A 144,179-nucleotide genomic window follows, 5' to 3' on the forward strand; every position below is an offset into this window, starting at 1 on the left:
TCCACATTATGAAATATTGACTACTTTTTTGCGTCCTATCCTAGATAGTTCTCAAAATCTGAAATTATTCGCCATGAATTTATGTGTCATTTTATAAAATTGACAAAAAAAACAGTTTCAATACATTTCTCAATAATTTTTTTTCTCGAGTCGACTACATGTACCGTTATGATTAGAATTTAGGATAGCTTTAAGTTTCGAGCACATAATTTTGAATGGTAGATGTTTTACTTGAAATGCTCGTATTCTAATCGACGTTTGTCTCTTTACGGGTTGCTGTTTCAAACTATAAGTATTTTGTGAGAGGTAAGCTCGAATGTATCACCGAACTTATAACGTTTATAGACTGGATGCTAGTTTATTTTTATTAGTAGAAACGATGGAAATTCGCGGCAAAATTAAGAAAAAAATGTGGCTGTCCAATGCGTGTTATTCTAAACTAACGCACAGCCAATAATAGTTCGAATACGTAAAAATGTCATTGAATAGGGTAGAAGTACCAGTTATAGCTTTAGTACCAAGTATGGAAAGAGAAACCAATACTTAATTTATATACAGTCAGTGACATAAGTTAGTAACCGAATGCTGTTTTTCCATACAAAATGCCCAAGTTTGGGGTGCTGTATCTCAGTTTATGGTAGTCCGAATTGGCAGAAATTTGGATGACGAACAACAAATATCTTGAAATTTAGCCTGTAAGGAAATTGTTTCACTACAGTCATTTTACATAGAGTTTCAGAGGGTTGTCCAAAGACAAAAGTAAGTAATCGAGAGACTTTTTAATTTAATTCGAAAACGGCAAGTCGTGGAAAGTTGGTAAGTTCTGCAAAATTGTGTGACTTTTGAAACTGAACAACTTTGTGGAACAGACCAAAAACCCACAACTTACCGTTTTCGAATTAAATTACAAAGTCTCTCGGTTACTTACTTTTGTCTTTGAACAACCCTCTGAAACTCTATGTAAAATGACTGCAATGTAATAATTCCCTTACAGACAAAACATGTAGTTATTTGTAGTTCGTCATCTAAATTTCAGCCAATTCGGACTACCAGAAGCTGAGACACAGCACCCCAAACTTGGGCATTTTGTATGGAAAAACAGCATTTGGTTACTAACTTATGTCACTGACTGTACGTCAAGGTGAGCCGAGATTCGACTGACACGAACTGTCACTGTGAGCCTGGATCTTAAAGAATGGACAAATATGATAAAAGCGCATAACTGATCCATAGTTATTTTTGCAACAAGGTGCAAAATGATGATTTTTTCAGCACATTTAACCAACGAGGCTCGCCATATTGTAAGCTATTAATGTGCTGAATTACCTACATACGAGTATACACGAACCGCCACAGAACGCTCCCGTCTTTTTTTTAACAGTTAACTCACAAATTCTACTGCCTGCTCTACTTTCGCAAGACTCAGAATCCCTCACGGTCAACTAGCTTCTGATGCTAAAATCCTAATCTGACTAAATTGGGTTCGTCAAATGGATGTAGAATCAGAACATAGTCAACTGATGAATTCAGAACAATTCAATAAATGACGTATGGAGGTGATGCGACGTCGATTTGAGACCTCCCAGAACAGTACTGAAAAGTGTTATTTTTCGATACTGTTATTAACACTTTTCAGCACTGTTTGTATCGATAGGAAAAGTAGGCCGTTATGTTGGTCATTCCCTTGATAAAGAGTAGGCCGATATACACTTAACTCTCTTTTACTCGATCTCAAACTCGATATCGAGAGTTAGAGAACCATAGTAAAACTTGGTTTTCATGGCTAACTCGATGGTCCCTCGGATAGCAATTGCACTGATTTTGTGTTCTGTAACTCGATACCTCCCTAACTCGATGGTCGCTTCAATATCGAGTAAGGGAGAGTTAACTGTACAACCGGATAGCAAAAAACAAATTTTTGCATGTTTGAAAAGTTTACAACAATCGGTTGAAAATCAATTTCTGCACACCCAAAAGCAATGTCACGATAGCACCTTTTAATTTGATCGCATCTTTTAATTATTTTCCAATTAAAACGAAAATTAAATGCACGAAACTATGGCCCTTTTTCCATGTTTGTCCAGAAAGATTGAAGGTGCACAACACAAGAAAACTAGCGATTTTTCCCAAGCCTGCCTTGATTGTCGTTGATGAGCGGGAATTATCTTGCAATTGGGAGAAGTATTGCGTCATATTTATATATTTATATATCTGCGCCTCCCTCCCAGGTGGGCACAAAAATATATTTTCATATTGTATTTGTTTTGGTTTATCCAGCTTTTTAAGTTGACTATAAAACACCGGGGGATTTGGATTTGACATTTCTTGCCTATAGATTTTATAGTTAGGTCTTAGTACAGTATTGACCCGATTTTGTCTCCCCCGATTTTGTCTACCCCAGATTTTGTCAGCTTTTTGACCCGATTGTGTCAGGCTATTTAGAATATAATATTTTCGTAATGTATTACCGAGTTTGCATTGAAACTGATCCCATATGATGATATTCAACGTTATGAGCCATCCAAAAATTACTTTACGCAAAATATAAGAGACTTCAAAAATGTTATGCAGATTTAAAAATAATCTTATGTGGATTCAATATGCTGTCTGTGAGTCTATTTTTGCCATAAATTTATACAAATACATCGTTTTTGAGTTCCAAAACATAAACATTGTTGCACAAAATTTTAATGAACTTGAAATTTGTTATTTAACTTCCAACGTTTCGGCTCGCTGTTGGAGCCTTCCTCAGGGAGGTTATATGTGTACCGCTATTTGTTCAAAGCTATGAATATTTTGTTTCATAAGGAAAACAACAAACCATGTATTCCACTGGTTTACGCCGTAAATATGAAGGAGACGTATTAATCAAAGGCGTTGTTGCTCAAACTGATCAATTACAACCAACATAATTGAAAATCTGCTCCGATTTGAATGTCGTACATAAATAAAATTCCTGTGTTTTTTGAGCAAATGGGATAGTCGAGCACGCAAAGAGCACTTCGTTTGGAAAGATTGTCCAAAACGAGATAGCTTTACGGTTGGCCGAAGAATCGTAATGAGTAGTCCTCTTGTGGATATGAACGAAAATTAACTTCCTCCGCAACACATTAAACTGGGACTCTTCAAAAATTTTGTGAAAGAAGAATAAAGGTCCGCCATTCCAAACCTGTCGGATGCGAAGATATAAGAAGGTGTTTTCGCGAGTCCTCAAATTAAGAATCTGATGAATGATTCTGCATTCAATACAGCTTTGACGTCGATCCCAGAAAGTATGGGCACGACTTTGATAATGAAAATCAAGGTACTTTTCCAAACAATAAAATATTTTTATATTTTTGTATTTTTCTATAGGCTATTTCAGCAAACATCTGTGATAAATTTGTTTGATTCAATAGTCATTTACATTGCAAATTTTGATTTCAGAAAATCAATTCTTATCTGGTCAGCACAGACCCTACATTTTGTTTTTGTTGAAAAATAACTAGTAAAATATGATTTTATCAAAATCTTTCGCCGTTGTGAGTTCATGGACATTGTATCAAGGATGTTTTGTATATAATTTTGTTTGAATTTTTTTGGCTTTGATAGAGAACACTTGCAAAAATGCTAAAATTTGAAAAATCTCGTATTTTTCTCTCCACATAAGACAACATCACTTAGTTATAACTCTTCAGGCATTTTAAATAGTGATAAATATACCTAATACATTTCAGACTTACGAAAGGCTATCCCTATTATTTTGGATAGGCAACCTTAATTTTTCATTTATTCATGTTTTAACGTAAATATAAGGATTGGTTTTTTGACCATTTTAAAATCAACCACGACTGAAATCGAATTTTAAATAATTTTCCATACCGTCGTTGGGGGTGAGAATGGGTCAAAAAAGGATATGTACGATTTATTTATTTAATAACTTTCACAATTTAACTCCAATAAACTTTAAATTTGGTGTGTATGTACTTTGATGGTACTCTAACAATTGTCCAAAAAAATAAAAAACTATTAGGGTACATCCCTATGGGGTTGTACGAACTGGTGACGTAGGACCACGTAACAATAGAAAATAAATTGCATCCCAGCGGCACAGCAGCAGCGTCCTCGGAAACATCCTCAAATTACAGTATTGTCAATAATTCGTAATAAATCAATTATTGTATGCTGCTATGAGATGAACTAAGAAATTATAGCAAGTATGTGGTAAACACATTAGGGAATATTACACAATTAACTCTTTGACACATTTGTTGGCTCTGGAAAGGGCCGATTGAATTGTTGAATTTGCGTAACACGGACACATTTTGACGGCGCACTGGTTGCGTCCTCCTCGCCCGATGAGATTTGCGGTGCTGACAAGCGGTGCGCTTCAACAAGCGGCTTTGGTCGATTTTCTTCAGCCATCTCGAACAAATTGGGGAATATTACAAAATCAACTCTTTAAAACACATTTGTTGGCTCTGGAAAGGGCCGATTGGATTGTTGAATTTGCGTAACACGGACACACTTTGACGGCGCACGACGATGTGCGCTTCAACAAGCGGCTTTGGTTGATTTTCTTCAGCCATCTCGTACAAACAGCTTGCCTCTGGTAGCGAGGAGCTGAGCAGGTTTGGAGGAGCTCTTACCAGCTCGAAAGCGAAAACAGAATGAAACCGAATTCAACGAAGGAGGGATGCTTTATACCCTTAGAATAGCAGGTGATGCTCCTCCTTTCAAATTCATCGTTTTCTTATCTGGGAAATAGGCTATATGAAACTGATGTCTGGGTAAGGGATGTACAAGTTAGCATTATGCTGTTATTGCATCCCGACGGCACTGCAGAAGCGTCCTCGGAAACATTCTCAAATTGCCGTATTGTTAATTATTCGTAATAAATAAATTATTGTATGCTGCTATGAGATGAATTAAGAAATTATAACAAGTATGTGGTAAACACATTAGGGAATATTACACAATTAACTCTTTAAAACACATTTGTTGGCTCTGGAAAGGGCCGATTGAATTGTTGAATTTGCGTAACACGGACACATTTTGGCGGCTCACTGGTTGCAATCCTCCGCGTCTGATGAGATTTGCGGTGCGGATGACGATGTTGAAGTGCGGTGCTGACAAGCGGTGCGCTTCAACAAGCGGCTTTGGTCGATTTTCTTCAGCCATCTCGAACAAATTTGGGAATATTACAAAATCAACTCTTTAAAACACATTTGTTGGCTCTGGAAAGGGCCGATTGGATTGTTGAATTTGCGTAACACGGACACACTTTGACGGCGCACGACGATGTGCGCTGCAACAAGCGGCTTTGGTCGATTTTCTTCAGCCATCTCGAACAAATTAGGGAATATTACACAATCAGCTCTTTAAAACACAATTGTTGGCTCTGAAAAGGGCCGTGTGGACTGCCCTATTGGACAGCACGCGCCCTTTCTGATAGTGCCTCAACAGCATCCCTGCCCCTGCGGTTCTAGCAACACTGGTAAAGAGTGACAGAACGACCGTCTGTCACTGTCCGTGAGTACAGAAGGAGAAAAAAAAAGCTATTAGCGAAGTATATACACGTTGAGTTTATTAGCTTAATACTTAATCTATTTATGGTGATAACTTAAAATCTACTGCTAAACTAATTGAATTATTAATTGCGCTGCGAGGTAAACTAGAATCTATTATACCAAATCTTAAAACTAATTAGAACTACTTATTATAACCTAAAACAACCAGGCAAAGCATCCTAGACGAGTGTCTAATCCAAAAGTGTACCTTTCAAATCAAACGTTGAACTTAAACCGGTAAGGCGATGAAAAACTATGAAATTTCTTCCAAAATTTAAGTACATGTTATTGCAGCTCCGTTATAACAGTAAAAGACCCCTACTACCCGCTGAATCTGAACTAGGGGAACTAAACGTAAGTGTTGATCAACAGTATCTATTATATAATGTTCTCAGAACAAAATTTGTTAACTATGGCCTACATAACTGAAATTATGAAACTAATCTCTGAAATATTTATACAATTTTGTCACACTTGCACAGGAAATTAGTAATCTCCTAAATAAAGAGCCAATTAAACAATCCCTGCTCTGGAGGTTACCGAAACGGAAGAATTACCCTATCAGTCAAAGTCACGAATCGTAAATCTCGGTCGACAATTTACTAATTTCGTTTACGCGAGCGATGTCGGGTCGTAAAAGTGGTAAAGACGGTAAAAGCGGTCCTAAAGGTGCGCGGCCGAAGGAAAAACACTCAGACGCTGTCGAGAATAGTGGTGAAGCCAATATTGTGGTGGTGGTCACGGATGAAGGAGTTGATACGATTGGACATCATAAGGGTCGCGGGCATGTTCCAGAACAAAACTGCACATTCTGCCAGGAGACGGATAATGACAAGATGGTTCAGTGCGACAAATGTGATAGATGGATCCACTTTGGGTGTGTAGGCGTTACAGAAGAAATTGCGGATAAGAGCTGGAGTTGTCCCAAATGTGTTAACACAACCGGGATTCAGCAGTCCTCCCCTTCTGCCATAAATCGTCTATCAGCCGGGACATCGCATCGCGCAGGACAGGGAAAGTCAGCCTCTACGAAGGAACAGTTCGTCTCTAAGGGTACAATTGAGCCTGGAATGAATGCACGTCGCAATCCGCTGTCTGACCCAATGGCAAAGACGGTCCCTACTTATGGAGCCATGAGTCGTGATAAAACGGCCGCTTCGCTGGCCTCTTCGTCATCTCGTAGATCTCTATTACAATTGCAGCTGCAACGGCTTGAGGAGGAACGCGAATATGAAAAACAACAAGCGGAGAAGCATCGGGCTTACTTGGACCGGAAGTACGAATTGCTGGAACAGATGAACAGCCAAACCGGATCTGACTACAGCGGATCACAAGATCGAGTTAGACAGTGGGTTCAAGATACGAACATTCGTATGGAAGATGCAGTTGATCCCCGGATCGTAGAAGTCTTCGATCCACAGAGACATTCTACGAAAAACTACTCTGCACAAGCTCGGATAGGCTCTACTCCGCTGGCAAATCAGTTCCGCCAGATCCGGATCAATGATGAAGACTTAGGAATGCCCTGTGCTTCTCAAGGCGAACAACCTGTTCAACCGTCATCGATAAGAGGTTTTACACAGTCATATAGACAACCCACTCGTCAGCCAAGAAGAACCTTTGAAGGAGCAGGTTTTTCAACGGACCGACTAGAAGAAGATTTTGAACCTTGTTCGTTTTCCCGACAGCAGTTGGCAGCCCGCCAAGGTATCTCCAAAGATTTGCCCAAGTTTTCAGGCAAATTCGAGGAATGGCCGGTCTTTATGTCAATGTTTAATAGCACGACAAATATGTGCGGCTTTACGAACGAAGAAAATCTCATTCGTCTCCAAAAATCCTTAGAAGGAAAGGCGTATGAAACAGCACGGAGTCTATTAATGCATCCGTCGAATGTTCCAGCAATCATGCGCACTCTGAAAATGAGGTTCGGGCAACCCGAAGCCGTTGTCCACTCTCTGATTCAAAAGGATAACGCTCTTCCAGCGATAAGAGAGGACCGGCTGGAGACGTTAGTGGAGTTCGCAGTGAACGTGCAAAATTTCTGCGCCACGGTGGACGCGTACGAGCTAGAGGATTATATGTACAACGTTTCTCTTCTCCACCAGTTGGTTAGCAAGCTTCCGGCGACTTTAAAGCTAGACTGGGCTAGACATCGACAAACGCTTCAGCGGGTCAACCTGGCGACCTTTGGGAATTGGGTATATTCCCTGGCCGAGGCGGCAAGTACCGTCGTAATCCCTGTCGATTCAAACGAATCAAAGCCATCACACAATGAAGGACGGGGGAGTAAGAAATCGAATGCATTCCTTAATGCGCATTCTGAGACACTCTCGGAAGCAACAAGCCGTCAAAAATCCATGACGTACAGTTCAGCACCCTGTGGAAGTAGCCAAGCGTCAGTCTCGAAGCAGCAATCCGATGTCTGTGTTGTCTGTGGAGGAGAATGCGAAATTGCTTCCAAATGCAAACATTTTCTGGAGTTATCTCGTGAATCCAGATGGGCCGTAGTTAAAGAATTCAAACTCTGCCGAAATTGTTTACGCCGGCACAAAGAGGGATGCGACGCTAAACTATGCGGTCGGAATGGATGCACTTACAAACATCATGAGCTACTTCATAACGATAAGACAAACCATCAATTCCTCAACCAAACAACGCAATTACCATCTACCTCTCCAGAAAAGGTTGGCAGACCTCCGGCATCCGTTGCGGAAGTACCAACGCACGACTGCAACACTCACCAAGCGAAGTCTAATGCCGTGCTATTCCGCTATCTGCCCGTGGTGCTCAGTGGACCTCAAGGTTCCATCCATACTTATGCGTTCTTGGATGAAGGTTCCCATCTTAGCCTGATAGATCAAGAATTGGCGGACCAACTTAAGCTCAAAGGTGCCACGATACCTCTATGTCTCCGTTGGACGGGGGGAACGCAGAGATGCGAACGAGATTCGCAGTCTGTTACTATTGATATATCCGGAACAAGTAGAGCGGCCAAAAACTATCAACTAGCTGGAGTGAGAACCGTTGAAGAGCTACTGCTGCCACATCAAACCCTCAAGGTAGAGGATTTGGAACAGCAATATCCGCATCTGAAGGGACTCCCTATCGATTCCTACTACGATGCTCGCCCAAGAATATTCATCGGCATGAAGCACGTACAAGTCAGCCTTGTCTTAAAAAGCAGAGAGGGAAACATTGGTGAGCCAGTAGCTGTTAAAACACGATTAGGTTGGACAGTATGTGATGGAGGTAATGCAAATGCAGATACCATCGACAACCTTGTAGACTATACTTTCCACGTATGCTCATGTGAGCGGACGCGAGATGATGAGCTGCATCAGGCCGTGAAAAATCATTTTGCGCTGGATAGCGTCGGCATCACCAAACCAGAAAATCTTCTCCTCTCCATTGATGATCAGCGATCTCAGGACCTCTTGAAGCAACTGACTACCTACGATGGAGAGCGATACACGACCGGACTGCTGTGGCGTCACGATAACGTCCGCTTACCGGAAAGCTACACCATGGCATTAAGAAGACACCAGTGCTTACAAAAGCGCCTTACCAAAGAACCAGAATTAGCGACGACTTTGCAAACAATGATGATGGATTACGTCTCCAAGGGCTATGTTCGACAGCTTTCTGAAGCTGAACTCAGTCAGCGGTTTCCTAGAATTTGGTACCTTCCGGTATTTCCGGTTGTAAACCCTAATAAACCAGGAAAAGTTAGGCTTGTTTGGGATTGTGCAGCATGCTCATTCGGCGTTTCGTTGAATTCCAACCTGCTTAAAGGACCCGATCAGTTGTGTTCGCTGCTGTCTATCTTGCTCCAATTTCGAGAGAATAGAGTGGGCCTTACCGGGGACATCCGGGAAATGTTCCACCAGGTACGCATTCTGAGTGAAGATCAACAGTGTCAACGCTTTCTATGGTGGAATGAAGAAGGAGAAATTGTGGTCTATGTGATGCAAGTCATGACTTTTGAAGCGTGCTGCTCACCCAGCTGCGCACAATATGTGAAAAACATCAATGCCGAGCGTCATGCAACACAACATCCAAAAGCAGCCGAAGTAATTCAGAAGAAGCACTACGTGGACGATATGCTGGTTAGTCTAGAAACCGAAGAAGAAGCAGTTCGAATGGCAAACGAAGTGAAATACGTCCACGATCAAGGTGGATTTGAAATCCGTAATTGGATAAGCAACTCATCAGCAGTGCTAAGAGCCATAAATGGAAAGGGAATAGACTTGATGGACGAGAAAGACCTGGACTTGTCACCAGAGATAAGCACCGAGAAAGTCTTGGGAATGTGGTGGTGTACCAAGTCAGACACATTCACGTACAAGGTTGGATGGAAACGATACGACTGTGACCTCCTCGAGGGCCAAAGACGACCAACAAAACGAGAAGTGTTGCGGGTATTGATGTCTATATTTGACCCACTTGGGCTGATCGGACATTTTCTGATGTTCCTGAAGGTGCTTTTGCAAGAGGTGTGGCGGTCCGGTGTGCAGTGGGATGAAGATATAACCGACGATGCATACATAAAGTGAAAACACTGGCTGAAGATGCTGCCTCAAGTAGAACAAGTTCAAGTCCCCAGATGTTATAGGTCGCTATCCCAGGATCCCGATCAGGAAGCAGAACTTCACATATTTGCCGATGCTAGTGAAAGTGGAATGTCCGCCGTTGCATTTCTGCGGTTTAACAAGGATGAAACCATCGGATGTAACATCGTTGCTTCAAAGACAAGAGTTGCGCCACTAAAGTTTGTTTCAATTCCCCGACTAGAATTACAAGCCGCAGTAGTTGGAGCAAGATTAGCCAATACAATTACAGATGCCCTGTCTGTGAAAATATCCAGAAAGTACTATTGGACCGACTCTCGTGATGTACTATGTTGGCTGAACTCTGACCACCGACGATATTCACAATTTGTTGCTTTCCGGGTCAGTGAAATTCTGGAGACAACTGAAGCAAACCAATGGCATTGGGTGCCATCCAAGATGAACGTGGCAGACGACGGCACCAAATGGAGCTCTACGCCCGATCTCACACCACACAGCAGATGGTTTGTTGGCTCAGAATTCCTGTGGAAACGTGAAACGGACTGGCCACAACAGCTCAAGAGGAACATATCTACAGAAGAAGAGCTTCGCCCCAGTCTACTTGCGAACCATGTTCCCAGCGAACCTATGATAAACCCCCATGACTATTCAAGCTGGAAGCGTATCCTCAACGTCACCGCCTACGTTATACGATTCATAGCTAACTGTCGTCGGAAAATGCGAAAGGAGCCGACAACCATTGGATTGCTAACGGAATCGGAACTGATCTCTGCTGAAGCTCATCTTCTTCGAGTCGCTCAACGTGATGGATATCCAGAGGAAATTGCCCATTTAGAGAAATCACGCCAGAACTCCAGCTTCAGAACGATACCGAAGCAGAGCAGTCTGTACCAATTAACTCCATGGTTAGATAGCAAAGGACTAATGTGAATGCGAACAAGAATTGCGGCCTGTCACTACGCAACAGAAGACGCCAAGCAGCCGATAATTCTACCACGTGACCATCCCATCACCAATCTGATAATAGTGCATTATCATCGACAATTCCACCATCAGAATCATGAGGCAGTGATCAACGAGCTCCGACAGAAATTCACCATTCCACACATCCGTGCTGCATATGCCAAGGTGAAGAAGAACTGCCAAAAATGTAAAATCGATCACGCTAATCCACGTCCGCCAATCATGGATGATCTTCCACAAGCTCGACTCGCAGCGTACTCACCCCCTTTCACGCACACAGGAATCGATTATTTCGGACCATACGAAGTAGCTGTTGGTAGGCGTACGGAAAAACGGTGGGGAATGCTCGCAACATGTCTAACAGTTCGAGCAATTCATATAGAGGTCGTACACTCATTGAGTACCGATTCCTGCATAATGGCAATCAGAAACTTTATTGCACGTCGTGGTACGCCTAGTGTAATCTACAGTGATAGAGGAACAAATTTCATCGGTGCGTCTCGTCAAATGAAAGAGGCCGTTGCGAAGGTTAACGTAGATGAGGTGATGAAGGAGTTCGTTACCGTTGATACAGCATGGTCCTTTAACCCACCCCTAGCGCCACATATGGGCGGGAGCTGGGAGAGGCTGATAGGTAGCGTTAAGCGGAATCTTCAAACGATCAATCCTTCTCGAAAACCGACCGATGAAGTTTTGCGTAATCTTTTTATCGAGGTTGAAAATATAATCAACTCCAGGCCACTAACTCACGTTCCAGTAGACGACGACTGCGCACCCGCTTTGACCCCGAACCACTTTCTTCTTGGTTCCTCTAACGGGATCAAACCATTCTCCACCCTCGACGATAGCAAAACCGCTCTCCGTCAGAACATCCTAGTCTCGCAGGTACTAGCCAACACGTTCTGGAAGCGTTGGCTAAGCGAAGAAATCACCAAACGATCCAAGTGGTTCGAGCGAACGGATCCTGTTAAAGAAGGCGACGTGGTAGTGATAACCGACCCAAAACTTCCTCGTAACTGCTGGCCAAAGGGGAAAGTTATCGCAACCCATCCAGGTAAAGACGGCGAAGTTCGTTCAGCAACCATAAGAACGTCTACTGGAGTCTACGTTCGTGCGGTTACCAAACTGGCAGTCTTAGACGTCGGGCGCGAAGGAAGTAAGCCAGTCTGATCGCTGGCGTACCTGGGAGAGTGTGGACTGCCCTATTGGACAGCACGCGCCCTTTCTGATAGTGCCTCAACAGCATCCCTGCCCCTGCGGTTCTAGCAACACTGGTAAAGAGTGACAGAACGACCGTCTGTCACTGTCCGTGAGTACAGAAGGAGAAAAGGAAAGCTATTAGCGAAGTATATACCGTAATCCGGGGTAACATTGATCAGTTTTTGGGATTTATCTTAAACTGTTCGTTTGAAAATGCAAATGTGGCAAGTTTCATATTTTTAAAACAAGTACTGGCACCCACCGCTCGTGACTGTAAACTGTATTTCGGTTTTCAAAAGATTTAAGTAAGTTTAAATAAATGTTTTAAGTGATTTTTTGATTTAGCTGATATGGGGTAACATTGATTACCCATGTAAACAACATTCGGTAATGTTGAAAATGTCATTGCTTACTTAAATCATGGCCCCTGAAGCCGAATATGAAGACCAAACTCTTACAAGTCATTTACTTTTTGAGTTATTTCAAAAATAAAATTACTTTGAACCGCGGAATGCGCCTGAAGGTAGGCAATTTCCTAAGGAAATTCTGCATTCTTAATAGAAGTTCGTTAATGTTGCTTAATTGAATAAACTTAAAAGAGATTTGACAACGGAATCGTTTTTGGCGATGTCATTTTTAGTAAAACCACATAATGATAAAAATCATCGATTCAAAAAGTTGATAAATTTACGCATGAACGAAATGCGATTTTCGCAGAAACCTTAGTTTTTATTAGCTTATGAATGTAAGAAGGAGAGGCACCATCCATACTTTGAAAATATTCCATCAATAAAGGATGAATCGCACTTTTTACGAGAAGGGTCATACCGATCAATGTTACCCCGCTGATCAATGTTACCCCGGATTACGGTACACGTTGAGTTTATTAGCTTAATACTTAATCTATTTATGGTGATAACTTAAAATCTACTGCTAAACTAATTGAATTATTAATTGCGCTGCGAGGTAAACTAGAATCTATTATACCAAATCTTAAAACTAATTAGAACTACTTATTATAACCTAAAACAACCAGGCAAAGCATCCTAGACGAGTGTCTAATCCAAAAGTGTACCTTTCAAATCAAACGTTGAACTTAAACCGGTAAGGCGATGAAAAACTATGAAATTTCTTCCAAAATTTAAGTACATGTTATTGCAGCTCCGTTATAACAGTAAAAGACCCCTACTACCCGCTGAATCTGAACTAGGGGAACTAAACGTAAGTGTTGATCAACAGTATCTATTATATAATGTTCTCAGAACAAAATTTGTTAACTATGGCCTACATAACTGAAATTATGAAACTAATCTCTGAAATATTTATACAATTTTGTCACACTTGCACAGGAAATTAGTAATCTCCCAAATAAAGAGCCAATTAAACAATCCCTGCTCTGGAGGTTACCGAAACGGAAGAATTACCCTATCAGTCAAAGTCACGAATCGTAAATCTCGGTCGAAGCAAACTTCGACAGGCCGATTGAATTGTTGAATTTGCGTAACACGGATACACTTTGACGGCGCACTGGTTGCAATCCACCTCGCCCGATGAGATTTGCGGTGCGGATGACGATGACAAGCGGCTTTGGTCGATTTTCTTCAGCCATCTCGTACAAACTTGCCGCCGCTTGGTGATCGGACACACTTTGACGGCGCACTGGTTGCAATCCTCCTCGCCCGATGAGATTTGCGGTGCTGACAAGCGGTGCGCTTCAACAAGCGGCTTTGGTCGATTTTCTTCAGCCATCTCGAACAAATTTGGGAATATTACACAATCAACTCTTTAAAACACAATTGTTGGCTCTGGAAAGGGCCGATTGGATTGTTGAATTTGCGTAACACGGACACACTTTGACGGCGCACGACGATGTGCGCTTCAACAAGCGGCTTTGGTCGATTTTCTTCAGCCATCTCGTACAAACAGCTTGCCTCTGGTAGCGAGGAGCTGAGCAGGTTTGGAGGAGCTCTTACCAGCTCGAAAGCGAAAACAGAATGAAACCGAATTCAACGAAGGAGGGATGCTTTATACCCTTAGAATAGCAGGTGATGCTCCTCCTTTCAAATTCTTCGTTTTCTTATCTGGGTAATAGGCTATATGAAACTGATGTCTGGGTAAGGGATGTACAAGATTAGCATTATGCTGTTATTGCATCCCGACGGAACTGTAGCAGCGTTCTCGGAAACACCCTCAAATTGCCGTATTGTCAATTATTCGTAATAAATCAATTATTGTATGATGCTATGAGATGAATTAAGAGATTATAGCAAGTATGTGGTAAACACATTAGGGAATATTACACAAATAACTCTTTAAACACATTTGTTGGCTCTGGAAAGAACCGATTGAATTGTTGAATTTTCGTAACACGGACACATTTTGGCGGCGCACTGGTTGCAATCCTCCTCGCCCGATGAGATTTGCGGTGCGGATGACGATGTGCGCTTCAACAAGCGGCTTTGGTCGATTTTCTTCAGCCATCTCGTACAAACTTGCCGCCGCTTGGTGATCAACAGCTTGCCTCTGGTAGCGAGGAGCTGAGCAGGTTTGGAGGAGCTCTTACCAGTTTGAAAGCGAAAACAGAATGAAACCGAAACGAAGGAGGGATGCTTTATACCCTTAGAATAGCAGATGATGTTCCTCCTTTCAAATTCTTCGTTTTCTTATCTGTGAAATAGGCTATATGAAACTGATGTCTGGGTAAGGGATGTACAAGATGAACATTGTGCTGTTATTGCATCCCGACGGCACTGCAGCAGCGTCCTCGGAAATATCCTGAAATTGCCGTATTGTCAATTATTCGTAATAAATCAATTATTGTATGATGCTATGAGATGAATTAAGAGATTATAGCAAGTATGTAATAAACACATGAGAATATGATTGCAAACCCATTCACAGCTAAAAGATATTGATGAAATACGATGCAAAAATGACGAAAAGACCTCTTAAATGATTCGCAAGTATGATAAACCCACTTTTAAGAAAGATTGTAGCAAAAAATGAAGAGTGCTGAGAAAAAAACATATAAACACTCCATTCATCGTTAAGTTTACACAAATTTTCTTGTTTTTCCCCTCAAATTGTCTTCAAAATTCTCATTGCCATAAAGCCTATTGAGTTTCCCAAAAGTTTACAGAAACAGTGATTATTTTAAACCTTCGCAAGTAGTTAAACTTCGATGCGACATTCCACGATCAATACATTTTAGCCACATGTTGACGTCATAATCCCGGTACTTCAGCGATCCATTTCATTAAAACTTCCGTGAGTTGTTTGTATAATATTAAAACACTAATAAATAATTCAATTAAAAAAATCCTTTGATAAAATATTGCGATGCTGTTGTGCACGAAAAACAGTTGGGGATCATTCAAATATGACTTCCATGACGTCTGTGAAAGTATGACACTGCATGTATTAGGTATGGGAAAAAGCGCGACAGAGGGGGGAGAGAGGGTCTAGAAATCTCAAAAAACGATGATGGACGTCATATTTGGATCGTTTGAGAAGTCGTCAAAATGCGTTGCATTGTTATTCAATGCACGGAATCCTCAACTAGATTTGTTTGATGTTTCAGCGATGCTGTATTTAGAAAGAATAAACACATCTTAATCAGTGCGTATCGTACCTTCGTGCTGTGCGTAAACGAATTCTCTCTGTTCTTGGAAGTTTTTTTTTAAACTACCAAAAGCAATAAAACAGTACTTTTCAGTGCTACAAAAACAGTACTTTTCAGTGCTACAATTAAAAACGGTACTCTTCAGTGCTACTAAAACAATACTATTTTTTCTACTATTGAACCCTTTACGATCCTTGTTTGGACCCATGCCTTCGATTTTTCGTTGGACCCGTTGGCGAAAGCTAGCGGTGGTAATCCTTCTTGGACAACGTCTTGGGAAAAAACCTCTTAGGAGGGCACGTCTTCATTCGTTTTATTTTTCACTAAACATGGTTGCAACTACAAATAAAAGGAAGGGTGAATATCTGAATTCACAGCTTCCTTCCAAAAAAGTGGGATTTAAAACTGTCACTGAACGTGGCAAGAATGGAAGATAGGACGTTTCTCCGGAATGCGAACTTTCTTCCAAGGGTAAAATGAATACTTGTATCGAAATCAGTTCGATGCTCTGAACAAATTTTCCGAACACCAAATCGAAGCAGCCTCTAGCCCAGGCTCTTTGATTCAAGTGAGGAAGCAAAGAGTGTCGCCTATCGTGGTCAGTTGTTCCGAATTTGGGGGATTTAGGCAGGAGATCTTGAACTCCATTAGGGGATTTGGAAGGTTTCCTTCCAAATCGCAAAGAAAGGAGACTGTCGCGTTTTCCTGGAAACTCTTAAGGTGACACATCACGGAATCCAAACATGGCAGGCACAATGGCCGGCTTGTGCCCCTACTCACGATTTCGATGGCACAAATCTTCTGAAATAATGAACATACAAAGCCAATTTTCTTATTTTAAGCTTTCTGCTAGTGCACAAAGCTAAAATAGAAATTTCACTGTAGTTTGATGCTTCTTTCGCGAGATTTGTGCCTTCAAAATTTTGGAACATTATTGAATGTTGATTCCAAGCTGTTTCACCTTAAAGATCGCGAACTTCTTCTCAAACCTCTTGAAGATAAGAAGCACAAATTGTTTACTTATGATGACAAAACTGAACGTTTGTTCAAAGTCGTCTTGAAAGGTCTCTCAAGTGACTATAAGTCACCTTCTTCTTCTTCTTTCTGGCGTTACGTCCTCACTGGGACAGAGCCTGCTTCTCAGCTTAGTGATTTTTTATGAGCACTTCCACAGTTATTAACTGAGAGCTTACTATGCCAATTACCATTTTTGCATGTATATATCGTGTAGCAGGTACGAAGATTATGCCCTGGGAAGTCGAGAAAATTTCCAACCCGAAAAGAACCTCAACCAGTGGGATTCGAACCCACAACCCTCAGCTTGGTCTTACTGAATAGCTGCGCGTTTACCGCTGCGGCTATCTGGGCCCCAAAAGTCACATGAAGAGATCAAAAATGGAATAAATGATTTACTTGGATTCTCCCCAGTCCAAGTAATGATTAGAAAAAGAGAACTCAATCTGGCATTGTTCGGAAAGGGTTTTCTCAAGAATATTATTTAGTTCACTTTAAAAAAAAAGAACTAAATAATGTTAAAGCTTTAGAAAAAGCAAAACTTTTGTTCGATGTCCGTGTGACATGGAAACATTTCCAGAAACCTGGAGGAAATTACCAGAACCCCACTCAGTGCCGTCGGTGCCAAAAGTGGGGTCATGGTACAAAAAATTGTCGCATGCATGCTAAATGCATGATTTGCGGAGGTTCTTCTCAAGCTAAGGACGCCTGTCCAGTGAAGGAATATACCACCAAGTTTATATGCTCAAATTGCGGGAACAATCGTAAGTCCAATTTTTGGGATTGTCCTTCGCGAAGGAGAGTCATTGAGGCTCGTGCCAGGCAGATGAAAGATAATATCCGTTACGATAATGGTCGTTTCCGGAATTTGCCTGGTAGAGTTTCTAACAATACTCTTTTTTCATTTAACGATCGCTTGATTAGGAATCATACCCATCAGGAAGGTCATAATCATGCTCATTCACAAACTAATTTCAATCAGTCGGGTAGCCGTTCGAATCTTTCAATTTCGAATGTATCTACCCACGGAAAATCCTTTGCCGATATCGTAGCAGGTAATTTGAACTCCTCCCCTATTCGTACTAAGAGTGCCCATTCTACTTGGAAATGGAAAAAACCCTACCGCCACAGGTAACATCTACTCCACTTCTTCGTCTACCGAAAAATCTAATGGGAAATCATCAGATAATGTACCCAATTCAAGTGATATGTCTGCCTCAGATTCTAATTTTCTTACTGAACAATTGAATCTATTGATTGAATCAATGTTCAAAGCCACCACTATGACTGAAGCAGTCCAAGTTGGTGTAAAATTTACGAATAAAATTGTTATTAGATTACGTTTTTCTAATGGATCCAAATAATATTTTAAATTTTAATGCTCGTTCTTTGAATGGTAAAGAGGACGAGCTGTTTAATTTTCTTATAGTTAATAACGTGCATATAGCAGTTATTAATGAAACGTATTTGAAACCTGGATCTAAACTCAAAAGAGATCCTAACTTTTTTGTTTTTCGTAATGATCGACTTGATGGGGCATGTGGGGGAGTTGCAATCATCATTCATAGGCGTATAAAACATCAACTGTTTTCGTCATTTGAAACTAAAGTTTTTGAAACTTTAGGTGTTTTTGTTGAAACACAGTTTGGTAAATATACTTTCATAGCTGCCTATTTGCCTTTTCAATGCTCTGGACAGCAAGTTAATTTGCTCCAAACTGACTTGCGAAAATTGACTCACAATAAGTCAAAAAAATTTTTCATTGATGACTTTAATGCCAAACATCGGTCATGGAATAATTCTCAAAGTAATTCCAATGGCAGAATTTTATTTGATGAGTGATCTTCAGGATATTTCTCAATTCAATACCCTGATAGCCCTACATGTTTTTCCTCTTCTAGAAATCCATCTACCATTGATTTGGTCTTAACCGACTCTAGTCATCTTTGTAGCCAATTAGTTACTCATGCTGATTTTGATTCTGATCATGTCCCTGTTACATTTCAAATATCCCATGAAGCGATTCTCAATCCTATCAGCTACACATTCAATTATTTTTGAGCCGACTGGAAAATACAGTATGGCCCATAAAAAAAATTCGAAAATCGTCATATCATGTTTCATGGTAGTTTTTACTTAGAAAATGTTAATTAAACATGAATATTATTCGTTATTTGTATTGTTTAATCTATTTCGATTCAGTCTTTCGCTTTGGACATGATTTTAATCTGTTACTTTCACCTTATCAAAGAAAAACTGGAAGCATACCTTCAAATTTTATCATGCGGACGTCGAGTTTAATATCTGTGTGGTGACAGCTTCTAAACGATCAACGATGGCGTGAGATTCTTCACAGGCCTTGTCTCCAGCATACGCCCATATCAAATGATAGAATTGGTTCATACCTGGGTAATTGGAGACTCAAACATATTTTCGAAAAAACGGCTCATTTCGGAGAGCTTTGATTGAACCTTCTTATAAGTGTAATAAGCGGCTCCGTTTTGCTCAAAACCTCAAAAAATAAAGGCATATCAAACCTATAAGACGAAAATGCCCTCAAAACTACGACCTTGGCAAAATATTTTATTGTGATCATGAAAAACATGTTCTCTAATAACTCCTCTATACTCTGGTACCAAAAAAATAAATATCGCTTGTGGATGCTACAGGGGGTTGTCAAAATAACTGGGACAGGCAAAAATTGGGCCAACTTTGGATTGCTGTAACTTTGACAAAAATTGACCGATTTCAATTCTTTAAGAAGTAATGGGCGGGTCAACTAATCTAGTTTTAAGGTGCATCGAGGGAGATGAACTATGACCACCGGATACCGGTGATAATCCGGATTTCCGGAAGCATGTCTTATGCAGTAAATTTATGACGTGTTTTTGGCAAAGATCTCGGTTAAAAAAAATCAAAATTTTACTGCACATGAAGATAGAAGATCAAATTCTGAAGCGATAGGTGCGCCAAGTATTAAGATCGGTCCAGAAACAACCAAGATATGGCCATTTCCCCGAAACCGGTGCCGGTAGTGGATCCGAATTGGGACCAAACAATTTAATCACATAAAATATGTCGCGCAATATTGTTTTCTCCCTAGCTTATCATCAAATACCCTATTATAAGTTGAAAATGAGTCTTGTACAGATTTGGCCACTCATGGCGCCGCCAAGTGCCCCGGAGGAACCTTGTATAGGGGACATTTTGATTTTGATACTAAAACATAGCATGCGACGGCTTATTCTTCATGTTTGTCCTAAATAGGGCAACTGTAGACTCAAAATGGATAGTTGACTACAGTGACTACTTCTGGGACCACCGGATGTTCCCGAGGGAACCTGTAATTAGGGAGAATTGAAGTAAAACTCCAATACATATCGTGCGACGGTTAATTCTTCATGTCTCATGCTAAACGGGGCTATTGTAGACCTAAAACGGATATTTGACTACAGTGGCCACTTTTGCGACCACCGGAATTTTTAGGAGGAACCAGTCATTGGGGACATTTCAGTTTTAACACCAAAACATATCATGCGACGGCTCTTTCTTCATGACTTGTCGTAAATAAAGTAACTGTAGACTAGAAAGGGGGAATTTAAATGAAGTGGCCACTTTTGGGACCACCTGAAGTTCCCTAAGGCACCTATAATTGGGGACATTTAGATTTTTACACCAAAGCATATTATGCGACGGCTCATTCTTCATGTATTGTCGTAAATAGGGCAACTGTAGACTCAAAATGGATAGTTGTCTACAGTGACTGCTTTTGGGACCACCGTATGTTTCCGAGGGAACCTGTAATTAGGGAGAATTGAAATTGAACTCCAATACATATCGTGCGACGGTTAATTCTTCATGTCTCGTGCTTAACAGGGCTATTGTAGACCTAGAGTTGATATGTGACTACAGTGGCCACTTTTGGGATCACCGGAATTTCCCGGAAGAAGCTGTCATTGGGGACATTTCTGTTTTTACACCAAAACACATTATTCGACGGCTCTTTCTCCATGTCTTGTCGTGAATAATGTAACTGTAGACTCAAAGTGAGCAATGAATTAAAGTGGTCACTTTTGTGACCACCGGATATCCCCGAGGGAGGCTGTGATTGTGGTCAATTATGTGTGAACGTTAAAAAATATCGTGCGACAACTCATTTTCCATGTCTTGTCATGGTAAGGGTAATTATAATTCTATAATAGTTCTACAATAGTTCTAAATATTGGACGCAGTAGTTTCAACCCCCAACAAAAAAAGGGTAATTATAGACTCGAAGTGGATATTTGATTGCAGTGGCCATTATAGGGACCACCGGATTTCCCCAATTAATTCTGTTATTGGGGACACTTATGTTTTCACGGCAAAACATATAAATGTGTCCCTTTTTTCATGTCTTGTGATGAAAAAAAAAATAACTGTAGACTAAAAGTGTACATTTGACTATAGTGGTCACTTTGGGACCACCGGATGTCCTCAAGGTAACCTGGGATTGGAAAAAAATGTTTCCACGCCAAAGCATATCGTGCAACTTATTCTTAATGTATTGCCATGAATAAGATAACTGTAGCTTGGTGGATGTTGACAATAGTGGTCACTAGTTTGAGTCAATTATCTTTGTTGTACCACTTCGTCTACGTTGAGTAAATTTCCTGTTAAGTGTTGAAGTATTAGAAAAAAATATACAGTAAGGACCCGATTATGTCAGCCCCTCGATAAATTTTATGCTGACAAAATGGGGAACCTAACAAAATCGAGTCATTTTATTTTTTTCCTGTTTTCCAAATTTTGACGTGTTACATGGTTATATGGACTTTTAAGAGGGCGATGGACATGGGCGTAGCGTTTTATCAGGGGCTTCCCCCTCCTTTATATTGGTAATATCGATTTTTAACACTTAATAAAAGGCGTTGCCATTGCCCCCTCTGGATACGCCCATACGTGCATGACATCAAACATCATCATCAATTTTAAAGTAAACGTGGTAAAACATGACGATAATTTTATTTAATCAAATTTAAAATAGGCTGACAAAATTGGATAAAAAAGCTGTCAAAATTGGATCAAAAAGCTGACAAAATCGGGGGTAGACAAAATCGGGTCAGTACTGTATTAATCATCTTTTTTTAATGTTTCCGTGAAACCAAACCAAGAACAATGTTGAAGTCGATACTTGATGCTTATGCCATGCACTACACCAAAAATTCAGGTAATATCAAAATATTGACTGGTCGCAGTAGCGAATCCCGAATCTGAATAAAAAAGAATGGCCCAAAACTACATTTGACAAATCTCTTTTTAATTTGAAACAAACACAATGGTTTTGAGAACTGTAAATCAATTGAAGGCAACATTGTTTACAATTGAAATCGATGTAATTGATTCTTATAATTTTTATTTGCAGTGGTTGTCCTGGAGTTATAAAAGCAAATATTATTATTAATAGGTTTCCTAATGAATAGTCGACCTGAAAAAATGTCCGAGGAATCGAATGTTTACTTGAATTTAAGAAAATGCAAATCCATTAAAATCGTGAAGAACGAACCGTCATAAAGCATTTGCTGGTGTGGAAACACAAATTTCCTCTATCATAGTTTATTAAGTAAATAAGAATTGAAAGAATGCCGTCATTTGATTTTGTGTTGCATTCGAGCACAATTATCTATATTAGAGGTTCCCTCGAAGCACCCGATGGTTACTAGTTAAAAGTGGCCACTATAGTTAAATAAACACTTTGAGCTTACAGTTATTCTATTCATAATAAGGCATAAAGAAAGAGACGTCACACGATCAGTTTTAGCGTTAAAACACAATTTTTCCTAATGACAGGTTTCCTCTTGAACTTCCGGTGGTCCCAAAGGTGGCCACTTGAATAAAACATGCATTCTCTATCTATATCCTATTCATGACAATAAATGAAGAATCAGACGTCGCATGACATGTATTGGAATTCAATTCCAATTGAACAAAATCTCAGATTCCCTCGGAAACATCCGGTGGTCTCAAAAGTGGCCACAATAGAAAAATAAACACATTGAGTCTACCGTTACTCTGTGCACTACAAGACATGAAAAATGAGCCGTCGCATAATATGTTTTGGTGTAAAAATCGAAATGTCCCCAATGATAGGTTCCTTAAAGAACTACAGGTGGTCCCTAAAGGGGCCATTCTAGTTGAATATCAATTATCGGTCGAAAGTTGATCTATTGATGACAAGACATGAAGAGTGAGCCGGCGCACGATAAGTATTGGAGCTCAATTCCAATTGTCCCCAATCATAGGTTCCCTAGGGGACACCCGGTGGTCGCAAAAGTGGCCACTTATTTTAAATTCCCAGTTTGAGTCTACAGTTACTTTATTTACGACAAGGCGTGAAGAAAGAGCCGTCGCATGATATGTACACCAAAACAGAACAATGACAGAAATTTCCCCAATGACAGGTTCATCCGGGAAATTCCGATGATCCCAAAAGTGGCCACTGTAGTCAAATATCCGTTTTAGGTCTACAATAGCCGTATTAAGCACGAGACATGAAAAATGAACTGTCGCACATTATGTATTGGAGTACAATTTCAGTTGTCCCTAATTACAGGTTCCCTCGGGAACATCCGGTGGTCCAAAAAGTAGTCACTGTAGTCAACTATCCATTTTGAGTCTACAGTTGCCCTATTTACAACAAGACATGGAGAATGAGCCGTCGCATGTTTTGGTGTCAAAATCGAAATGTCCCCTATACAAGGTTCCTCCGGGGCACTTGGCGGCGCCATGAGTGGCCAAATCTGTACAAGACTCATTTTCAACTTATAATATGGTATTTTATTATAGGGAGAAAACAATATTGTGCGACATATTTTATGTGATTAAATTGTTTGATCCCAATTCGGATCCACTACCGGCATCGGTTCCGGGGAAATGGCCATATCTTGGTTGTTTCTGGACCGATCTCAATACAATCGCTTCAGAATTTGATCTTCTATCTTCATGTGCAGTGAAATTTTGATTTTTTTAACTGAGATCTTTGCCAACAACACGTCATAAATTCACTGCATAAGACATGCTTCCGGAAATCCGGATTATCACCGGTATCCGGTGGTCACAGTTCATCTCCCTTGATGCACCTCAAAACTAGATTAGTTCACCCGTCCATTACTTCTTAAAGAATTGAAATCGGTCAATTTTTGTCAAAGTTACAGCATTCTAAATTTGGCCCAATTTTTGCCTGTCCCAGTTATTTTGACAAACCCCTGTATTTCACGTTCAAACAATTTTCGTATTTTTCTGGGCCATACTGTATATGAAACGTTTATTGATTCTAATCTTGATGTTAACATTTCATTACAAACTAAACTTGATATTGACAATGCTCTTGAAACTTTAACAAATTCCATTGTTGAAGCCAGGAGCATTGCAATTCCAAAATGTGAAGTAAAATTTGAATCCGTGATTATAGACGATGATCTCAAACTCTTGATCCGTCTTAAAAACGTGAGGAGAAGGCAATTTCAACGCACTCGCGATCCTGCTATGAAAATTATATGGCAGGATTTGCAGAAAGAAATCATGGAACTTTTCGCACAATTATGAGACAAAAATTTTGAAAATAAGATTTCTCAATTGGACCCTAGCTCTAAGCCCTTTTGGAAATTATCTAAAATTTTGGAAAAAACCTCAGAAGCCAATACCGGCATTGAAAGAGGAAAACAAATTATTACTAACTAATTGCGAAAAAGCTCAAACACTTTCTATGCAGTTTGAAAGCGCGCACAATTTTAATTAGGACTTACTAGTTTAATTGAAAATCAAGTTACTCAGGACTTCGAAAATTTTCTCAACTAAGAGAACGTTTTCGAAAATTCTTGGGTTACTCATTTGGAAGAAGTGAGAACAATTGTCAAAAAATTCAAGAATATGAAAGCTCCGGTGATGATGGAATTTTCTACATCCTCATCAAGAAACTTTCAGAAAGTAGCTTATCATTTTTGTTGATATATTTAACAAATGTTTTCAATTAGCATATTTTCCTGACAAATGGAAAAATGCTAAGGTTGTTCCAATTTTAAAACCAGATAGAAATCCTGCAGAAGCTTCTAGCTATCGTCCAATCAGTTTGCTTTCCTCCATCAGTAAACTTTTTGAAAAGGTCATTTTGAACAGAATGATGGCCCACATCAACGAAAATTTAATTTTTGCCAATGAACAGTTCGGATTCTGCCATGGGCATTCGACCACTCATAAACTTTTACGTGTAACAAATTTGATGCATTCCAACAAATCTGAAGGCTATTCAACTGGTCTTGCACTTCTAGACATAGAAAAAGCATTCGACAGTGTTTGGCATGAAGGTTTGATCGTAAAATTAAAAAAAAATATTTTCCAACATACATTGTTAGAATAATTCAAAGTTATCTGTCAAATCGTACACTTCAGGTTAATTATCAGAACTCCAAATCTGAAAGACTTCCTGTAAGAGCTGGTGTTCCTCAAGGCAGCATTTTGGGACCAATATTATACAATATTTTCACGGAGTAGTGTGTGATCCTTTGACCGTGACGCTTGCTCCTGCGGGGGCGGGTGAAGCGGTCAGACAGGATTAATCTTGTTACGCGCGCAGTGCAGTGGGGGGGAGAAAAGTGGCGTGATCCGCGGGATAAGTTAGTAGTGTGTGATCCTTTGACCGTGATGCTTGCTCCTGCGGGGGCGGGTGAAGCGGTCATATTATGCGCGTAGTGCAGTGAAAAAGCGTATAGTATTTGGCGGTATGCTCAGTGTGGCGACGGAGAAAAAGAGCATTACATCCTGGTAAAATCGTTCTTTATTATTATTTACGCACCTATTACCATTTGAAACTAAATACGTGCCAGCGTCGAAAATTTAATTTTCGATTTGGGAAGTGTAAAAACATATCATATATCCATTTGATATCTGGGTGTTTTTATGCGGGGCTTACTGTATATGAAAATGACCTCAGAATGTGTGTGTATTTACTGCCATTCTTGAAATGGGTCGTTGGAATTTCAGTAGAGCTATCACCTTTCATCTCCCGGGCTAAAATTGACTGCAGATATAAAGATATCGAAGGGTATCAAAAAATACATGCATACAATTTTCTAACATAAAAGCACTGCCGGTCAGTGGGAGGTGAATTGGATACACACACACACGCACACACACACACACAATATTATACAATATTTTTACATCTGACTTACCTGAGTTACCTCAGGGATGTCAAAAATCCTTTTTTGCGGATGACACAGGCCTCTCCGCCAAAGGACGAAGCCTGCGTGTCATCTGTAGTCGATTGCAAAAAAGTTTGGATATTTTTTCTTCATACTTGCAAAAATGGAAGATTTCTCCTAATGCTTCCAAAACTCAACTAATAATATTCCCACATAAACCAAAAGCTCTTTATTTGAAACCTTCAAGTAGACATGTTGTCACGATGAGAGGGGTTCCAATAAATTGGTCAGATGAAGTTAAGTATCTAGGGCTCATGCTAGATAAGAATTTAACTTTCAAAAATCACATTGAGGGCATTCAAGCCAAATGTAATAAATATGTATAATGCCTTTATCCCCTTATTAAAAGAAAATCAAAACTCTATCTTAAGAACAAGCTTTTGATATTCAAACAAATTTTTAGGCCAGCCATGTTGTATGCTGTACCAATATGGACTAGCTGTTGTAATACCAGGAAGAAAGCTCTGCAGAGAATTCAAAATAAAATTTTGAAAATGATTCTGAAGCTTCCTCTCTGGTATAGTACCAATGAATTACATAGAATATCCAATGTTGAAACATTGGAACAAATGTCAAATAAAATAATCAATAACTTCAGGCAAAAATCTTCTATTGCCGCAATTAATGCGTTATATGTTTAGGTTAAGTTAGGTTATGTATATTCAAAGCGTTTTTTTTTCTCTTGAAATCAACTCACCTGTCAACTCACCTGTAAAAAATCTAAACTGCTACGGCAATATGTTGTTAACAAAATGTTAATAAAATCATAAATTTGACAACTACCGAAAAGCTAAACATTACATATAATTTGCAATTGGATTTTGTCCATCTAATCCAATTGCAAATTATATGTAATGTTTAGCTTTTCGGTAGTTGTTAAACTTCCACTCGGCTGGTTAGCCGTAAAACCACGTTTCATAATTAAAAACAAATATCATAAATTTGTTTTACCAAATTAGGATGATAGTGTTGTTTAATAACAAAGAACACCTAGATATAAGAAATGAATGTTATCTTTGGAATGATACTAATAAAGAAATAAAAAAAAAGTTCGTTTCTTCTACTTTCTCAATTTTTCGTGGTGGATAATGAATTCGGTATGCTACCTTACCAGGGTCGCGCTACCTACATCACGTTAATGCCACACGATATACGAATGCGAAAATGGCAACTTTGGCAAAAAAGCTCTATGTTCATAACTGTGGAAATGCGCAGAAGAACAATACAAGGTGTCCGCAAATTATCCGTACAAACTTTGAAGACATGGCTCTATACAATCAAGCATAATAAAAACAATATTCTTGCATGGTTTTAACCATTGGCTTATTATATTTTTAAGAAGTAAGTTTGACACATTTCCGATTTCAAATAATTGCAAAACCAACCCAAATGTATTGAGGTGTCTTAAAGGGAGCTGTTTTCCGAGCTTTATGACGGAAGAGAAATGTTCATATAACTCACTGGATTTGAACCGAACAAATTTCTATTTCCAGTCTAACTTGAAGCCACTATCCTGTAGATTACTTCAAATAATAATAGGACATTTGGATTCATCTCTTTTAGGTTTTAGGGATAACACATCTCCAGTATGACTAGCGGCCCTCAGGAAAAACGTCTCCGAAAAATTTAAATTTGCCTATCTCAGTAACAAGCAATCATTTCGAAATTATTTGAAGTTGTATTTTGTGTTAACATATAGATGTATTATAAAAAGTACATTTGTATTGATTTTTCATTGTTTTCAATGCAAGATCATCTTTCCAATATTTTGCTATTCGGATAATTTGCGGACACCCTGTAAGCTGAGAAGCAGGTTTTGTCCCAGTAGAGACGTTATGCCAAGAAGAAGAACGTCAAACACGGGGTGAAATGTAAGTTCATTGGAATGACAATGAAACCTTATAAGTTTTTGATTTATATGCAACGGAACTAGAACGTGGTAAGTCACAGATGCTTTTATTGATACTTCTTCATTTTTGGGAAGCATTTCTTTGAAAGGTGCGTGCTACTTGGGTATACAGTTAAAAATATTAGCATTTTAGTAATAAAAGTTTTGAGTAAAACTGAAATTTTCAAGATACGAATGTATCCTGAAAACGTTTCAACTCCATTTTTTTTGGAATCAGCGTACAATTTTACATCAATTGAATCTAATGGTAAAGTTTATTAAATTTGTTTTGTAAACTAGTGTAACAGTCGTTCTTTCATCAACCCGAACAAATCAGATTGCAATAAGACACACACGATAAATTGTGAACCATTTGAGTAAGTTATCTCCCAATCGACAGTGCGCGTAGATAGTCGTGTGCTGCGACCGCGTTTTGAAGAAGGCAATAAATTGAATTCGGTTCTATCAAGTCAGTTCTGGACTCGCAATAAAGTGTCGTTCAGTTAGTTAAAACCATTGTCACGTTCAGTCCAAGTTCCAAACCCGAATACAGTTAAATTCCGTCTAAACAGGCAGCTCAATTTATTTTTAACAGCTATTTTGGAAGGAATGTGAAATCAATAAACATATCCAACTCATTCTTTGTTATGGGTTTTCGTTATATTTCTCTGCTTATTAATCTGTATATATATTTTGTTTATTACAACAATAATGATAATTACTTTAGTTTTGTTTTGTTTTGTAGTACGTTTATACGTTAATTGTTTTCTTTCATTGATTAAGTTATGGGCAAATTAGTTGTTAGTGTACATATTAGATTCAAATTTACTTCAAGGGATTTTTTCGAAAAATAATGTATTTATTGAATAAATTTGTGTTAGAATTAATCCTGTACAAAATATTTCCCGCTCTTTTGTGTATTTCCCAGAACTAATTTATAATATACGTTCTAAATCTTTTACAGTGCAATTATGATGAGCAACAAATGAAATGTATCCTGAATGGATCCTGTTTTAAAACGCAGGTAGCGATGAAAACAAAACATAAATGAGAAAGCATTTAAATTATGATGAAGCGGTTATTCTGTGCGACTTATAGCAGTAAAAACTCATTCGATTCATTCCAAGATTAATGTAATTGGAACCTTTCTACTAGGCTTGCTGTCTTTCATTTTCGGTTCGAAACCAATGGAGCGTGGCTTACTCGACATGCTTTGGATGAAGAAGCACTAACAACAACAGAGAAAGTCTCAAAACCGATTTATTCCTGCTCGGACAAAGGATGGTCAAAGTGAAATCAGTTTATCGGAGAACATCTCTCAGCTATCGTAGGCACATGCAGATAATTTCGATTTAGTTTTTTGTAGATTAATCTTTTCAATTTCAACTCCATTACACAATAAAACACATGCATGGGAATGATGGAAACATTGATAACATCGTTCATTTGTTGTAATTCGTTTTAGCTAATACCATTTATGTATCCTTGTTGAACAGTAGTTTTCAAAATTCAACTAAAAATAAATGTTTTACTGAAATATGATCGTGCATGTGTATTTTTATCTTTGGCGAATCCGTCGATGTACTTAGTTTTATTTCATTTTATGCAGATTACTCAAAACATCCACCTTCGAGAGGTTCTAAAACGTAATCAAAAGTAACTGTACGCTCATCATGATGAATGCTGCGATGAAGGAAATTATTTACATCATTCTTTAGTTTTGGGAGGATCTTTATTTTTGTAGTTCGTGTCCTTCGAATTCGATCAACTCAACTCATGGTTGGTGAGGTTTATTGTATTCAAGGAATGCTGCTTTTTATATCGTTTTTCTACTAACCAATTGACTGCGTATCATTAAAAAATAAAAGGAAACCACCTTGCTGATAAGTTTAGCTTTCAACGCTTTCATATTTCGTTAGCTTAAATCATGTTGAAGAAAAAAGATGATTGTATCGCATTTCGGTTTATTTTCGTTATATTTAATACTGGTTTCTTGTGTCAGTAGCTGCAACAAAAATCTTATGTGATCCAAATTATTGCACTTCTGTCCACAAAACGTCCACAACTTTCGCTTATGTTTATTGTCTACACTAGAACAACATACCTAGATATTCGAACGGTGTTTGTAAATGAGTGCTCTTCTACTAACAAAATTTTCCGTTTTGCTACATTGAATTGATTAATTCATTTTACTGACAGCATCAGTTTTTACAATAATGTTTCTAGACATTCTTCTCCGGACAAAATAGTCAACCATTCTTATAGAACTCCAGATCACCTGGTACGATGTTGAATATCAAATTGTCGAACCTTATTTGCCTATCCCATAATGAAACGGTTTTGAATATCTTCCAACAAATTTCAGAGCAACAAAAAGACAAAGCTATTATGCTTTACGATATGAACAATTCTTCCAATCCAAAATGCTTCCAATTTCTGCAATGTACTACGTACATAGTTAAATGTTTCTGTTTTCTGGTTGACTGTCAGCGGTAGAGAGGGTGGATATCCTAAGTAGCAATATTATCGTATGCTTCTTTATTCGACTCGGTGCTGGTTGAACGCTACAAAGTGATTTTTAGCAGTTGCAGTTGGCATTTGGTGGGCCTTGTGGCTGATCTGTTAGCCGTTGTCCTTTGGGACCCCCTGCTACAAGTGTTGGATCGGAATCTAAGCTCTCCGACATTTTATCGCAGATAATATCCACTAGTCTTTCAAATACATTCTGTAAGCAAAATTGTTTTAAAATTATGTCGGTTTGTAATCCTTAGAGTATGCTTACCTTAACGTTCACATTTTCCTTAGCGGACGTCTCAAAAAATTCAACTCCAAGTTGGTCAGCCAATTGTTTGCCACGTTCAAACGATATTACACGCTCATCTTCCATATCGCACTTGTTACCAACAAGAATGACTTGTGCGTTGTCCCAGGAGTATGTTTTGATTTGCGTCACCCTGTTTTAATAAAATAAAGATTTGATTATAATTGTAGCCCTAAGAAGAGCTGAAATACGGTACAAATGTGAATTTGTTATTTTAAACCACCCATTCATGGAAACAAATGGGATTAAAACAAATATTCAACTAGTAAAAAATTATATGTAGTTAAGGGCATAGTATCTCCATGTCTACTTATGCAATACTTCCGTAGCCTGCATTGATATGGCTCCTGCGTAGGGTCTAAATGTCCATTAAAGCATAACTGTCCCATATGGAAAAAGTAGCTTAAACTTGAGCCCAACCAGATGACTGCTTGGGATTAACAGACACCCTCAGTATATGAGTGCTGGTGATCTTCTATTTGTAGCCAACAATGGTGCCTACCACGTCAGAATGCAGACCTATGAGGGGATGGGGAAGGAGTTAATGATGCATTCAACTGGTTCCCACGGTAGACCGTATATACCACTGCGTCTATGCCAGGTCATGCGGGAAGGGTGAAGGGGTGGTAATTTTTATGGCAGAGAAGCTTGCTGGCATGGTTAGCAGACTGCCTATGTATCTGGTAAGGGTATGCGATATGGATTTTTTCCATGTCGATACGAAACGAAACGATACGCGGAATATCTTGCGCTCAAAATGACGAAACGAAACGAAATTTAAAAATGTTTCGTGTAACTCGATACGAAATCAAATATCTCACGGAATTTTTCGAAACGAAACGAAATTTTTGAATTTGTTTCGCGGAATACGGTTTTAATTTGTTTTTTTTTTCTTGTCAAAAGCTGGAAATTTGACAATAGGCATAACAAACGTCTTTTTAAATCCTTTACCATATGGAAACCTTAGCGTTGCTTAGCGGAATCCTTACATGTTTTGGTAAGACCCTTTTCGGTTTGTTTGAAATTTTCTCAATAACTTCATAAGGTTTCATTTCAACATATCTGACACTGACACAAGGCAATGAGTGGGTTTAATTTAAATGTTGAGAAGTGGGTCGAAAAGAAGTTACAAACATTTAAAACAATCTCAAAAATATTGAGAGGAGCCCAAAATTAATTTGATTTTTAGAAATGCCTTACAATTTTTTAAATCATGTGGTTGTGATGTTATGCTAATATATACCATAAAACATGGAATAATGATGTTCATTTTTTTGCTGTACTTTATGCTTTGTGGCTTGAATGAATGTGATTGGGGACACAAGTCGATAAGAAAACACTAAACTGAGAAGCAGACTCTGTCCCAGGTGGAACATAACGCCATAAAGAAGAAGAAAAATAAGTAGAACACAGGAATCACTTGAATATTTGCTTTAGTATTTGCTGGAGTGTTGAATTAAATTAAATTTAAAAAAATCCATCAACACATACCTAAAAAATCAATCAAGATAAATTTAAAAGAACTGCAAAAGTAATAAACTCTAAATAAGATATTGCGACAGCAACTTAACCAGGATTGTCCGTTGGGGTTAATTTATTAGTTCCTAATAAATTTTCTGGAAAAGCCTTGCATAAACTGTGAATTAATTCTTGGAGGGATCAAATCTGGATGAATGCAAACTTTTAAAGTAAACCTTGTAGAAAATACTGAAGGTACCGTAATCTGGGGTAACATTGATCATTTTTTTTGAATATTTCTTAAATATTTGGTTCGAAAATGCAATAGTTGCAAATTTTATATTTTTAAAACAAGTACTGCCACCCATAGCTCGTGACTATATACTTTATTTTGCTTTTTGAAAAGTTTGAGCATGTTAAAAAAAATGTTTAAAGTGATTTTTTTATTTGGCTGATATGGGGTAACATTGATCACCTATGTATACAACGTTCGGTAATATTGAAAATGTCGTTACCTACAAAATCATGGCCTCTGAAGTCGAATTTGAAGGTCAAATGCTTACAAGTCATTTACTTTTTGAGTTATTTTAAAAACAAAAACATCTCGAACCACGGAATACGCCTAAAGGTAGGCAATTTCCTAAGGGAAAGTTACATTCTTAACAGTAATTCGGTGATGTTGCCTAATTGAACATACTAATGAAAGTTTTGACAACGGAATCGTTTTCAGCGATGCTGTTTTTAGTAAGAACCGCATTTTCCCTGCTCATATCATTTGCAGAACTTATGTGAGACATGAATGTTTGGTAGTGTCATCCTTAACCATTGAAATCATTGTTTCGAAAAGTTGCCAAATTTACGCATAATGTAAAAGCAATTTTCGCAAAAATCTTCACTTATATCAGCTCATGAATATAAGAAAGAGAAGCACCCTCATGATTTGGAAATCTTTCATCAATAAATGATAATGCGAACTTTTTATGAGATGGGTCATTCCGATCAATCTTACCCCGCTGATCAATGATACCCCGGATTACGGTATTTCTATTATTTTGTAGAGCAAATAATGGAGAAATGATCCTATTCCAAAATCTGTGAAGGAATTTCTGGACGATTTCAGGAAGAATTAAGGATTGTTGATATTATCTCATTTTCAGATTCGTTGTTTAAAACTGACTACAAAATCACATTTTCTCTAAATTTTGAGCCTCGAGAGTATTTTAAAAAATATTTGAAAATTTCGAAAACAAAAAATTTTGAACCTGGACTACATAGCATAGAGGAACCGCAAATAAATTGACAAGTTCGCCCATGTTCGTTCAGATAATCCGTATTTCAATGAGCTAAATTTCATGTTTGGCTTATTTTTTTTTCTCTCAAGATTTAGATGTGCGAAAGTCGAAAAAAAAATTTTTTTGCGCTTTTCTATTGTGAAATACCCTAGGTACCCCACCAAACTTGAATCTAAATCCGGAACCAATTTTGATGGTGCATGCAATGTATGAATCAAATTTATAACTGATTTGTGATTTTTACTTAAACAAATCATCAAAATCGATCGAACGATGGCGAAACTAGAGAATTTTGAAACTTGATGTCGGTATTGAAAAGGTTAAGACCTTTGCCTTGCGGCCAAATTCCAATTCTTGTAATAATATATTATCAATATTCGCATTTTTTTCAATTGGGGATCGTGAGGAAATTATGTCACGTTATAAGAGGAGAGAGGAGTTGGTGGTGTGGTACTAGATTCATTTTTTGATATAAAATAATGTATGCATCTTCCTTGTTTAAGGTGGATATAAATCGAAGGCATAACTCAGAATTTCAAGAGCACAAATCTAACGAACCCGACAGCGGTTCAAGCTGAACACTTGATCGATTGGCCATCGAGTAACCTATCGAGAACCCATACCACAGTTATGAATCTAAGATAAGACAATTCCTAAAGAGACGCCAAAACGTATGCTTTCACTAGCACACCATTCGTTTGCCTCGCAGATAATTTGCTGTTATATTGTTCTGATCCATGATATGAGTCGATTTGATCCATGATACGGACCCATTTTTGACTGTAGCTGCTAGGAGTAGAAGCGAACGTTTTTCTTTTTTTTGTTCGAAATTAAACTCGAATTTCGCGAAATTCCGTTTTATTCCGTTTGTTTTCAATTTTCCGTGGAAATATTTTAACAATTTGGCGAAACGAAACGAAATAGCAAAATACAAATTTCGCCTGTGCGAGTTCCGTGGAATTCCGCGGAATTTCGTTTCGAAACGTATTTGACGGAATCATTCGGTATTTCGCATACCCTTAGTATCTGGCGTTAGGGAAGGCGTGCTATAATGATGAAAGAATGGAAGCGTAGGGAAACGGTTTATTTCTGTTTGTCTCTGGGTTCTAGCAAATGCTATGAACTGTGATACATCAACTATGATACAGGGGATAGGCAAAATGATTGAGATAGGCAAAATTTTGCCCAAATTCAAATGCTTATAACTTTATGAAAAATGAATGAAATTGGATGCATCTGGAAGCAGTCGACGGCAAATTTGGTCCAGTTTTAGGAACTTCCTTGGCCATGCATATTGGCCACTGGACACCGGAGATGTTCCGGATTTTCTGAGGTCATGTCCAAATGTCATTTTTTCTGTCGCTTGTATTTTTGTGCGGTGTAAAGTTAGATAGATGTTTGCAATTTTCCTAGAAACTAGAACTAATAGGAAGTTGAATGCCACCGGACGCATTAAGATTGGTTGGAAATCTTCAGAAATATGACCATTTCCGTAAAACTGGTTCCGGAAAGCATGGTCAGTCATGTTTGTATTTCCAATCATGTAAATATTATCCGGAGCTATATCCAAGTGGACATCAACCTTAAAAATGATGTTTCCTGCAACGTATTCAGAACCATTAGATGCACAGACCACTCTATAGAACGTTCCAGGTGCCCTGGGGGTAGTGGTCAATTAGGAACATATATGGAACCATATCAATATGGGCATCAAACTTCATGATTTTCAAAGGTTATGCTTTCCGAAGCATTTCCAGCATCACCGGCTGCCATGACCACTTTATAGTAGATTCCAGGTGCCCCGGGGATGTGGCAAATTCAAAACATGCCCGAAAACACATCAATATGGGTAAAAACATCAAGATTTTTGAAGGTAATGCTAATAGAAGTATTTACAGCTCAACTTATTTATATGACCACTGTATAGTAGGTTCCATGGGCCCTGGGGGATGAGGTCATGTTTCGAGTTGACCACATCTCTAGGAGCCCCTGGAATATACTATAGAGTGTTTATTATATCTTGTGGTTCTGAAAATGCTCGCCATTTTCCAAGTCACATGGATCTTACTGTTTATGGTAGAATGTGATTCTAAACAGATGAACGGACATGTTCCGAATTGGCCACATCCCCCGGGGCACCTAGAACCTACTATAAAGTGGTTATGGCAGCCGGTGATGCTGGAAATGCTTCGGAATGCATAACCTTTGAAAATAATGAAGTTTGATGCCCATATTGATATGGTTCCGGATATGTTCCTAATTGACCACTTCCCCCAGGGCACCTGGAACGTTCTATAGAGTGGTCCGTGCATCTAATGGTTCTGAATACGCTGCAGGAAACATCATTTTTAAGGTTGGTGTCCGCTTGGATATAGCTCCGGATAATATTTACATGATTGGAAATACAAACATGACTGACCATGCTTTTCGGAACCAGTTTTACGGAAATGGTCATATTTCTGAAGATTTCCAACCAATCTTAATGCGTCCGGTGGCATTCAACTTCCTATTAGTTCTAGTTTCTAGAAAAATTGCAAACATCTATCTAACTTTACACCACACAAATATACAAGCGACAGAAAAAATGACATTTGGACATGCCCTCAGAAAATCCGGAACATCTCCGGTGTCCAGTGGCCAATATGCATGGCCAAGGAAGTTCCTAAAACTGGACCAAATTTGCCGTCGACTGCTTCCAGATGCATCCAATTTCATCCATTTTTCATAAAGTTATAAGCATTTGAATTTGGGCAAAATTTTGCCTATCTCAATCATTTTGCCTATCCCCTGTATATTAAGGGTGGTAAATAGAAGCAAATGAAAGATACAACAACAAAGTACGAGGCCAAGGATTGAACCCATAACCTTCTGCTTATGAAACAGAAGCGGTAGCCTTTGGACCACCAACCCCGTTCTAAAGTAGGCTTTGAAAAAATAGTGCTCAAAGTTTGAGATTTGTTTGCAAATGTATGTTTTTTAGTACATTTCTACATGCCGTATTCATTTAGCACTAGCGTGTAAAGGTACTTATTTTGCCTGTATTAATCGGCAAAAAAAAATCACATTTTGTCGTTGTTATTTAGGTTGAAACATATAGAGACTGTTGAGTCTTTATTTTTAAAATTGAGACAGCTCCAACTTCATATTTTTGCACAACATTTACATGTAAACCTTAAAAGGCGTGGACGACTTATTTGCCCTCCTTTGCTATTATATTTTGACTCAATTGATCAATTCTCAAAATTTTAACAGTATTGTGTAGTTGCACCTCCAAATGCATCTACTAAAATTTGATATCGGTGGCCAATCTGGATACACGATCGGAAATGTAATGTATACCTCCGATTCCATCAGTGATTCTTGATAAAATTTTAATATATTTCGAGTGAGTTTATGTAAAATATTTGATAATAATATGTTTCAAGTCTTGCAAATTCATGTGGAACATTTATGAACCACAATAATCGCTTAGCTACTTGACATCCCAAGTAACAATTTTAGTTTTACGAATTCCTTCTAGGATGCTATAAATAAACGCCCATTAAACCACGGTCAAGGCACTGTTGCCTTCATCGCATCCCTCAAAACCTCTTGTAGTTTAGAACATGACTAGCTGGCCGACTCTAAAAAAGGCTATGAAGTGTATATTTGTGTCACACAAATAAAGCAAAATAGCATTAATGGTAGCTATTTTGAGGCCACCTGTTCTAGATGAATGTCGCTCCATCTTGAAAATGATTTTATCATAACGTCGATCTTGCCGGATTTATTCCAACGCAAACAAAGCAAATTGAGATTGAAAACCCGTCTTAGATAATATATTTCGTAGTGCTTTTTTTAAGTGATTTATTTAGATATAGTGCTCAAATCTTATGTGCCGAGTGAGATTTACTGTGATATACGATGAGAAAGAAGTAAATTTGCCTGTGCCCCTCTGAAAGTGGCATATTTCTATTTATTTTGCATTTGCTAAAATAAACCGATAGGTGATTGGAAGTAATCGTGCTTCAATTTATATTCAGTCAGTTTAATAATCACACCAAAGCATATTATGAGCCAATTCATGGAGATAATATGATTTGGAAAAGTGAAATTGTGGCAACCGGAGTGAAATTAATATGGCGGAACCATAATTGATAGAGTGTCATCGACAAATGCTGGTTTGCATCATAAATACACATATAAGGGCACACTGTTGTGATTCGGCATTTCTGGATGTAAAATTTCCTCAAAAAATGCTGATTGAAGATGATTCAGCTTTTTTTCGCTTTTCATTGTAACCAGGCAGCATTCAACAAAGTTTGCAGTTTGGGTATGCTATTATGAATAATACACGCAAAAACAATGAAAACGGACATTAGTTTGTCGTTTTTCCGTCAGAAATAAGTGTGCACAATGCATCGCAATGCTTTTGCAAAGCATCTGAAAAGCCCAAATACTGATTTAAGAAGTATATATAAGGTAAGTTATCAAAAATCAAGTGCAATTCAATCGGTTTAAAAGCAGCTTTTATGACAACAAGGTGTATTATATTAATCTTTTATCATAGCCGTCACAAATAAGTGTCATTCAGCTACCACTAGCAGTTTAAATGAAGTATTATATGGCGCAATAGAGCTGGTTTTCAAGCCACAAAATTTTAACTTTATAGTTTGTCTCTAAAAGGTCTTGAAAACAATTAGGAGCTAACTTAAAAAATATCATCTTCTAGCAAAGTTATATGTCGCTATCATAGCATTCAAGTAACTGTTATAAAAAATTAATAAATCCACATGAATGCCAAAGTGCTGTGGAATTGTTACTTGGGATGTTCCCAAACAAGAAACCGAAAGTCTTAGTATAGGATCCCGAAGAATCAACCCAAATCAAATGTTAATTTCTAAATAAAATCGTATTTATTCGACGAAACTTGGCCGATGGAAGCATTTCCGGTCATTTTAAATACAGGTGACCACTCTAAGTCCAATTCAAAACCACGTTTTTGTTCCAGAGGACCGGTTTTTATTATTACAAAACACCCATTATGTGGAACATCAAATAAAACTGTTTCAGCAAATTGGAATTCATAAAGTTTGAGCATTCTGAACGTATAGGACCGTACTTTGAGTTTTGTTAAGTAACACCGGGGAACGTGTCTTTGGAGCCGGCCTTCTGATACCTGAACAGCGGTAAAGGGTGTCCACGATGGAATTGCCACACACAAAATTGATCCGCAAAATTCGAGTTTTCATCCGATTGCCATCAAATTTTCAGGGATTGAAAAATAACTATTGAACTTAATTTTACCATTTTACTCGTATTTTATTTACAGTTTATACGCATATGCCCGCACCTTGGCCTTAATCCCGGCCATAAGATTCTGCACAACCTGTGAATCAACCATTTTTTGCATGTATACCCATACCTTCTTCAGTTCCTCGACTGTCTTCACTACCTTAGGTCGTTTAAGTTGGTGCTGCTTCATAATCGCCCAGTACTTCTCGATGGGGCGGAGCTCCGGAGTGTTGGGAGGGTTGAACATTTTCGGCACGAAATTGACCTTATTGTCCGCATACCACTTCAGCACGTCCTTGAAGTAGCGGCACGAGGCCAAATCCAGCCAGAAGATTGTTGGGACGTTGTGGGCCTTCAGGAGAGGAAGCAGCCGCATCTGGATGCTCTTTCATGTACATCTGTCCGTTCATCGTGTCTTGAGTCACAAAAGGAGCACTCCGCTTCCCGCACGTGCAGATGGCTTACCAGCAATTTCTTCGCAAATTTGGACATCATCTGAGTGCGGACATGCTCCGGAACGCTGAACTTATTCTTGGCCGTGAAAAACAGGTTGCCGGGGATCTGTTTGAAGTCGGCCTTCACATATGTTTCGTCGTCCATGATGCATCATTCAACTTTCGTGTTGAAAAGCATGTTGAGATACAACTTCTTGGCACGGGTTTTGACGGACTTGCTCTGCTTCTCGTCGCGATTAGGGGCCTTTTGTACCTTGAACGTTCGAAACCCAGCCTTAGTTTTGGCCTTTTGGACAAAACTTCGGCTTAGGTGCATGTTCTTAGCCACATCCCGAACGAAGACGTTCGGGTTTCGGTTGAAGGCCCCAACTACGCGGTTGTGATTTTTGGTGTTGTACGAAATGCTTTTTCCTTCACTTCTGGGCTTCCGATCGGTGATCAATCGTTCCTCGAACCGCTTAATCACTCGCGACACCGTGGAATTCGCGATTCACAACGTTTTAGCGATGGAACGATGCGAGCGATCCTTGTTTCCGTGATGAATGCGCAAGATTTTATCACGCACGAGCTGTTCTTTCGACTCCATTTCCGCGAGTTTTGATCACAGGACTTTAAAACTTGCAGGATGTAAATAATGCACTATGAACTAAATCCACCCAAATTTTCATTAAATTCTACCCTATGGTTAAAAAGTTAGAGCAATTTCATAGTGTGGCAATTTAATCGTGGATTCCCTTTATTATGTTTTTTTTTTTAAATCATCCGCTACATTCACAGGATGCAGACTCTACTCCTTAGTGGAGATGGAAATGCCAAGGAACTGGAATATATCTACGGCAAGGATAACGAATACAAGGAAAGGACGATAAAAGCCATCATCGACAAAAATGAAAGACAGCATATTCGGAGTGCTTAGACGACACTCACCCCCATCACCGAATCCATGAAGAGAGTCTTTATCCCATGCGACAGAAACATCAGCAAACAGCTCCGCCCAAAGCTAAGGAATTTAGGAATCGATTTGGTGTTAGCAGCAACCAACTTAAGACTTCGTTAGGCTATACCAAGGATCCGGTAAACACACTGAACAAGCCTGGTGTTCACAAAATCAATAGTCCTCACTGCAGCAAGGTCTAGGTTGGTCAAACAAAGCGGTCTCGCGAATCTCAGAAGACGTTGGACAAGGGGATGACTCACGATTTCAAATCTAAGGTAGAAGAACATGTCTTTTCAGAGGGTCATACAATTACGAAGGCGGATATCAACATTTCACGAAATGTTTTTTCACCTTGGAAATTGGACGTTGCGTAGCATCTGGAAATTTGAAAACCTACGATGCTACTCAGCAGAGACCAAGACAACGGCAATACTTGGCTTTTCAAGTTGATACCTACTAATCGTTCCCGTACCTTACAGCTCTTTAATTTAATGTTAATTTGTTAAGTCTACAAAAGAGGGAAAGGATGTACCTAATAGCTCTTAAATTTTAAGTTTCTAAAAAATGTAGGGAATTATGACTATACCTAGTTTCAATACATAATGTGATATATACGATGGTTTTCTTCAAGTCAAATTCTAGTGGAATTAAAAGGTATAGTACTAAGTTCGGTTTTTCATTTACTTGCATTCACCTGTTTTTCGTGTTTATAGAATGCATCGTCATCCGTTTATTGACTTCTAAGTGACGAAAATACTGCGATTCAGTTATTTAGTGCTAAAAATCTAGCTGATGCAGGTAAAATATATTGACATGAAATTGGAAAGCTGATTAAGCTGGTATATACAATCAAATGTAAACATTTCATACAAGGTGTAAACTTTGTTTGTGGAATTACATGGATCAGAAAAAGAAGCGTTTCCAAATTAACTAGTTAATATATGTAGGAGTATGTACATCCTTTGATTTCATTTTGATAACTTTATTGGAATCAATCGCTATCTTGAAGACGGGCAACAAGGATAATATTGTAATGCCATTTACTGTATAAAAAAGTATATGGTTGCAAGTAGAGAAAGAAGCGTGTTCAGTTGTGTTGGTGCTGAGGCAGTGCTTAATGGGGATGTAGTTCAAGTTGTTAAAGAGCCATAGAAGACTTATGATGTTGCCAGTAAAGTAACACGTGTTCTGGCTGCGAATATTTCAAAGGGAAACACCATTTCCACACTGTTGTTCGAAGAAGGCTTATCGGACTTCATAGATTCATTCTTTCTTTAACACGTATAGGCCTGAGTGAAAGCAAAAATTCTTAATGGATTCAAATGATTTTTTGTCAGTATACTTGCACACATATCTAGTTTCTAGAAGTGGACAGAGGAACGCGAAAATATTCCTGTGGTCGGAGTTATTTCGGTGGATCACTGGGTCAGGTCGGGTGAGAAGAGTACTGTGCGTTTGTGCCCCTGGAGGTAGGCAAATTTCAAGTCGCAGATAATTTCCGGAATCGGTTATAATGTGGTCAACACATGACGGAATTTTAAGAAAATTGCACTGCCGTTATACGCATAATTGTCCCATGTTACTTTTTTTGCATTTTGACTTTTCGTCATCAAAAAGTCTATTTTTACGTATAGTTTTAGAAAACACTTACCAAAAATTTACTTTGTTCGGAAACTCAATAAAAAGCAAGCCAAGTCAATTTGTCCCATTGTTGAATTTCCACGCATAACTGTCCCTCTACTGTATTTCTACGCATAACTGTCACACTACACAATTCGCTGCGCTTATCTCGAACAAAATATTCAGTTGTCAGTTATGAATAAGCTTGTGTTTGTGAAAATCGTTTTTACCTTCCGTCAGTCGCTCAAAAAAAGTTACACCATGGGTCGCATCGTGTACTGAGTACACGCGGAGCAATTTTGATTGTCTATCTAAAGCTAGGCAAGATAGAGTATTGATGTCTTCGGCAAAGGAGATTGGGCAAATCTGGGCCCGGAATGTACACAGATGACCCATATGTCATTTGAAAGATCTAAGTGAGACAAGGAAAAGTTTGTATGGGGTCAAAAATATTCGTCGTGGGAGAAAAAAGTTATTCCGCATGGTTTGAGATGGATTTTCTATGTATTTTATTATATTTTTGCTATATAATAATTGCTATATAAAAATAAAAACATACATGTTTTCTGCACCCATATGATGTTGAAAAGCTCTATGTCTTAAAGAAGTGAATTAGAACTTTGGTTCAGAGATGAAAATATCATCACCATGTAATATAATAAGACCATAATAACACTAAAATCGTTATAAAATATGTATGTATATTCAGTTAAGTTTTCTACCAGACCCTGTTACTCACATTATACTAATCGCAGTTTTTTGACCGACCAATCCTTTTTTTTCGCAATAAGGTAACATTACGACTTGTTTTCAAATAAAAAAAATGTCAGCCTCATTCGATGAAAAACAATTGGGTAACAGCGGTGATAGAAAAGTGTGTGATGTCTTATAAGAGAACTGACTTAATTGTTTTTGCTAAAGTACATATTTCTCTAGAACGGATTTTGCGAAGAGATCAATAAACTATCAGCTCAACCTCAATGAACACCATAATCAGCCTTAAAAACGTTAAATGTGAATTGAAATGCTCATTAATATGAAGTTTTAGGATTTCATGTGTTTAAAACAATGACAATCTAGCTCGCTAGTATAAAACATCTCACGCTGTATACTGCATACGTGGACCTTTAGTGTCACATGTACTCCTACATTATCTAATCAGTCTTAAGTTGAAATGTCAATCATTATCGTTTTACGAGTGGTATACGAAAGCCGTGGAGCCAAATGATTAACGCACAATGATTCCACCTGTGAGTTGATAGCTACTCTTACTGTAGTTGAACAACCAAGAAGGGTTTCAGCCAGCAAAACCAATTCCGGTAACGACTGCTCGAGATGCGGAGCGATGCTGTGGCGATATCCTTCTACTTCGGTCGCTGAAGGTCTTGCTGAGGCAGGCGTCGGTACCGTTCGTCGTTAATGACAGGGAGCTTTAAGCGAAGTTTTCTTATTATCAGGGAGAGGGTAGAGTAAATGTTAGCACCACGATAGATTCTGACGTTGATTAAGTCGGAGATGTGCAATCCATCAATCCATACCTAATCGATTTGGGTCCGTTTGCAGTAGTGATCGCCAGTTATATTAGTACGGGAGGTTATCTTGAAAGTAGGTGCTGCGAATGACCATATTCTTGGAGACGGTAAATCAATTAAGCTTAGGACTTTCATGTTCGCTAGTCGGTGAGCACTGATCTTCCCAATAGTAAATCTCAATTCCTCATCTTGGCGTTCTAATCTCCCATGATGATCTTGAAGTGGAAGCTTGGGTTGGAGCTCCAACTAGGCCTACTTGCTTTCGTCGTCGTCGTTGCGCCTTTTTCATCATCAGTCCGTTGATCCTCAACCTGCACATTCTTTTGTTGATCGACCACCATCTGATTTCATGTTTTTGCATGTCGTTCATCACGATGAAAGTTGTTCCCAGCTCAAGTGTGATTACTTCAGAACATTCACATTATTGATATCCTCATGAGTATTTAGCGATTTTAGCGAAGCATTTGTGGAGGTGCCTCCACAAATGCATGTGCTCAGGCGTCTCCAATGGAACTGACATTGATAGCAAACTGAAATGGTTCTGTTCGGATTATTGGCAGTTTATACACAGCAAACAGTCAAATACTACAGTTACTTCCAGTTCAATTGTTTCCCTTCTCTGAGAGGCAGTAGCATAACAGTATTATGTTATTGATATTAAAGATAAAAGTGTGGTAACTGTCGCGCAGATTTCGAGCACGCTTAAGCTGTGTACGACAAGCGAGGTATTTCTACCAGTGTAGAACAGAATCCAACAACGCAACCACAGTAATGTTAAAACGGATATAGTCTGGAAATTCCTTCCTGAGTACATAAACCGCTGGTTTATACAAACATATTACTAGAACACTGAATTAGAATAATACAATTTGATATTTGTGTCCTGTTACCTAAAGCGACGTGTTTGTCAATCGTACATACCTATATCCTTATTATTTCTTTTATCTCCGTATGTCTTAATTATTCACATTGCAGCAATACATCTGATCAATCTGTGTCAAATCACAATATTTGAAAAATCTAAACAGTTTAAATAAAAACATGCATAAGTACATACATACGCACGAGTTAAAAACATTTGCGCAAGAAAATATTATTTTATAGAAAACTGTTCAAAACATACCCCTTTTCACATCTTTCGAGCAAACATAACATTTTTCTCCCACGACGAATATTTTTGGCCCCATATCAACTTTTTCTTGTCTCATTTAGATCTTTCAAATGATATATGAGTCATTTGTGTACATTCCGGGACCAAACCCCATACATTTTTGCCCAATCTCCTTTCTTCAGTTCATCGGTACCAATCGGTCAGTGGTCAAATGAAACTTTGGAAACATCCTCGCCCTTCAGTGGCCATCGGAATGCCTCCCGGGGGAACCAATATTCAAAAAATTCCAATTTTAGCGTTACGTAATAAATGGATGCCGCCTAGTGAGCATGACGTTTTCGAACACAGATACCACAGGATCCCGATAACCAAGAAAGTTGATGTCTTCGACAAAAGTGTTGAGTAGGTCAAGGTCTAGCATGTGATAGGCCACCCAACTAGAAATTCTACCACCAGATGGCGCTATTGACCACGCTGTATACTGATCGCGGCAAGATTAGGGCTGTGTACTTTGAGGATTTATCGGTATCGGCGATATCAAGTTGATTCAATATCGGTATCGGCGATATATCGGATTTGACATAATCGATATCGAACCGATATTCGATAATTCTTACAAGAGATGACTAAAATCGAAACCGCAAATGTCGGCGATATTCAACATCAACTAATGCATTATGGAGTTCATAACATGAATTTTGTAGTGATATTTCCGTTGAATATAGGGATTTCTAAAATTCCATTGAGTGTATCAGGCAAATGGACTATTGAAATACATAGGTACCACTTATGAAAATTCGCCACAATAAATCGGGTTGAAATTCACAGCTTTGCCTTATGAAACAAAAATTTGAAAACAAAAAAATGTTTTCGCGGCAACCTAGAATCGAACCAGGGACCTTGCGATCGATAGGCCCGTGCGTACACCATGCGCCTATCGACGCCTTGATGTGAGTGGATGCTAGAACGAAACATAAAGCGCTTGTATTGCAATAACCGATCCACCTTTCATAAGGCAAAATGTATGCATTTCGATAGCCTACTTCACAGCGTGTACGGTAACATTTATATAATATAATCAATAAATGTTGTTCTGGTTATCGGATTTGTTATCGCACCGACAATACTTTATCGATATCGGAATATATCGGCCTGATAGATATCGGATATCATATCGATAAAATTGATCCGATAATATCGACATTATCGATAATATCGATATTTGCACAGCCCTACACGGAAAAGTATTTTTACCTAATTTCTGAGTTTACTTTACCCAATATCGATATGTTATCGATTATAGTTTCAACCCAAAATCTCTCGGTTTTCTCTTTCTCCCACACGAATGTTGTCAAAAATAGAGAGAGCTGCATCTACCCAATGAGGGTACTTTGGCCCAATAAGCCAAATTTAGGTAAATGCAACTTTTCTTATAATTGGGTTGAAAGAACTCAATTTTGCGTTGAATCAACCCAAAATTGAGTATATTTTTCTAATGGAATTAAAGCCAAACTACCTAGTGGGGACCTTGGAAATTTAGCCAAAATTAAGTTATTGGGGTCAACTACGGAATTGCGTTGAAACAACCCAAAATTGAGTTGAATTCCGTCTCCGTGTAGGCAAGATGGTGTCTTCGGCAAAGCTGTTTAGCAGATCAAGGACTAAACATATGATGTGCCGTTTGATTAGGAATTCCTCCACAAAACGGTGCTAGTGATCATGGAATTTTTCAAACGCAGCTACTTTGGGTTCTGATTCCGAAACAAATGTCCTGAGATATCCTCATTACTAAGAAATATAACATCTTCGGCAAAGTTGTTCATTAGATGAAAGCCTAAATGCGAAGGACCTCAAGTTTTAAAATTCATCCAACAGGTGGCGCTAGTGGGCATGATTTATGATTGTTAATATCTGAGGATCCTGATTACATCGAAAGATGAAGTTTTCAGCTAAATGGTTCAGTAAATCAAGTACAAACTTGTGATGGGCCACATTTGATTCGGAATTCTTCCACTAGATGGTGCTACTGAGTATGAAATATTTATAACCCAAATGTCTAGGATCACGATTTCATAATCATGGAAACGACGTCTTCAACAAAGTTGTTTATTCTATTCAAGACTAAAGTATGTTGTAATAATCCGTTTGTTTCGAAATTATCCTACCAAACGGCGCTATTCAAACGGATATTTCATAAGTAAATACTTCAGAATCTTAACTACAGTCAAACTTCCAGTCGATATATAATGGATCATCAACTCATTAAATTATATCGAGTCATGGAACAAATATTCTATGGAAAAGCTGATAGAAGGGAGAATCATAGTAACCATGATTTTTGTTTTTGATTCAAGTAAGGTTTCATGAGTCGATATCGAGCTATGGAATATCGACTCATGGAAGTTTAACTGTATTTAGGAATATGGCGTCTTCTGTTCTCTTTACAAACTGTGTTGGATTTTTCTCGAAACAAACAGCTTCCTGGCTAACAAAAAACCCTAAGAAATCTTGGCTGAACTGTGTTTGGTTAGGAATAATATATATTTTCCTTCTATATCAGCTGAACCAGTATAAGCAATTTTAAAGAAATTCGTTCTTATATTAATTTTTGACATCGTTTTTTTAATATAATTACTTTCCGAGTACACGGCACTGAGGACGGTTTTACAATTGAGATCGAAATACGCGTATCTGTCAAAGGATACAAGCTCTAGTGGAATTAAATGGTATAGTACTTAATTCGTCTTTCATTTATCTTAAGATATTTTACTACACTACTTGAAGTTCAAGATAATCCAGATGGTAGGGTTTATCCACAGAATTTGTTTATATAGAGATGCGTTAATACTGGAATCAAAGAACTGTCAAACGTTGTTCCAATCGAGCAATAGGCCTTTTCACGAGATGTTTCAAATCAACCTGAGAGAGAGGAGACAGCTCACTGACAACTGGCTTGTTTTCTTGGCTTCTTTGATCTCTTCTTCTCATGTTTTGGTTGTGCACAATGGTTCGGAGAGCACAAACTGGGTCAAAACCATTTTCGCATCCCATTTGATATCAAAAAGATCATAAAATTAGAAAATTTTCAATAGCAATTGGAGTCCAATCGACAATATTTAAATATTCAACTATTTTATATGCGATAGCACAGGAAAACAACCTAAATTTTCAATTACATCCAGTTTTAGTTTGGTTAAATTTTGACGATTTTTCACGTTCTGCCCTTCGAATGTGCGGTTTTCCAGTGACAGTTGATGACAGGTTCCCATGACTTTTGGGAGCTCGCAATCTAAGCCAGCTGTCTCCTCTCTCTCAGAAATCAACTAATTCGGAAGGTCTTTGACAGTCTTGAATGGAAATGACAGTCCCTTGAATGCACCGGTCCTCCACCGAAAGAAACGAATGGAAACACGGACCTGTCTCATGAAAAGGCCTATCCAATGGGCGGCAGAAAGCTGTTACACAAAAATGAAGATGGGTGTGTGTTAATGCAAAGCGATATGAAAGTGACGTCTGCCCAATAACTCAATTTTGGCTAAATTTCCAAGGTCCCCACTAGGTAGTTTGGCTTTAATTCCATTAGAAAAATATACTCAATTTTGGGTTGATTTAACGCAAAATTGAGTTCTTTCGACCCAAACATCAGAAAAGTTGCATTTACCCAAATTGGCTTATTGGGTCAAAGTACCCCCATTGGGTAGATGCAGCTCTCTCTATTTTTGACAACATTCGTGTGGGAGAAAGAGAAAACCGAGAGATTTTGAGTTGAAAATATAATCGATATACTTAATATTGGGTAAAGTAAACTCAAAAATAAGGTAAAAATATTTCTCCGTAGTGTAATCATATTTTCTGGGTTTATCATTAAAGTCAACGCTCCATGATTGCTCTGATAATTGATTCCGAGATTCGATTTTGAAAATTACCGAATTCTAAGCTCTTGGGTTCTTGGCGAAATGTTTCACTGAGGTCGGAGACATAATGAGGGTGTGTAGATATAGTGCGTTTTATGTAAGAACTTCTGTGCGTTTTACGAAATCTTTTCACGCAAACACTGGCGTCGGGTAACATAATTCCAAATATAATTGCCCATAAAGTTTAAAAATAATCGGAAACTCGAGATTTTGTTTTAGAAAAAAAATAATCAGGACCTCTAGTGTAGCCTGATGTAAGTATTTGAAACAAGCAGCCCACTGTATTTTAAATTGAATGTGGAAGAATTTCAAGTATATTTTACCCCTCACACGTTGGCCCGTGATATACAGAACAACTTCATCAAAGACATCATCTCTCTAATCAAATTTTATTTTCCTTATCAGGATCCTGAAATATATGCTTTCGAAAATCTGAATAAACCGTGTTGTGGAAGAATTTCTAATCAAATGGCACAGCACATGTTTAGTCCTTGATCTACTAAACAGCTTTGCTGAAGCTCATGCTATAATATCGCTATCCTAAGATTGCCGCGATCAAAATACAGCATGCTCACTAGTGCCATCTGGTAGTAGAATTTCATATTGGGTTGCCTATCACATGACCTATCACCCAACACTGCCACGAGATCGTGTAATCAGGGCGACCAGAAACCCGATTCTAACTGGAAAGTGCACTATACACGATCGAGAAAAAGATGTACTTAATTTGTAAGACGTTGTTGATATGTGAAATGAACAAATACAATTTACGACACGAATGCACTCTTTGAGTGTAAAGTGTCTTGAATAAACAAAAAAAAAACACTTTTGTTGAAGACGTCAACTTTCTAGATAGTCGAAGAATGTCATGCTCACTTGCGCCATCTGGTGAAAGAATTCCGAATTGAATAGATCATAACATATAAGTCCTTGATCTACTGAACAACTTTGCCGAAGACACCATCTTGCTAAAAAATTTAGATCCTGAGATATTTGTGTTCGAGATGTTGCATTGCGAAATGTCCACTTCATCGGTTCCCCCGGGGAACAATCCGATGGCCACTGGAAGCTGAGGATGTTTTCAAAGTTTCATATGTCCACTGACCAATTGGTATCGTTGAACTGAAGAAATTTGTCGAAGGCATCAATATTCTATCTTGCCTAGTTTTAGATTTATAATCAAAATGCTCCGCGTGTACTCAGTACACGATGCGACCGCTCGTGTGACGAGCCCAGCAAAAAAAAATTACACGAGCGGTCGCACTGGTGTACTGAGTACACGCGTAAAAACTTAGGTTAAAAACACGATGTTTTCGAAAACTTTTCGTTGATTTTTTCGAAAAATTTCTTCTGTACAAGCAAGAAGAAGAGTAGATCTTGGAATAGGATCAACACCCGGATCGATTTGAAGAGATTTTCAACGTGTTTTTCGGCTTTTCGCAAAGTGCGTGTACTCAGTACACTAGGGCGACCGACGGTGGGTTAAACATCTTCTTACGTTGGCTTCACATCCCATGTGGAACACAACCTGTTTTGTGTGTTTCTACTAACCTGGTTTTCGACAAAGGCTTTCGACAAAGGTTCTTGGATGACTTGATAACATGCCAGGTTGTTTAAGATACCTTGTTCCCCAGAGGAAGTGGCCATTATATTAGCGGTCCTGAGATAGGTTGCGACATATCAAACTTGATGAAGTCAAGAAGAAGTCAAAGTCAAGTCAAAAGAAGAATAGTTCAAAAGGTTTTGGAAGACCTGGCCACATACTGGGTTATTTCGCATAATTGGCTCTTCGGTGCAAGTGGCAAATATGTTGATGGTTCTAAAACTTAATTTGCAATATATCAAATATCATGATTTTACAAACTAAGTCCAAAGAAATGCCAAATCGTGTGAAGATTTGTGTCGTGAATTTTGAGTTAAATATTTACTCCGCAGAATAACCTTGAATTCGCAGATGAGCTGTCAACCCTGCAGCTGGAAGAGTCGATATAGGAATTTATTACATCTTATAAACTCTCTAACTTACTCATCCACTCTTTCTTTCACTAACTCATACATTTTCTCATTATCACACATACAGAAAAGTTTGCTTTCCATCCCAAACTATAAAATCACATTTCTTCACTTCCCCATACGTGACTCCGTTTGGCACAAGTCACTTGAGCCTTCATTAGGTGCCTTAACACAGTCTTGAGGATTTGCGTCCTCTACATTCGGTACAATCTATACGTAAGAACGGTCATCTACAGCAGTACGCTCAGCACATAAATGGTCACTACTATCAGTGGGACTGTTATGCAAAGATATTCACCAAAAACCCCGTATTTCTAGGCATAACAGTCCCACTTTGAATTTCGTAGCTAAATTTACTTTATTCCCATAATACAAACTCTTGACTCTAATAAACACGCTATTTTTTATACTATTGTAAAGATTTTAATTTAATTTACCACATATCTGGTCAATACGAGACCTAAATGTGTTAAAATCTTAAAACGCGTTTTTCTCGATTGCATATTTTGGAACATGGGACAATTATGCGTATAACGGCAGGCTGCATCAGTGTTAATTTTTCGAGAAACTATTGATTCGGATAACTGTGAGTTTTGCATTTGATTGATGCTACAAATGACAATTTTCGGGTCCTGGGACGCCTTAAACTTACGATAAAGTGGCCAATTTTCATCTGAACATCAAGCTTATGGAAACGCATATTAGAGCACAATTATGTTTGGTTTCTATTTTTCAAGAATTGAAACGGATTAGTATCCAACAAATCTATAACCTTGTCTTCCGGACATTTCGTCCGAATGGCCACATCCGGTATATTTTAAACGGTGAAAACCTCTTAATTTATAATGTTGAATATCAGATCTTAATGGTTTATGCAAATTGAAATGATTGTTATTGCATATAAAAAAAGGTTACTTGGCATGTTCCAAAAAATAGCCCTGTTTACCCGACTTGACGCAGTGACCAACGGAATAACTCCGGCCACAGGAATATTTCCGTGCTCCTCTGGCCACTTCTAGAAACTAGATTTGTGGGCCAGTGAACTATCAAAAAATCATTTGAATCCGTTAATAATTCACTGAGTGGTGAGGGTTTCAGTATTTTTGCTTTCACTCAAGCCTATACGGGTTAATAGCTTCGCCAAAACACCTCGCGATCCTTTATCGTACGCACTCCGAAAAAATTATGCGATTTTACGTCTTTAAAAAGAAGCGAGCCAAATGACGTGAATTTGTGTCACATTTTAAATACGATGTGTGATTCTGAAAATGTCAATCATAGCGGCATCGTTTTCATATCCTTCATCATGTAAAATTACATTTTTGCGATTCCGTTGCAAATCAATCAATTTTTTAATATTTTTAATATTTTCATAGTGCATCTACATAATGGCCTGCTTTTCCTACAAAAAAAAAAAACAATGCTAATAAGTGCTACATTTCAGCACTGTTTTCGGTGCTGAAAAGTAGCTCTTTTCTGTACTGTTTGGGAGGCGTCATCAGCCAAATATCCCAGTCTATTCTGCCATAGCATCTGATTTTATATGTGATGTGCGATCCAGATAAAAGACCGGTGATATTGTCGGCGCGATAAAAAGTTAGAATAAGTCTCTCGCCGAAGTCAGATTTTTCACAGAAACTATGCAAGATACCTAACCTCGGAAGTGGTGTATTCGATTCGCATCCGGATGCGCTCTAATACGCCCTATTTTCGAAACAGGGTATCTTGCATGGATACCGAGAAAAATCTATTTTAGGCGAATTGCATTTTCAGACCGATCTGACAATACTTGTCTGGGAACGGCAAGCCTCGTTGGATAAATGTACAACTCGTGCTGAAAAAATCATCATTTTGCAACTTGTTGCATAAATAACTATTTTCTTTCAATACATCTTTAAGGACCAATTTTTACTTCATTTCATCACTTATATCATGTGTTATTCAGTCATAATGTGAATTACGTCCGGAGTGATTTTCATTATTTTTAAGAGTGTACAACACTGAAGTGTTTTGAAAAGTACATCAGTTTGTACTAATAACGAGAGCAACGTGAATGCAACAATGCTTAAATGAAACAACATTGTCGATTTGCCATGTATAAAGGGCTGATTCTACATTTATTTAAGAACAGGAGTGAAGATTATTAAGCGATCAAAATATGGCAAAGCTCAGTAAGCTGGTCATTTAGTGTGAATGTCGGAATCAATTGCATCAACTTCTTCCACGAACAAGTGTTCTTTATTTGCCCACCGTTTCTCCAGCGTTTTCAACAATGAACCCTGTTCGGATGCTGATGTAAGCAGAGCTGTTCAAGATATCATTCCTGATGTAGTTGACATCGATATTTTTGATGTAACTGATTCAATGATCCTACGTGCGGCAAATAAGCTTAAAAACTCGTTTAACCCAGGTCCAGACTGTATTCCTGCAGCAGTTTACAAAAAGTGCATTAATTCAATGCTTCAACCATTACGAATAATATTCAACATCTCTCTGAAGCGTTATAAGTTTCCGGATGTCTGGAAAACTTCTACCATGTTTCCCGTCTTTAAAAAGGGATCGAAGCGCGATATAGCAAACTATCGTGGGATAACGTCTCTTAGCGCCAGATCTAAGCTCTTCGAGATCATCGTAAACGATTTCTTGTTTTTCAAAATAAAGAACTATTTGTCGACCGATCAACATGGCTTCTTCCCTGGAAGATCAGTTACTACGAACCTAGTGGACTTCACCACCAATTGCCTTATGAATATAGAAAATGGATTACAAGTGGATGCCGTGTATACTGACTTGACTGCCGCCTTTGACAGTATCAATTACAACATTCTTCTGGAAAAAAAATAAGAAAATAGGTGCATCTGATGGTCTCGTTAGATGGCTCAAGAGCTACTTAGTGGGTCGGAATTTACGTGTCAAAATTGGTGGCTGCTATTCGGGAACATTTGAATGCAGATCTGGAGTTCCCCAGGGCAGCAATTTGGGACCGCTGCTGTTCTCTATCTTCTTCAATGATGTCACCATTTTTTACCGAAAGGATGCAGATTATTATACACAGATGACCTTAAAATCTACTTCATTATAAAGAACGAAGGTGACTGCGTAATGTTGCAAACCGTGCTTAACCAGTTCTCCGGATGGTGTTCACGGAATCAGATGACTCTGAGTATCGACAAGTGTTCAGCTATATCATTCCATAGGAAAGTAAAGCCTATCTGTTACAATTATCGGATCAATGGACGGTTACTGGAGATATTGTCTGTTGTAAGAGACTTAGGTGTTATGTTGGACGACAACCTTTCGTTTAACCATCACAGGAGCTCTATCATTGATAAGGCCAACCGCCAGCTTGGCTTTATCTCAAAGATTTCACGCGACTTCACTGATCCTTAATGCCTGAAAGCCTTGTTTTGTTCACTGGTACGACCGTTGCTTGAAACTGCAGATGTTGTATGGACACCTTACCACTCCACATGGGTTGAGCGAATAGAAAGAATCCAGAAGAAATTTTTACGGCATGCGCTTAAAAATTTACCATGGAGAGAACCCGATAATCTGCCACCTTATCGAGAGCGTTGTCAGTTTCTGAGCATGGACACCCTTGAACAACAAAGACATGTCAACCAAGCAGTTTTTATCGCAAAACTTTTAAAAGGGGAGATTGATTGCCCAAATCTTCTTTCTTTGCTGCCTCTGCATGTTCTATCGAGAATGCTACGCAATCATACGCTACTCCGGCCCGGTCAACATAGGACTAACTATGGTGCTAATGCTCCACTTCCTGCAATGTTAAACCACTTTAATTTAGTACAACAATTTTTTGATTTTAATATGTTTTAAGAGGAAGATTGTCACTCAGCGACTACCGTAATAATAAGTTAATGTCTTGTATAAGAATATAAAAATTCACTAGGGCGTGTTCCGATGAATGTATCCCAATAAATAAATAAATAAATAAATCAGATGGAGCTCAGTGGCTTCGTGGAAGACATCCGCGTAGGTTCATTCTAATATTGACGTGAGCGTACCAGAGCAACTATATCAGATCTGAAACAAACGGTTGTTTGAATCGACTACAACAGTAACCACATGGCTTATCTTGTAACTATTGTTGTTCTATATTTATTCTAAGATCCTTTTTTTTTTAAATAACAACATTGATTAATTGATTTGTTTAACCTTTCAATCGGTTCAACATAGAATAAAACTCACACCTAAGGAGTGGCTTAGCCACTCAGCCATTGTAAACAGTTGTAAGTTTATAATAATGCCATTCCATGAAAAAGCGATCAAGTGGGTAACCGAATTCCGTGAAAATTTGCTATTTTGTTCCTAATCTGAAATAAGGATACACGTGTTTTTGGATTTTTTGATTAGGGTGACCATTTCCGAAATAGGGTGACCAGAAATATCGCGATTTTGCAAAATTTGTATTTAAAAAAATATTATAACTTTTAAACCGTTCGACCGATTTTCAATCTTTTGGGACGAAATGAAAGCTAAAGATTTTGACTTTTCAGGCAAAATATAAAATTTCACAAAAATTGTTTTTTACATGAAAAAAAATAAATCAATGATTTCCGTTTTTTCGTGTTTTGAGGGCCTCGGGACCAAAGGGGCTATTGCTGTTCTCATTTTTTCTTGAAAGTTCAGAAAACTTTACGTTTGCTGTCAAATTTTCAGCGATGTATGTTTTTAAGTTTTTGAGATATATTTTAGTGGGAGGTCTATGGACTGGTATGATTCAATCCAGGGTTGCCACATTGAAATCTGTGTTTTCTGTAGTCTACATTGCTGTATCTTGAAGTAAATTATTTGTATTTTTAATCAATAAATTGAGATAAGAAAGAGATTTACACAAGAAGTTGAAGGAAATACCAATCATTTGTAACTACAATGCAAAATCTCAGTATGAGTTTTAAGGTTTTCAAAGATACACTCATGTGCTAAAGTAGGGAAGGGGTGGTAAAATGAATACCTTAAGGGCATCCTCTTGTTTCTGATCGAAAAACGAGGAATTTGTATAGTTCTGTCGCATAACACCAACAATAGTGATGTTATCTATAACAACCACACGAATGCAGATATTTTCGTCTGAATTTTCACATATTTTTATTGCTAGCAAAAAACAATGAAAAAGTTCATTTTACCTGCACTATGCTTGAAATAATTGTTGGTGGTAAAATAAACATCGTGCAAAAAACGTGAGCAAAACAAATGTTTTAGAAAATTTTCATTGCATTTACGAAAATGTATCCAATAATGATTGAAACCCTGAACGAATTTAAAGGTATTAGATTTGACATCATATCATAACGAAATTTACCTCACTGAAAAACCTTAAGACCTCCGAGTCCAAAGTTATGTCAGTTCTATTTTGCAAACGTAGTTTCCTAGAACCTTAGTTTCCGTTGATATTTTGACTTCAATTGACATCTGTATCGACTCAAACACTCCGATTTATGCTCTATATCATAGGTGCGTGATAAAAATACATTGAAATTTGTTAATTCTCTTTGTTCATTTAACCATCCTTGTTCATTTTGCCACCACTTCCCAGTAAAAAAAACATTCAAAAGTGTTTTGTCATATCACTGGTATTACACGTCCAATTTAAACTCTCTATGACTCATTCGAAAAGTTATTTATTTTTCGTAGATATTATTACCGCTACAGATTTTTGGGATCCAGGGTTTGCTTGATGTTTGATGCTGGCGAAAAAAACATTCTTCCTGGAAATAAAATAGATAATAGTCAAGCAAACTACTATTCAAATGAGCGCGACATATTTCTTTCTATATAAAACTAATCCGCTCAAAAGTAAAAATTGAAAAGCAGTAGTTTGCCACTTCACCAATTGTCTTTTTGAACTTAAGAGCCAGTTCGCGAGAACCGCAACCCCCTTTCCAAGGGAAGTTGTATTGATGTTCTCCGATCAGGCTGAAATTTTCAGGGATTGTTCTTCTATATAAAAGATGATGTTTTGCAAAATATTAGATTTTTATATTAGGGGGAAGTGGGACAAAATGACCCCCAATGATTTCATGTCACTAAACATGCAAAATCACAAAAACTGATATAACTATAGTAAAAGTGCACGGATTATGTTGAAATTTGGCATGAATACTCTACGTTATATAAACTTTGAGATTGGCATGGTATATGGATTTTGATAGTACTTCAAATCGAGAAAAATGAGTTTTTCATAAAAAAATAGTGATTTTCAAATCGATTTTTTTCTTACCAACCGAACTAGGTCAAAAAACTAAATATGACGTTTTGTAGGGTAACTCATGGGCTTTCATTTGAGGTGTAATCCAGATATGCCGTTTCAAAAATTTTCGAAAAAAATTTTTTTTCGGGGTAGTGCCATTTTGCGAGTACCGCAACCGCCTTGTCTAGAGAGGGTGTATTGATGTTCTCCGATCGAGCTGAAATTTACAGGAGTTGTTTTCCTATATAAAAGAAGATATTTCGCAAAATTTCAGATTTTTATATTAGGGAGAAGTGGTACAAAATAACCACTAATGATTTAATATATAAAAAATACAAAATTAATAAAACTGCTATAATAGCGATAGTAGGGGCCCAGATAGCCGTAGCGGTAAACGCGCAGCTATTCAGCAAGACCAAGCTGAGGGTCGTGGGTTCGAATCCCACCGGTCGAGGATCTTTTCGGGTTGGAATTTCTCTCGACATCCCAGGGCATAGAGTATCTTCGTACTTGCCACACGATATACATATGCAAAAATAGTCAATCGGCATAGTAAGCTCTCAGTTAATAACTGTGGAAGTGCTCATAAGCTGAGAAGCAGGTTTTGTCCCAGTTGGGACGTAACGCCAGAAAGAAGAAGAAGAATAGCGATAGTAAAAATGCACGAATTTGTATGAAATTTGAAAAAAAAAATCGAGAAAAACCTGTTATTTTGTAAAATAAGTTTTTTTTTCAAATCGACTTATTTTTGGTCAACCGAACTAGGTTGAAGTTTTGTAGGACAACTCAAGGGCTTTCATTCGTGGTGTACCGTAGTAAATCAAAATCCAGGCGGTATGAGCAGCGTATGGAGGCCTCTTGTCGGTAGTTGTAATACCGATTATATCATACCGTGTTGCCGCTGCCATATCTGAAAGAAATGTCACTTTCTTGCAAAAGTGATGATGTGGATAACAATAAGTCATTGCACCGATGTTTTCGTTAGCAGCTTCGGCGGTTCAGTAGTAAGCGTTGTTTCTTCTCACGCTGTTTGGATGGGAATCAACTACCGCATTTTTTTTAATTTGGGTAATGTTTGATGGGTTTGATTAGGAGGGTCACATGTATGTGTGTATGATGGTATGTTTGCTAGAGATCAATTTGTTAATAATTGAGTTTAGCTTAGTTTAGACTGACTGCATATATGGCTGCTATGAGACACTGTACTGTTTATATCTTGAATGGAATTTGGTCTTTTATTAACCTTGATGTTTGCAAATTTCTAGAAAGAGTAAAAGAGTGACGAAGATTGTTAAAAATTACATATTTCAACGGCAAATTGTGTGTTTTTTTTACAAAAAAAAACATATTTTTTAGTACAATCCGTTTAAATGGTACAGTAGTTCTTGTGATTTTGTGTGTTTTCCGACACAAAAATATTGGGGTTCATTTTGACCCACTTTTCCCTTATAAAAAGTGTAGTTCTGCCAAATGGGTTTCTTTTTGAATAGTAATGAGCACATATTGTGTAAGCAATGTTTGTGATTTAGTTGTTTGGACAGACATGTTGGTGGTTTAAACTGCAATCATCACTGATTGGTTCAATGAACGACGCACAGTATTGTTCTTATTACATATTACTCATGTTTTGATGATGTTCAAATTATTATTCCAGTTTTATTTGAAAACTAGTGTTCCCGGCAAACTTCGTCTTGCCATCAAGTAGGCTGTTGAAAAACACTACTGATCGTCCCATAAAAATGAGAGTTCCGTTCACGCTCGTTTTTCCAACTTTCCCAGTGAATATCCTGTATTTTTAAACACACAAACACGTCGGAACCCTTAACAAACAAAGCGGAGAAAGAATCATTCATATCCGTTCACCCGTTCGTAAGTCATTTCGTGACATACAAACACCATTCTATTTTTATTTATATAGATAGATTATATACTTACGGCATCGAAACATACAATTCCAATACAATGTCCGGATTCAAAAACATTGGGCTCCAATTCCGGACAGCCTTTTTTACTATTTTAAACTATATTTACAGCATATTTTTTCAATGTGGTGTCACTAAACTTTTAAACTATAACTTTGTGTATTATTATGTTACAATCAATACTGCTGCGACGATTGCCTCCATCTAAGCGCCCCTCGAACGCATATATACCATCCATGCGAATGAGTGAAGGAAATGTCAAGTGGGGGAATGAGAATTGAAAAAAATACCTTCTCATTGTTGATTGATCGATGTGAATGCAAAATCGTTTATTGAGTGAATTATAATTTATATATTATTACTATATGCTTAATAAAACTGAATAATTACAGATAGCGACCTGAATTACCCTATATTAAACTTAAAAATTTGAATTTGTTTGCCTAGTACGAGACCAAATGTAAGTAATAAAATACTATACGATTATCTCTAACCAATAAATTTATACCTTTGAGCTGATCTCACCGGGGACATTGATGAGTTTGTTGAACAGAGCTCCGAAAGGCCAATACGTCGTAATAACTACAAAAACAGCTATTTTTTCATTCAATATAGTTGTATAAATGTTGTCAATTTAGCATTTTATTGGTAAACTAGTGGTCCCGGCAAACTTCGTCTTGTCAACAAGTAGGCTGTTGCAAAATGTCATGTAATCCCCCATACAAAATGACACCTGAGTCTTCTCCCGTTTTCCCGATTATTCCGGAGACTTTCCCAAACTTTTTCCTTGCACGAACACGTCGCATCCCTTGTCAAGTGCAACAGTGAAAAACTTACCTCAATCGGTTGATCCGTTCTCAAGTTATTTCGTGACATACAAACACCACTCCATTTTTATTTATACAGATATTATCAGAGTGTCCGGATATTGGTACCGTCCGAATTTTGATTCACTACGGTACACCGTAAATGAAAGCTCCTGAGTTTCCCTACAAAACTTCATATTTAGTTGTTTGACCGAGTTTGGTTGACAAAAATATAAGTCGATTTGAAAAAAAAAACTAATTTTATTAAAAAAAAAAATAAAACAGATTTTTTTATCAATTTGGATTTTTTTTCTAATCCAAATTCCATGTTCATTTTGAAGTTCATATAACGTTTATTAAACATGCCAAATTTCATGCAAATTCGTGCATTTTTACTATCGCTAATATATCACTTTAATTGATTTTGTATGTTTTTATATATTAAATCATTAGTGGTTATTTTGTACCACTTCTCCCTGATATAAAAATCTGAAATTTTGCGGAATATATTCTTTTATATAGGAAAACAACTCCTGTAAATTTCAGCTCGATCGGAGAACATCAATACAACCTCTCTAGACAAGGCAGTTGCGGTACTCGCAAAATGGCTCAAGTTCAAACACTACCCCGGAAAAAATTTTTTTTTCGAAAATTTTTGGAACGGCATATTTGGATTACACCTCAAATGAAAGCCCATGAGTTACCCTACAAAACGTCATATTTAGTTTTTTGACCTAGTTCGGTTGGTAAGAAAAAAATCGAGTTGAAAATCACTATTTTTTTTATGAAAAACTCATTTTTCTCGATTTGAAGTACTTTTAAAATTCATATACCATGCCAATCTCAAAGTTTATATAACGAAGAGTAATCAATCCAAGTTTCAACGTAATCCGTGCAGTTTTACTATAGTTATATCAGTTTTTGTGATTTTGTATGTTTAGTGACATGAAATCATTAGGGGTCATTTTGTCCCACTTCCCCATAATATAAAAATCTAATATTTTGCAAAACATCATCTTTTATATAGTAGAACAATCCCTGAAAATTTCAGCCTGATCGAAGAACATCAATACAAGAAGGGGTTGCGGCTCTCGCGAACTGGCTCTTAATTTGTTTTATTGAACTTCTGCGTAAATCTTCTTTCTGAACCATAGTGCACTAGTGCACCGAAAACCGTACATGCTCAAATCATGTTCAATTCATACAAATAGTAGACGTTTTGTATGGAGTGGGTGAATTCAGATTCATTTCTCAGGTGTATAAATTTCGATTGTTTCCATTAGCTTTAAAAATAAGAATTATTATCTTACCAATCCTGTACAGAATTGAAGCTCTCTTCGTTTGTAATATCATACATTAGAATAAATCCCATGGCACCTCGATAATATGCAGTGGTGATTGTTCGATATCGCTCTTGACCAGCAGTGTCCTAAATGAAAAAAAAAATACAGTTAAACAGCTTTTCATCACTCTAAGACATCTTAGTAGTTTTTTATACAATTCTCAGCTCTTGCAGATTAAAGTTAAAAATGTAACTCTAGTTATGTTTCTGTATGACTCACCCAAATTTGAAGCTTAACCCTTTTATCGTGTCGAAACACCGTTTTCACCTTGAAATCAATTCCAACCGTAGAAACGAAGGCAGATGTGAACGAATCATCTGCGTATCGGAACAGAAAACTCGTTTTACCCACACTGGAATTACCGATGATGAGCAGTTTGAACATGTAGTCGAAGTTCTGATCGGACGCATCCTTTTGCCATTTTGGATCTCCGGCGGCCATCTGTGGGGTAGATATGTGAATAAATAAATATTACTTTTGCATCTTAATCACTTCCAGCCGCACATTATCGTTGAGACAGTACAGTAGTAAATTCACTGGCATCCAACCACTTGATGAGCAACTGTAAACGTATCCGAAATGGTTAAAACATAACCCAACTGCTGATGGCGTGGAATCGAATACCCTCGGTTGCTTTCCCGTACTGATAAAAGGTTAGTGATATACAATGAAAGCCAAAGTAACAGGTGAAATATGCACTATGACATGCAACCCGATACTGTATGGTCTACATATATACAGTTTCAAAGTATATATTCATATGAATTGTGAATATGTGTTATCAACATGTTTTCTTTCATCGCACAAAACAAATTACCATTTGGAAAATGCAGCATTAGAGTCAATAGCCGATAAAAAGAATACCATGTGATGTTTTTTTCAATATTGTTTCGAAGTTTTTGATCACTCGTTTCATCTTTCTAATATTTGTATGAAAAATCTGTAAAATAGAAAACATACACAAACGACATTCCATAAACCAAGATTCACGGTACCGTAGTTCTGGAGCAATTTGATCACTATTTTCCAAATTTGTGTCATGTTCTCCTTTGGAATTCAGATATCGTCAAATTTATTTCGGCAAAATCGGAATTCCATTGAACTCTATCAGTTAAGCTTTTTCAATTTATTCGTATTTTTTGGTGACCGTTAATGATTTCCGATATAGGAATTTTACGCTTCAACCTACTTTTTTATTTCGGTCATCTTCAGAAAAAAAATCCGCGTCCTTTCGCTCGGACGGACGGACGGCCAGCGGAATGTTTTCTGAAGATGACCGAAATTGAAAAGTAGGTTGAAAGGTAAAATTTCTATATCGGAAATCATTAACCGTCACCGAAAAATACCAATAAATTGAAAACGTATATCATATGATAATTTTTGATCAGGAAAAATACACATACAGTCATTGTTCGTTCGACACACTAAAGCCCACCAACTAAAAGACATTCACTACCCGAATAGCAGACCATATCAAAATTATATCACAAATATCCCAAGTAACACTGAAAACATCTTCTCTGAGAGCAGATAGCAGATCTTGTCATATTAGAGTTATAATAGTGAATACCATGACATCTTGTGTTATAAAACAGTTATAAAATAGCTCTCAGAAAACAAATAATCTAAAACGGTTTATTAAACTTGATATATCGAAGGTTGTAATATGTAAGAAGGATCGAAAACGCCATAATCATGCCCGCTGGAGAAAACTCAACTGACATCGAAATGCAAAGAAATCGTTAAGCGATGGTTCTTGCAATTCGGTTGCTTTTTGCAAAAACAAATAACTGGTTTGATAATAAAACGTGAAAAAATCGCAGAAACTGCCATGAAAAACTAACAGAAGCTAAACACAAATTCTTCGAATTTTGTTTGCCTCTTCTAAAGCAGCTCTTTTCCCTTCGTTGGCTTAATTCATTGTAGTCGAATACGCTCCCAAATCGATGAATAAGAAACAGCTACTGCACGAGTTTTTCCATTCAACAATGCCGCCTTACTGCAAATTTTACAATGTTGACATCTGCACACCAATGTTTGACGTTTGACGGATTAAAATCTGTTCACTAAACAAGAAGCTATATATAAGTTGTTCGGGTGTTATAATTATTATCGAAAAAAACAATTAAATTAATTTTCAAGGAGAATGTCGAAAAGATGTTCTCAAGATGTATTATAAACATTATTATAAGTTTATAAAAAACCCTTCGTTAAGATGCTCTGAGGATGTTATTACAACGTAATTTCAACTTATTTCAGAATCAAAACACAATCATTTCACATTTTGTCAAATGAATAATCAACATTACAGTGCCGGTTGAGAATTTGAATCACCTTAATTCGAATCCATTAAATCCATTGATCAGAATAATGTTGTTAAAAATCTGGATTCAATTTAGTGAATTAAGCAATCATGACATGATATGTGAAAAAAAATAGTAACAGGTTGGAGTGTGACCAATGCGATCAGAGCAATATTAAAGTTGAACAAAATAATTCAATAGTCATTAAGCTTAATAAAAAATCTGCCATATTATATTTTCGTGAGAATTGAAGCAAATTCCTCAAATCAACTCAATTTAGGTGAATTTGTATTACATTTAAGGATTATTATAAAGGCCCATGGATTATTGAAGAGTGAAATTGAAAACTTCACCATACATTTTGAATCGCATATTAAACTTTTCAAGTATCGTTTCAATTCATATATCTTTATTTCAGAGATAATAAAGAATCATACATATGATAACTTAGAAAATACTTTTTAGGTAGGAGTAGCCATGTACATAAGAAGAAAAAATTGTTTTGATTTTGCTGTAAGTTCATTCGTTTTGCATGTATCTTGACATTGGACATTCTAATGAGATAGTGTGTCATATAAATGTGTTTTTTAAGTTATATAGCTTACAAATAACGCCACAACAACCAAAATATTTGCCAGTTTTATAAATAATAATGTTGTATCATATAAACGTTATTTGCACTTCCAAATACGTTAATTACAACAAATGAAGTATGTCCCTATATATTCTTGATTTGGAGTATTTAGTACTGACGAATAACCTAATTAGAACAAATGATCATTGCACCCTAAATTTTCATCTTTAATATGTTGAAGGTTTGTCTAAAATCGTCGATTGTATGTAACGGCCCCCATAGCCGTAGCGGTAAACGCGCAGCTATTCAGTAAGATCAAGCTGAGGGTTGTGGGTTCGAATCCCACCGGTCGAGGATCTTTTCGTAATGGAAATTTTCTCGACTTCCCAGGGCATAGAGTATCTTCGTACCTGCCACACGATATACACATGCAAAAATGGTCATTGGCATAGTAATCTCTCAGTTAATAACTGTGGAAGTGCTCATAAGAACACTAAGCTGAGAAGCAGGCTCTGTCCCAGTGGGGACGTAACACCAGAAAGAAGAAGATGTTATTTTAATTAGTTGTCAGATCTATAAGATGTTATATAAGCCGCCATTTTTTGCGCTGTTTAAGCTATACAAGTGTTGGATATAAAGTAAATACTACTTGAATAATACATCAGAATATGTTTCAAAACTTGAATTATTAACAAATAAATAACTAGCTGTGTTACTTGGGATATCATATTGAGTTATAAATATCTCCCGTTGATTTAATTTAGATATGATGTGATGTTTTTACAATGTTTCATAACAAGATTATATCAGCAGGTGTTACATTCATTTTATAACACATCATGTTACAAAAAGTTACAACAAAGCTTATTACAATCTTGTTATAACTGGAACATAATTTTAGCTACATTCATCATTATAACAAAGTTATATCATAGGTTCATAGGAGGACATGATATAATTATTATTATGTTGTGTTGAATGAAAACATTCACCAAGAACTTTATTAACTGTGACGCCATGTTTTTCAGCTCAGACGCAAGAGAAATTTGAGAAACACAAAAGTCCATTCATATGAGCTGAGAAGACGTAGAGCCAGTTGAGCGTCCATCACCCTTCACTTTAAGTGTACCAATAGCCTCAACGGTAGGGGTGTCAGGTCTATTCCGACGGTTTGGTACATGTCTCGGGTTTTTCAAAAACAATATAAAACCTAACAACAACCGAAAGCTAAATATTACATATATTTTGCAATTGGATTAAATGGACAAATTGATGTGAAGTTTTGCGAAAAAGTTACACGTCTTCTCAGTGAGAATCGAACTCACGACTCCTTGATCTCTAGGTAGGGCGCGTTACCCCTACGCCATGAGAGGACTCATGAACGCAGAAGTTAACCTGAATTCGATTTAAGCTCAATAATCACGTGGTCCTTTTTCGCAGAGTGCACCTCTTTCGGAAGAATTAGGTACCCATCCAAACACAAAGCTTTCTATATATATCCAATGCCTAGCCCGAGAGCGCATTATTTTTTAGGTATGGAAATAGCACACTACACTAAAACCTTTTTATTCCGTTTCTGTCATTTTCTAAAAATAGACTTACACACTTAAACATATTTACCCAAAAATAGTAAAATTATATAGTTTACCCTAATTAATTTTTACCCAAAGCGGTATTTGTACAAAATATGTTAGAACATTGATATGCTGCAGTGCAAAATTTTAGTTATTCTAACAACATCGTGCATCTAATTTATAACAACCGGTGGTACAAAAAATATAATAACTCATCAAGTTATAATTTCGATAGCTTCAGCTAGTTGGGTAATCAGTTTTGAGCTGTCAAATATTGTAGAACAAATTAAAATAAGAGCTACCAACATTGACAAATTTAGTTTTTCATCAGAAAATGACGTTTGTCTTTTTAGGTGGGTTATAGTCCACCTAACAATTAAAACTAAGTGCAATCCAATGAACAAAAATCGACTGTATTTCATGGCTGTTTGGTATTTGCAGCAATGAAAGAATGAATTTTTCATAATTCCACAAAAACTGTTCAACTTTACCGGCATTTTTATTTTAACTTCTGAATTGCATTACACTTCGTCTAAAAAATATTTAGCTCTTAGTTTTCATAAAATTAACAATTTTAGTAACGCTCTACAATTCGCATCAAAAGCCAGTTTTCGATATATCGATTGAAAATATCTATATTGCCGATATACTGAATCAAGAATATGTACCAATACGCTACGATAATTTATATTTCAATAGAAATTATATTAAAAAAATAGTGTTTATAGTTCATAATTCAGTATAAGTAAATAAAAAGCCGAATTTTGGGTGAAATTGATCATTTTTCATGGTTTTTCTTGTCTGTTTGCAATAATGTTGAAAATGCCAAAAAACTGAATGCAGGAAAACGAGTACGATGGTCAGCATCTTTGGCTCATGTGCCAAAATTTTCTAACAAATGTGTAATTAGTGCTAAATATCATCCCTTAAATAAAAAATCTGGGAATCCCATTTCGGGGTGAAATTGATCACTTATCAATGCGATTATTGTTATTTTTTGAAACGACTCTACATAATAAATATGAGCTCCCTGAATCCGAATATGCTTGCTAAAATCTTAATAATGCAATATTTATAGAAATAATGAATAATTAATTTCAAGAATTGCAATGAAAACGCCTGAATGTAGGCAATTTCCTAAGAAAATCCCTGATATCCAACAGAAATTTTATTATTTCAACCGTATGAGCTAATTGGTACGAGTTTGGAAGATGAAATCGGGCTCGGGGATATATTTTAAGCATCCTTACAAACTTTCAGGTTGATACCATGATCAAATCCTTGTTTAGAACTAGAAGTTTATGGATGTTTGTCAATACTTCACCGTACATGATTTTAAAATTTAACGTTATTTTCATAGAAATAATCATTCTTTAACACAAAAAAACTTCATAACACACAATTCGATAATAGTTACGACAAATACCGTTGATTCCCTGCAGGTAGCATTAATATTTGTGCTCCATTAGGTAGAAATAGAATCATATGGCATGGTGATCAATTTCACCCTACTGATCAATGTAATCTGAATTTACGGTACTATACCATTTAATTCCACTAGAGTTTGGATCCTTTGAAATATACGCGTATTACAAACTCAATTATAAGACTCTCTTCAGTGTCGTGTAGTAGAAGATTTTTGCAAATGTTAAAATGAATATGGTTGATGGGCGTCGCAAGGGAGCGACGAGGTTGAAATTAATTAGGTGGGTGAAAATTGCGCAAGCCATCGGTGAACCAGTAAGCATCGAAGCATCCTGTATTTTGCCTAACTTCTCTACTTGAGAAGAGTTTGGCTCTAAGCTGGGAGTTTTGCTATCCAGTCAGACGAATGATATAACGATCCTCGAAAGATACCTTCTTACCTCCTAAATCATACATTTTGCATCAAATGAGACGTATTTCATCAATCGAATACTTACGACGTATTACATTTATTTTTTGTTTCGCCAATATCACGGTTTTGTCTTATTCTCGTAAAAATTGTTTGCACGTGATCAAACCGAAATAAGTGCGGCTCGAAGCTTGGCTGATTTCGGGTTGCCAATAATAGAGCAACAATTAAATCCACAGTTCTTACTAGAAATGCAGTCGACCAAAATGAGATAATAACAACATTCTCCCAGATTACAATGCCATGCTAATAACAATCCAACGGAAGTAACTGACATTAGTTGCGGAATTTGTTTTTGGATGTGAGTTTATATTCTTATCTTTTGACGTACTTTCTAGGTAGCATTCTACAACAGTTGCGCCCTTTGACCTCAAGTAACCGGATATGAATGACGAGAACATTAATGCAAATTTTGGACAGGGAACTGGAGATGTATCATACCTTGAAACGTATCTCTGGATCATCTCATCGAGCCCCCTCCCATACACATTTGAATAAGTTTGAATGAATGACCACAACCATGAGAGCAACGTCACTTTTCAGCATCTCAGCAATGCTGTGGAGTTGATAGATCTCTAGAATGTGACCAAATCTTATAAAGGTAAGCTCAAACCAGATGACTTAGGTCAGAAACCTCAAGTTGTTCTGGTTTGGCGCATCGCCAAGCTTCAGGCAGCGAAAGTGCTTCCAAAACGAATCAGAGTGAAAGTGAAATGAACAAACCTAATCTTTATCACCGAGCTAACGGTGTCCAACGGCGAGATGCAAAAGAAATTCTTGACGAGCATGGGCATCTTCTGCGGTGGAAAGAAGAAAACGAAGACTCATTACTGGATATTGGCTGCGGCAGTGGAGATGTGTTGATTGATTTTGTGATCCCAATGGTGCCTCCAAAACGGGCACGCGTTCTTGGGACAGATGTGTCGGAACAGATGGTGCGATTTGCTAGAAAAGTGCATTCCGATGTTGAAAACTTATTTTTTGAAACTTTGGATATCGAAGGCGACATTTCATCGTTTCTGAACAAGTGGGGCTGTTTTGACCACATTACTTCTTTTTATTGTCTGCACTGGGTGCGAAGTCAGAGGTTGGTTAATTTTTACCATGTACTTTTGATGAGGTCTCACGCTCATATCGCGTTCATGATAAAAAAAATCACTTTTGTTTGGCTGCAAAAATGTGTGTCTTCGAATACATTTCAGGACAGTTTGTATATATCTGAAGGTTTAACTTGTTATTCAAAAAAAGCTTTGAAGTGCATCAAGAATATAGGCATTGAAAAATTTATCACGATAACATCAAAGTGTTTCAGTTGCATTAGGAACTATTTCCACTAAAACGTGAACGGTGCGCAGAAAAGATACATAGTGTCCAGTATACCCTCATAGGAATATGAGGTTCCGTCCAGTGAATCGAATTGTCATCAAAACAAATGAAAAACGAGCAACAAAGCAAGCTACATACAATCAAAAGCAAAATTGTCAGGCTAATCACAAGGCTCAACATAGTTGCAATTTTTTTGAACTCGTGATCAATCAGTTATTTTAAACACAAAACCAAGTTATGTTTGTGTATGATGTTCTATTATGTGCCAATGTTTACCAACACGCAAAAAGTTCTCTAAAATTATCGATCATTATCATATTCTGTGGTGTCAAGTGGTGATAAACTGTTATTGCGGTACAAAATTGTTGCAACAAGAATAGGAGATGACAATGTCTTTGATTCTGCGGGCTGGGTGACAATGGATTTACTGATTCCGTCAAACGGGGTAAATTTCAATAGTAGGGAAACTTCCAACACATCGGCAAATGCCAAATTTATGTTTCTTGTTATGTAAATTACATTTTTCATTATCTAATGTTTCGGGGATTGGTTTCAGATGCATTAGGCATTAATGCCTGCTACGAGTTTTATCTATAAAAAGAGGCATCTCATTTCTAACTACACGGTAAATATATGAAGTTCAAAGTCTTTACCTAAAGTGCCGGAGTCAATTTTTGTACAAGTTATCTGATAAAAGTTTCAATGACTTGATAACAAAATGTCAGAAAAAATCCAAAACATTTTTACCACCAATATGGGGTGATAGGCAACAGCCCCAATCCTAAAGTCCCAAGTTTTCTGCAGTTCCATCAAACTGAAAATCAAACATGTGTGTTATATATCGTATCTCGATATCGAGCTAGAGAATTTTGGTTTACATGGTAACCTGGATGGTCCCTTGAATTCAAGTTGCACTGATTTTGTGTTCTATAACTTGATACCTCCCTAACTTGATGGTCCCTTAAATATCTAGTTATGGAGAGTTGACTGTACTACGCTACGCAAACCTTTTTATCTCAATCTATTGATCACATTTTCGTGTAGAGCATTGAAAAATATAAATCTCATTATTTTTAGAATATTTTTTTATTGTATTCTAATGGAAAATTTTCTTAGATTAAGAAAACTTCAACAAAGTTTTTTTTTTTATTTTCCATTGCTTACATAAAAAAATGGCTATTTGAATAGATCAAAAGTGGCGAATTTGACTGACGATGCAACGTAGATATATGGGATATGGTTTTCGATTCCGATTTCCGTGACATGTTGTGAAGCATGAACCTATAGAAAAATCACTTTGTTTCCAGAGCCCCCTAGCCTTCAAGTTATTAAGAATTTTATCGAATCACCATGTATTATTATTCTTGTGTTGTTTTATTTAATAACAAAAATGATCAAAACTTAAGTGAAACAAATGTTCAAGTTGACAACTGTTTCTGAGTTTCGAGTGTTTCATACATTGGTCTAGTAACTTATCGTATGATGAAAATAATTAATGTATTAGGTAATATTTTTTTAGTAAACTTTGAGTAGAACTGTTTATAGCAAGATACCACACATTCTGGGTGGCTTGGAATACGCACATTTTTCCTTCTTTCCAACTTAACAAAACTAAATTTCAGTAAGCTATCACATCGTACTTTTGTACGTGACGAATAGGACACTTCATTATTTATAATTAATTCAAAATTTTTGAACTGTCGTCTGAATAGCTTTGCAGTTGAAAAGTATTGCATATTAACCCATTTGAAAGCACAATTATTTAACTCTAAGGACTGTTCATTTTAAAAAGTTGACACCTTGTACATGCTAGGGAAAGTGTACCAGTTATGGACATAGTGGTTCCCTATTTGGCCATATGCGAAATTCGGATAGCTTTCACATTTTAAATCTTTTTGGATGCTTGAACATCAAGATATATCCTATATCTTACTGATAAAACACAAAAAAACTTTTCAAAATGTTGAGAGATTCAAATTATCACGTATGGCGAAATAGGGAACCACTATGGCCATAACTGGTACACCTACCCTATACCTTTTTAATTTATTAATGAAATCGCAATCGGATTTCTGTACATCGTTCAACTAACATCGTATAGTGTTGTTATAAATAAAAAGTAAGCAAAATAATTATATTTCAAACCAATAAGGCACAATGTATAGAACGGTCCATTTTTGGAGGTTGTCAAAATCAAGGATTATTAGAAAATGATTGGAAAATTCGACAATCTATATTATTTATTTTCAAAATACGCTTGTTTTTCCAGAACATCATCAATCAGAGAGCTACTGCAAAATATAAAATTATTTTTGGAGAAACTGTTTTTCAAATATCATAAAATCATTTTTCACTAATTTATTTAGAAAAAAATATTTTAAATTGAAATGGAACTGATATTAGTATAATTTTAGGATTTATTGTATGTCTCGACGCAAGTACTAATACAGTTTTAATATGAAAAAAGCTACTAGAGTAGAATATTATTGATTTTTTTTGAAGCTCTACCTTCAGTTGAATAGTAAAGGATACCAACATACAATTTGTTCATAATAATGAGGATCAGCGTTATGCGAAAAATAATGCTTAACTTTGACGAAGAGTTCTTCTTAGGAGTGTTTGGAAAAGCTATTCAGTTCTTCAACCAAAAGCATTTTGTAAGTTTTTTTTTAATGTCATAACATTGTAGAATAATAGTTAAACGATGCACAGAAAACCGATTACTATTTTATCAAAAAATATAAAAGATATAGCATAAACAAGGTGTCTACTTTATAAAATGAACAGTCTTCGGTGTGTATATCTGAAATCTTGATATTTTATAATGAACATGAATATAAAAGGGCGTTATAATACAAATATAATTTGCAATAATTTATGTTATTGTCCTAAGCACTTTCCGTAGTTTGTTTCAAGCTGCACGCATATAAGTAAACCTGAGCAGAAGAAAAGTGCTACTGAATGCCAAACTAAGATATTCCATACCACATAATTTCCAATTCTTATAACCTGTATGAGGTATGAATGAGCCATGCATAAGAGGTAAAATACCTCAAATAATATCTCATGCCTGTTCTACTAACACCAAACTGATAATTAGACCAGGTATTGTTATACCAATATAATACATTATGGATTTTAGGTATCCAGCCATTTGGCCTAATGCCGTTTGGCCGAATCAGTAAAAAATAATAAATTTTTCCCAACGCTGATGTATAGGATTTATATGTGTGGCCTAACAACTGATCGGCTTATTTATGTTTTTGATCTTTATAATGCGGGACATAGCGGGAACGGCGGAACGTCATGTTTGTCGTTATATAAGTGCTCCAAGAGACAAAACAAAAAACGATACGGAAAAAAAAATGTGAGCTTGCGTCAAAACTCTAAGCTGATAAGGTGTACCTCTGTGTTACCAACGGGGTGCTAGGGTTTGAAGTAGTTTTTAAATTATTTCATCAAACATTTTTCCTACTTTTGAAAATATATTTCAATATTCTTTCAATTCAAAGGGACCCGTACATCCTTTATTATTGGCAATGATTTAGCTTATATTCTTTAACTCATCGGCAGTTCTTTGTAGTTAAACTGATATAACAATTATTTGCATTACACTTGCTTAAATTTTTATAAAAAAATCTTCTTCTTTTGATTAAGGCTGTTCTTTGATTTTTTTTCATAGTTATTGGAATTAAGACTTATATTTAAGTTAACCCTTATAACTTAGGTGAGATGTCATTCTCCTTCAAGATTATAATTGCAATGAGTGAACTGAACTCTGCACTGAACGTCTCGATGAGAACCTACGCCAAAGAAGCTCACTATTTCTCCGTAAAATATGTGATTGCTAGAAAATAATTAATTTACTAGGTACGATCAGAATGATTGAAGCAAATTGATGCTACAGAAGGACGTATTAGTTCTAAACCGTTTTAGTAACTGTCAAAAGCTGACTACAAACGCAATGTGAATACCTATGCTGACAGCTAAGCAAAGAGAGTGATTCCAAGCAACAGCACCAAAATTTGGTAAATTTTTTAATTCATTTTTTCTATTGAGCTGAAACTTTGCACAGTTTTCCAGTTCCATCTAAATCGTCATTTTCCGATATCAAATCTTCAAGTTGAGTCACGACTAACTTTTCAAAAGGGTGTATGTGAAAATGGTTCAAAAATATTCAAAAAGCTGCACAGCAAAAACGGTTCTTTCGATTGTTAGACAACTAAAGCAACAAAGTTAGACAACTAAATAAAGATTCCAAAAAAATACACACAGTAAAATTTTTTTTTTTTGCATTAAAAAACATCATTTTTGTCACAAAAACTCAAATATCTCAAAACCCTATCGGAATACCTACGTAATTTTTTGAGGGAAAACGGTCCATTATATTAGCTATCTACCATAAAAATTTGGTGATGGTAAACCAATAAACAAAAAAGTTATGACATTTCAAACATGTCACAATTTTCACATTTAGTAGAAAAAAAAAATTTTTTTTCGGTGTATATTATTACGGGAACCGCAGTTTGTAGCTGATTTTATTGTTAAGGGCCTTGCGTGAATTAAACAAGTCGTTTTCATGTATTCATTAGTATTATGTATATTATATGTATAAAGATTATGTATATGTATAAATATTATATGTATATGTATATATGTATAAATTAAAATAAATCAACAGATTACACGAAAATAATTTTTTTTTTACCAGGATATTTTTTTTTAGAGTATGATCGATGAGTTTCTAAATGTTATATATAAACTTTAAAAGTTTTGGATTTGGGTATGCGTTATGAGATCATGAAAACATTTTATTAATACTTATTTATTTATTTATTGTTATTCAATTTTTTACAATATCGAACTCTTTTGCATCATTATCAGTACAGTTCGAGTATAGTTTTGCTTTAATTTTATTTTCTGAAAATGGAATGAAACAGTGAAATTTTTGGGTTCCTTGGATCGTTTTCGCGTTATTATATTGCTCGCTGAGCTCTGATGCCGTTAATTCGTACTCTTCAGTAGTAGTAAAACAAAATGATAATTTTGTTAAATCTTCTTCTGTTCTGCGATTCGCCCAATCAAATAGTTCTTTTGCAGTTTTAATTGGATGCTCACGTTCTTTGGCTAAACTTGCTCTTGTGGCCATGCGCTTTATGGTTCCTCCAATAGCATCACAAGGACCTTTGCCATGTGACGTAGCAAAGAAATGCCATTCTGCATCAATTCCGTACTTTGATTTAAATTGACATAGGCTCGAAAAATTCTTACGGTTTTTGTACTGCGATGCTGCTCCATCAGACATGAAATATATCTTTCTGATTTTTTTATCCTTATCAACGCGTAAAAAGTTAATCATTTTGGCAATGAACAAATTTACAGATACTGAGTCGTGTCTTAAATCTTCGGAAATTACAATAAAACTAAAATGTTCAATTTGCGTACTTCCATTGAAATAAATAACGAATGGATGAATTGTAGCTTGTTGTACGTTCCAGTGATAGGACTGCACTTCATCTTGCAATACAAAGCTATAGTTTTCAGAAAAATCACAAATGACTAAAAATTCACCATCTTGTAATGTATTTTTCGTATTTTTTAAAAAGCGGGATTGCTCTGTTTTAATAAAGTCGTGAGGAATTAAACTTTCTAATTTCAAGCAAAAAAATGACACAAACTCATCTACAGGTTTCACAATAGTTTCTAGATCACACCTATCCGTGGTCACCCATTGCTCAAATGATAACTGATCAATATAATTTTCTTCAAACTCAGCGAATAAAGTATTTTCCAATGATGAAGAATCTGGACAATCCGAACAAGATCGTAGATAGCAATTTGATGTTGTATTTTCACACAAAAGACTACCAGTTAACATTTTAATATCCTTTGATAAATTGATTCTTTTCAAACTATGTAAGATTAGGTTAATATTTTCGTGTGTTGTGCACACACAAACATTATGTGTTCCTGAATTGGATAGAAGCTTGCATTGCCTTGGACGAAGGCTTGCAAATGAGGAAAAACCTACCTTAATATTTTCGTTAATTTCCTTGAAGCGTGTATACGCTTCTTTCAAAGTAGTCATCATTAATCGTTTTTGGATTGCTTGACGCTTTCCATCTTTTTTACAGATACATAGTCTTTTTGGCCAGGAATAGCTCTACTTACTTCATCGTCTTCAAAATATTGAATTATTTTTTCTTTTGTCTCATCTGTTAATGAAGTACTCGACCTAGCATTTTTGGTTGCAAGACAGTTATTTATGAATTGTTTTGCCTCTTTTGGTTTTGAACTCATCAATGGCGTCTTGAATAGACCACGAGCTTGGCAGCATCGACAAAATCAATAATTTTTCTTTCCTTGTCGTGGCTAGATTCGAGAACCTTTCCTTCATATTCATAATTACCTCATCGTAGTCTGTATTTTCCACATCCTCAGGTCCTAATTTGAAGAGGTTTCTTCGTACAGCTTCGTTGATTTCACGGTATTTTTTCTCGGGATAATTGACGTAACCCATCTTCGTCAATTTAATCGGAGTCACTTTTATTCCAGCTATCCCTTCGTTGAAGCGTTCGATGTTGACCTTCTGGATGCACTCATCTTCTGATTGATTTGTTGAAACAGATGTCGCTGATGGTACCGTGGCAAGACTATCTCCACTTGGTACTTCTGGTAACTCCTCAGTTGTTGTCGGTGCATCTAGTAATTCCTCAGTTGTTGTTGTTTTCGAACTTCCTGCAACCTGATCCACCGATGATGTACAGATTGCCCGTTTGTCAACGTTTAAATGGCAGGACGTACAAATGCGTAAATTTGTATTCAATGTAGACATTGGAGCATAACCAGCCGCTTTCAGTTTATGTATGGTGCTTTCGGTGAGATTTCGTAGCTCTTTCGAACACTTTTTTTCTGCAAACGGCCTGCAACAGTTGGGAAAGCGACTACTCATGTTGCTCGTTAGATTTTAATAAACAAAATCACTTTTAAGTTTTTACTGACTAGTTTGGTGTCGTTTGCTTGACTGAAGAAAAATTTTACAATTAAATCTTTTATAACCGTAGTGGTAGTATATTTTTAGCTTTTTCGTGAGTATGTTCATGGTATGTACCTATCATGTTTTTGATGTTGTTGAAGTTACTCGCTTTCTCCCAAATATGATTAACAAAGTCTATTCTCTACCAAGGCGGGTCTATACCCAGGTGTAATCAGATTTTAACTTTGTGGAGAAAACCAGCGCCGAGAAAACCGACCTGCTTTACGTATACTAGATCACCTGGGTATAGACCCGCCTTGTTCTCTACGAGGTAAACTTTTTGCAGGTAAACTAGTCGTATACCTGTATAGAAAACTTTTTTTGTAGCTTTTGTCTTCAATATTAGATTTCTTATAGGTTTCTTTTATCAAAAGGTTTCAACACTATTGAGAGAATTTTTCTTCAGTTACGTACAATAAAAAATATGACACTATCAAGACTTTAGATCACAACACTGGATCGCGTCTAACTTTCTAATAGATGCTATAATAGTTATGAATAATTAAATAAAATATCATGAAAACAACTTGTTAACCTCATGTGGTACCCTTAACAAAAAATTCAGCAACAAACTGCGGTCCTAAAAAAAATTAACAATGAAAAAAAAAATTGTTTCACAAAGAGTCAAATTTGTGAAATATTTGAAATGTCATAACTTTTTTGTTTATTGGCTTACCATCACCAAATTTTTATGGTAGATAGCTAATATAATGGACCGTTTTCCCTCAGAAAATTACGTTGGTATTCCGATAGGGTTTTGAGATATTTGAGTTTTTGTGACAAAAATGATGTTTTTTAATGCAAAAAAAATTTTTTTTTTTTACTGTGTGTATTTTTTTTTGGAATCTTTATTTAGTTGTCTAACTTTGTTTCTTTAGTTGTCTAACAATCGAACGAACCGTTTTTGCTGTGCAGCTTTTTGAATATTTTTGAACCATTTTCACATACACCCTTTTGAAAAGTTAGTCGTGACTCAACTTGAAGATTTGATATCGGAAAATGACGATTAAGATGGAACTGAAAAACTGTGCAAAGTTTCAGATATTTTTGAAATGGTCGATCAGAATCGACTTGCATGCCTCCGTGGAATCCCTCAAGAATTGAATAATTGCTGATATTTAGGATGTTCTTCTTCCAGCATTGACTGTTTCTTGAACTAATACTAAAAAGTTGTATTTCAATGATGATTAATCCTTCTTTAAAAATGAAGTGTTCGTTGAATTCATTGCAAATTCATGCTAATTGTAGTTCACTTTTTTTTTCTTAATTTTGGTCAAATGGCATTCGGCCAAATGGCATTCGGCCAAATGACCCGGAACCTGGATTTTCATATAAAAGTGAAATTTTACAATAGTAGTTCAATACCTCAAGCAGTCCTCAATAGCTGTCGAATACCTCAATAAAGTATTTTTGATTTTTTTAAACCGTTTTTCCAATACAATTATAACACCAAATTGAGGCATTGACTACTGAACAATACCTAATAATGGTATGATACCAAAATATGGTATTCATCTATTATTGCGAGTTATTTCTTCCTCCTCGGGAAGTCAAACCCAATATTCAGCTATCGAAAATCTACTTTTTAGATTTCATCATATAAAGTTACTGATTATTTTGTAGCTCTGAGTTTTAGTTTAAAAACCACAACTTCGAAAATTACTTTAAGATTTTAATTTGACTTCAATGGACATTTTTGCGTGGCCTTTTGTGCACTCAAAAGTTTTCGAATTTGTAAGGACCGCGGTTTTTAGCTAAACTACATACATTTTTGGAAAAAAAATTCTGGCTTTTCAGTTTATGTAAACAATTTAACACAATTGCGCCAGTCGAACGGTAGACTGAATTTCGATTCCTTAAACATCAAATTGTTTCCGGGTAGTAAAATAACTGTGAACATCCAACAACATCAATGACGATTAATTGTTCAAACAAACATATAGACAAAAAACAACATACAATTTCGAGTCTTTGATAAAGGTCCAATAAGGACTGAAACGTTGGAAAAAGAAACCATACAGTTGTTTAAATTTTAAAATAGACTGAAAAGCCAGAATTTTCTATCCAAAAATAGCCTTACAGTCAATCTATCAGTAAGCTACATACATACACATGCATTCATACAATGTTTTGAGAAACTCAAAATCTCACAACTCACGATTGAAATTTTTCATGTTAGGGCCGATTTCATCACCTTCGCTTAAGCCGTAAACCACGTTTACCCATACGATTAAACCAGGTTTAAGGCCTAAGCGGTGGTGAAGAAACCGCTTATTAGAGTGTCAATCACGCAACTCAGCCGTCAAAAAAAAAAATGGGTGGATTGTCTTATCTGTTAGACTCATTTTCTCGTATTTCCATAATTTCTTACATAAAGCATAAAGCATAAATTGACAGCTATGATTGAGTGATTTTTCACAAAAAAAAAAACTCAAGCATGACTCACAAAAGAGCTCATTGATTGAGATTTGAGTGAGAGTCTGTCAACACTACCTTCATGTACCTTAAGCCAATAACATTGCAAGAAACATTTATTTTGTATCATGTCGATGTGTTGCAAGTTTCCCTGTTGTCGTAAGTAACCCAGTTTGACTGTATGATAATATATTGTGCACGGTGTACTTTACGAGAATATTCTGGGTCAAATATAGCGAACAAGGATGGAAATCTAGTGATCATGATAAAACAAATGATGCATCGTGGTTGTTCTTTATCATGCGATCATAGTAGAGTGTCCATCCCGGGACATCCCGGGACAAAAAATCCCGGGATTTGACAAATTTCGGGATTTCCCGTTTCCCGGGATTTTATTTCTGATATCCCGGGAATCCCGGGATTCCCGAAATGTATGTAGAACTTGATGAAAACCACTAAATTTCAATGAAAAACAATGACATTTTTCCGCACTATCAATCTTATTTGATGAAGTAGGAAAGCATAATGAAAAAGAGAATAAACGAGTAATTATTAAAAATTAAAGTAATTAAAAAGTAATTAAAAAGATCCATTTACCAAGTTAGAAGTACATATTCTTATTTGTCTAGTTGCAAAGTTTTAAAGCTTTTCTTTTAAACATTAGCCTTTTTTATAAACCTATGCTGAGTACACCTAAACTGCCGCAAATCGCAAGTCGGTACCATCTGTAAAAAGTAGGCTTTGAGAAAATTGACTGAGCTGTTTTCAATCTCGTTTTCCATACTAATATTCAAAAAATTCCAGGAGAATGGAACATGTTTCAATTCTGATGAAATATTCATAATTTGCTTTCCATTCCGTAACCTTTCTAGGAAAAATATAAAGATGACCAAATAACGATTCATTTTTGAATGAATTAATAAATGTAATGAACACGATGCGAAAATCTGCAGTGCGTTTTTTTGTTCATTATGGGACAATTCGACTTGGTGTTCTGTCCTAATTTTACTGAACAAAAAGTGATTTCTCGTTAGGGCAGCTGAAAGATCATTAGAAGATATAATGAAAACTGATCTCAACTCAATTTTGACCACAATGTAGATGGCACTGACTTGCGATTCACGGCATCAAACTTCAGTTAATAATTTTGAGTAATTAACTTTTAGCATGATCTACAATACCTTCAATGATCTGTGATCGTTTCTTTTGTTCTAAAGTTTTTATGGCTTTTCAAATTCAAACAAATCGCTTTAATATTATGACTTAAGTTTCTATCAAACTTCCATTCATAAGTGTTATAGAGAATTTGAAAAAATCCGTAGCAAACCCGTGATTAGTTAAGCTAAGTTTTGATTTTTGTTAGGTTTCTTCATCAGAATATCTGAAATGTGATTTGCTATAATTAACATATTATTTTGAAAAGTTACATTATCTGTTTATTTCATTGAAAAAACATTGTATTGTTAAATTTGAACTTCCATTTCAACCGAAATGCTAGCTTTATTGAAAAATTGATAAATCCCGGGATCCCGGGATTTCCCGGGACAAGCATAGATTTTTGTCCCGAATCCCGGGACGAGCCAAATGGCCGGGAAATGGACACTCTAGATCATAGCAACAACGATAAACCCTTAGTCTTGACGACCATCATAACAAACTCCGCACCACGAGAAAAGAATCGCCCGGCCTGTGAGTTGACGATCAATTGTTCGCGAATCAAAGTCCTAATATTAGAGGATTTTCTGATTGCACTCCACGATTTGTCTCCTAGCTTGTCGTTTTTAATCTGAAAGTCTATCGTGCATGGTATGTGAAAAAGTTTATCAGTGAATTTTAAATTGATTCGCATTAATTGTAACTTGTTGTAATATCCAACAAACCCTTTGTCATACGACAAACAGTTTATCGGATGCTCGATATATCTATGATTAACGCGCGTGGTGAGGTGCTGAAATCATGTTGGTGCAAGAGTGATGGCCCTCTTGGACCATTCAAATACCGTGTTGTTTGTCGTTAGAGCTGATTTTTTTTCATCCTTGATAGCGAATGCTGTCAAAGCATTTCTAATAACATGCTCATTTTAAAACAAATAAATAATTAAACAAATTTATATTATCTTTTCAAATACCATTTTGCAATTTCCCAGTTTTGCTCCAGTATTTTTGTTATTTTAAAAATGTTTATAAATGATTTCTGGGAGTAACATTTACTTGACTTATTTCATTGATGTTATATGCACTTGCTTAGTTTTTTTGCTTTTCATGTCAGTGACATGATGTCATTTGATCTCACTTGAATGTTCATTGTTAACAATATATATTGAATGAAGCTCATCATTATAACTAAAAAGATCATTTTATTACTGCATTACAATCTCATTCTTTCAGATCGGCGTTTTCCAACATTTATAATCTTATGGCACCGAACGGCGATTGTTTGTTGGGATTTCTGGCCCGAAATCCTATTTTCGACATTTATGATCAGCTATCCAATTCTGCCAAGTGGAGTATGTATATGACAGACGTGGACAAGTACATTTCTCCTTACCAGTACTGTGAGAATCCGGTCGGAGAAATCGAAGAAATTCTTTCCTCCGTTGGCTTTACCAAGTACAAAATCCACATTGCGGACAAAATCTACGTGTACGAAGGAATCGATAGCTTAAAAAGTAAGTCGTGATTAATGCGAACTGTTAGTTGATTGAATGGCAGCAGCTCGAAACGCTACTATAATGGCATTTCTATCTTTGCAGAAGCTGTCCAAGCTGTCAATCCATTCAGCGAACGGATGCCATTGGATTTGCAGGAGGATTTCCTCAACGATTACATTGCTGTTGTGCGCAGGATGTCTCTAAGCGAAAACTGTTGCGGGAACGAAAATGATTACAAATTTATTACTCCGTACAAGTTGGTGGTGGTTTATGCAGTGAAGTAGTGGGTTTGACATCGGAATAATGGATTGCAAAGTATATCAGATGCTGTGCAATATTAATGTCTATTATTTTTATCATACTTTTTTGGGGTATTTCAAACTTTTCGATTCTATATAACTAACACATGTCATCATTTCAAAAGTTCATCATTGTAACTAATACTGAAAAATCCATTAATATATTTCCAATTAGTGGTCAAAACAAAATTGTTTTATCTCTGATGTCAATAAATAAAAACCTTGAACGCTGAGGCAAGCGTCTAAAGAAAGATCTTAAGTTTTATTTTATGCATTCGAGTTGTGAAATCAGCAAATTTAACCATTTCTAAACATTACTACCCAAGTAGCACTGGTAACAAATGCAATATTTTAGAAAAATAAAACAAATTACATTGCCGTTACATTTCAGATAATTTGTAGCATATCTTATTGATTTTTTTCAATTTTGGTTACTAAACTATTACATTGTAACTTACGCTTTGTTTACATTACATAGGTGATGCATTTTTACTTGCATGTAACTTAACCTAGAGCTGTCAAAATGAATAAGTTACATTGGAATTGAATCTGTGGTTGCAAAGAAACAAATAACACGCTAGGTTACATACATATTGCTAAGTCACATGTGTGTAACAGCATGAAGTTTGTTTACCATTTGTCATAGGGGAAGAGGTGAAAAAATGAACAGGATGGTAAAATGAACACCGAACTTGTTACACATGAACAACAAATTTCAATAATTTTTATTACGCACGGATGATTTAGAGCATATGCAAGAGTGTTTTTGTTGAGATAAATTGAAGTCAGAACCACGTTCAGAAATTAAAACTAATGTAATTTTAGGCACAGAGATGTTTTCAATGAGGTGAATATCGTAATGATATGATGTCGAAGCAGAAACCTTGAGAACTGTTTTCGAAGGGATTATAATCATTCATAGATGTTTTTTTAGGACTGTGATAAAAAAAATAAAAAATGTTTGTTTTGCTCGTGTGTTTTACCAACAACATACAATAAACATTTCCATAATATTTTAACGACGATGAAAGTATGTGAAAATTTAGCTGTCTTAGTCTTAATTCGTATCGCTGCGTTAATTAACATCTCTATTTTTGATGTTGTGCGATAGAACTAGTTATAATTAATAAACAAATTAATAAATGAAGGACAATTTTTGCGAGTAGACATATCGCAGAACATTTAGTTACATTTGTAATGTTCTCTTCACTACTTTTGTGGGGAACGCCAATCTTTGAGCTGATGACACGGAATGACGAGAATTCGTTTAAGGGGTCAGAATCCGTCATCAACTCGATAATTTTCAAAAGCAGTTTTTTCATTCAAAATCATGAATATATTCATGTGCTCACTGTATTTTATTCTCCAACCGGAACACAGTGAACAAATTTTCGAAAGTCAGTTTTGAACAGAAAAATTGCTGTTGAAGTTTCGATGATTACGATGACGAATCCTTGAACGTTAAAGTGTTTGGATTTTCTAGACAATTCGTAATCAAACGTCAACATTTCACCGGAAAATAGCTAGTGTTTGGAGGTGATGTTTACTACAAAATATCGAAATCAACATCTCCAACTTAGTTCTAATACCCTCCGTCCACGAATTATTGTGGCGCGCCGATCGTTGCAAGTTTCTCGTTAAACAGCGAAACCCGTAAATGATTGTGTTTTGTTAAGCTTAACTACGAAAGCAGTCAGTGGCTGTCTTCTTTGTTGAAATTTGTTCTGGGATTCCAACTCCCACAGGGTCCACTTATGCACTGTCATAGTTTGTATTACGTGCAATAAATATGTTAAATTTGTCCTTGAAAAACTTATCGAAGGACCTAAACTTTAATCAACTTGTGGGGGCAAAACCCCCACCCCCCTATTTCATAACACCAAAACAGTTGTTGAATTCAAATTCTACCAAACGTCATGCCACGCTGAAGTAACGCGCAAATTAGAACCTTACAAATGTAAATCTTTCGCATCAGCATGTATCTATTATTGAACAATAACATCAGAACAAACGTCTGTAGGTATGCATTATATATGCAGAATCGATGAAAAGAAATCACTCATGTTAGTTAGGCCCTATTGAAGTGACAGCACAAAAATGCACAAGGGGCTACCATTAACAACGCGGTTATTTTTTCCCAATTGGTCATTGGGAAGAATTTCTCCCTTCCCCCAATAAATGACTACGTGGTTTATGGATGACCGATAAGCACGCATTTTTTTAATTGATTTATTAACCCTAGAAATACTCAAATGGGTGGATGTTGTTTCTAATATTTAATAGAGAACATATTTTTATATCCGATTATAATAAAAAAGTATGTTTTTCATATCTAAATCGCTATTCCATATTACCCTAAGTCCCTAATATTGGCACAAATTGATCAATTTCTAAATTCAATTCGTTGTTTCACCTCAGGACGCAAGATTGCATTACTTCCTAGCGTATTTTAGTGAAAAAATGTTAACAAACTCGCATTTTGTCACCTTTATTCACAGAAGAGAGGATCGATGAAGAGAAATCGATCATGCGACTTGCGCCCTTATTATAGCACACGTTGGAATTTGCCTTCTTTCGAGCTATTTGAGCCATTTGAGCACGTCACAAACCATGTGCTTATTTGGACGGAGCATTTTATTTTCATACTTTTGTAAGGTTCCAGTCAATTGACTTAGGGGATTTTTGCACATTATTTGATGATTTATCGCAAATTCATCATTTTTCCCATTAAAAGCAAGACAATATCGTTTAGGTATTCATTTTAATACCCCTTCCCCTATTGACAGCAGTGTAATTTATTGGCAGTTTCAGTATAGTTACACATCAGTTTCAAAATAACCTAAGATTTCTGGGTAACTAATGTGTAACAAACGAGTAACTTGCTGACAGTGGTTAACACTACATGTCAAAAGTTTTCATATGTATTGTTAATTTTGATATAAGAACTTTATTATTTTTTGACTAGTTATTGTTTTCATAGATATTTTTCCAGTGATTAATTAAAATTGTTGAATTAACAATTTGCAGCCTCTCTAACAGCTTTTTAATAGTTGTCATCATTTTAGATTGGCTGTCCTCAAACTGTTATTCGGAAGTGTATCTGCAGCAAGATGAAATTAAATGGCGATTTATGATAGGCAACCGAGAAAATCCAACTGTGGGACACGTAACAACGTGATTTTGGAATCACAATCTTCACAAACAATTAAATGAAAATCAAAAACACTGCTGATTTGAGTAACAGTGTCAATTTCCATTTTTTGTGTCAGTTATAATGGAATAATATCTCAACAATCCAGGTATCATGTGTTATTCATTATAAAATTATTATCTATTTTATGAGCGCGTCAATTTTGAGCAAGTAAAATGATTGATTTCACCACAAATTCAAATCGGCATGTTAAATCTATTATGTATTTGTGAATAATTACGCGTTCGAAAATCATACATATTACTTTTATTGACATTCAATTCTAAAATGGTTGTTCGGTTTCAAAACTATCAGAAAGTAACAACAACTTCAACGCCGTCTCATTTATTTTGTCGCAGGAAAACCCATGCGTAATCAACAAATTACATAGCAGTCGCTTGTAAACTTCTTATGTAACGAACAAACAAGTTACATAAGGCTCGACTTTTTGCGCTTTTTCGGTTACATAGCAGTATGTTTTCATGTTGCAAATGTATCATATTGTAACTATTGAATATGTGAAGTAGCCGTTGCTGTAAGCTACTTGTAACAATATGTGCTGCTTGGGTACATATTCCAACATTTCAGCTAGGTAGTTCATCAGATGTTAAAACGAAACATTTTTTTAAGAGTAGACTCAAACAATATTCAACACAGATCTTTCGAACGACTTCAAAAACCCACAATAACTCGTATAAATTTTATCGAAATCAAGATAGGTAGCATTTCATTGAATCATCCAAGTTTTACACAACTTGGAGATTTACATTAATATTACTAAACGATTTCAAATAATCTTATTATTGAGTTTTTTCCATTCAGTGTGGTTTGATCATTAACGTATAGTATGGGAAAATTGTGGTGTAATGAAATTAAGTTTAGGAACTTCTAGTATACCGTGTTGATTCGAAGTGTCCGGATACTGCGAATCCCGGACACCGGCCTTAAATCACCTAAAAAATCATTTTTTGATATCTTTTTTGCATGCAGATTGTAGAAGACATCTTATTTATGGATTATATGAGCAATTCTCTCTGAAGCCAGGCCGCCATCGGCATCCATCGTTAGAATTCCAATTTTATGTCACTGATAGCTAGTTTTCGATAACTTGTTTCTTTGTAGTACAAAAAAAGATTTTTGTATTGATTGCATTCGCCATATACGTCAAAATTGTATAACATGATTTAGAAAATCGTTCTTTTGATAGGGTAAATACCATTGCTCACCTAGTTTTTGTAGCCTATCTTACGCAATTTTTCCTCAGCTTTCTGATGGTGATCTCAGAATTCAAAACTAGCGGTGCGCTAATGGTAAAAAAACGATTTTTCTAACAAAATTCAAGATGGCGAAATGGCCAAATTTTTTTCGAGTTCGAATGAAAGCTATATCCTTTCTCTATACGATGCCACTAAGTTTGCTATGTGTTCCTAGCGAAATATGAGACATATCCCGTGAAGAAATACCCAAGATTTATCAAAAAATGGGCTTTTTTGCAAACTGTTCAGTAGAGACACTGACACTGACACGTTAATGCTTCCAGTGGGCATTTTGCCCTTTGAAGGAAGCACCACACTAGACAACGGACTAGCATGCAACGCCCAGTGGCACAGTCAGAAAACATTCCTCACGAAAAGTTTGTCCGGTCTGCAGCGGGAATCGAACCCACACTCCTTAGCACGATGCGGCTAAATGCCTGGTGACACTAACCGCACGGCTACGAAGCCCACACACAGAGATGGTCGGGTTTCACGTTTTTCTAACCCGAACCCGACTTATTTTATTTCTTCAAACCCGGACCCGACCCGAACTCGAAAAATTTTTGCTGTATAAACCCGAACCCGACCCGAAACCCGAAAAAAAATTGTAAGGAAAACCCGAGTTTGAAAAGATGGTAAATTCATCGTTTCTGATGCAAAGGGAAGCTTTTAGGTTGTTACTCTGTTCACAATTCTCACCAAACCTGACCTAAACCCGACTCAAACCCGACTTTTTGTAAGCCCGAACTCGACCCGTACCCGATAATTTTGTAGCCTTCAAACCCGACCCGAACCCGAACCCGACAAATTTCAAATTTTCAAACCCGAGACCCGACCATCTCTACTGTTCAGCTAGCTGGCGTACGAGGGGTCCACCAATTTGAGAAAACAGAAAGGACCACCCTAAGTTTTATCGAAAACTAGCGATCAGGGACATAAAATTGGAATTCTAACGATGGGTGCAAATGGCGGCCTGGTTTCAGCGAGAAGTGCTCATATGTCAAAAAAAAAATCGAAATTCGGTCCAAAAACACCGTTAAAAAAACCACTGTCCATCTTTCGAAGCGTCCGGCAATTCGATGCAACACAGTATTATATATATATATATATATATATATATATATATATATATATATATATATATATATATATATATATATATATATATATATATATATATATATATATATATATTATTAGATAACTCGAAAGTCAAAATTTTGAGATATGCAACTTTGAAAATGTGACCGTTTTACAGAGTAATGGTTTGAATCACACGCTTATGAGCTGTGGATATTTTTCAGATCTAATTGAGAATGATGTTTTAGTCAAAAATTTCAAATAACGAGTTATCTAGTTGTAGCATCAAGGGAACGATATGGTGATAACGGACACACTTAATAAATTACGTTACATGAGAATTTTAGACTTAAATTACAAAAAAAAAAATCCCAAACTGTGGAAAAGCACTTTACTAAGAGATTTCAAACCGAATTCCACTTTTATTGTTAATAAGCTGTCATGAATAAGTGACGAACTCTTTAAAATTTCATCCCATAGAGATCGAAGAACAAATTGTTCGTAAACGTTTCAAAAATACTTAAATCTCATCAATTTTTGAAAATTGAATATAAAGCTTCAGATATTGAAGTACAGTGGGATTCTGTTTTTAGCATGCTCCATTTTTGGCATGCCCCATTTTTGGCACTCCCCGGTTTTGGCAACAAAATTGATCCGTTTGTGGCAACATTTATGAATACCATTAAAATTTGTAGTTTTTCGTAAATTTCCTTGTGCTTTTGTTTAAGTTATTTGAGAAGCAAACCAGCTTCACGCTTATCGCATTCCACAGTTCAATTTTTGCTGATATTCTCTCAAATCTCACTTACTTCTAGGAGTACCGTATGCGCTTATTTATTTCGATGGTTGTGTGGTTTTAACCCTTCATGAAGTCATTTTTCTCCATAAGTATCTCATCTAGAGTTCCAAAATCTTTTCTCATGAGCTTACGCTGTATGACCAGTCCACTTGACTATTCCGGTAGATTATTCAGTTAATGATAACCAGTTTTCTTCAGATTTGGAACAGCTCGGTTGAACAACGAATCTGTGTGTTGAGAATGAGGGGCAAGTTCTTCAACTACAGCCTGATCAGCATATATGCGCCAACGAACGATAAGCCCGATGACATGAAGGATGAGTTCTATGAGAGCCTGGATAAGGCCTACGGAGAGTGCCCAAAACAAGACGTCAAGATAGTCATTGGCGACGCAAATGCGCAGATCGGGAAAGAAGATTTCTTCCGACCCGTTATTGGAACGGAAAGCCTTCATTCCGTTACCAATGATAATGGCCTGCGGCTAGTAACCTTCGCTGCTGCTAGAGGGATGGCAATCAGCAGTACCTACTTCGCACGAAAGAATATCCGCAAACACACCTGGCGACACCCGAGTGGCGATGCCTTCTCCCAAATAGACCACGTGCTGGTTGATGGGCGACATTCCTCAGATGTCATGGATGTCAGGACCTTCCGAGGCCCTAATATCGACTCGGATCATTATCTCGTTGTAGCTAAAATTCGGGCGCGGTTGTCCAGCGTCACGAGTTCCGCAACGCACAGAACGCTACGCTTCAATATACAACGCTTGTCGACTGATGGGGTAGCTGCGCAGTACCGTCAGCAACTAGACGAGAAGTTGGGAAGAGTCAACGTTGCTGGAGACGTCGACAGCCTGTGGGACCCTATCCACGAAGCTGTGACAACAACGGCGCGGGAAGTGATCGGCACTGGTCAACGACGAAGACGAAACGACTGGTTCGATGAAGAGTGCCAGAGAGTGACAGACATGAAGAATGTCGCCAGAAGCCGTATGCTTGTGGCCGGTACCCGACAGAACAGAGAGCGGTACAGGGCAGCGAGAGCCGAAGAAAAGCGAATCCACCGCAGAAAGAAAAGGCAGCACGAAGAAAGTGTGGTAGCTGACGCACAAGAAAGCATGAACCGAAATGATATGCGGAGATTTTATGCAACGGTCAATGGTGCGCGGCACAATACCGTACCAGTGCCCGCAATGTGCAATGACCGAGAAGGGAATTTGCTGACCGATAAAACGGCGGTGGCTGCCAGGTGGAAGGAGCACTTCCAGCAATTGTTGAACGGTGAGAATGGAAATGTAGCGAGGAACAGGATGAACATAGATGATGACGATCAAGCTGTGGACCCACCGACCATAGGAGAGGTTAAAAAGGCTATCAGCGAGCTGAAGAACTGTAAGGCTGCTGGGAAGGACGAGATCCCGGTCGAGCTTCTCAAGCACGGAAGCGAGCAGCTTTACCAGTCGATCCACCGAGTACTTCTGAAGGTATGGGAGGACGAAGAATTGCCCACCGGCTGGTTGGATGGCCTCATCCGCCCTATCTACAAGAAAGGGCACAGACTGGAGTGTGCCAATTACAGAGGAATTACCCTGCTGAATTCGGCGTACAAAATTCTGTCGCGCATCCTGTTTAACAGACTGAGACCGCTCGAGGAGTCCTTCGTCGGCGAATACCAAGCTGGTTTTCGTGAGGGCCGTTCGACAACGGACCAGATGTTTAGCTTGCGAATGATCCTAGACAAATTCCGGGAGTATAACTTGCAGACTCACCATCTGTTTATTGATTTCAAGGCGGCGTACGACTCAGTGAAAAGAAATGAGCTTTGGCAGATAATGTCTGAAAATGGTTTTCCGGCGAAACTAATTAGGCTGATACGTGCTACGCTGGATGGTTCGAAATCAAGTGTTCGGATCGCAGACGAGGTATCAACCTCGTTCGTGACGTTAGACGGATTGAAGCAGGGAGACGCACTTTCGAATTTACTGTTCAACATTGCACTTGAGGGTGCTATTAGGAGATCTGGCGTGCAAAGAAATGGCACTATTATCACAAGGTCGCACATGCTCCTTGGCTTTGCGGACGATATAGACCTGATTGGAATCGATCGCAGGTCAGTGAAAGAGGCCTTCGTGCCTCTGAAGAGGGAGACAGCGAGGATAGGCCTGACCATCAATTCTACCAAGACGAAATACATGGCTGCAGGTAGAGATAGAGTCAGGCATGGTGGTGTAAGTGCTGAGGTAGTGTTTGATGGGGATGTGTTTGAAGTTGTTGAAGAATTTGTTTACCTTGGAACACTTGTGACATGTGACAACGACGTTTCCCGCGAAGTGAAAAGACGTGTTGCGGCTGCGAATAGGGCCTTTTACGGACTACGTAACCAGCTTAGGTCCCGCAGCTTGCAAACCGAAACTAAATTCGCCCTGTATAAAACATTGATTCTCCCGGTGGCTCTCTACGGGCACGAAGCGTGGACGTTGAAAGAGTCAGACCGGAAAGCTCTCGGTGTTTTCGAGCGTAAAGTGCTGCGGACAATACTCGGTGGGAAACTCGAAAATGGTGTGTGGCGCAGACGCATGAATCACGAGTTGTATCAAGTGTACAAAGATGCGAATATTATCAATCGTGTAAAATACGGCAGACTTCAGTGGGCTGGTCACTTAGTGCGAATGTCGGAAGAAAGAATTGCGAAAATAATATTCAGCAGGGAACCAGGTAGAGGCCGGCGGCTTCGGGGAAGACCACGAATACGCTGGCTGTACGCAGTGGAAGAGGACCTGGCGACCCTAAACGTTCGGGGCAACTGGAGAAGTTTCGCCCAAGACCGACGAAGATGGAGCTCTACAATACGCCCGGCAATGGCGTGATGCTACGCTGTAGCCATCAAGGTATCAAGGTATCGGTTGAACAACGCAGCATTGACATAAGAGGAACAAAAAGTCTATAATACACACAGAGTTTCAATCAAAAAATTCGTCACGCCTCACAGCTCATTGCTCTTATTATTGTAGAATGTCATGCATTGCGTATGTATTATATACTAGTGGTCCCGGCAAACTTCGTCTTGCCATCAAGTAGGCTGTTGAAAAACGCCATGAAACGCTCCGTGCAAAATGGAAGTTCCGTTCACTCCTGTTTTTTCTATTTTACCGTTAAATATCCTTTGCTTTTTATGCACACGAACACGTCGGAACACTTCAAGAACATAAATATGGAACAACTTTCAAAATCCAATAGCCCGTTCTCAAGCCATTTCGTGACATACAAACACACTTCCATTTTTATTTATATAGAAGATAGATATATACATATTATGTAGAAACATACCATTACAATAGTAGCAAATCAGACAAGTCGTGTATCTCAACTATTTAGGCGGCATCCACAAATTACGTAACGCTCTAGGGGGAGGGGGGAAGTAGGCTCAAGCGTTACGGCTCATACAAAAATTTAAAAATTTTCATACAAAAAGCGTTACGGAGGGGGAGGGAGGGGGTCAAAAATTTCCAATTTTAGCGTTACGTATTAAATGGACGCCGAAATTTCATACAATAAACTGCGTATTTCATGTAATTTTGTATTAAAGTAAATTTCAGAAGTGTCAACATGTAATCCATAACTTTCACAATACCTAAAGCAGTACTTCCCAAACTGTGCGCCGCGGTGCCCCGGTGCGCCGTACAAGTTTTCCAGGACACGGTTCAAAAAAACTTTCAATAAACTGTTGAATCAATTGTAAAAGTAATAAACCAAGTGAATGTTTACGTAATTCTGGCGCAAAGGGTCAAAAGGCGCAAAATTTAAAACACTCGTTTTGATAACCCAAGTCTGCAGCGCCGAAATTAGTAGCTCTATTGCTCCATTATAGTCGAAATCTCTGCAATTAGGCTTACCCAACAATATTCAAATTATGTGATGACATCGATGCTGACCCTTTTATAGTTCTTCATAGCTCATTTACTTATATTTAACATTTGTTTTTAAGAAATAAGGAGTTTTAACGTTCGTTTCAAGCTGGAAAAGCGCCAGTATGCCTCAGCGTGCAAGATTTTTCTGCTCATATTAGCTACGTAACAGATTTGTTTGATCCCTTTTTATATGGATAGGCTTTACAAAAATAAGAAGGATGATTGATTAAATTGTTTGAACTTTGAAGAAATGACCATCGACCACATATCATTTTTTTTTTCAAGTAAGTATCTAGAACGATACATTTCCGTCAGAACGAAGTACCAGATTTTATACTTTTCAACGAAAGTCTACAGTGAGGCTATTGAACAATTTCACCCATTAATCATATCCACTCATAGTTTTTAAATATGTGTTATTTTACGTTTGTAATTATAACCATTTTGAAAAAAAAAACTAAATATCAAACAATTCTATGAAAATTTATAATTTTTCAAAATGATTTTCTCTCAAAAGCAAATATAAAATGTAGACGTAAAAGTTGCGGGAATTTGTCGTTTTGTTCACTGATTGTAATGCGAAAACTAAAACTTATTTTACTGTTAGAGTGGAATATTGCCTTATTAACACTAAATCTTCATGGTTATATATTTTATTTGCATTTCCTCCTTTATTTGTAAGACATGATTCTAATCTTCTTGACATTCTAAGCTTCAACACTGATCTAAAATTTATAAACACAAAATGTCGTAAATTAATTTATATGATATTTTTTATACTTCGGCGTAACCAGTATGAAGGTGCGCCACGCCATTCCCTGAAAATTGTTAAGGCACAGATAACAGATGTTTATGCTAGAACAAAAATCTTCTGGAAACTTGGGTAAATATTCAAACTGCTGCAATCATTGTTGAATATAAGATTTTTTAAATGTTTCATATTCACCACTGACATCACCATGGGAGCTTAGCGATAAAAGCATTACCACGATGTTGCTACTTGTGTTGTCATTTAAAAAAACCATCAATAGTCTTACACAGTTTTAAAATCGGACTTAAATGTCTGTTATCTGTGGGCCCCACGATCTTTGAAAGTTTGGGAACCTCTGACCTAGAGAAATAAATAATCCACAAGCTTCTTCTATATGCCGTTTAAAGCGCCATCATGACAAATGATTGTTCGCAGTCTAAATTACACTTTATTCTCAATAACGTCATTGAAGCGTGCGATGAATACAACACATACTCTGTATGACGTTCGGAATTTAAGAAACTATCCAACATTCTACACAAGTGTTGCTCAGGCTAAAGTATACTGTGTGCCATATCAAGAATCAAGTATAACAATGTTCCTTACGAGATTCTGGTAACTCTTACGGGATCCTATGGTTTTAAAATAAGCGTCTGTCGTTTCCAGCACATTCTTGAAAATACTGAGTGAAATCTAGATGTTCCTATCGGAAACTAGGGCTTTCTAATTCTAGTTTATAATTAGTTATAGGAATGCTGTACAAAATCTGCCGGTTCCTTGAGTTTACAAAGAGTTTTTAAGGTGACCTTTGAATTTATAGCAATATCACTGCGGAATCTTAAAATTATAAGCGGTATCCTTAACATTCATAGCAAGTTCTTTGGTAGATGTGAATTCTTATCTGACCCCGAAGCAAGATCCTGAGAATTGTTCTTTATTACATTCTTACATTCTTTTGTGGATTCCTGGCGAGCTACTTCAGAGTTCAACGGGTTTCTGTAGGTTCTCAAGGGACAATTGGGATTTTTATTGGGCTTCTTCTTCTTCTTTCTGGCGTTACGTCCCCACTGGGACAAAGCCTGCTTCTCAGGTTAGTGTTCTTATGAGCACTTCCACAGTTATTAACTGAGAGCTTTCTATGCCAATTGACCATTTTTGCATGTGTATATCGTGTGGCAGGTACGATGATACTCTATGCCCTGGGAATCGAGAAAATTTCCTTTACGAAAAGATCCTCGACCAGCGGGATTCGAACCCACGACCCTCAGCATGGTCATACTGAATAGCTGCACGTTTACCGATTTTATTTTTATTGGGCTCTTGGGAATTAATAGCCGGATTCTGCAGTTCTTGTTAAATTTCGAAGTTGATTTCGGTAGGATAGGATTATGTTACAAATCTATAGAGTCTTCATTTTAATTGTGACAGGCGTTATACACACTTGTCATTGCTGAAATATCATAAATTACGTTTTATAAGCTTCATGTATACTATTTATATACATACACTCTCGTGCAAAAGTTTGGGTTCACCCCCTCAAAAACATACAAAAGTGTTTTGTCCATATCTCTGTGATTACACGTCCAATTGAAACTCTTTAAGCCGAATTCGAAAGGCAAGGAGTTATTCTTACTTCGTATGTATTTTTCCAAAAACATTCTTTGAACTTTGTATACTAAATTTTTACTTAAAGTTGTGACATTTTTCAAAAAACACACTGAAAAATCATATTGAATTTCCTCAGCATTGGGGCGACCAAAATTTTAAATCAAAGTGTCATTAGAATCGTTATCTTATATTCTTTAAAGAGACCCCACGAAATTTTGGTGGAAAAATCTGGAAAGTATTCAAAATCAATGAAACAGTCAGTCATGTCATCGTGCAAAAGTTTGGGTTCACCCCTCAGTAAGATGCAAATCGTGCAAAAGTTTGAGTTCACCTGAGCCGCACGCACATCATTTTTGTCAATATCTAATTTTTAATATTTTTCAACCGATTTTAATAGTTTAAATCTTTGTTAAGCGCAAATAATGGTGCGTACATGATTGGTTTGAGATTTCAAAGATTTAAGTAAGTTCAGGTGAACCCAAACTTTTGCACGATACACCATACTGAGGGGTGAACCCATACTTTTGCACGATGACTCCAATGACTGTTTCATTGATTTTGGATACTTTTCAGATTTTTCCGCCAAAATTTCGTGGGGGCTTTTCAAAGAATATAAGATTACGATTCTAATGACACTTTGATTTAAAATTTTGGTCTACCCAATGCTGAGGAAATTAGCTATGATTTTTCAGTGCTTTTTTTTGGAAAATGTCACAACTATAAGTAAAAATATAGTATACAAAGTTCATAGAATGTTTTTGGAAAGATACATACGAAGTAAGAATAACTCTTTGCCTTTCGAATGCGACTTAGAGAGTTTTAATTGGACGTTTAATCACAGAGATATGGACAGAACACTTTTGTATGTTTTTTAGGGGGTGAACCCAAACTTATGCACGAGAGTGTATGTATATAAATAGTATACATGAAGCTTATAAAACGTAATTTATGATATTTCAGCAATGACAAGTGTGTATAACGCCTGTCACAATTAAAATGACGACTCTATAGATTTGTAACATACACACACACCGATACGTTAATGCTTCCAGTGGACGATTTGTCCTTTGAAGGAAGCACCACACTAGACAAGGGACTAGCATGCAACGCCCAGTGGCACAGTCGAAATACATTTCTGACGAAAAGTTTTCCGGACTGAAGCGGGAATCGAACCCACACTCCTTGACTCGATGCGGCTAAATGTTTGGTAACACTAACCGCACGGCTACGAAGCCCCTACCGAAATCAACTTCGAAGTGGACCGTTCGGAAGTCTGGCCATCATTTGGTTCCATAATGATAATCAAATGATATTCTTGAAATTTAAAAAAATGGGTTCCGATTTTGTTACGGTTCCGTTTCTGGCAACTGGAAATTTCGACTTTGTTGCCAAAAACGGAATCCCACTGTACTATATTATTATGCAATGAGTGCATTTGCATTCCTTTTGCATAGCTGATTAACATAAACTATTTTATATAGTTAAGTATATAGTGGGTCTCACATTATAAAAGCTACCCTGTTTTACGATACTTCAAAATTATGATTTCTTTGCAGGATTAAAGCCGCAATTTTAGCGTTACGTATTAAATGGACGCCGAAATTTCATACAATAAACTGCGTATTTCATGTAATTTTGTATTAAAGTAAATTTCAGAAGTGTCAACATGTAATCCATAACTTTCACAATACCTAAAGCAGTACTTCCCAAACTGTGCGCCGCGGTGCCCCGGTGCGCCGTACAAGTTTTCCAGGACACGGTTCAAAAAAACTTTCAATAAACTGTTGAATCAATTGTAAAAGTAATAAACCAAGTGAATGTTTACGTAATTCTGGCGCAAAGGGTCAAAAGGCGCAAAATTTAAAACACTCGTTTTGATAACCCAAGTCTGCAGCGCCGAAATTAGTAGCTCTATTGCTCCATTATAGTCGAAATCTCTGCAATTAGGCTTACCCAACAATATTCAAATTATGTGATGACATCGATGCTGACCCTTTTATAGTTCTTCATAGCTCATTTACTTATATTTAACATTTGTTTTTAAGAAATAAGGAGTTTTAACGTTCGTTTCAAGCTGGAAAAGCGCCAGTATGCCTCAGCGTGCAAGATTTTTCTGCTCATATTAGCTACGTAACAGATTTGTTTGATCCCTTTTTATATGGATAGGCTTTACAAAAATAAGAAGGATGATTGATTAAATTGTTTGAACTTTGAAGAAATGACCATCGACCACATATCATTTTTTTTTTCAAGTAAGTATCTAGAACGATACATTTCCGTCAGAACGAAGTACCAGATTTTATACTTTTCAACGAAAGTCTACAGTGAGGCTATTGAACAATTTCACCCATTAATCATATCCACTCATAGTTTTTAAATATGTGTTATTTTACGTTTGTAATTATAACCATTTTGAAAAAAAAAACTAAATATCAAACAATTCTATGAAAATTTATAATTTTTCAAAATGATTTTCTCTCAAAAGCAAATATAAAATGTAGACGTAAAAGTTGCGGGAATTTGTCGTTTTGTTCACTGATTGTAATGCGAAAACTAAAACTTATTTTACTGTTAGAGTGGAATATTGCCTTATTAACACTAAATCTTCATGGTTATATATTTTATTTGCATTTCCTCCTTTATTTGTAAGACATGATTCTAATCTTCTTGACATTCTAAGCTTCAACACTGATCTAAAATTTATAAACACAAAATGTCGTAAATTAATTTATATGATATTTTTTATACTTCGGCGTAACCAGTATGAAGGTGCGCCACGCCATTCCCTGAAAATTGTTAAGGCACAGATAACAGATGTTTATGCTAGAACAAAAATCTTCTGGAAACTTGGGTAAATATTCAAACTGCTGCAATCATTGTTGAATATAAGATTTTTTAAATGTTTCATATTCACCACTGACATCACCATGGGAGCTTAGCGATAAAAGCATTACCACGATGTTGCTACTTGTGTTGTCATTTAAAAAAACCATCAATAGTCTTACACAGTTTTAAAATCGGACTTAAATGTCTGTTATCTGTGGGCCCCACGATCTTTGAAAGTTTGGGAACCTCTGACCTAGAGAAATAAATAATCCACAAGCTTCTTCTATATGCCGTTTAAAGCGCCATCATGACAAATGATTGTTCGCAGTCTAAATTACACTTTATTCTCAATAACGTCATTGAAGCGTGCGATGAATACAACACATACTCTGTATGACGTTCGGAATTTAAGAAACTATCCAACATTCTACACAAGTGTTGCTCAGGCTAAAGTATACTGTGTGCCATATCAAGAATCAAGTATAACAATGTTCCTTACGAGATTCTGGTAACTCTTACGGGATCCTATGGTTTTAAAATAAGCGTCTGTCGTTTCCAGCACATTCTTGAAAATACTGAGTGAAATCTAGATGTTCCTATCGGAAACTAGGGCTTTCTAATTCTAGTTTATAATTAGTTATAGGAATGCTGTACAAAATCTGCCGGTTCCTTGAGTTTACAAAGAGTTTTTAAGGTGACCTTTGAATTTATAGCAATATCACTGCGGAATCTTAAAATTATAAGCGGTATCCTTAACATTCATAGCAAGTTCTTTGGTAGATGTGAATTCTTATCTGACCCCGAAGCAAGATCCTGAGAATTGTTCTTTATTACATTCTTACATTCTTTTGTGGATTCCTGGCGAGCTACTTCAGAGTTCAACGGGTTTCTGTAGGTTCTCAAGGGACAATTGGGATTTTTATTGGGCTTCTTCTTCTTCTTTCTGGCGTTACGTCCCCACTGGGACAAAGCCTGCTTCTCAGGTTAGTGTTCTTATGAGCACTTCCACAGTTATTAACTGAGAGCTTTCTATGCCAATTGACCATTTTTGCATGTGTATATCGTGTGGCAGGTACGATGATACTCTATGCCCTGGGAATCGAGAAAATTTCCTTTACGAAAAGATCCTCGACCAGCGGGATTCGAACCCACGACCCTCAGCATGGTCATACTGAATAGCTGCACGTTTACCGATTTTATTTTTATTGGGCTCTTGGGAATTAATAGCCGGATTCTGCAGTTCTTGTTAAATTTCGAAGTTGATTTCGGTAGGATAGGATTATGTTACAAATCTATAGAGTCTTCATTTTAATTGTGACAGGCGTTATACACACTTGTCATTGCTGAAATATCATAAATTACGTTTTATAAGCTTCATGTATACTATTTATATACATACACTCTCGTGCAAAAGTTTGGGTTCACCCCCTCAAAAACATACAAAAGTGTTTTGTCCATATCTCTGTGATTACACGTCCAATTGAAACTCTTTAAGCCGAATTCGAAAGGCAAGGAGTTATTCTTACTTCGTATGTATTTTTCCAAAAACATTCTTTGAACTTTGTATACTAAATTTTTACTTAAAGTTGTGACATTTTTCAAAAAACACACTGAAAAATCATATTGAATTTCCTCAGCATTGGGGCGACCAAAATTTTAAATCAAAGTGTCATTAGAATCGTTATCTTATATTCTTTAAAGAGACCCCACGAAATTTTGGTGGAAAAATCTGGAAAGTATTCAAAATCAATGAAACAGTCAGTCATGTCATCGTGCAAAAGTTTGGGTTCACCCCTCAGTAAGATGCAAATCGTGCAAAAGTTTGAGTTCACCTGAGCCGCACGCACATCATTTTTGTCAATATCTAATTTTTAATATTTTTCAACCGATTTTAATAGTTTAAATCTTTGTTAAGCGCAAATAATGGTGCGTACATGATTGGTTTGAGATTTCAAAGATTTAAGTAAGTTCAGGTGAACCCAAACTTTTGCACGATACACCATACTGAGGGGTGAACCCATACTTTTGCACGATGACTCCAATGACTGTTTCATTGATTTTGGATACTTTTCAGATTTTTCCGCCAAAATTTCGTGGGGGCTTTTCAAAGAATATAAGATTACGATTCTAATGACACTTTGATTTAAAATTTTGGTCTACCCAATGCTGAGGAAATTAGCTATGATTTTTCAGTGCTTTTTTTTGGAAAATGTCACAACTATAAGTAAAAATATAGTATACAAAGTTCATAGAATGTTTTTGGAAAGATACATACGAAGTAAGAATAACTCTTTGCCTTTCGAATGCGACTTAGAGAGTTTTAATTGGACGTTTAATCACAGAGATATGGACAGAACACTTTTGTATGTTTTTTAGGGGGTGAACCCAAACTTATGCACGAGAGTGTATGTATATAAATAGTATACATGAAGCTTATAAAACGTAATTTATGATATTTCAGCAATGACAAGTGTGTATAACGCCTGTCACAATTAAAATGACGACTCTATAGATTTGTAACATACACACACACCGATACGTTAATGCTTCCAGTGGACGATTTGTCCTTTGAAGGAAGCACCACACTAGACAAGGGACTAGCATGCAACGCCCAGTGGCACAGTCGAAATACATTTCTGACGAAAAGTTTTCCGGACTGAAGCGGGAATCGAACCCACACTCCTTGACTCGATGCGGCTAAATGTTTGGTAACACTAACCGCACGGCTACGAAGCCCCTACCGAAATCAACTTCGAAGTGGACCGTTCGGAAGTCTGGCCATCATTTGGTTCCATAATGATAATCAAATGATATTCTTGAAATTTAAAAAAATGGGTTCCGATTTTGTTACGGTTCCGTTTCTGGCAACTGGAAATTTCGACTTTGTTGCCAAAAACGGAATCCCACTGTACTATATTATTATGCAATGAGTGCATTTGCATTCCTTTTGCATAGCTGATTAACATAAACTATTTTATATAGTTAAGTATATAGTGGGTCTCACATTATAAAAGCTACCCTGTTTTACGATACTTCAAAATTATGATTTCTTTGCAGGATTAAAGCCGCATTTAGGAAAAAAAATATTATTGTATACTATTATTATGCGAAATAGTGTACGGATGAATTCGTTAAGAATTATTATATCCCTTTCGGGACGAAGCAGAACAAATGTGCTGGACATACTTTTTCAAAGAGCTATTCAAAGCTGGAATCAAATATATTTTATTATAATATTTTAATCTTCATAGCCAATGAATTATGTCAACACCTCATGAAGAGTACAGTTGATTCTGGAACGATATCATTTAACAACAGCAATTTGAAAGATCATCCGTCCCGAAAGGGATATATATCCATCACTGATCTCTATAGGAATCCAACAGTTTAAGGACTTTTGGAAAAATGTCAGCCATATATATATAAAAAAACGTGCCAAGCATAACACATAACGTGCACATGCATAACCGAAAACACCAATCTGAAAAAATAAAATAAAAATACATTGCCAAATCGCTAACGACTCTGGTCGGCTTAAATTCTTAAATAAAACTATGTTATATCGTTAAGTATATAGTGGGTCTCACATTATTAAAGTTTGAAACTTTTGAAACTTTTTCAAATTCGCAAGTTTGCTGAAGCTTAATCTGAATTATAACCCTAACAAAGAATGGTCTTAAATGAAAATTATACACCATTCTAACTTCATAACTCATGAAATACTTAAATATATGTGTTAAAATTCATGTTTTGCCAAGTTTCTGTGGACAAAATTTATTTAAATCTGTCCACCAACTATCCAGAGCTGACCGTTTTATAAGAAATTCGGAAGCATTGTACAGTCATCTCTCCCTTACTCGATATTGAAGGGACCATCGAGTTAGGGAGGTATCGAGATACAGAACACAAAAGCAGTGCAACTGCGTTCTAAGGGACCATCGAGTTAGCCATGAAAACCAACTTTTACTATGGTTCTCTAACTCGATATCGAGATATGGAATATCGAGTAAGGGAGAGTTAACTGTATAATATTGTTTGCAATTTCTTATCGTAATAGGCTGTCTTTCATCACGCCAATCTGTCATGAAACGGCCTACTTTCCTGCACTGAAGTATGCAGTGCGGGAATAGTCATTACGCAACTGAAACCAGTGCAGTTATGATTCATTACGCAACTGTATTGAGTTGCGTTATGAATTATAACACAACAATTTATCAGGAATTGTAAAGGAATGGTGAATGCATGCCTATATAATTTCTGATACCCTCAAGCGGTCTTCCACGAAATTACAAAAAATGTTGTACGTAACACGTTGCAGAACTCGATTTTTACAGCACTCCTCGTAATTATCCTACTCGGCAAGCCTCGTTGGATAAATTTACGACTCGTGCTGTAAAAATCATCATTCTGCAATTTGTTCCGTAAACTACTATTATGCGGTGCAAAAAATAGTTCAAAATGGACTGTTTTCATGTTATTAATTTGCTTTTCATTCATAACGTAGGATTAGGAAATGCAAAGCATATTCATAGGTCAAAGTTCAACTGCTCTTGGCAGAAGCTTAACAATCCTTAGTGCTTGAAAGGATGATAATTAGAATAATCCTTAATGTGATGCATTCCTGGGAAGTTCGCTATCAATGAACTTTACCAAACTTACGTATTATTTAGTATAAAAAAAGTTATTGATTCAAACGATTATAAGATTTTTCATTAGTACCGAAAATACCAGTGTCCAGTACCGGCATTTCGGTACCAAAAATTGATCGGCATTACCGGTACTTTCGGTACCGTTACTCCCGGTACCAAAACCCTAATTTTTTTAAGTAAATTTTTAAAATAAATTGAATAATGGAATTGTGATTTTATTACGCAGGTTGTCATATCATTTTGAAAATAAAGGTATTTTTTATTATTGGTGTCTCTAATGACTAATATCGCTCATGGAATAATTCACAAAGCAATTCCAACGGCAAAATTTTATTTGATGAAGATATTTCTCAATTTAATACCCTGATATCCCTACTCGTTTTTCCTCTACTAGAATCCCTTCTTCGGTTGATTTGTTCTTAACCAACTCTAGTCACCTTTGTAACAAACTGGTTTCTCACGCTGATTTTTGTTCTGATCGTGTCCCTGATACATTCCAAATATTCCAGAAGCAATTCTCAATCCTAACAGCTGCACATTCAATTATTTACGAGTACATATGAAATATACATCGATAGTGATTTTGATTGTAACATATCCTTACAAGCAAAACTTTAATACAAGCGTGACGTACTTAATGGACGAACTGTAGCCCATTCAAGAATATGGCATGTTTAGTTAATACTATTTTATTGGTTTTTGTTTTATGCTCTTTCGATAATGTGTTCAAAATTGGCAACTGTTTACCTTTGTCTGATATGCACAAATTAATACCAAAAATAGTACCAATAATTCTTTATATAGTTTAGATATTTTTCAACCTTACATAATCATTGATCTTTAGAGCTAGGACATGTACTGTGTATTAAAATCATATACGTTCATATCCATCATATACAATTTATTGGATATTAGGGTAACGGTCGTATTTTAGACCCCCTTAGGAAGGGATTTTAGTTTTTTACTCCAATTAATTGATTGCACAGCGTAACCAAGTCAAAGAACATGCCAAAGTGTAGAGAAAAACTTCCTCTACGAGATAAAAATGCCCAAACGGACATGTAGGATCCAGAAAACGTCGAAAATATTTGAATTATGAAGCACTGTTTTCCATTATTTTGGACACAGCAATGCATTTTGGACCCTCAAAGTATATGTTTTGGACACTCGGCATTTTTTATCGTTCAGCGACAAAGTCCATGACACTGGTTGTATATGTTTGCCCATAGTCTAACCAATCGATTGACAATGAAAAACCGATGAAATTTTGTGCTATTAGCTTGGAAGTTTGAAAAAAGTTTTAGTTTACATTTGAAAAATTTCGGTTGGCTTCAATTTCTATGTGTAACGTGTTGTAGCGGTTGCATGGATGAACCGATTAAATTAGATTTATTTCTGATAAAATAAACACATTTTCTATGTACAAACGGTTGATGCAAGTGCGGAATAGTCCTATCTTTCCAAATGGCATGCAAATTGAGTTGGTCTTTCGATTTAAACTGGTAAATTTGCAGGAAAATGGCCCAGGATGTCCAAAATATATTGGTTACCCTATTATTGAGCTTGATTACTACGAGTCAAAATATCAATGCGCCTTTTCATAGAATGAACATTAGGATACAATGTTGTATCGAACAAAAAAAAAAAGAATATGTTATGCGTTTTCCTCGAACGCTATTTCAGACTCAAACTAGCAACTGAAATTTACAGAAGTTGTTGGCCTAATGGATTCAAATATAAACTTTTTTTTATTATTCTTATCACTGAAATCGAACATTTCCAAGCCAAACGATTGACTTTCTCATGGCATATATTTTTCAACATCAACATCAATGACCATAAATTAGCTAAGACTCAAGCGTCAAAATTTACATATATGTTAATTTGCATGCATATAGATGTGATGTTGTATGTATTGGTACGATTCTAACCCCCCCGAATCCCATTACCTCGAATGTCATTAACCCGAACGCCATTACCCCGAATTCCAAAACCCCGAATGATCCATCACCCCGAATGACATTACCCAGAATTCCAATATCATGGGGAAATATCATCAATATCATCATGTGAAGATAATTGTAAATTCGGGGAAAAAGCATTCGGGGTGATGGAATTCGGGATAATGGTACATTGGGGGTAATGGAATTCGGGGTGGTGGCATACTGGGAAATGGCATTCGGGGTAATGGGGTAGAATCTATTGGTACTATACTTTCTCTGTGAAGTTTACCTTTCATTAAAGAAACTCTTATGCAACTGATTGGTCTAGCCAAATTTAGAAATCCTGATAATTTTGAACAATTTTATGCTATAAAAACCCGACGATATAATTTGCATGTACTGTTCTAGTTAGTAGCTTTCGATGATGCGTCAAGTTGTACAGCATCTTCTACAGCCTCAGTACAAACTACGATAGGAAGAAACCTTGTTTGCGACGTACTCCAATCAAACCATCCCAACTTTCTCTTCGCACTGCATGATGAGCCTTGTTTATTCTGCGTCATGTTATTGATATACTTGTGTATGCAATGCTCGTAGTGATATCGATTTTAGGATCAAATTGTTCCTTCACTTCGTATAAAGAAATCAAAAGTTTTTACATAAATATCTGTCTTGACAACATAATGCTCGAGCTATTGAGATGCATCGGGGAAAAAAAATCCCAGAACAAATCAATAGAATGCTCACCAAGCTGTGATAAGTGCTCTAATTTGCGCGACCTTCTGTATGTGTGCAATAAAATGGCTCGTATTGTGGAATCTACAGCCCAAAAGCTTATTGCTAGATTGGCGAGTGGTTGGAGCCCGTTATAGCAGATGTAATGGATACTTACACTAGGTTGATTTATCTATTTCCCGAGGTTTTAGTTTCCAAACAATGGTAGTCAAATTGTTCTAAATTGATTTTTTCAATGCACTTTTTGCTTGGTTCTTCGAGGAAAGTAAGTCAACTTTCAAAAAACTGGTTTATTTCCACTTGTCACAGATAATACGAACTCAACACACTGGAATCTTGAACAACACAATATGATTGCACACTTCTTATCAAATTTGCACAACACTTGAATCACAAACAATCAATTTTTTGGAAAATTCCTTCGCTGAAATGGACACGAGCTGCGATGGATGACTTGAGCTCCTATCGAAGAACCTACAAGAAAGTGCAAAAGCTTTTTTCATTCATGTTTCCATTTGTGCGGGGGAGAGTGAAGCAGCATGTGGCATTGAGCAAGGAGAGAGTTACAATGTTCGAAACACTGAAGAAGAAAAAGAAGTTGTGTAATACAGTACGAATGAAGGTGGAGAACTGTCAGATTTCATTTCATACCATAAGCATATGATAATTGAGTATGAGCAGAAAATCATGAGCAATTGAAACTTGATCGTACCATGACACTCAATAAGCTTCACATATTAGAATGGATGGATAATTTCGAATATACTAACCGTCATAAGAGAATTTATCACGACCTAGTTCAAAGCACCTTCTCGTATCTTTCGTATGACATTAAGTGTTTAACGCGAAATTCATTTATTGATCATTTTCGAAAATTTTCACTCATGCGCAATACCAACGTTCGTATCGGGGTAATGCATTACGACAGATAAGGCTCCACAGTATTTGCCATGGACTGTTTCACTCAAGGTAAATGCAATATTTGAATTGAATGGTTTGAAATTGACGTTAAATACATGTTGCAATTCATAAAATATTAAAAAATTTCTACGTGAGTTGTATGCTACATTAGTCTGTCATTTGATTGTTATTTCCATAGATTTAGTTTCCACCACTACATATTTTCATAATTGCATTTACCCCTCTATTATTGGCTTAATTTTCTTTTCACTGTAAATTATCACAATCGCGATACCTTTTTTGCTTCTCAATATTTTCGTTGGGGACGAACATTTCCCATATAACATTCATTTATTCATCATATTGCTTCTGTCAAATTATTAAGAGAAAAAGTATGCAACTCAAATAGGGTAGCTATACCAGTCATGGAAATAATAGTTCCCTATTTCGGCATACGTGATAATTTAATTATTTTCAAATGTTTAATCATTCTGTGTGTCTAGGTAGTTTTATTTTAAATATATCTTGATGTTGAAACATTCAAAAGTTTTTAAAATGTGAAAGTTTTTGAGAATTCACATATGGCCAAATAGGGTATCACTATAGCCATAACTGGTACACTTTCCCTAGTCATATATTATTGGTCTTCTTTTAAAAAAAAAAAAACTGATTGAGTTACTTTCAAGAAATATGGAAATTAAATAATGTTTATAATAAATCTTTGAGATATTTAGGGGAATACCTGTAAGTGAAAGAAAACCTAATTTGGTTCTAATCCATTCAATTTCACTAGAATTTGATGTACATGTGTTCCTTGGCCTCAGCTTCTACACCGGAAAGCACCTCCGGAACCAGGTTCTGGCTTTCACCCCATGCAAGAAAATAAACTAAATGTTGCATTTTATAACTGATCCATTACTTAAAGTCTAAAAATGACTAAAATTTATTGTTGAATACTGATTTCGTTGTTGAAGATTTAAAACATGTGACTAGAAAACACTTATTTCCAGTTAAAAATATGTCCAGACCCAAACTTCCGGTTTGAAAACTTCACTCGCAGGAAGTCTTACTCATCCCATCGGTCGTAGGATTCCATTAAACCAATTTGTTTTTGACCATTTTTCGAATCATTCGATTGAAAACAAAGGTAAACGCTTTGAGAATTAAGCATGTCACGTAGAGTGCCCATCCCGGGACAAAGAATCCCGGGATTAGACAAAATTCGGGATTTCACGTTCCCCGGGATATTACTTCTGACATTCCAGGTATCCTGGGATTCCCGAAATGTACGTAGAATTTGATGGAATCCACCAAGATTCAATAGAAAAAAAATGTCATTTTCCTTATGTGTCAAATCTTATTCGGTGAAATATAGAAGCATAAAAAAACAGATGAGTAATAAATTTCATCAAAAGAACAATTTACCAAGTAAGAAAGACATACTCTTATTTGCCTAGTTACAGCGTTTTTATGCCGTTTTCTTCAACATTTGCCGTTTTATAAGCCTAGGCTGGGAAAGTAAATCTCAAAGAACACCTTGACTTCAGTCGATAATCTTCAGTTGATTGCTTTCAGCATGATATTCTACAATACATACCTTCAACGACCTTAGATCGTTTTTTTTATCTAAAGTTCTGATGAGTTTTCATCAGATAGCCGTAGCGGTGAACGCACAGCTATTCAGCATGACCATGCTGAGGGTCGTGGGTTCGAATCCCACTGGTCGAGGATCTTTTCATAAAGGAAATTTTCTCGATTCCCAGGGCATAGAGTATCTTCGTACCTGCCACACGATATACACATGTAAAAATGGTCAATCGGCAAAGAAAGCTCTCAGATAATAACTGTGGAAGTGCTCATAAGAACACTAACCTGAGAAGCAGGCTTTGTCCCCTGAGGCGTAACGCCAGAAAGAAGAAGAAGAAGAATGAGTTTTCAAATATTTACGTAATATAGTGACGAAAGGAAAAACCACCTAAAATATCAAAAATTTCCAAATATTTGATTCGTTTTGATTCAAAACCTGGACACCTAAGCACCTACACGGTTTCAAACTAACATTTTGTTTTTATTGAATTCCGTGTAAGGGAATGTATTTTTTAAGAATGTAAATGAGTGCTTTTTGAGAGCAAAAATGCATGTGTGGCATGTCTTGCCTTGAAATCCAAACGCTGAATCAGTCGTATTCCAAACGCTTTTGTTTCGAAATCCGAACACGAAATTTTGAAATTTCTTAGCCAAAAGCTTTGTAATCTTGCTATCAAATTTCATCACTCCTTTTTTTGAATTCTCTTTCTCGGCAGTATGTGTTTCTTTTGCTTTTTTCTCTATTACTGCTTGTATTGTACTAATCCTATCTTCAAAGACTTTCTACTAGAGCCTTTTCTATAGTGTCAGTATTACCGACAAACATTTATTGGTTTTCCTTCGCTTACTTATCACTAAGTTCATCAAATTGTTTTTGTGAACGTCCACGACCAGTTAACGATAAAGGTGTTTCTGTGATGTCCTCTGCAAGTTCCAAATGACCGTCGAGCCAATCTTTATTGTATTTCTCGAAGCACTCTTGTTTGCCATTTTCTACGCATTGCAAAAATGTATTCCTATATACTTCAACATTTAAGAAAGTCGTTCATTTTTGGCAAGATCAATGTTATATTTTGCATTCAAATGCCTAAATCTAAAACAAGAGTGATTTTTGCGAAGACATATTTTGCTTTTGTTGCAGTGATCACGGAAAACTTGGAAAGGCGCTCTTGGAAAGCCCACCATGTGAGCGGCTGTCAACTCTGATTCAAAGATATATTTCGGATTGCCGCAAAAACCTACAAATGATTTTTGGTAAGATATTTTGAAAAAAGGAGACTATACTGCACTTCGAAAATTCTACTTGAAATCTAGCAGGAGAGAATTATTTTATGAGCATGAGCATGAGCATGGATGACAGCTTCGTAGTTGCACTCCATGATTGACCAGAATAATCAAAGTTGAATAGAGATTTAGTGAATCTGGTGGGCATGGGATTAGTTAACAATTGTAATGTGCACAAAGATGTTGCAAGAACAGTTGGACCTCTTTGTGAGTTGGTGTACGTTGAATCATTTGAGTATTAGTGTGCCTAAGTGCTGCATCATATCCTTTCGTAGAACGAAAAGTCCTGTTTTGTACAATTATGCCATTAATGGTACTATACTGAATCGTGTGGATAATGTCAAAGATTTGGGTGTTTTATTAGAACATCAATTGACATTCAAAATGCACTATTCAGAAACAGTCGACAAAGCCAATCGTCAACTTGGATTCATCTTCAAAAAAGCAAGTGAATTCGATGACCCTCTGTGTCTAAAATCATTGTACTGCTCGTTAGTCAGATCAATTCTAGAGTTTGCTTCTGTAATCTGGTCGCCATACGATGCAGTGTGGATTGCTAGAATCGAATCGATTCAGCGTAGATTCATGAGATGCGCATTACGTAGCTTACCCTGGTCTGACCCATTACGGTTACCGCCCTACGAGCATCGATGCCCACTGCTGGGTATCGAAACGCTAGAGGAGAGGCGAAAGATTAACCAAGCCGTCTTTGGTGCTAAAGTTCTTCGCTCCGAAATAGACAGCCCAGCATTGCTTCGCCAGCTTAATATATACGCTCCTCAACGTGTGCTGCGTTCTAGACAACTACTGTATCAACCACCGAGGCGAACTATGTATGGATCCAATAATCCCATTGACACGATAAGCCGGAGATTCCAAGATAATTACAATTTGTTCGATTTTAACATCTCAACTAATACCTTCAAAAATCGGTTACGCAATCGCCAGGTCTAATGTATCCTGTTAAGTGTTGTCCAAGAGTTGATGATTAGTTTAGTTTAGTTTTAATTTTATTCATTAAGACCATGATGTTGGATGAATCTTCAATACAAATACAAATACAAAATCGAGAGCTCAAAGCCAATAACGGCGCCGGATACGCCCAATGTGGTCATCGGGGAAGGGAAGGAATGTTAGTTAGACAACCATTTTTACCGAATATACCTCTGCATTTCCACAGTTGTCAAGGAAAGGATATTGGGTTAGTGGGATTAGGTGGGATTCATGATAAAATGACGCCTATCCGGATTCGCGATATTACTCGAATGCGCATTGCATGGCATCTAATTGTGCTTCTGGTCCAATCGGTCGGTCCCGTAGGAGAAAGCGACACAACTGATAGACCAAACACTACGAACTTGATCACGCACTGTTTCTTCGCGCTCAGGAATCTATCAGGACAGAATTGTTTTATAAGTATTAACAGTTAGTACAGCCAAGCCTCTTTTTACGCCCCTAACTGGGAGAGCGCAAAAAGAATCGGAGCGCAAAAGGAGGGAGCGTAAAAAGAGGGAGCGTAAGTTCGAATTTTGAGCGTAAAAAGATTTAGATGCGTAATAAAGCTTTTCGTTTTTTCTCGAGAAGTTTTGCGAAGAGGTGGGGTGTATCCGTTGTACTTCTCAAGGGTATGAATAGGGATGACGTAAACCATAGTCTGACGCCATTTTGGAATCCAAGATGGCGACTTCCGGTTTGAGAAAATCACTTGAAACCCACTAAATATGAGTATTTTTGGAACAGGACCGATGGGTAGATGACGGAAATCGATGTTTGACGCCATTTTAAATCCAAGATGGCGACTACCGGTTTGTGAAAATCACTTGAAACCCATGCAATATGAGTATTTTTGGTACGTGATCGATGCATAGATGACGGAAATCGATGTCTAACCCACTTGAAACCCACGCCATCTTGGATTAAAAATGTTGTCAAACATCGGTTTCCGTCATCTACCCGTCGGTCCCGTTCCAAAATTACCCATATTTAGTGGGTTTCAAATGATTTTCCCAAACCGGAAGTCGCCATCTTGGATTGAAAATGTCGTCAGATATCGATTTCCGTCATCTACCCATCGGTCCCGTTCCTAAAATACCCAAATTTAGTGGATTTCAAGTGATTTTCACAAACCGGAAGTCCGGAAGTGGATTCAAAATGGCGTCAAACATAGATTTCCGGCATCTATCTACCGGTCCCGTTCCAAAAATACGCTACTAAATTGGTTCTCGTGGGTCGTTATCAGGCAGGAGCGTAAATGGAATTTTTGGAGCGTAAAAAGAGGGAGCGTTATTTGGAATTTCGAGCGTAAAAAGAGGGAGCGTATATTGGAATTTGGATCGTTAATAAAGGGGGCGCAAAAAGAGGGAGCGTAAAAAAAGTGAGCGCAAAACGAGGTTTGGCTGAAATACTGTAGAAAATGAGAAAATCGATTAATTAATTTTCGTATCAAAATTTTTCCATCAGCCAGGAAGGGGTGAAACAACGAATAATTCCGTGAATGATCTCGGAAGAGATCTTTGCCTGTAGTTTGAATTTAAGTTAGACTTCTACAATTGATAGAATAAGTTTAGCATGATACATTTTATTATACATACACTCCCGTGCATAAGTTTGGGTTCACCTTCTAAATAACATACAAAAGTGTTCAGTCCATATCTCTGTGCGGCTTAAAGAGTTTCAATTGGGCATGTAATCACAGAGAAATGGACAGAACACTTTTGTATGTTTTTAGGGGGTGAACCCAAACTTTGGCACGGAAGTGTATGAACGCTGAAAATGTTTTTTGAAACATTTAAACGATAGTAAACTAGTTGATTTTATTTTTTTGTTCCATTGCTTCATCTTATAGTGTGCAACCCCGGGTAGAGGGAATAACAAAATAATGTTAAAATAAGAACAAATTTTGCAATCATATCTAATTTAAACATTATTATGGTATTAGTGTATGACATTAAATATCTCATCCATAGCAAAACATACAATAATAGCCAAATTTGTTATTGGTATGTCATACTTGAAAGTCATGTTATAACTAATCAATAACAAAATATACTGTCATAGTAAAATTTATTATTTGTGCTATACTTAAAAAATATTAAATATCTAAAGAATAACAAACATTGCCATCATAGTAAAATATGTCATTATTTTGACATTTGAAAACTTTATTTAATAATTCATAAGAACAAACCAACATCAAATTTTACCATAATAGCTCGTCTTACTATTCGTATGATATTCATTGAAGATTTAAAAAGCAAATGTTTTGGCAGGAAAGCAAGAAGTTTATTTTTCAATCATGCCAAATTTCGATACTAAAGTCAAAGAACTAAAATTACCATTATTTTGATCTACTCGTGAATAGCTTATTTACTTACTATTTTGTTATCAATATCTAAATAATAACATATTTTGTTATATACGGTTGCCTATATTTTTGTTATTACAACAGCAAAACATGATATTATTTAGTTGTAATGCCATATAAACTTAGTTATTATTTTTGTTATTTTATCTCTTATTTCAAACAAATGATAAACAAATTTTGCTATTCAAACATTCTTTTTTAATGGTAAGTTTTGTTATTCTTTTGCAATTCTCCTCTACCTGGGAAGTGATATACCTATTTCACACCAAATAGTGTTCCGTGTTGGCAGCACCCTCACAGATTTCAATGGAATTAAAAAAAATAAACACGGACACCGTCTTCAGCCATTTAGCCATTTTCCGTTTTGATTTCCCTAGACTGCGAAAGCCATAACATCACAGTTGTACATTTATCCAACGAGGCTCATTGAGCTGGATAAATACAACGAGTGCTGGAAAAATATAGTTTTGCAACGAGTTGCATACACCATTTTTGCTATTTCGGAAAAATACCGTTTCATCTGGATGAACTGTAAAAGCACAGATGAACATTTTGAAGAGAACCCACATGGGCATAAGGACTGTTGTTGCTATTTCTTTTTTATTTATTGATAAAATCGTAATAATTTTTCTGTGCATCGTTCAACTATTATTCTACAATGCAATGAAAATATAAAATCTCAGAAAACGCTTTTGGTTGATGAGCTAAATAGTTTTTTCTTAAAACTCCTAAAAAAGCTGTTCGTTAAGGTTTAACATTATATTACACAACACAAAAATCCTCATTTTATTGAACAAATTGTATGTTTATATCCTTTAATGTTCTACTAAAGGTATAGCTTTTAAAAAAAACAATTATATTTCACCATTCTCTGACATTATGTAACTATAGTGATTCATTCATTTATGGTTGGTTGGTTTGACTTTATTAACGAGATTTTTAGCCCCTAGGGGTCCCAAAAGTGGCCACTGTAGTCAATTATCCATTTTAGGTCTACAATAGCCCTATAAAAAAAGACATAAAAAATTAACCGTCGCACGATATGTATTGGAGTTCAATTTCAATTGTCCCTAATTACAGGTTCCCTCGGGGACATCCGGTGGTCCCGGAAGTAGTCACTGTAGTCAACTATCCGTTTTGAGTCTACAGTTGCCCTATTTACGACAAGACATGAAGAATGAGCCGTCGCATGATATGCTTTGGTGTCAAAATCGAAATGTCCCCTATACAAGGTTCCCCCGGGGCACTTGGCGGCGCCATGAGTGGCCAAATCTGTACAAGACTCTTTTTCAATTTATAATAGGGTATTTTATGATAAGCTAGGGAGAAAACAATATTTCGCGACACATTTTGAGTGAATAAATTGTTTGATCCCAATTCGGATCTACAACCGGCACCGATTCCGAGGAAATGGCCATATCTTGGTTGTTTCTGGACCGATCTTAATACTTGGCGCACCAATCGCTTCAGAATTTGATCTTCTATCTTCATGTGTAATAAAATTTTGATATTTTAGCCGAGACCTTTGCTAAAAACACGTCATAATTTTACTGCATAAGACTTGCTTCCGGAAATCCGGATTATCACCGATATCCGGTGGTCATAGTTTATCTCCGTGGATGCACCTCAAAACTAGATTAGTTGACCCGTCCATTACTTCTTAAAGAGTTGAAATCGGTCAATTTTTGTCAAAGTTACAGCATTCCAAAGTTGGCCCAATTTTTGCCTGTCCCAGTTATTTTGACAACCCCCTGTATATCAAATATTCCATCATTTGCGATACTTTAAAAATGGGGAGGGTACAAAAAAGGGGGGAGGGCTCCCTGCAAATCTTATTACAACTCTTCATATTGTATTTAAAGTTGAAAACATTATATGGCACATGAATTCCGCGGTCCTGAATATAAAACACTGTGTCGGTTTATTAATTACTGTTGGGTGTACCACTGTTGGGTAGTGGACGCGTTTGTGTGATGGCCCATATTAATTAATTTTATTTGGGTGATATCATTAAAACTTGCACTTAAGGCAATTAGTGAACAGTTGTGTACTACCACTTTGTTGAACGGGAAAAAATTCAGTGTGGTTCTGACCCGTTTAAAGAAGAAATAATGTGAAAATATTATTTTTTTTGTTCGCAAGTGCTTGAATATGTGGTGCCGCAAATTATTTACGCGGCATACATGTAATTGTTGTAGCATATTGCAAAACCTTGCATGTGTATGTGGTTTACTCACATCTCTAACAGTGATCTCAGGGTTGGTGAGTACCTACTGAGTTCCATGTGAGCATTTAACTCATTGTTTACCTACGGGTATCTGTATGTACTTATAGCCAGTAGATGAACATCTAAAGCATAACAGTGCAATCAGTGTTCTATACTTAGGCTGAAGACATAGTAACGCGCGTGCGTGCGCGAACGCGTTGCGATCAAAGGATATTCTGCTTTGCGGGTTCCCATACGCGCACGCGTTTCATCACGCATTCACTATGGCAGCACCCTTAGAGGGTTATGACGTACTGAACTGTGGTTATCCCGGTTCTCTGTACGTTTTTCAACCTATCTGTTCTCTGCTCGTATCAAGGGGGGTATACGCAACGAGGTTCGCCTACCGTACATGTTTTGTGGGTGTATTCGTTTGGCTCACAACGCTGCTAGGCATCCCGCTGTTTGAGTGTTGAAATGCATCAGCATTTGCTGTCTGGCATGGCCCGCGTTCGACCTGTGCTGTTTGGGTCGCCCCGTGTGAGAGATGATGCTGTTTGGGACGGCCCGCCCGAGAGATGATTGTTAGGCGAGCTTTGTTTGTAGTTGACAGCCGTACACCCACCTTGGCTCGTATTCAGAGATGTAGGTACATGCAGCAGCTGATCATAGTATTGCAATAAATGTATTGTAGATCAAATTGCTTCTGTACTAGAGAGAAGGGGGGAAATACTTTTTCGGCATATTTGCTTACCACGGGGTATCTTTCGGATGTATGGCATTGTGTGCGTCAGAAAATATCCCTGTTTAGCAAGTTGCTCTCTACTTGGTATTTCTTCTGTGTAAGGGTAAACCTGTCAATTGTTGCACGGGCTTAAAATCGACCCAATTATTGCACACCCATAAGAAAACACTGGCTGCGCAACTAATTCGCGCGTTTTTAGCATGTGCAAAAATTGGCAATTTACCCTAATTAAACCTTTTACTGTGTATGTCATGAGAACGTATGGCAGTAGGGGTCAACCATATGATTGCAATACAAGCATTAGATCGATTTGAAGTATTGTCAATTATAAATTGCCTTGATTTTAGAGTAGAAGGGTGTAATAATTTATGTGTGTTTTTGCATTACATGGGGTATCTTTCAGGTGTAGTTCCTATGTATACCAGACAAATATCCCTGTATTTTTTTGCAAATAACTCACAAGAATGTATTGACTCTTTATTTCGCTTTTGGTTCTCTCTAAAAGCTAGTGTGTTGGTGGAACAACAATCTATCTCGAACCATTAGAAGTGATTGTTTTGCATTTGCTCTTTCTTTTGACTTTGATCGTCATCGGATAAGGTTCGATTTTAGATTGAGCGATATTTCGTTATTGCAACATGGCTGAGTATTCAGGTAAATCCTGTGATAGTTCTATACAGCACGCGAGGAGTTCGTTGGAAGCATTTACTGGACGTGCTGAAGGCGAAATTCCGCGTGTTGGGCAAGAACATGGTGCGAAGCCACAAGCCACGAATGGTGGTAATCCAAGTTTTGCCACCAGAGGCAAAAATTATGCGAAAAACCAGAGAAAGAAGCTAAACCGCAAAGTTGCTTTGACTGGTAAAACTTCTCTCTCTGGAGAAACAAGCGATTCAAAGGCTTCATTACGTTTGCAAATTAAGCTTGAAAAAGGATTTTTTACGGACGTATTGAAGAATGAATTGCTAAAGGATTTAAATGTCCTTTTATATCAAACGCCGCCTAATTCATTTATCCCAACTTTCTTTGGTTCTGGGCTGAGATATGGCAAAATTTGGTTTTCTCCAGAAAACCAAGAGAGCCATGATTGGCTGAGACAAAGATTGTTGATGATAAATGAAAAGGCGTCAGTTGATTTCAAGTTCATTTTTGAACAATACAACCTTCATCAAAACAGCATTTGTTTGCGCATTCCGTGGAATGCAATTGAAGGTTTGAATCAAAACGATGTTTTGAATCGGTTGGTTTTCCAGAATCCCAATGTTCTGGCGAACTTCTGGAGGGTTAATAAAGTCTTACAGGCTGTGAATGATCATCGTCTTTTCTTTTTCAGCATATGTGACGACTCTTTGAACCTTCTCAAAAAACAAAATTATTTGATGAATTACGGTTTTCAGAAGGTATCTGTTCGTATTTTATCAAATAAAATTGATTCTCGTGCTCAAAATGGTACTTCATCATCTGCTATGGTAGAGAATTCGGTGTCATAAGTATGAGAATTAACAATGTATCATTTGCAGTATCCCTTCGGGGGTGCAGAAATGAATCGTCTTCCTTAACTGAAGATTGAACTTGAAATTATTCTGTGAATGTTCTGGTTTGATCTTTCAGATTCTAATTTATTCAAACAAACATGTTTTCGGAGGTGCTTGTGCGAATTTAATCATCTCTTTATCCCATTCTTTTGATATGTTAATCCTTCCCTCCCTCCCTTTTCCTCTATTTTCCGTTTTCCCCCAATCGGGTAAGTGATGAATGGCAATGACGTGCGAGGCACAAATCTCCCATTTGTAGGGGAACGTGCCGCCTGAGCCAATATTCTGATACCTGATACCTGCCCTATTTACGACAAGACATGAAGAATGAGCCGTCGCATGATATGCTTTGGTGTCAAAATCGAAATGTCCCCTATACAAGGTTCCCCCGGGGCACTTGGCGGCGCCATGAGTGGCCAAATCTGTACAAGACTCTTTTTCAATTTATAATAGGGTATTTTATGATAAGCTAGGGAGAAAACAATATTTCGCGACACATTTTGAGTGAATAAATTGTTTGATCCCAATTCGGATCTACAACCGGCACCGATTCCGAGGAAATGGCCATATCTTGGTTGTTTCTGGACCGATCTTAATACTTGGCGCACCAATCGCTTCAGAATTTGATCTTCTATCTTCATGTGTAATAAAATTTTGATATTTTAGCCGAGACCTTTGCTAAAAACACGTCATAATTTTACTGCATAAGACTTGCTTCCGGAAATCCGGATTATCACCGATATCCGGTGGTCATAGTTTATCTCCGTGGATGCACCTCAAAACTAGATTAGTTGACCCGTCCATTACTTCTTAAAGAATTGAAATCGGTCAATTTTTGTCAAAGTTACAGCATTCCAAAGTTGGCCCAATTTTTGCCTGTCCCAGTTATTTTGACAACCCCCTGTATATCAAATATTCCATCATTTGCGATACTTTAAAAATGGGGAGGGTACAAAAAAGGGGGGAGGGCTCCCTGCAAATCTTATTACAACTCTTCATATTGTATTTAAAGTTGAAAACATTATATGGCACATGAATTCCGCGGTCCTGAATATAAAACACTGTGTCGGTTTATTAATTAGATTAGATTTTTAAATAAAAAATGCAAAAAGTTCAAGTATATTTTAAAAATGACCTGGGGCAGACGCGAACATTCTGAAAACGCCATTATTTTTGTTTATTTTTATACTTTCAAGCCCGGGGTCTCCGGTCTCTGTGCATTCAGATCGACTTTTTTTGTCGAATAGTGTAAGTTCACTACTTCTTCAAAAAATCGACTGCCTTGTTCAATCACCAAAAAGCAAAGAGAATTGATTCTGCGCTTTTCTTTCCTTAACGACTTCAATTTTAAAGCGGGTGTTTTTTTTTTTTTTTTTTTTTAATTTCTTTATTAGTATCATTCCAAACATTACATTCATTTCTTATATCTAGGTGTTCTGTGTTATTTGACAACACTATCATCCTAATTTGGTAAAACAAATTTAAGATTTAATTAACATTTTGTTAACAACATATTACATTTCATTTGCCGTAGCAGTTCAGTTTTTTTACAGGTGAGTTGATTTCACCTGCTTATAAGAGAAAAAAAAATGTTTTTAATATACTTAACCTAACTTAACCTAAACATATAACGCATTAATCGTGGCAATAGAAGATTGTAACGATTTTTGCCTGAAATTATTAATGATTGTATTTGACATTTGTTCCAATGTTTCAACATTGGATATTCTATGTAACTCATTGGTACTATACCAGGGAGGAAGCCTCAGAATCATTTTCAAAATTTTATTTTGAATTCTCTGCAGAGCTTTCTTCCTGGTATTACAACAGCTAGTCCATATTGGTACAGCATACAACATGGCTGGCCTGAAAATTTGTTTGAATATCAAAAGCTTGTTCTTAAGACAAAGTTTTGATTTTCTATTAATAAGGGGATAGAGACATTTTACATATTTATTACATTTGGCTTGAATGCCCTCAATATGATTTTTGAAAGTTAAATTCTTATCTAGCATGAGCCCTAGATACTTAACTTCATCTGACCAATTTATTGGAACCCCTCTCATCGTGACAACATGTCTACTTGAAGGTTTCAAATAAAGAGCTTTTGGTTTATGTGGGAATATTATTAGTTGAGTTTTGGAAGCATTAGGAGAAATCTTCCATTTTTGCAAGTATGAAGAAAAAATATCCAAACTTTTTTGCAATCGACTACAGATGACACGCAGGCTTCGTCCTTTGGCGGAGAGGCCTGTGTCATCCGCAAACAAAGATTTTTGACATCCCTGAGGTAGCTCAGGTAAGTCAGATGTGAAAATATTGTATAATATTGGTCCCAAAATGCTGCCTTGATGAACACCAGCTCTTACAGGAAGTCTTTCAGATCTGGAGTTCTGATAATTAACCTGAAGTGTACGATTTGACAGATAACTTTGAATTATTCTAACAATGTATGTTGGAAAATTAAAGTTTTTTAATTTTACAATCAAACCTTCATGCCAAACACTGTCGAATGCTTTTTCTATGTCTAGAAGAGCAAGACCAGTAGAATAGCCTTCAGATTTGTTGGAACGGATCAAATTTGTTATACGTAAAAGTTGATGAGTGGTCGAATGTCCATGGCGGAATCCGAACTGTTCATTGGCAAAAATTGAATTTTCGTTGATGTGGGCCATCATTCTGTTCAAAATAACCTTTTCAAAAAGTTTACTGATGGAGGAAAGCAAACTGATTGGACGATAGCTAGAAGCTTCTGCAGGATTTTTGTCTGGTTTTAAAATTGGAACAACCTTAGCATTTTTCCATTTGTCAGGAAAATATGCTAATTGAAAACATTTGTTAAATATATCAACTAAAAATGATAAGCTACTTTCTGGAAGTTTCTTGATGAGGATGTAGAAAATTCCATCATCGCCAGGAGCTTTCATGTTTTTGAATTTTTTAATAATAGTTCTCACTTCTTCCAAATCAGTCTCCTAGGCATTTTCGAAAACGTTCTCTTGATTGAGAATATTTTCGAACTCCTGAGTAACTTCATTTTCAATTGGACTAGTAAGTCCTAAATTAAAATTGTGCGCACTTTCAAACTGCATAGCAAGTTTTTGAGCTTTTTCGCAATAAGTTAGTAATAATTTGTTTTCCTCTTTCAATGCCGGTATAGGCTTTTGAGGTTTTTTCAAGATTTTAGATAATTTCCAAAAGGGCTTAGAGCCAGGGTCCAATTGAGAAATTTTATTTTCAAAATTTTTGTTTCTTAATTGAGCAAAACGCTTTTTGATGTCTTTCTGCAAATCCTGCCATATAATTTTCAGAGCAGGATCGCGAGTGCGTTGAAATTGCCTTCTCCTCACGTTTTTAAGACGGATCAAGAGTTTAAGATCATCGTCTATAATCACGGATTCAAATTTTACTTCACATTTTGGAATTGCAATGCTCCGGGCTTCTACAATGGAATTTGTTAAAGTTTCAAGAGCATTGTCAATATCAAGTTTAGTTTCTAAAGAAATGTTAACATCAAGATTGGAGTCAACATACGTTTTATATATATTCCAGTCGGCTCGTAAATAATTGAAAGTGGAGCTGATAGGATTGAGAATCGCTTCTTGGGATATTTGAAATGTAACAGGGACATGATCAGAATCAAAATCAGCATGAGTAATCAGTTGGCTACATAGATGACTAGAGTCGGTTAAGACCAAATCAATCGTAGATGGATTTCTATAAGAGGAAAAACATGTGGGGCTATCAGGGTATTGAATTGAGAAATATCCTGAAGAGCACTCATCAAATAAAATTCTGCCGTTGGAATTACTGTGAGAATTATTCCATGACCGATGTTTGGCATTAAAGTCACCAATGACAAAAAATTTTGACTTATTGCGAGTCAATTTACGCAAGTCAGTTTGGAGCAAATTAACTTGCTGCCCAGAGCATTGAAAAGGCAAATAGGCAGCTATGAAAGTATATTTACCAAACTGTGTTTCAACAGAAACACCTAAAGTTTCAAAAACTTTAGTTTCAAATGATGAAAACAGTTGATGTTTTATACGCCTATGAATGATGATTGCAACTCCCCCACATGTCGATCGTTACGATAAACAAAAAAGTTAGGATCTCTTTTGAGTTTAGATCCAGGTTTTAAATACGTTTCGGTAATAACTGCTATATGCACGTTATTAACCGTAAGAAAATTAAACAGCTCGTCCTCTTTACCATTCAGAGAACGAGCATTCCAATTTAAAATATTTAAATTATTATTTGGATCCATTAGAAAAACGTAATCCAATAACAATTTTATTTGTAAATTTTACACCTACTTGGACTGCTTCAGTCATAGTGGTGGCTTTGAACATTGCATCAATCATTAGATTCAATTGTTCAGTTAGAAAATTAAAATCAGAGGCAGACATGTCATGTGATTTCCCATTGGAATTTCCGGTAGACGAAGAAGCGGAGTTACCTGTGGCGTAGGGTTTTTTCCATTTGATTTGAAACAAGTGGAATGGGTACCCATGGATCGAACAGGGGAGGAGTTCGAATTTCCTGCTACGATATCGGCAAAGGATTTACCGTGGGTAGATACATTCGAAATAGAAAGATTCGAACGGCTACCCGACGGATTAAAATTAGTTTGTGAAAAAGCATGATTATGATCTTCCTGATGGGTATGATTCATGATCAAGCGATCGTTAGCTGAAAAATGAGCATTGTTTGATACTCTACCACGCAAATTCCGGAAACGACCGTTATCGTAACGGATATTATCTTTCATCTGCCTGGCACGAGCCTCAATGACCTTTTTGCGTGAAGGACAATTCCAAAATTGGACTTATGGTTAGCCCCGCAATTACAACATATGAATTTGGTGGTATCTTCCTTCACTGGACAGACGTCTTTGGCGTGAGAAGAACCTCCGCAAATCATGCATTTAGCATCCATGCGACAATTTTTTGTACCATGACCCCACTTTTGGCACCGACGGCACTGAGTAATTTCCTCCAGGTTTCTGGAAATGTTCCCATGTCACACGGACATCAAACAAAAGTTTTGCTTTTTCTAAAGCTTTAATATTATTTAGTTCTTTTTTGTTAAAGTGAACTAAATAAAATTCTTGAGAAAGCCCTTTCCGAACAATGCCAGATTGGGTTCTCTTTTTCATAATGATTACTTGGACTGGGGAAAATCCAATATCCTATATCATTTATTCCATTTTTGATCTCTTCAGGTGATTTATAGTCACTTGAGAGACCTTTCAAGACAACTTTGAACAAACGTTCAGTTTTGTCGTCATAAGTAAAAAATTTGTGCTTCTTCTCCTCAAGATGTTTGAGAAGAAGCTCACGATCTTTAAGAGTTTCCGGCAAAACGCGACAGTCTCCTTTCTTTGCGATTTGGAAGGAAACCTTGATTCCCCTAATGGAGTTCAAGATCTCCTGCCTAAATCCCCCAAATTCGGAACAACTGACCACGATAGGCGGCACTCTTTGCTTCCTCACTTGAATCAAAGAGCCTGGGCTAGAGGCTGCTTCGATTTGGTGTTCGGAAAATTTGTCTAGAGCATCGAACTGATTGCTCATTTCGATACAATTATTCATTTCACCCTTGGAAGAAAGTTCGCATTCCGGAGAAACGTCCTTTCTTCCATTCTTGCCACGTGTAGTGACAGTTTTAAAACCCACTTTTTTGGAAGGAAGTAGTGAATTCAGAGATTCACCCTTCCTTTTGTTTGTTGTTGATACCATGTTTAATTAATAAACGAAAGAAGACGTGACCTTCGAAAGGTTTTTTCCCAAGACGGTGTCCAAGAAGGATTACCACCGCTAGCTTTCGCCAACGGGTCCAACGAAAAATCGAAGGCACGGGTCCAAACAAGGATCGTAAAGGGATCAATAGTAGAAAAATAGTACTGAAAAGTACTGTTTTAGTAGCACTGAAAAGTACCGTTTTTAATTTTAGCACTGAAAAGTACTGTTTTTGTAGCACTGAAAAGTACTGTTTTATTGCTTTAGGTAGTTTTTAAGAAAACTTCCAAGAGCAGAGAGAATTCGTGTACGCACAGCACGAAGGTACGATGCGCACTGTTAAAGCGGGTGGTGTTATCGCAAACTGATGAGGCTCATCAGTTTGTGTACATCAGTTGATATTCATTTATTTTTAATTATTATTGCGAAATGATTATGGCTGAACTGTTATACTGAAACGATTTTGGTTGGTGTCCTTGCTAAAAGTTTACGCTAATGAGGCACTACCGATGAGGTAGTGTTCACAGCCGACGGATTAAGAAGCGTTTATGACCTGTGTTTTCCTTGGCACACAGGTTATTGCAACAAAACTGTTACATTCTACCCCATTTCTTAGAAATAAAATTCAAATTTCATGAATTTTATTAAAATTTTAAACAATTAGATGCTAGTATCGATTTTATCGTTATTTGGCAATAACTTCATTTAGATAAACAAATTCGCACTCATACTACATAACTACTACTGTATCACTTTGAAATTATTTTCAGCTTAACTATGTATCCGTATACACTAATACTGTAATCTTGCATGTAAACTTTATGTATAAATCTCTTCCTCTAGGTACACAACTAATTTACATAGAATGGACATTATTTCAGTTTCAATTTGTCGTCGCTATTATTCTTCACAATATCCAATATGGCGGAATCGGACGGTATAACACTCCAAAAATATTTGGAAAAAAAACATGGCGGTACGATATGTATACACAAATTCACTTCGATCATAGCTCGAAAAATTTCTATCACTTCGATTTGCATTCCTTTCGATGCGATTTTATACGGTACAAGAAACTTACCCCAAAGATGTTTGGGAAAACGACGACGGAATTTAAACTGCACTAAAAAACCAGAACTTTCGAAATTGAAAACTTTTCCTCGACGGCGACATTTTCCGGACGAAACAACGATTCGGACCGATCGCGACTTGTTCTGCGGGAAACTATTTCATCTTCGCAAGCTCGCTCTAAACCTTCGTAGGTACCTATACCTACGTGCACTCTACCGAACTGACGAAGTCAAAAGTATAGGGTTCTCGAAACTGAATATTCACAATTCTTGTTTCGGAAACTTTTCAAATTTTTCTACTATATCGCTGATTGTTTGGTTATTTGAGTTTAAATCTAGCAAACTAATCTTAATTGTGTATTGATAATGTACAATTATAATACTTGGAAAGCTGTATTAATGATATAAAAGGTTAATTTTGAATTTCGCTATCAACTATCTTTTACGGTTTTTGACGACAATACTGTACTCGATCGCTTATTATGCTGCAGAGGCATGAGAACGAACTGCAAGAACGAACTCAGCTCGTCTGTCGGGTCAACGAACTGCACAATAAGCAGCAGTTCAGTTCATTCTCAGGCGGCGGGTGTATGTTCGGACGGACTTTTCTGTTCGTGTAATTCGCGGGTTTTATTATAAAAACGAAAAAATATATACTTATTTTGTGTTCTCTCGCGCGTAGTGATTTGGTGTTATAAAAAGAAATGTGATTGAATGAATAAGTGCTTGCATCTTTCAGTTGTGGAAATCCTATGCGCGGAACCGCAAAAGAAATACGTCATGGCTGCTCGCTACCGGCTGTACGAGGTCGGCGACCTCAGTAGTGTTGGTGATGTATATATTCATTCTTCTGCGATCCAGTCCTGGTCCCAGTGTTGCCACAGGTACAGATTTATCTGGAAAGGTACAGATTTTTTCGATTTTTTTTGGTACAGATTCTGTACGGTACAGATTACAGATATTTGAGAAAAGGTACAGATTAGTACAGATTTTTAGCTTTGACTGTAATATTCATTATTCATACTCACATTATGTTTTTTTTATTAGCATAATTTAATATTGCTTTCTAATAATCTTGAGTAGAATTTTATCAAGGTGTAAAAAGATAATTGACGTCTGTAGTTAATTCAATCTGGCCCACCCTCTATGAATGGATTACTGTGAATGAGGTATGAAGGAATGTGTAGCGAGTAGCTGCGGAAGAATGAAAAGAGAAGAAAAGTGATTGACAGTTTTTTCTTCCTGCATAATTGAGTGGTGAAGCAATTTGTGGTGCGTTTAACGAGGATTTAATTCAACTGATTTGGAAGTTATTTTGGCCGCGATTTACCGTAATGTCTCGGAAATTCACTTTGACTGATTACTTCTCCAAAGCGGATAAACTGGAGAAAGGTAGGCTACATTTTTTTTATAAATAGAAAATATAATTGAAATGAGATTTTTGCAGACAACAATACGGCGAAAAATGTCGAGAAGCCAAAGCTGTCTGTTGAATCGGCAGGCATTTCTCAAGCCGGAAAAAACATTGCTGATGTAGTCATGGGCACCGGAGCTCAGAGCGGTACAGCTGTGATTTTAATATTTCTAATTGTGCTTAACTAAAATTATTTTTAATTATTTAGAAATTAAATCGAGCAACGATGCGACGGATTCTTGTGAACCGGAAATGAAAAAATCAAGAACCGCAAAAGAAAAATCAAAAAATTCAGGAAAGAATGGATCAGTGAGTCGCAGTACAGTTGTTTTGAAAAATATGAAAAGGACGAATCGTTTGCTTGGTGCAAGGTGTGCCTAGAAAAGCTTAGCATCAGACGAGGAGGAAAATCGAACTTGACGACTCATCTGGCAACGAAACGTCACAGGAAACCGCTTCAAAAGTTTATGCTGAGAATGAAGCTAAATTGAGCTGTTTTGCGAATATTATGTCTTCTGAAGATGCCATGTCAACGCAGGCGGAGTTGAAAATTTCTGCTTGGGCGGTTGAAAACAATGTCTCCTTCAACTCAGTTGGAAAGCTTGCGGATGTTTTACGCACCATTGATCCAGAATCCAAAGTGATGGCCAAGATTACGCTCGGAAGGACCAAAGCTACCGCAGTTGTTGAAGGGGTTTTAGCGGAAGAACAGCACCATGAGCTTGTAACTAAGATGCAGAATAGCAATTTTTCGCTAATCATCGACGAATCAACTGACATAAAGGCAACAAAAACCTTGGCAATGGTTGTCAGACTTTGTGCAGAAGATGAAAATGGTGATATGCAGGTACGTGATCATTTTACTCCGCCGTTCCGCTTGGAGCAGCTGATCATAAAAGCATTTACAATGCCATAATTGATCAATTCCGAAAAGATGACGTACCGTATAAAGAACGATTGAAGGGATTTGCATCTGATGGAGCTGCAGTAATGATGGGTGTTTCGAATTCGGTAATGCGTTTGTTAAAATCAGACTGTCCAGATATGATAATCATCAAGTGCACATGCCATTCACTAGCACTATGCGCAAGCTATGCTTGTGAGAAAATTCCTGACTACCTGGAACATCTTTTAAAGGACATATACAGTTATATTTCTAATAGTCCAAAGCGAACAAGTGAATTCGACATGATTCAAGAAATTCTCGACCTTGAACCATTAAAAATGCTGCATCCTTCCGCTACGAGATGGCTCTCATTGGAGGCGGTTGTCAAGAGATGCCTTGGAAGGTTTTCCGAGTTAATTCTGTTTTTCACATTCCAATATAATGTCGACAAAAAACAGACTGCTTGCAGGATATTAACATATTTGCAAGACGCAATGACAAACCCATTGCTACTATTCTTGGATTACATTTTGCCGCAGATTAACAGACTTAATCGTTTGTTTCAATCAGAAAAGCCTGAGTTTACCATGTTACATGAGGAACTCAAGGATTTTTTCTTGACGATCCTCACGAACATCTGTGAGGATTCTTACGTGACGTCATTGTCTATTGACAATGCAAGAGAATTCGAAAAACACTTGAAAAATGGAAAGCAGATCTATGTCGGAATTGCGGCTGAGGAGGCGTTGAAATCAATGGATGGTGAAAAGCAGCGTATCTTCCGGGATATTTGCCGAAACTTCTATGTGGAATTGGTGAAACAGCTGCAGAAACGGTTCGATTTGGATGATCCTGTTTCTCAAAGCTGCGGCTTTGCTGAATCCAAAGAATATTGCCAGTCTTCCAAGCATAAGCGTGCTTTTGGAAGCTTTTCCAGGTTGTTACGACGGAGATGCACAGGCACTGGAAAATGAATTTCGAACGCTAAAGTTGAAAATATTACGAGACGAACTAACTGTGGCAAAGAATGAGCATGTTCAGGATTGGTGGACAAGAATAGCGAGCGCGAAACGAATGGATGACTCTTATGCATTTCCTGCACTTCGACGACTTGTTTTCAACATACTGATAATGCCACATTTCTTCGGCAGCCGTTGAGAGGATCTTTTCTCAATATAACAACAATAAAACCAAATTGCGGAATCGACTTGGCGACGACACAATGAATTCCATCCTCAAATCTAAGGACCTCATCAAACAACGGGGTGGAGCTCGAATATCGTTTTAAACTGCCACTATGCAGTCAAAGTTTTGCAAAACAATGTATAAACATCACCGATCGAGCGATGATTAACAAGGCACGTTGGTACTACTTGAAACTTTGTTATTAAAATCAATTCAATAAAAAAAAATATTTATAAAGTAATGAACACGACTTTTAATAGCGGTACAGATTTTTGGTACAGATTTTTTAGCAAGAAGGTACAGATGAAAAAGATTTTTTGGTCCTCGGTACAGAAAAAAATGTGGCAACACTGCCTGGTCCTGGTGGTGCTTATGTTTCGTTAGTGGTTGGCTTGCTTGAACGGCAGCACGAACACATAACTGGACTCGGATTTATGACAGAATGGAGGTCAGGTATGTCCATGTATTAGTTTTCATTTCCCTACAACACTGCAATGGAATGACTGTGGAGGTGTTTTTTTTGTATATATTGTGGTCGACCTGCACTGTGCATGCGTACATAGCTCGATAAAAAAAAGGAAACTGCTAGGTAATGAGAAGGCGTTTGTTTACTTTTTTATTGATTTTGCCTTCTCCAATTTTCTTCAATTTTGATGTGTGGAAAACCCCTAGCAGTTTGTCTGTAGTAGGGTCCCTTAATTCATAACAGTTAGTGCCGACTCGTTTGTTTACTAGTGCTTCACTATACCGTGGAGCTAACTTGGCTGTGAAGTCTTTGGACTTGTCCGACAAAAACAAATTTTTCTTCAAGACTTTTTCGCCTTCTTCGAATGAAACTTCGCGTTTTGATCGAAGATTATAATTCGTGGTATATCTTTTCGTATGCCTTACGAAGATTTATTCTGACAGCTTCATATAAGTGCGTGACGTCATCTGAAAGTTTAGGTGGATCAAAATGATCAAGGGAGTCATTGGCGGCACTTAACCTGGCATACTCATCTCCTGAATGATCATATTTTTGCCAAAATTGACAAAGTAAGGTGTGTAACCAGTGAGCTGTGGACACTATTACGTTATGGCGCAAGCAATATGTTGGATGCCCTTATCCCAGTCTTTTTGACTTTTATTTTCCAGCGAAGCGCGAATTGCCGTTGTAATGATGCGGTTTCATACGGGGGCTTGGGGCATGGGTGGTAGGCAGCTAAACTCCCAGTGTTGCACATTATATTTTGCCAGAAACTTTTCGAAGTCTTTTTGACTTGAATTGCGGTCCATTGTCCGAAATAAGGACGGCTGGTACCCCAAACAGTAGGAATACATTATTTTCTAAAACGTTATAACTGCGCTAGTTTTGGCTTGGCGCATCACTTGTATTAACGTAAATTTAGAAAATATGTCAGTAATTACTAATGCCCAGGAATTTCCTGACTTAGATCGTGTATAAGGACCAAGAAAATCTACTGACACCATTTCCCAAGGGCGAATGCAAATTTTTGGTTTGCCGCCTGGTGGATTGGGATTGACATTATCTGTTTTGGATTTCTTGCATGTCATACAGCTCTTACAGAAGCGGAGAATGTCTCCACTCATTCTCGGCCAGAAAAATCGTTCCGCGATTGCGTGATACGTTTTTTTCAAACCCTAGGTGTGCAGTATTATGTATTTTCTGTATTATATCGGTTCTTTCTGAACTTGGTGGGATATACTTCCACCGAAACGTGGGATCGTCGGGTTTTGCGGCGTTTGTAATAAATTGTATATCTTTTTGTCGGATACTTTGAAATCCTGTATTTTTCCGGGTATTTTTGAACTAGATCCATCAATTCTTCATATGGGACATCTGGTAATGGGGATTGTTATTGTGTTTATCGATCTAGACAGGGCATCAGCACTCACATTTTCTTTACCCTTTTTGTACTCAAAATCTATGTCGTATCCCTGAAGAGTAGTGTTTTGATCCTTTGCTCGCGTTGCTGCACCTGCGGGGGCGGGTGATGTGAGCAGGATCAATCGTGTTGCGCGTCGCTCGCGCGGCACGAATAAATAGTGGCGTGATTCGCGGATAGGGTCAGTAGTGTTTGATCCTTTGCTCGCGTCGCTTGCTCCTGCGGGGCCGGGTGATGTGAACAGGATCATCGTGTTGCGCGTCGCTCGCGCTGCCACGAATAAATAGTGGCGTGATTCGCGGATAGGGTCAGTAGTGTTTGATCCTTTGCTCGCGTTGCTTGCTCCTGCGGGGGCGGGTGATGTGAGCAGGATCAATCGTGTTGCGCGTCGCTCGCGCGGCACGAATAAATAGTGGCGTGATTCGCGGATAAGGTCAGTAGTGTTTGATCCTTTGCTCGCGTCGCTTGCTCCTGCGGGGGTGGCTGATGTGAGCAGGATCAATCGTGTTGCGCGTCGCTCGCGCGGCATGAATAAATAGTGAGTGATTCGCGGATAGGGTCAGTAGTGTTTGATCCTTTGCTCGTGTCGCTTGCTCCTGCGGGGGCGGGTGAATGTGAGCAGGATCAATCGTGTTGCGCGTCGCTCGCGCGGCATGAATAAACAGTGGCGTTAAACGGGTTAGGCGTGAATGTATCATGGATCGCATCACCAATCGCTGGTGACTCCCAGATCTTTACCTTATCCCACTAACCCAATATCCTTTCCATGACAACTGTGGAGATGCAGAAGATTCTTCGGTTCTCTAGTAACAACGGTTGTCTAGCTAACATTCCTTCCCTTCCCCGATGACCGTAACGACGTGGCCGGCGCCGTTATTGACTTTTAAAATTTGAGCTCTCGATTTGTGCACATTGAAGAATGGTTAGCTAATCCCAAGCCCCATTCATTGATTCCCTGTGCAACTTCGATTGCTCTAGTCAATCACGGAGTAGCAACTACGAATTGTACGGTCATATTATGCTCATGCTCATGCTGCTCAATCTCTGTCGTATCCCTGAATTTTCATTGCCCAGCGCGCTAGACGCGGACTCCTGCTATCAATCGACATTGATTTAAAAATGTTAGACTCATTGCGTCGGTTACAATTGTAAACTTTGTACCCTCAACAAAATGCCTAAAGTTGTCTATCGCCATTAGCATCGCGAGAACATTCGCGCTCTGTGGCACTGTATTTTCTTTGAGTGGATGAACAGCCTTTTTTGAAAAATAGGCTATGCATCTTCGCTCGCCGTTGATTTGCTGTGTAAGGACTGCTCCCACGGCTAAATCTGTGCTATCAGTTTCAATGGCAAAAGGGTAATGTGAAATCAGGGTTACACAAAATGGGGGGTGATGTCAAATGCTGCCTTAAGTTCTAGCAAAGCTTTATCAGCTGCCTTCGCCCATTGAAATTTAGCTTTATTTTTCTTTAACAAATCAGATATTGGTGAAACAATTCTGCTGTAGTTTCTATATATCTTTGATAGAATCCGGCCAAACCGAAGATTCTGTCTGACCTCTTTGACCGTTTTTGAGGCAGGGTAATTTAATATCGGTTCTATTTTAGCGCTATCACTGAGATACCGTCTTTTGCTTAAAATGTAGCCAAGATTAGCGGACGGATTTTTGGCAGAACTTGGACTTCTCAATGCTAATGGTAAGATTAGCCTCCCTTAGTCTGTTTGCAACTATCGAAAGTAAGTTCCAAATGCTCTTCTAGGGTTTCTGATGTTATAATAATATCACGACATTTAAGGTCTAAGATGACTTGATGATAAGCATCCTTGAGATCAATTATTGAGAAATATTCTGACTGCTCTATCCTTTCTAGGATGTTTATTCATGTTAGGGAAAGGGTACTCATCCCTCCTAGTCATCTGATTCAACCTTCTAGCATCCAAGCATAGCCTCCAGCTTCCGTTCGGCTTTTTCACTGTAATAATGGATTGATGAAGTCGCTTGCGCATTCTTCAATTGCGTCAAGTTTGAGGAGTCTTGCTGACTTCTTTGTCAACTTCCTTTTCCACCGTAGGGGAATATTTATATGATGTATTTTTCTCGGTTTGCGTTCTGGTAGCAGCTCAATTGTATGCTGAAGTAGACCCGTTCTTCCGATTTTACCTTCATAGGACCTTGGGGAATGTGTTTATGACATGCACCAAACTTTCTTTTTCTTCGTGCGTTTAGTTCATGTCGGTATTGATGTCTGAGGGCTATTATGATACCTTCTGTGGGGTCCTCAAGAGAGGGGATGTCTAAATTTTCATCGACTGTTGGCGTTGTGTTCATTTTTGGTGAATTTTCCTTCAAGGTAACACAAGAAAACTTGAGAATATGGAGAAATCATGTTGACTTCCTCTTCACGATCGATTAATCTCAATTTCGTTTGTCAGCACACGTGAGAGTGATATCGTTTCCATTGATAGTTGGACGTATATTGAACGCTTGCCAAAAATCGTATCCACATATGAGATTTTTGGAAATCTCGGGATAACAACGCGTCGGAATAACTTTGGTATTGCCGTTGAATGTTACTGGGTAAATAAACAAAGCCTAGCAGTGCAATTCTCACCGTTTGCAGACTGAACTTTCAATGAAATTTCTTGAATTTTCAAATTCCAACGCTTTACTAGGTCGAGAGAACTTATTACTGAGATACTGGCTCCCGAATCCAAAAGACCTTCTATCTCGGTTCCAGAATTCTACCTTAATATGGAGGACAGGTAACAAGATTCAAGGTTTAATGTTAATATTTGCCTTGAAGTATTCAAAGTTAGGGATTATTGTCATTGGAATCCGTGGAAGGTGTTGAATCCCTTTCAACGCCTTCTACTGTTCGTTTTTTTTTTTTGATCCGATTTGCAACAGTTCGTGTCGTTTAGGACAATTTTTCTTGTCTACATTGGGTTCACCACACGCATAACAATAAATTCCTTTAGGCTGTTGGCAAATCGGGCAAGATGACCAGATTTGTGGCAGTTTCCAGCAAACATAGGCATTCTCAGCTTTGTTTGCAACGTTTTGATTGCCCGCCTATTGTCAGGGTTCTCAGGTTTTGGTACTCTCTTAAATACATTTGTGCGATTGGGTTGACGCTTACTAATTCGCATTAATTTCTTCAGTACTTACATCATTCAAACTAAGTTCGTCAAACTCATCGAGGTCGATTTGATGGCTGCTTGGGTTACTGTTTCGTATGTCATGCGGTAAATAAATTCGGTATTCCAATGCATAGAATTGGTTAGCAATATTCTGCCAACGCATTGATCGATGTAATGGGGAATAAAGCAAACGCCTTCGGTACGAAATCTTTGTATTGTTCGAAAATGATTTTGAGTTTCTGATCGGGGTTCATTTTAAATGAAAGACTTGTGATAAATCTTTCCATATCAGCGAGGTAGGCACTGAACCGTTCATTCGGCCCTTTGTTTTCTCTCTCGCATTTCGTCTTCGATAGCCCTATTTTTATTAGGGTTCTCGAAAGCCATGTTCAAATAGTGGCACTAGATGCTGTCATGTTATGAACTTTCCCAGTAGGTAAAGTACCACTTTCTGGCCTCTCCAGTAAAAATACGTATGCTTGCTGAAGCAGTTTCGTCGTCAGTGACACGATTTGCCTTTGCCAAGATTGTCACCTGACGGAATAAACTCAGAGACCGAAAGCGACTTTGGTCCTGGTTCACCGCTGAAATAAATTTGCCACTTTTCAAGTTTTGTTCTCAAATGATTGTAGTACCCAGGATTGACATTCTGGCAAAAATTTTGATTTTCAGCACGTGGTGTATTATTTCTGTTCATCATATCTGGCGTGTTCCTGTCTAGATGGCGTTGGCACATTTTGTCTAGAGGTATTAATCCCCAATTACTGTGCATCGCATGTGGCTGTTCCTGTCTGTTTGGAGTTGGCACATTTGGTCTAGCGGAATTGATTCCACTACTGTGACCAATAGGGTTATCAACATTGTTATGAAGTAGTGGTGTTGATAACTGAGCCCACTCGTCAACATAGACCTTGACTGCCTCTTTAATGGACTCTTTTATGAAATTCATCGATTCTCCCGTAATAGAGTTTCTTAATTGTGCCTGGTCATGCGGTTGCATTAGTTGATGTTGTTCTTGTGTTTGTTGTGGTTGCTGTATTAGTGGAGGTTGCGCAGGCAAATGATTATGGAATGTGTTGTACGGTGGGATTGGCAAAGCGGCTGCCTGATCTTGAAGCACCACTTCACCTAGCGGCCTAAGGCCGACAACACTTGGTGAGGATGTCACAATTGGAATCTAAAACGAGTTATTTGTTGACGCGTTTGCTCCAGGGAGTGTTTGGGCGCACCTGAAGTTACCGGCAAGGGTGCGTGTGTTTTGCTTTTGCATACCAACACTACTATAAGTTGTTGGTGACTTTGAAATGTAGTCTGATTGGTTCCAATATTAAAGTAGTCCGTTCTGTATATGTCAATGTCCCGATCAGTTTTTGTTTCAAATTTGCATCAGCTGATGGCGCTCTCAGGAATCGGTTTCTTAGAAGCGATTAGTCTTGATCTCAAGCGTGCAGAAGGGCGCTGCTGAAGTTCTTCGTGCATGCTTGTTATTATCCCGGTGGAATAGCATCAGATCTTGTTCTAGCGTAATCGAGACTGTATATAGTTTGGATTCTTTACGATCTTCGTACAACAGTATTCGTAGATCGCGTCGTTTATTTTCGAGTGCGTTATTATATGGATAACCGCGGGAATTTGTAATTCATAGTCGATTTCGTCCTCATCTAACTCATCCGCGCGATAGTCGTACATGTTAAGCGCCATTTTTCTAATTTCGGCCTAATTGGATATTGAAAACGTATAAAAAGAAAAAATAATAAATGTGTGAATTCAAATCAAACTTACAAAATAATAAAGAAAATTCAAGTAACGAAAAACTAATCCTACAAAATTTAACTCTAATTATATTGTACAAAATTAAAACTAAATTCAATTGGCTTTATGAAATTGTTTTGCCACTTTTAAACTTTGGGCGCCCAATTTGTAACAGGCGTACCCTAAGCGATGTCTTAAGCCAGACGATACGATACGGAACCAAATGTTCTAAGAACTTCTTAGGTGTCCTGTTCACCAGTACTGTGCAACTTTAAGAGTATGCTTCCGTTCCACACAGACACGAACGGAATCCAATCGGAATCCAGGAGCGTAAACTTTCAGCAGCGGTCAAATTCTTACAAAACCCTGAAACAAATCTCGCTTAAGCGCCAACACACCCAAGTGGTGTGATGCAAGATCGCACTTTGAATTGCTTACCCGGCAAAACTCTCTCAAGGCGGGTTTAAACGAACTTTACGGGATACTCACCAACGATAAAAGCGCAAAATATATCAAACCAAGCGAAAGGATCAGACTTTTGATTTTTGGATTTTGATTACAAATAAACTAACGTGTGATTGCCCCTGGGCTTGGGATTATATTTTCCAAGGGAGCGATGAGTTTTGATAATTGATCGCTGTTGTTAGTAGCTTTGATTAGATGTTGGTGAATTTCAAAGCAATGGCAACCTTTTTATTACAAAATTTTAGATTTTGTCTTCTGACCCAGAGATTCTGGTTTAACTACTGCATAGTACGGGCTATCACTCATCAAAATTACTTTCACTTCGGGAAAATATAATTTCAAACTGGCGAGAAGATTACAAACTGAGGGTGGGTTAGGAGCACAGTCAGACCCTTGAATGTGCAATGTGGGGGTAGTAATTGGGAATGCCATTGACGGTTTGTAATCTCCTACGAGGTTTTTCGAAAACCAACAGGGCGCGTGCACCGGGTTGCGGATAGGAGCAAAGGGAGATCAATAGCATCTACTTAAAATAATAGAGCAAAAAGCCGTTCCATAATTAGGTAGTGTTTAGCGATCTTCTATGGTGTTCTAGTACTATAAAATTCTTCACTCACTGGGAATTCTGGCCTTGATAATATCCATAGTGATAAAAACATTAAAATAATACCTAATACTGTAGTAATAAACGAAATAAAATCAATCTTCTATACTTGACAAGGTTTTGAAGACAATCAATGAGTGAAAGAACTATCTATTAGAAAAGCCACATCAGCTAAGGCTATACAAATACAAATGTTGGTCATAGGGTCATGACGAGCATTCGGTATGTATGTCTATGATTGATTCTTATCTAATAGGGGCACTAGAAGACCACGCGGACAATTTCGAAACAAATTATTTTTATACATCGGTCTTATGATCCGAAAGGCTCAGCTATGCTGTTAATGTCATTTTTTAAGCTATTCTTTACTGCTGTTTAATAGTTTATTATTCTAACAAAACTACATAATTACTGATTACTAATCACTATTCCTATATTCTCTCTTTCTCACCTTCTTATCTGTTGCATGATTATGATCATTACTAATATAATGCATGAGCATGCACAATAAGAATAATTTCAGAATTGTAAGCAGTCAATGGATAACTGGATAGAATAGCTTCGAAAAGGATGCTCAAAACAGAATAATTCTGGTCAGGGAAGTATAAACATCATGAGTAAGTAACACATTTCATTTTAATAATATCAAATATTTTTATATAAATCAGCACCGCCAATCAGTGAACTGAATTATAATTTTATATCTGTACATGATAAAAACAGATAAAGTTTGTAAAGTTGTCACCATCGGTTGAATTGCGTTCTTTTTAGTAATGTTCAATCATTAGCAAAAGCTTCTAAAGCGTCGCATCGTGCCATCGAGCAGTTCTTAGCATCACTCTCATATTGTCATAAATTTCTATAAAGCGATCAGCTTAATTCTTTCTTACTTGTACAATTGTTTGGAATTTTAATAAATCAAACCAAAACTCCCAAAACTCAAATTTAATTGCTCTCAGCACATTTTACATTTTGCAGCATTAATCGCATTTACTGTGTCAAGTCTTCTCCAATTTCCATATACCCTACCCCAACCCTTCCTATCATTTCCGATGGTGTTCAAGTGGTCCGCATAGACTATTACGGCCATTACCTATCCCTTCCCCCGGCTTTGGACTGACTTGCGCTCTCATTGCCCCACCAAACGCTGCAAAATGAAAAATGAAAATGAAAAATGAAATAAACTAAACGTGTGATTGCGAAAAACATCGATACTGATTGAAAATCTTATTATAGGGTAAATCGCCAAATGTTGAACGGTTAAGATAGACGTTTTTTTGTTATTTGATTTTCATGGAAATTTTGATAGAAAGGTCGCTAAAAAGCATTCAACACCGTAGACGATTGTTTAACATTATTTCTGTAACATTTTTAGCACGGTAATGTCCATTTTTAATTGAAAAAATATATATTTAAAAAGATAGTTCTATACCCAATTGTTGAACACATACATAACCCATCTTATCCTAATGTTGAACGATTGTCGCTAAATGTTGACCGTTTTACTCCCGCATTCATTCAACTTGCAAGTTCGCGCTCCTCGTCGGTTGTGAGACCAGGGGTTAGGTCCGCGAAGCACTTTCCCTGACCACTCTGGGCTGAAACGGAAGTGAATCGTCTCCTACGACACTCCATAGACTTTAGCGGCTTCTCCTAATGTACATTATTTTCGACATTACAGCATCAATCGCGAGATTGAGGTTATACTCGGATAAAATCGGCTGCCGATGCGTAATTTCAATCATGGGTGTAAACAAACAAACGGTGATGGCATTTGATGCCATAGTAGAGATAGTGAAATTCGAAAAAAAAAATAATCAGAAATGGCTATGGGGAATGGGATGCAATTAACTATACTTTCTGAATCGCGTTTTTCATCATTGCAACATACACCATTAGGCTGATACAAATATTAATTTTCTTTTATGTCACCCCCCCCCCCCCCTTCAAAAATCCGAAAATTTTGAAGGGGGAGAAAAAAAAAGATTCATCATTTTTTGACATCAGTTAAGGTTTTTTTCAATTTTTTGAAGTGAAAAACAAGTAAAATAATGATCGTAAAAAATAAAAATTCGAAAAAATAACTTTTTTTTCATTTATATTTTTTTGTTCCTTATTTATTTTTATCCCCCCCCCCCTCGTACCTACCAAGTGGTCTCGGACATAAAAGAAATTTAATATTTGTATCAGCCTTATAGGATTTTTTATAATAATTATTCAACAGATATTTAAAGCAAAAAACAATACTATATTGTGTAATGCAATATTCATTTCAATATAGGTGATTGGTACGAAAATAAAAAATCTGGCAATACTGTTGATGAAACCAAGCCTTTCATGTTATGCTAGTGTTCAACAAATGGAAAATGTAACGTGAACGAAAGTGCAATTGAAAATGATTTTATGTAATTAATAGATACGAGTAAATTGTACGGATGTTTAGAAAAAACTAAAGTAGACTTTTACTGATATCGTGAATAGGAGCTTTACCCAATATACGTAGTATGTTTTACCACACAGCTTATTTCATAGCAGCCCCAGCTTAAGTTATTTTTTAAGAGAATTGAAATTTTCGTTCCACCTACCAATAAAAATTTTCAATAAATATTTCGTTTCAGAAATTTGATGTGCTAATTTAATTTATTGTGTCCAATAGTACAGCTAACTTACAAAATAATCTGTATAATTCATTGAAACTGTTTGAAAATGGTTCAATTTCCTGTTTTAACATGGTTTGTACAGATCGTTCAACATTTGGGTAGCGTTCAACAATTAGCGAATTACCCTATTTAGGATAAACTTCGTGATACGCAAGACTTGCGCAAGTATTCCCCAGTAATCTTACAGCTATATAAAACAATGTTGGATTAGATCGAACCTGAGCGTAGCTTAGCTACCGGACGGGATCCTGGCTCACGGATGATCGCTACAACGTAATCTCGTGCCGTCACGGACTGGCGCCGTTGATGATGTCGTGCCGTACCGGGTGTCGACGTGTACCGGCTTCTTGTCGTTTTGGTGGGTGGCGACGTAGTAGGCGGGTTATTCGAATGGCGGGTGAGGTAGAGACTGCTTGATGATTCGGCGCGGAGCGGAATCGTGACTACGGCTTCTTGCGCCGGCAGGCCCGGTTGGGAGCGACGCCACGGACGGTGCCCTTGTCCACACTTGCTTGCCAACCGCTCAGGATCGTCTACCACTCGCCTAAAACTGACCGAATCTGTGGCCATGTCTTAGGTGGCACGTGATCGCCACGGTGCGTTAACCACTCTCGCCGATGGGGCGATTACAGCACTATTTTTCGAAGGGTCGAAACCAGGATCTGCGTAGGCCAAAGATAAAAGCCTTCAAGCGATACATCCACATAAGCTACCACATCACACAATCACATTTAATTTGCATTTACCTGATATTTTAATGATAAAATTGCAATCTTTCTTGCAGAATTCAGAAACTATTCTCTGTTTCAGCTACCGTGCCTATTAACGGTAAATAATACTAATAAAACTTAACAATTGAATCAGTTCTTCTCTCCTTACGTGTTCACACTTCACTCCGCAATTACTGTGCACTTTAAGCGGTTCTATTGATTTGTATTATAAGTTCACTACTTCTCCAAAAATCGACTGCCTTGTTCAATCACCAAAAAAGCAAAGAGAATTGATTCTGCGCTTTTTCTTCCTTAACGACTTCAATTTTAAAGCGGGGTGGTGTTATCGCAAACTGATGAGGCTCATCAGTTGTGTACATCAGTTGATATTCATTTATTTTTAATTATTATTGCGAAATGATTATGGCTGAACTGTTATACTGAAACGGTTTTGGTTGGTGTCCTTGCTAAAAGTTTGCGCTAGTGAGCGCACTACCGATGAGGTAGTGTTCACAGCCGAGCGATTAAGAAGCGTTTATGACCTGTGTTTTCCTTGGCACACAGGTTATTGCAACAAAACTGGTTACACTGTGTAGCCATGACCATGCTGAGGATCGTGGGTTCGAATCCGCTGGTCGAGGATCTTTTCGTAAAGGAAATTTTCTCGATTCCCAGGGCATAGAGTGTCTTCGTACCTGCCACACGATATACACATGCAAAAATGGTCAATCGGGCAAAGAAAGCTCTCAGTTAATAACTGTGGAAGTGCTCCTAAGAACACTAATCTGAGAAGCAGGCTTTGTCCCAGTTGGGACGTAACGCCAGAAAGAAGAAGCCTGCGTCGCAACCAGATCGCACAACGGATATAGAATCCGATGTAGTTTGCTTTATTCTGCGTGGCGTGTGAGGCTAGACGAGTCGAATGAGGTGGCATTTGTCGACTCACTCCCATTTGATTAACATTAGTCGCCTCCACGTCACCCTAGATGAGAACGACTCGTCTCGACTCACTACGTTGCGCAGAAAAAGCACAAACGGCATGAAGAGACTGGGTTATTCATTTGACGCCTACCAAAGCAGTACTGAAAAGTACTACTTTTCTGCTCCGAAAAGAGTGCTGTAAATTAGCACTGTTTCTTTCGGTAGAAAAAGTAGGCAATTATTTTGATCAACTTCTTAATGGAAAGTTGATTGATTTGTGAAATAGAGGAGACAGCTGGTTTAGATTGCGAGCTCCCACTGAAAACTTTCTGTCACTGGAAGACTTTTCAGAGGGCGGAACGTGAAAAAGCGTCAAAATTCAAGTAAACGTAATTAAAATTTCTAGGTCTTTTTCGGTGATTTCACATTTGAACCCTTAAGTCGTTGCGCGGTTTGCCACTGTCAGAACCAGCACTGTGTACGATAAGCGATGTTTTTTTTCACCATGTTGTACAAAATTCAACAGCGCGACGACTGAACAGTTAAAAAGTAGAATACCTAAATATAGTTGAGTGTTGGCGAACTGCTAGTCCTTTTTTTGTATTCATATTCATTTGCATAGAGAACAACATGAAGTAATATGATTTTGACCAAAATAAGTTCATTTGACCGTTGTGCACTACCCAAGATTTGAAAAATAAGAAGTCAAACAAAGTGTAAATTGTTTCTATCCCCTTATTAATAGAAGATCAAAACTTTGTCTTAAGAACAAGCTTTTGATATTCAAACAAATTTTTCAGGCCAGCTATGTTATATTACTGTACCAATGTGGACTAGCTGTTGTAATAGCAGGAGAGAAAGCTGCTGGCCAGAGAATTCAAAAATAAAACTTTGAAAATGATTCAGAAGCTTCCTCCCCGTATAAGTACCAAATGAGTTCACATAGACAAACATCCCAAAATATGGGAAAAAACAATTGGGGCAACAAATTGGTAAAAAAAAAAAAAAAATTAATTTTTCAAGGGGCCCCCAAAAAAAAAATCGTAACGACATCTTCTATTGCCCCCACGAATTTAATTGCGTTATATGTTAAGTTAAGTTTAGGTTTAAGTATAATTTGCAAAACGATTTTTTTTCTCTCATTAAGCAGGTGAAACCAACTCACCTGTACAAAATCTGAAAACCTGCTACGGCAAACTGGGAATGTAATATGTTGTTAACGAAATGTTAATAAAATCTCTTGAATTTGTTTTACCAAATTATGATGATAGTGTTGTCTAATAACACGAACACCTAGATATAAGAAATGAATGTAATGTTTTGAAATGATACCTAATAAAAGAATTAAAAAAATCACATATTGAGTGAATAGTCAGAAAAAAAATCTGATAAAAAATTTCATTGCCAATACATTACAATGCTCATGTATAATCTCAATGTGACTATTACGCGGTTACAATTGCCTGTGGCAAAACAACTTGTTTTTTTTGTGTTTTCTAGAACAATCTCACAGATTTTCAGTAAGTGAATCGAAAAGTGTTTATCATTTTATGATCCTGCACGGTATTGCTGTTTGCATTTTGAGATGCAAATCTTGACTAAACGTCCCCAAGTGCGGTAACCCAAACAAATCGAAGGACACCTAGCAACGATTATAGAAATCACCGCCGCCCTAGCAAGAAAAATCTATTTTTGACATCGCATTTCTTGTGAAAAATCTTATCGCATTTGTTGTTCCCGCATTTGATATTTGCCATTTCAACGCACACAGTAATATTAACTCGAAATTGTCAAAAATGTCGTATGTAACAAATACGAAGTTGTGGGCCAGTGCAGTCTCATGCAAAACTCTTAGTTTTTTCTTATATGGCAGAATACAGAACTTTTGAGCATCGAAGTATTATGAAACTTTGCTGATAAGTATTGTAATACATTTCTTCTTCTTCTTCTTCTTCTTCTTCTTCTTTTCTTCTTCTTCTTGGCATTATGTCAATACTGGTACACAGCTTGCTTCTCAGCTGTTATGTTATGAGCACTTCCATAGTTATTAACTGAGAGCTTTCCTCTGCCAATGTTGCTATCTTCGCTTTCGTATATCGTGTGGCATGTACGCCCACACGCTCCTCTATGCCCAGGGAAGTCAAGGAAATTTCCATTACGAAATGATTCCTGGATCGACCGGGGAATCGAAACCCAGACACTTTCAGAATGGCTTTGCTTTGTAGCCGCGGACTCTAACCACTCGGCTCAGGAAGGCCATAGTAATACACATAAAGTTTGAATTCTGTGGACAAATTAACCTTCCGCGGATGTTAAGAAAAACAAACTTAATAAGATACTGGGGTCCATTATGACCCAGAATTGTATACCCCTATAAATCAGCGAAATATCAACCGAATAATGAAATTTATGCCTGCATTCGAAAGATATATACTCCTCAAGATTCTGATCACTACCTGGAATACCGTTCCGGATCTAGTGGCCACCGGGAATCGGCTACGAAGAGGACCATGTTGGCCACGTGGAATTTCAGTAGACTCAGTCCAGAAATCTGCAGTCATGCACCAAATTTGTATAAGATACAGGCTTTATAGGAATGTACTGTCTTCACATAACTTGCTTCGGGACCAAGAACTTCCACATGAGATACAATTTAGTTCAGAACTCGACTCACCGCGTGACGCTAGCGTCGATTACGATCTTCCCGGGTAGTGGCTTAAATTATGCTGATAACATGCTGAAATTGCCGAGCAACATATGAGAGATGCAGTCTTCGGCAAAGTTGTTCAGGAGGATAAGGACTTCCACATAGATACAATTTAAGTTCAGAACTCGACCACCGCGTGACGCTAGCGTCGATACGATCTTCCGGTAGTGGCTAATTATGCGATAACTCGAATTGCGAGCACATAGAGAGATGCAGTCTTCGCCAAAGTTGTTCAGGAGGATAAGGACTTCCACATAAGATACAATTTAGTTCAGACTCGACCACCGAGTGGCGCTAGCGTCGATATGAACTTTCCGGTAGTGGCTAATTATGCGATAACCTCGAGTTTTGCTAGCACATAGAGAGATGCCAGTCTTCGGCAAAGTTGTTCAGGAGGATAAGGACTTCCACATGAGATACAATTTAGTTCAGAACTCGACCACCGCGTGACGCTAGCGTCGATACGATCTTCCGGTAGTGGGCTAATTATGCGATAACTCGAAATTGCGAGCACATAGAGAGATGCAGTCTTCGGCAAAGTTGTTCAGGAGGATAAGGACTTCCACATGAGATACAATTTAGTTCAGAACTCGACCACCGCGTGACGCTAGCGTCGATACGATCTTCCGGTAGTGGCTAATTATGCGATAACTCGAATTGCGAGCACATAGAGAGATGCAGTCTTCGGCAAAGTTGTTCAGGAGGATAAGGACTTCCACATAAGATACAATTTAGTTTAGAACTCGACCACCGCGTGGCGCTAGCGTCGATATGAACTTCCGGTAGTGGCTAATTATGCGATAACTCGAAATTGCGAGCATATAGAGAGATGCAGTCTTCGGCAAAGTTGTTCAGGAGGGATAAGGACTTCCACATGAGATACAATTTAGTTCAGAACTCGACCACCGCGTGACGCTAGCGTCGATACGATCTTCCGGTAGTGGCTAATTATGCGATAACTCGAAAATTGCGAGCACATTGAGAGATGCAGTCTTCGGCAAAGTTGCTCAGGAGGATAAGGACATCCACATGAGATACAATTTAGTTCAGAACTCGACCACCGCCGTGTGGCGCTAGCGTCGATATTGGACTTCCGGTAGAGGCTAAATTATGCGATAACTCGAGATTGCGAGAGCACATAGAAGGATGCAGTCTTCAGCAAAGTTGCTCAGGAGGATAAGCAATTCCACATGAGATACAATTTAGTTCAGAACTCGACCGTTGCGTGGCGCTAGCGTCGATATGAACTTTCGGTTGGGGCTAATTATGCGAATAACTCGAGATTGCGAAACACATAGAAGGATGCAGTTTTCGGCAAAGTTGTTCAGTAGGATAAGGACTTCCACATGAGATACAATTTAGTTCAGAACTTGACCACCGCGTGGTGCTAGCGTCGATATGAACTTCCGGTAGTGGCTAATTATGCGATAACTCGAGATTGCGAACACATAGAAGGGTGCAGTTTTCGGCAAAGTTTGCTCAGGAGGATAAGGACTTCCACATGAGATACAATTTTGTTCAGAACTCGACCACCGCGTGGCGCTAGCGTCGATATGAACTTCCGGTAGGGGCTAATTATGCGATAACTCGAGATTGCGAGCACATAGAGAGATGCAGTCTTCGGCAAAGTTGTTCAGGAGGATAAGGACTTCTACATAAGATACAATTTAGTTTAGAACTCGACCACCGCGTGGCGCTAGCGTCGATATGGACTTCCGGTAAGGGCTAGTTATGCGATAACTCGAGATTGCGAACACATAGAAGGGATGCAGTTTTCGGCAAAGTTGTTCAGGAGAATAAGGACTTCCACATTGGTTACAATTTAGTTAAGAGCTTCACTACCGCGTAGCGCCTGCGTCAGTTTGAACTTCCGGTAAGGGCTAGTTATGCGATAATTCGAGATTGCTTACATACCCGAGGAGGAAAGAATAACTCGCAATTGCTTATGCATACCATATATTGGTATCATACCATAATTAGGTATTTTTCAGTTGTCAATTCCTCATTTTGGTATTATAATGGTATTTGAAAAAAATGATTAAAACAATTAAAAATACATCATTTTGGTATTCGATAGCTATTGAGGACTGCTGGAGGTATTGAAATACTATTGAAAAATTGCACTTTTATATGAAAATCCGTCAAGTATTATTTAGGTATTACAATACCTGATCTAATTATCAGCTTGGTATTTGTAGAATATGCAGAAGGTATTATTTGAGGTATTTTACCTCTCATGCAGGGCTCATTCATACCTCATTCAGGTTGTAAGTATTGGAAATTATCTGGTATGGAATATCTCAATTTGGTATTCATTAGTTATTTTCTTCTGCTCGGGTATAGAAGGATGCTGTCTTTGGCAAAGTTGCGCAAGAGGATATATTTTGTCTCTTATAATGAGATTTTTAACCCATAGCAAGTTTATCTCGAGACCAACGGCTTTGAGATCAAAAGTTACCATCAAGGGTATGTGATTTGATCCCAGGTCTTCAGCGTGAGAGGTTTGTGAACCAACCACAATATTAGGGTCCATCTCACAAAAGAATAAGGTATTACACATGGGCTACAGTTCAGTTTAGAATTCGACCACCCGGTGGATTTGACGTCGATTTGTATTTCCGATAGAGGTTAATTATTAGAGGGGGGTTTCACATTTTTTGAGCCCAAACACGACCCGTACCCGGCTTACTTTTTTTTTTTAAACCCGGACTCGATCCGTACTCAGACCTGACCCAAACCTGAAAAAAAAAATCCGCTGTTCAAATCCGAATCTGACCGGGTTAGACCGAGTTTTAAAAATAGATAAATTCATCGTTTCTGATGCATAAGGAAGCTTTCTGGTTGTTACTCTTACCATAACTCTTACCATAACTCTTACCAAAGTCCACCTAAATCCGAATTTTTACAAGCCCGATTCCGACGTACTCGAAAAAAAATTCTAGCCTTCAAATCCGACCCGAACCATTCGAGTTCGGGTTTGAAAACCCGAGACCCGGCTTATAAAAGGATGCTGTCTGCGGTAGAATTGTTCAAAGAATAAGGAATTAGTCATTTAACCAGCATGTGGTGCTGACGTCTATATGTATTTCCAGAAGGAACTCTTTTTTTATCTTCGGCAAAGTTGTTCAGTTTTTTTTTTAATTCTGCGTAGTAAATTCCGCGTGACGCTCGTCATTATATTGCTTTTATATGATATGAACTACACGATAAGACATGAAATATATGTTACGATATTTAAAAAAAAGACACGGACACCGTCTTCAGCCATTTAGCTGCACAGACTGTAACTTAACACTAGACAACGGACAAGCATGCTCCAGTGGCACAGCCGAGAAACATTCCTGACGAAAAGTTTCAATGGCTGGAGCGGGAATCGAACCCACACCCCATGACACGATGCGCTTAAGTGCCTGACGACATTAACCGCACGGCCACGAAGCCCACTTTTTTTTTTTTTTTTTTTTTTTTTTTTTTTTTTTTTTTTTTTTAAAAGACACGGACACCGATATGAACTACAGTCGACTCTCCATAACTCGCTATTCAAGGGACCATCGACTTATAAAATTATCGAATAATAGAATATACCGACACAAAATCGAAGGAACAAATTTCTGTATTTCCAATATTTTTATTATCATTTTTGTAAGAAAACAATTTTATTTTGTTGCTAGTATTTTACAAACTATTATTTGATAACATTTTTCGAAGTGCTAGAAAAATCACGTAATTTTTACTGACAATAGTTTTTATCATTTTCATGTCATTACAATTTGTAAGTATTTATTCACCTTCAAACAAAAATTAGATCACGTATCCCTAAAAAGGAAAATAAATAAAATAGGTATCGAGTTAT

At 37.4% G+C, this 144,179-nt stretch overlaps 2 protein-coding genes across 4 annotated transcripts; one reads left to right on the plus strand and one right to left on the minus strand.

Moving 5' to 3' along the window:
* Positions 1 to 28,744: 28,744 nt before the first annotated feature.
* LOC5567709 (ras-related protein Rab-3) lies at positions 28,745 to 104,434 on the minus strand. 3 transcript variants are annotated; one of them, XM_001651825.2, is made up of 6 exons: positions 104,334 to 104,434; positions 103,721 to 104,037; positions 60,969 to 61,190; positions 60,717 to 60,835; positions 30,823 to 30,994; positions 28,745 to 30,765 (listed from the first exon to the last, which is right to left on the minus strand). In XM_001651825.2, the coding sequence occupies exons 3-6, from the start codon at positions 61,188 to 61,190 to the stop codon at positions 30,619 to 30,621; spliced, it is 660 nt and encodes a 219-aa protein (XP_001651875.1). In that variant the 5' UTR covers positions 103,721 to 104,037; positions 104,334 to 104,434; the 3' UTR covers positions 28,745 to 30,618. The 3 variants fall into 3 exon arrangements, with proteins under 3 accessions (XP_001651875.1, XP_021699758.1, XP_021699759.1); XM_021844066.1 differs by lacking the exons at positions 103,721 to 104,037; positions 104,334 to 104,434 and adding an exon at positions 61,254 to 61,403; XM_021844067.1 differs by lacking the exons at positions 103,721 to 104,037; positions 104,334 to 104,434 and adding an exon at positions 61,273 to 61,397.
* LOC5567710 (juvenile hormone acid O-methyltransferase) lies at positions 67,724 to 81,071 on the plus strand. Its single transcript, XM_001651826.2, has 3 exons — positions 67,724 to 68,181; positions 80,259 to 80,539; positions 80,624 to 81,071. Exons 1-3 carry the CDS (start codon positions 67,808 to 67,810, stop codon positions 80,803 to 80,805), a joined length of 837 nt encoding a protein of 278 aa, XP_001651876.1. The 5' UTR covers positions 67,724 to 67,807; the 3' UTR covers positions 80,806 to 81,071.
* Positions 104,435 to 144,179: the final 39,745 nt, after the last annotated feature.

This window comes from Aedes aegypti, chromosome 2 (genome assembly GCF_002204515.2).
Source record: "Aedes aegypti strain LVP_AGWG chromosome 2, AaegL5.0 Primary Assembly, whole genome shotgun sequence".
NCBI classification, from domain to species: domain Eukaryota; kingdom Metazoa; phylum Arthropoda; class Insecta; order Diptera; family Culicidae; genus Aedes; species Aedes aegypti.

Bases quoted from the DNA above. Each gene is read 5' to 3' on its own strand.
- LOC5567709 (XM_021844066.1), bottom strand. From the start codon at position 61,292: ATGCCAGTGAATTTACTACTGTACTGTCTCAACGATAAT. The intron at 60,836-60,968 runs GTGAGTCATACA...TTTTTCATTTAG, and splicing joins GGGTTAAGCTTCAAATTTGG to GACACTGCTGGTCAAGAGCG. The intron at 30,766-30,822 runs GTAAGCATACTC...TTTTGCTTACAG, and splicing joins AGGAAAATGTGAACGTTAAG to AATGTATTTGAAAGACTAGT.
- LOC5567710 (XM_001651826.2), top strand. From the start codon at position 67,808: ATGAACAAACCTAATCTTTATCACCGAGCTAACGGTGTCCAACGGCGA. The intron at 68,182-80,258 runs GTTGGTTAATTT...TCATTCTTTCAG, and splicing joins CACTGGGTGCGAAGTCAGAG to ATCGGCGTTTTCCAACATTT. The intron at 80,540-80,623 runs GTAAGTCGTGAT...CTATCTTTGCAG, and splicing joins AGGAATCGATAGCTTAAAAA to AAGCTGTCCAAGCTGTCAAT.